This window comes from Dermacentor andersoni, chromosome 2 (assembly GCF_023375885.2).
Source record: "Dermacentor andersoni chromosome 2, qqDerAnde1_hic_scaffold, whole genome shotgun sequence".
Taxonomy (NCBI): domain Eukaryota; kingdom Metazoa; phylum Arthropoda; class Arachnida; order Ixodida; family Ixodidae; genus Dermacentor; species Dermacentor andersoni.
The window spans coordinates 53,631,235-53,775,413 of NC_092815.1; the positions used below are offsets into that span (position 1 = coordinate 53,631,235).

Below are 144,179 nucleotides of genomic sequence, written 5' to 3' on the forward strand. Positions count from 1 at the left end.
CCATCCCATAGTCGTAATGTATAGCAGCATATGCGAATCCTTTGCACAATATCACAACGACGCACAGCGCGTCGGATGCCGCAGCGTGAACTTGCACGATAGCAAAAAGTCTCCACTCGCATCTTTCGCCAATGAACGCCTTCCGCTAGGTCACGCAAAATTTGAAGTGAAGGGCACGCCAGACTTTCAACAAACACGCAAGGAAATGAAACAAAAACAGTCGGATGAAACCGATGGGTTCAAGTGAGTAACGCCATTCTACACGACCTAATAGCTGGTTTGCACAGTCTTCCCAAGTCTTGCGCCATAATTATATGCTCCCAAGCGTTCCGCGCACAAACGAGCATAGCATATAGCCGGGTGTGCGGCTGCTGCGTCCGCTTATCGCTATTATGAACAGCCGCGAGCGAAGCACATCGCTAGCGTAAATCGCACAGCCAACGCCTTCGTCACTGCCTTGTCGCCTTTTAAGCGGCAGCACGCTCTGCTAGATGCTACGTTCTATTGTACGCGGACAGTTTGGGAGCACTGCAATCAGGGTGAGCAAGTACGTCACAGTTTTTTTTTTACAGGCATGTAATCCTGTACCGTATATGTTGTAAACTAGACCCTTGCAAGAGCTAAGGAGTAGCCGGCGTCTTCAATTGTGCGTCAACAACTCCTTATATCATATCAATAACACCTAAACAAGCACCTTGCCCTGCACTTTTGAGAGTATGAGGGGAAGGGGGCATGGTAACTATACCTATGTACGTGAATGCGACAAGAAACACAAGCTGCCTCGAGCAAAGCGTGCAATGTACATACGAAGGAATTTTGGGTATTGACCCTTCGCAATGATAGCACTTCGCTGCTGCTTCAAAGGAGTGTTTTGGTGTAGACCAGAACGCTATAACGCAGCACTGAGTGCCGTCTAAATGTCATAAGTGCGTGTGTTAATAGAAGGAAGTACCCTCTCGACTTTGCTATTTGAAACTTGTTGCAGCTCGGCCAATCTTTTCAAAAACTTTTTTATGTTGCCCATTGAGTTACTCTGTTTACTGCGGTCATGTTTAACACATTGCCGAAGCGGCAATGTTCTAAATTTCTTGACATGCAAGTAATTCACAGTACTACATGTCGTAAGTGCTGTTTGGTATTGGACGGTAGCCTTTGCTGATAATACGTTAGAAATCAGCACTGGCTGGAATCTGTTGGTACGAACATTTCTCGTAGAACACGTACAGACTCGTATTTCTCGTATAACACGCATAAACTGTCATACGGTCCTACACAAACGTGGAGGCATATTGGTCTATCGTATCGTATTTGGGAAACCTGTCTCAAACTTCATCAAAAAACAATAAGTCTTGCATTCTCTCTTAGCATGCGGGGGGTCGGGAACACCAGGGAGAAATTCCATCGTCTAAACGCTTCCTTGAATTTGCCATCACAATATGGAGAATAAAAGAATACTTCGCCCATGACCACCGATGGTGAACCAACGAACGCTCTTGCCAAAAATGCGCAAATGGGAACAGGGTGTCTTAAACACCGCGCTAGTGTGGAACATTCCGCACTACTTTGTAATTTGTGTGGGATCTGGTGCGATCCCCGAAACTCTTAACAGCGGTGGAACCTGCGCACGCATTGCGGAGGCCACAGCGTGCAATATTACGGCGGAAGGCGGCGACGGTGTGCGCACCGCAAGGACGCAGTTGTTCTTAAAACGATGCTGTCACTTCGAACGAGTTCAGTGCCGGAGGAATCACCGAAGTCCGATTTATTTTTTGTATTTTCTTTCTTATTTCTATAAATGCTGATTCCGCCTGGATTTTCAGTCGCTAGAGGTGCCTTTTCGATGGAATATGGGCCTTCTGCTCTTGTTCTGATGCAGCGAATCTGAACCACCACCGTCGGCCAGGCTTCATCTTCACCACAAACTCCCCTACTCCCCCATTTCAGCCCTGATTTGTCACGCACCATGCAACGAAGCCAATGTGCTACCTTTAAGTCAAAGAGGCGTTTATTATTGGCGCAGAAAAAAAGAACTAGGTCGTCCGCGCTATCTCGCACCTACGTTATGACACAAAATTTTCGTTCAGGGAGAGCAAATTCGAGCCATCAATTCGAGATGGCTCATTTAACCTAGGGAAACAACTCCCTTTGCTTCGGTAATGAAACTCTCAGATCCGCGCACGCCTGTTGAGCCGCGCCGTCGGCGAGGCGTGTCTCGTGCAGGGAGAGAGAGAGAGAGAAACATTTATTTCATTCGGGCCCCCTGTCCGGGGCTACTCGTGCAGGGAGTGAGGCCGCTTCCTGGTCAATCAATCCCTGCACGGCGCCCGTCGTCACCGACAAGTCAGCCGGGCCCCGTGGCCACGGCACGTATGAGCGGTGACATGACGCCAGTGCAGTTTCCAGCGAAGTCGTCCAGGTCGATGTCGAACACGGCCACGGGCGCCATGCCCATTTGGTCCGCGTACGTGCGGTTCATGCGCTGCTGCAGCGCGTACACGTCGGCGAACGTCGCCACCTGGACGAATGTTACTATGCTGTACGCACAGCAGAGAGAGTGGTGCAGGCGAAGTAAAGAAGAGGCGGACGGCGGCACCACAGCCCTGGCGCACTCGTTTAACCTGTCGCAATGTCTAACCGGTCCAGCTACAATAGCACTAAACACTACATTCAGTTGTCCTCGGCAAAAAAAGAAAAAAAAGGGGGGGGGGGTGGAGAAAATAAAAGGCCAGAAATAATTTCGTAAACATTATGCGGCTGCAGATATTGTCACGGTGCATTGACGTTAGACTGTAAATGCCAAATGCGCTATATAAGATAAAACTCCTTAGCAATCTCGCAGCAATACACAAAGCACAACTAAGGGTCAAATGCGTCGGCCATTCATACGTGACTTATCGTACACTGCTGCGTAATCGCTGGTGTTGGCGTACCTTCCAGAGTGTACAGAAGTAAGTACGCAATCTGTTTAGGCAAGACTCTTTCGCTATTGAATCGGCTGTGCGGCGCTGTGTTAGACAGTGCTACCTTCAGGATCGGCCCACCTTCTCCAATCCTTTCCTCGTGGTAACTAAAGCTACGCAGAAGCTGTGCGACATTGCACCGCCTTCAGAAACGCCTCGGGTAGCACAGGTTTTTAACGTTTCATCATCCTCATCCTCCTCCTCCTCATCATCATCATCAGCCTGGCTACGCCCACTGCAGGGCAAAGGCCTCTCCCATACTTCTCCAACTACCCCGGTCATGTGCTATTATTTGCCATGTTGTTCCTGCAAACTTCTTAATCTCATTCGACCAACTAACTTTTTGCCGCCCCCTGCTACGCTTCCGTTCTCTTGGAATCCAGTACGTAGCCCTTAATGACCACTGGCTATCTTCCCTCCTCATTACAAGCCCTGCTCAGGCCCATTTCTTTTGCTTGATTTTAACTAAGATGTCATTAACTCGTGTTTGTTCCCTCAGCCTATCCGCTCTTTTCTTATCCCTTAACGTTACACCCATCATTGTTTTTACCATAGCTCGTTGCGTCGTCATCAATTTAACTAGAAAGCTTTTCGTAAGCCTCCAGGTTTCTGCCCCGTAGATAAGTACTGGTAAGACACAGCTGTTATACACTTTTCTCTTGAGGAATAATGGCAACCTCCTGTTTATGATCAGATAATGCCTGCCACACGCTCCCCAGCCGTTCTTATTCTTTTGATTATTTCAGTCTCATGAACCGGATCCGCGGTCACTACCTGCCCTAAGTAGATGTATTCCCTTACCACTTCCAGTGACTCGCTACCTATCGTAAACTGCTGTTCTCTTCCGAGACTGTTAAACATTACTTTAGTTTTCTGCAGATTAATTTTTAGACCCACCCTTCTGCTTTGCTTCTCCAGGTCACTGAGCGTGCCTTGCAATTGGTCCCCTGAGTTACTACGCAAGGCAATGTCATCAGCGAATCTCAAGTTACTAATGTATTCTCCGTTAACTCTTATCCCCAATTCTTCCCAATCCAGGTCTTTGAATACCTCCTGTAAACATGCTGTGAATAGCATTGGAGAGATCGTTTCTCCCTGCCTGGCGCCCTTCTTTATTGCGGTTTGGTTGCTTTCATTATGGAGGACTACGGTGGCTGTGGAGCCGCTATAGATTTATTTCAGTATTTTTACATACTGATCGTCTACACTCTGATTACGTAATACCTCCATTACTACTGATGTTTCGACTGAATCAAACGCTTTCTCGTAATCAATGAAAGCTATATATAAGGGTTGGTTATATACCGAACATTTCTCACCTGATTGATAGCGTGAATATGGTCTATTGTTGAGTAGCATTTACGAAATCCTACCTGGTCCTTTGATTGACAGAAGTCTAAAATGTTCCTGATTCTATTTGCGATTACCTTAGTAAATACTTTGTAGACAACTGACAGCAAGCTGATCGGTCTATGATTTTTCAAGTCCTTGGTGTCCTCTTTCTTTCTTAGGTTACGTCGGCGTTCTTCGAAGATTCCGGTAAGCTCGAGGTCATGAGGCATTGCGTATACAGGGTGGCCACTTCTTCTAGAACAATCTGCCCACCATCCTTCAACAAATGTGCTATTACCTGATCTTCCCCAGCTTCCTTCTCCTTTTGCATAGCTCCCAGGGCTTTCGTTACTTCTTCCGCCTTTACTTGCGGGATGTCAAATTCCTCTAGGCTGTTCCCTTTTCCATTATCTTCGTGGGTTCCACTGGTACTGTATAAATCTCTATAGAACTCCTCAGCCAATTGAACTGCTTTATCCATATTAGTAATGATATTACCGGCTATGTCTCTTAACGCATACATCTGATTCCTGCCTATTCTTGGTTTCTTCTTCACTGCTTTTAGGCTTCCTCCGTTCCTGAGAGCATGCTCACTTCTATCCATATTATACTTCCTTATGTCAGCTATCTTACGCTTGTTGATTGACGTGAAAATTTCTGCCAGTTCTATCCTAGCTGTAGGGTTAGAGGCTTTCATACATTGGCGTTTCTTAATCAGATCTTTAGTATCCTGCGATATCTTACCGGTATCCTCTACCGGTAAGTACCGGCACCTGTACGTTTCATCGGTGGAGTACCAATGACATGTTCCTTTCAAAATAGACCATACGACATAAGCACATATACGATTGTGTAACACGCAGTCGTTGATGACGCCGCAATCCGCGCTTCTCTCGCGTGCGCTCATCCGGTACCTACGTAGAGCACAAGCATCATTTTTTAACCACGTCATCGAACAGCCAGAGCAGAAATCATGCCGTCCCCATCACACGATCGTCGTCGCCGTCGTCAGATACGCGCTCCCGTCAGACACGCAGCTGTTCACCTTACACAAACACGTTGGTTCACCTATTAACACTTTGCGTAACACCAAGCGATGCTGGCCAGCTGGCTTCGTGCAAAATACTATGCATAACATCGATTGCCACAGTGCCCACATTGCCCACATGATTCCCACATCGATTCCCAACAACCAGCCCACGGCTTTGCAGCAAGGGACTTGTGGTTGGTAGCGCTGTCACCCTTGTAGACATCTGTGCCGTGTATTGACATACCTTCAGCCATCACTGGCAGTAGATTACCAGCAAAGTGAGATCGACGAAGTAGTTTTCACTCTAAGGACCGCATTCGATGTACAGTGTTGAGCGATTGAAACGCGATAATCGGCTCGCATGGCGACCCGCGCTAGTGCATTGGTATATCCGATGTAAGCCAGCACCTTTGAGAACAATTGTGAGTACATTTAGCTCCCGAGCAATCATTCAGCGCTCATCCGTGGCGCAAACAGCGCAGGCCACTATGCAGGCCGATTATCGACTTTGAATCGCTCAGCGCTGTATGTACACTCTACCGGTACATGTACGTATGTATGTATGTATGTATGTATGTATGTATGTATGTATGTATGTATGTATGTATGTATGTATGTATGTATGTATGTATGTATGTATGTATGTATGTATGTATGTAGTATGTCTGTATGTACATTGTATGTATGTGCGTACAGGTGTGTGTGCGTGCGTGTGTGTGTGTGTGTGTGTGTGCGTGCGTGTGCGTGTGCGTGCGAGCGCGCGCGCGCGCGAGCATCGCTATCGCTTACGCCCACAGTTTCATTGTCAATCCGGCGGGCAACCATGAGGCACTGCGGATGCGAGGCTGTCCTGAGAACAGGCATGTCTGGGCATACGGAGGCGTAGCTCGTCCGGCCGGGCTGACGCGTGGTGTTGTCCCATTGGATCATGCCCAGCACAGGAGCTCCCAGCTGGGCGGCCGGTGCCATGAAAGTCTCAGGACCCACCTGCGACGATCATCCAATTACACAGGTGGAGACATTTTTAGAGCGCAGATTTTAAGCACCCGTTCCTGCGTTGAGCGTAGGCGTGCGTCGGCGGCCTTATACTTTGTAACCGAGCGAAAGAGCACAGGCAAAAGATGAAAACGAACAAGGAACGCAGCGGTAGATGAAAGAAGAGCGCGCGAGAGAGAACGCGGAGGAGGAAGTTACGGGAAAGCATGAGGCAGAAAGTGGAGGGGTAGCGGAGGGGAATTAATGACCTGGGCAAGCACTGAGTGGCCGGTGGTCATGACATCCGCCGCCGCGTAGGCGATCTGATCTGCGCTTCCGATGGGGAGAGGGGGAGGGCAGGGTGGCATGAGGTGGAAAGGGCTATACGCTCGTGGGCGCAGCGTCAGCTGCTGAGGTCAGTCTGCGGTTCCAGCGTGTGTGACGTGTATCACTGCTCCTGCAAGAGGCGATGGCGAGGGCTACGAGTAAGGCTCGATGTGACGGTCCCTGGTGGCACGATTTCCTCACGACGAAGGGCCGCTCTCGTCGTCGGTGGAACGAAAGCGTGAGAAGGGTAGTGCGGTGCAAGACGGGCTTTGCGGTGACGATGTCTACGATATGGCGCCAGAGTAGCGCGCATCGTCTATCTTGAAACAGCATGCGCTACTCACATAGTTCTCCTCCTAATGTAAACCTACATAATCATAATACAAAATATTGACACGCGAAATAAAAACATGTATAGAACTGCGCTCAAATTTCGCAATAGGGAGCATCGTAATCGCGTATGTGCGTGCGTGCGTGCGTGCGTGCGTGTGTGTGTGTGTGTGCGTGTGCGTGTGCGTGTGTGTGTGTGTGTGTGTGTGTGTGTGTGTGTGTGTGTGTGTGTGTGTGGGTGGGTGGGTGGTTGGGTGTGTGTGTGTGTGTGTGTGCGTGTGTCACTTCTAATATGGAAATATGGCATACTGACTGAACAATTCCAATGCAACTTAAGAGTCCGGACGCATCAAAAGTTGCACGCGTATACCAAGTTTTCCTCGTTTGCCAGAAAGCTTCCATGCGTTCACTATCATTATGCCATTCGCCCGAGCCGTTCCTAAAGAAGTGGTCTACTGTACACGAATTGCTTTGTGTATGGAGACCCAGATTACCGTATTCCACAGTGTGACACCGAATCGCGTTTATTAGGTTCACTCAAGCCTCTCGAAATGTTTTGAGGGTGTGGCGCCGTTGCCCGCAGTTTAAGCCCAGGCTAAATGAGTAGATTTTACAGCGAAGCTGTATACCTCTAGCGTCCAAGGAAATTTTGTGTCTGTAAGCAAAAAACACCGCATACGTAGTCCGATCCAGGACACAGTGCAATGCCGGGCCGACCCGCGGCGTTGGTGCAGTTCGCCATAAAGGGGCCCACATACACAGCGTTGTTGGCTATCCTTCTTCACAGAGTGGAAGGGCACGGAGTTTTTTTTTTTTCTTTCATACATAACTCTCTTCGCGGAAGAGTGGGCGCGAATGAAGTAATCAGGATGAACTGCGCCAGAGCCATCGTTGCCTTCTCTTCTAAGGAGAAGAAGCGGTACTTTCTGAATACATTACATTTCTTTTTAGGTAATTCAAGTGACAATGACGAGCAACGTATAAGAATTCAACTGTTTAGCGGCTTGCCACGTACCACGCATGTAAACCGCAAATGCACACCCCCTTAGGGGAAAGCGAAGGTGGCTTAAGCATTCGCTCTCGTATGAACTTACAAATAACAGCATTGCAGCTATTGCAACTAGCCTGCGATGTTCACAACATTTTTACTCGGTAGAAAAACAGGAAGGAGAGACAGCTTTCCATGTGGTGCCAGTCAGGCACTTACCCAGGATTTTTTTTCGAGGCGGTGGGGGGGCAACCCTAAGTAACTTCTCTGTGCAAATAAGAGCAGGGGTACCTTTACTAGTGTAAATGTGAATAATGCCCACCGTTCACCATAAAAATGTGTAATTCCGCAAAATAGAAATATAAGAAGGCGTATATCTCACAGGTGAGAGGTATACGCCTGTGAGATAGACCTCTCCTTTGCTTGAGAAACAAGGAACCACATCAAATGGACTCGCGCAGGAAAGAAGCGAGGGAAGAACACTGCCAAGAACAAGTGAACAAGCAACAGTGTAAAGTAACGATTTCGAGTAGCGTTTTTTTTATTAGCTCTGGAAGAACTACAGAGAAATATATATTTACGGAACAATCAGTTTTCTTGGATCCCTCGTTTACTGCCTACCAAGTGTCAAAACCAACTCGTATTGCTATTTGGGTAGTTGCGTATGTGTGGCTGCCAGTCCCGTACAGCCGCGGAGAGCACAGGACGCCGCGGTTCTAGACGTACTCCGCCCACCACGGTATGTCATAATAACATCCACATAAGCATAGCAGAGAAGTGGCTAAGTCAGGCGGCTAGATTGATAACGGTAGAAGCGTCATTCAAAACTCACGGAATCCTTCTCCATTTACGGCGGCGTTTTCTATACTTCCTTTTTAAATAAAAAGGTGTTGAACCATAAATTGTTTAACAAACAACGGTTAAATTTGTTGATTTTCGTTTTTGCATCCTCTTTGGCTGTTGCCCGGGCTTTCTCCTTAGTAGATCCCTTAATTTCTCAACTACTTGCGACTCTTGTTTCCAGTTGCAAATTTTGCATGAAATTGCTGTACAATTAGGGAAAACCAGACGAGGTAACGTGTAACATTCATATTGCTTATGGGTTTAACGGTTATTGCAGGAGTGGTCATGGACACTGTTTCGCATGATTTTATTTTCCACCTTATCTAGCCTATATATCACGGGTATATGGTTCCGAAGATATGCCAGCGTCGCGGCGAGCCGTCACTCGAGGAAATAATCAAGCAAAAGGAAATATGAAACGCAAATGGCATTAGACAGTTTTAAAATAGCGTTTGTCGTCTTACGTACGTTAAACGCAATCACCATTGAGGAGCGCGCGTCCTTTCAAGACTTGTAGTTTGCCGTATGGGAACGCAAACGTAAGGAAGACGTTATAAAACAGGGCGCCGTCTGGTGCCTCGTGCCAAACTTATCCAAGCCAAGACAATCAATCACCAACCATCCTGTTGCTATCCCGACGCGCCTCGTTGCGTACGGGCGCCGGAATCGGTGGACGATCTAAGGAATCGGACGCGCTATGCGCTCCTAAGCGAAAACTTATTTCAATAGTTACTGGGGACAAATGCGAGTCAGAATTCTCGGCATGGCTGCCATCACGAGAATTCACGCTGAAGTGGGAGCCATGGGTGCCGTCATGTTCGACAACGCTATTTCTTAGCGTACGTAAACATTCGAACGTTAAGCTCGCCAAATAACCTACGTTACCATAGCGCACGTAAACTGCAGAAACCTAGTAACGTTCAGAGCACGCTCAGTGATGACAACGCTATTTCTTTACGTATGCAACGCGTTTACGTACAATGCTAAACTAAAGCTGTCTGCATCCGGCCGCAATTCGTTCCACAAACATACGGACCAGCTGACTACGAACTGAATCCTTTTCCTTGGGACTGGATCAGTCTAACAAAGAAGGTTGAACTAAAGAAGCAACAGCGATGCGCGTGACTGTTGAAATAGATGGTTACAACTGAACGCATCTCGAGTTGATCGCGCGGGCACCGAATCGATGAGAAAACTGGCCTTTACACCCCATAAGATGCCGATAACTACCGTCATCCAAGAGAAGTGAAAGATGCAGCAAAATGTTGAGCGCCGAATCATTGTGAAGTCTCAAGAATGATTTGGCGACGCTTTAGGAATGTGTGTGAGGTGTGGTGGCGCGAGTAAGGCGGGGGGGGGGGGGGGGGTTCGTACCCCCCCCCCTTTGGGTACGTGCCTGGTGTCAGCACAAATTCGTATATGCAGGGTATATATCATGCACGAAGATTTAAATATATCAAATGTCACGTAGCTGGACAGAACAAAGGTAATGTTGTTTGCCGCCGCTTGGAAGTGCCCTACTTTTTTCATTCCGCCTAATTAGATAATTAGTCTGAATTAATCAGTCCACTTCTCAAATATCAAAACTAGAAGTGTCCATGAAAATTTCTAGAGCAACATGAAAAACTCTCGATACACCTTTTTGTTGCATAATACGTTCTGCATAGTAGTGTTTTTCGAGCGTGAAAGGAGCCCGCAAATACAGGGAAATTCCCGCATGATTGGCTGTTAGATGCACTTTGCGTGTACTAATTATGTAATTAAGCAGAATGCCAGAAATAATGTGAATATCTCCAAGCGACGGCAAACAACATTACCTTGGTTGTGTCCAGCTACGTGGCATTTGCATATTTTTTAAATCTTGGAGTATGAAAGTTGGGATATCCTGTATAGTTTTTCGTTTCGTATACGTGTACTCCGTTCCCTAATTGTGTTTTGTTGCCCTATTGATGCTCAATATGTAGCAATTGATTAATGTTTTTTTTTTTCATCTAATCTTTTATCCCTTGGCTTGTGTTGTATAGTTGTCTTACATTTCTACCTTTTTTGTTTTTGTTTCACTGTGCAGGAAAACTACGTCTTCAGTTTTGTTCCTGGGCACATTTATTTGATTGATTGATTGATTGATTGATTGATTGATTGATTGATTGATTGATTGATTGATTGATTGATTGATTGATTGATTGATTGATTGATTGATTGATTGATTGATTGATTGATTGATTGATTGATTGATTGATTGATTGTATTTGCCTTCCTGTACGTCAAACAGACAGACTAAAATTGTCCAAGGGACACTTAACCGCAGCGTCTCGTAGAAAGCTTGCGTTCAAGAAAGTACTATAAAAATACGTTATGGCGTCCTTATTGCAGAGCTGTCTAATTTTTCGCCTCTCAGGCGCAAGTGCCAACAATAATGTATTTAGCACAAAAAACACCATCACAGAGAAGGGAGGACATAAAGACTGGACGAGCGGTCATTTTCAACAATTCATTTTTTTTGCAGACAGTAAGCACATGGGAGGTATTCTTTTTTGTGTAACTAATGCGGACCGCGCATGTTCTCGCAACTCGCATAAAGCTAACGACACAAACAAACACTTTCCAGAGAACGAATTTCTCAATCAAACTAACCTACTGATGTGTCAGGTGTGTCAAAATGCGCCAAATTCATTGTTGTACGACACGCTCTAATTAGACCAACAGCAAGAAACTGCGAACTTTCTTATTGGGTGACAATGTGTGCTGTCGAAGCCCCGAACGACTAGGTGGTGTGATGAGATTAGGAAGTTTGCAGCCGTAGGATGAAGTCGGCTGAGAGGAAGACCAGGTGTTACTGGAAATTGTCGGGAGGGGCATGCTTTGTTTCGTAGACCACCTACTCGCATCGATTGCAACAGTGGCGGCGTATGATCTGACAGGGACAGCCGTTTAGCCCTTTCAGAAGTATAGAACAACTTGGGCGCCACTCACCGAAATGCTGTATCCCAGATTCGCCTTGTCGGTCATGTTGAACGTACTGAGCGCTGCGTTGAAAACGTCTGCCGCTGCGCTCTGGTCGCCGCTGCACCTGACAACATTGCGCAGTGATGGGGGCGCCGTGTGCGTGTGCGTCTTGATGATGACGTAATCGACTGCGCTGACCATTTTGTCGAGGCTGTAGGCACTGAGCCGCGACTTCACTGGCGGGACGCTAACAATGAGGCGCAGACCAGTGTCGTTAAGCTTTGTTAGCAGCCGAAAGAAAAGGTCCTGGGTGTAGAAGGGACGGCTGCATGGGTCTCCGGGATAGTTCCAGTCCACATTTATTCCCTGTGGGAAGTAACAGGGGTAATGAATCAATCAATCAATACATCAATCAATCAATCGATCAATCGATCAACTGTTTATTTCACGAGCCTAGGAAGAATGTCCAGGTCTGAATAGCACCGTATGGGTACATTTACAAAAACTAGAACAAGTTAAAGAGAGCTACGAGAGGACATAAGTAAAAACGAGCGAAATGACGCAGGCACAAGAAGGCAGAGAACATTTTGGCAAAAGAAAAAGGAAAAAAACAAACAAGTTCAAATGAGAACACAAATATTAATTATGAACTATTCAACAAAATGCAAGGTAAATGTAGATTACAAAAAAGACATAAAAACCAGGGCAAATAGAAACTAATATATAAACAGCGACGAAAAAATATTGAGATAAACAAAATAAATATTCGGCAATCTTTGTACTTTATGAACAATCGTGTGTTCGCTGTGATAAGCAGGAATGTGAAATGGTCTATACTCCGAGGGATCTCACACGTAACTCGAAGCACGGTGCAACTCCAGAGTAGTTCGTAGTAACTGAGGACACCAAGAAGAAGAAAAATCGCCACTTACTGCTTACTACTTTACTACTACTACTACTACTACTACTACTACTACTACTACTAGCAGTGTAGCAGCAGCAGCAGCAGCAGTAGAAGTATTAGTAGTAGTAGTAGTAGTAGTTAGAAGCAGTAGAAGTAGTATTAGCAGTAGTAGTTGTAGGAGGTTGAGGAGTTAGTTAATAAAGAACGATAGTAACATTAGTAATCATACCGATACACTCAAGGAGTAGCATGATACAAGAGCAATTAAATAAACTGATGAATACACAATCACCGCGCACGCGTAATACATTTAAATGTACAAGTATAAAAGGCCTACTAAGAGCACATTGTTCACCAGGAAGAATACGAAAGTACTGATGGCACTAAATATGATTGCAACCGAAGACCACCTATATAGGAAAACAAACTTTATGCACGCACTGGTTATTACAGACGATTTGTCGCTAAGCAAAGAGCGTTAATGTTATTACGCGACAATAAAATAGGCGGAAACTACGAATGCCCCAAACACTGGTCAAGCTGGAAGCCAACCCACGTAAACTCGCAAGCGTGTCGTCGCCTTCATCCAGTGGCAGCCCTTCTTTTTGGAGTGTCACGTACAGCTTTCGTGCCGCTTCCTCCATCTTGCTGAATTTCGAGGAATTAGTTTTGCCATAAAGCGGTTATCGCACGACACAAGACGCGCCTGGTTGTACCGGAACCTTCTCGACTCCTGCCGCCGATTCTAGCTGCAGTCGTACATGCTGTCGCCGAAGCTTGTGTGATCAGGGCTCACGCGCGACACGAATAACGTTGTCACCACATTCTGGAACGCACCCGACAGCCAGCGATGGCGCCGAAATCTCCGCCGAGTCAGCCAAGCACAGCCGACGCGCGTGACCCGCAGATCAGATTTGTACGTCCGACGAGTGTGGCTCCCTCTTTCGTTGCGCTTGAGCGTTACTCACTTTTTTCAGAACGCAAGTTCCCCCAATGAAGAGCTAGTCTTCCGAGCCACGCCTATCGCAGTGTCTCGTTCTTCACTGTCACGAGAACGCGATGTCCGATCACGCAACATCCATCAATTATGTGTCGATAAGCGCGATAGTGGCAACAAAGAGCGGGGCCACAGCTCGCACCGTGCACGCTTCCCGCCGCTCGCGTCGGCTGCGCAGTCAGCGCGGAGACCCGGCACAAGAATTGCGGTGACCTCGTTCATAAGCGCAGCCGTCGTCGAAACAATAACCAGAGTACAGCTACCAGCCCACTATCTTACATATCAGTAATTCTTGTTTTGTTGTTCTTTACTTTTCATTTTTCCTATGATTCCGTTTAAACTCCCGGTATACGATGTCAATGAAAAGCTTACCTCCCATAATTCGCTGTCGCTAACATGATCAGTCGCAATTGTCGCGAAGTTATGCAGAAGTAAATCGTTTGCGGCGACCAACGAAAGGTTGGCGCTGTCCTCGCGATCTCCCCCGACGGTGAAGTACACGGTGATGTTATTCGTGCGATGCTTGAGTTGGCCATGGTCCTTCAAGGTCCGCAGGTCGTTCGCGTAGACCCCGACGCTCAGGTTCTTCCACGTGATCTCGCCGGAGGTCCCGTGCACCGCGTAGCTGTACACGACGATCGAAGAGCAGTAGTCTAGCGGCAGATGGGAGACCGGGTACAGCTCGTCGAAGCGTCGATATCTGCGAGTGCCCGAGCGGCCATCAGGCATTCTGCGCAGCTCCACGAGCAGCACTCGTGATATCGCGATCATTTATTTATTTATTTATTTATTTATTTATTTATTTATTTATTTATTTATTTATTTGTGCTATTAGGAATTACAGAAGCTAGAGCTAAATAACAAAAAGCAGAATCCAAAGTAAGACGGTATGCATCAGGTATGATATACAATAACATAATAGGACAATAAATGTTATAGCAGTACTACATATAAAAAGAAGTGATCTACTTGCGATAAGCTGCACAAAAAGCACAAGACAGTCATGCCTCCCAAATATATTAGTTTAAAAAAATTAGAAACGGATGTATCAACGGCGGGTGTGGCTGACTGTGGGAGGTGATTCCACGCTATCATCATCATCATCATCATCATCATCATCATCATCATCATCATCATCAGCCTTGTTAGGCCCACTGCAGGGCAAATGCCTCTTCCCTATTTCTCCAATTGCACCGGTCATGTACTAATTGTGGCCACGTTGTCCCTGAAAACTTAATCTCATCCGCCAACCTAACTTTCTACCGCCCCCTGCTACGCTCCCCTTCCCTTGGAATCCAGTCCGTAACCCTTAATGACCATCGGTTATCTTCCCTCCTCAGTACGTGTCCTGCACATACCCATTTCTTTTTCTTCATTTCAACTAAGATATCATTAAGGCGCGTTTGTTCCCTCGCCCAATCTGCTCTTTTCCTATCACTTAACGTTACACCTATCATTCTTCTTTTCATAGCTCGTTGCATCGTCCTCAATTTCAGTAGAACCCTTTTCGTAAGCCTGCAGGTTTCTCCCTCGTACGTGAGTACTGGTAAGACACAGCTGTTATACACTTTTCTCTTGAGGGATAATGGCAACCAGCTGTTCATGATCTGAGAATGCTTGCCAAACGCACCCCAGCCCATTCTTATTCGTCTGATTATTTCAGTTTCATGATCCGGATCCGCGGTCACTACCTGTCCTAAGTATATTCCCTTACTACTTCCAGTGCCTCGTTACCTATCGTGAACTGCTGTTCCCTTCTGAGACCGTTAAACATTACTTTGGTTTTCTGCAGGTTAATTTTTAGACCCACCCTCCTGCTTTGCCTCTCCAGGTCAGAGAGCATGCATTGCAGTTGGTCCCCTGAGTTACTACGCAAGGCAATATCATCAGCGAATCGCAAGTTGCTAAGGTATTCTCCATCAACTTTTATCCCCAATTCTTCCCACTCCAGGTCTCTGAATACCTCCTGTAAACACGCTGTGAATAGCATTGGAGAGATCGTATCTCCCTGCCTGACGCCTTTCTTTATTGGGATTTTGTTGCTTTCCTTATGGAGGACTACGGTAGCTGTGGAGCCGCTATAGATATCTTTCAGTATTTTTACATACGGTTCGTCTACACCCTGATTCCGTAATGCCTCCATGACTGCATAGGTTTCGACAGAATCAAACGCTTTCTCGTAATCAATGAAAACTATATATAAAGGTTGGTTATATTCCGCACATTTCTCTATCACCTGATATAGTGTGAATATGATCTATGGTTGAGAGGTCTTTACGGAATCCTGCCTGGTCCTTTGGTTGACAGAAGTCTAAGGTGTTCCTGATTCTATTTGCGATTACCTTAGTAAATGCTTTGTAGGCAAGGGACAGTAAGCTGATCGGTCTACAATTTTTTAAGTCTTTGGCGTCCCCTTTCTTATGGATTTGGATTATGTTAGCGTTCTTCCAAGATTCCGGCACGCTCGAGGTTATCAGGCATCGTGAATATAGGGTGGCCAGTCTTTCTAGAACAATGTTCCCACCATCCTTCAACAAATCTGCTGTTACCTCATCCTCACCAGCTGACTTGCCCCTTTGCATAGCTGCCAAGGCGTTGTTTACTTCTTCCGGCGTTACTTGTGGGATTTAGAATCCCTCTAGACTATTCTCTCTTCCATTATCGTCGTGGGTGCCACTGGTACTGAATAAATCTCTATAGAACTCCTCAGCCACTTGAACTATCTCATCCATATTAGTAACGATATTGCCGGCTTTGTCTCTTAACGCATACATCTGATTCTTGCCTATTCCTAGTTTCTTCACTGCTTTTAGGCTTCCTCCGTTCCTGAGAACATGTCCAATTCTATCCATATTATAGTTTCATATGTCAGCTATCTTACGCTTGTTGATTAACTTAGAAAGTTCTGCCAGTTCTATTCTAGCTGAAGGGTTAGAGGCTTTCATACATTGGCGTTTCTTGATCAGATCTTTCGTCTCCTGCGATAGCTTACTGGTATCCTGTCTAACGGAGTTACCACCGACTTCTATTGCGCACTCCTTAATGATGCCCATAAGATTGTCGTTCATATCTTCAACACTAAGGTACTCTTCCTGGGATAAGGCCGAATACATGTTCTGCAGCTTGATCTGGAATTCCTCTATTTTTCCTCTTACCACTAACTCATTGATCGGCTTCTTATCCACCAGTTTGTTGCGTTCCCTCATCAAGTCTAGTCTAATTCGAGTTCTAATTCGATTCCACGCTATAGTATAGATGTTTTCGGGTAGAAAGCACGTAAACACGTTGCCGTATTCGGCGTCAACGTGAGCTCCTCTCCGATCTTGTGAAACGCCAGCCGGATTCTTTCGCAACGGCATAGACCGCCGCAACGCACGTTGTGTAGCTGGAGGAATACGTGACCGCGGCTCGAACAGTGAAATTCGGCGATTATAGTGCACAGTTTAAAAGACATTGATGGGCTAGTGGGTGGGCCATGGCATCTCACACGTGCACGCACACAGAGAAAGGACATGCACACAAGGAACGCAACGTTGTGCACAAGAAATATATGAAAAAAAAAAACAAGAGCAATTCTTGAAGCAATAGAAATTGATAAATGAAAAGACAGGTGTATCAGTTGCCCCGCGGTATTACCGTCTGACAAAGCGTGCCGCTGTCTTGCACTTCGATTATTCCTAGAGGGGGAATCCAACAAAAAGATATGTTTGTTTGTGTCTGTTTTACTCTGGGTCTCGTTGAGGCCTCACTGCGGTCAGATCACGTGCGCTTCTCGAAGGACACTACAAAGAGGCGGGTCTTTGAACAACAATGCAGTAGTTGCAGTATTTGTGTATGTCCTTTCTGTGCGTGTGTGCGCGTGTCAGATGTAAGTGCGCTGCTTCGATATCAGTGCGCAGTTCGACGAATAGTGCGCGGGCAGGTGGACGGGAGACAATGACACCACAGTATAATACCGCGAAATGCCACAATTGCAATTCAGTCCATCTTTACTTTTTCGCCGATTGAAATGACAGGCATGTGAAGGCATGCCCGCCCGCGTGGTGAATGCACCAGTGCTGTACCATATAGCGCCACCAAATGAATGCTCACTTAGCGTTCAAGACGCAGATTACTGGCCGCAATTGTACATCATTCGGTCTCGGAGCGAGGGTGGTGATCGCTGGCATCTGGTTATTGACTACTGTAGAGTTTATCCATCTCCCAATCTTCCTGCTGCAGAACTGTTGCATGGTCTCGCCCGGCGGTAGGAGGAAGTTCTCTTCAGGGTCATAGGTTTCCTTCGGTAAGCCCGGCGTTGTCATCTTTGAGGGAAGATAAAACAGCGAAAACGTCGAAAGATCATTGCAAGAGTCCAGCTGTAAATAAGCTATCCCCGAGCTCTAACCTAAAATTTCATCGCCACATAACGCATATTAAAAAGAAGTTATCGCATGGAATACGCATTCTCATCAGGGTGCGTCCATTTTTGCACGACCTCTGTTGTCCTCACTCTATTTCGAGTTTGTACACTCTCACGTTAACTACTGCGTAACCTCCTGGGGTAAAACGTACACTACTCACCTAAAGCCGATACAAACCATCCAAAACCAGGCAATTAGAATAATCACGTCGGATCGACACACCACCAATGCTAAACAGTTACTACAAACAAATAACATTCCACATGTTGCAGCCCTTGTCAAGTACAAACTTGCCACTTTTCTTTTCAAATTAATAAACGACAAAATATCATTATCGCTAATTCCTATATCATCTCTAACAAACACTAAGTCAACTCGTTTTGCGCTGCATAATAATTTCATTCTGCCCAAAGTGCGCACTAATTATGGGAAACAGACAGTTCACTTTGCAGTCATATCATCATGGAGTCCATTACCATTTGTCATAAACCTCCTGAAACCCCATCGATATGTAAGTGACACTATGCACTGTATTATCCGATTTTGGTTTTAGACCTGCCGTTCTTATGTACTCCAACGTGTAATTAATTTTTTTCTGTAATTTTTTCTCTTTCTTCCTCTTTTATTCTAGATATATTTAGTTTCGAAATATTGCTTACTACCGTTATATTGTGTATCAATTACTTCGTCTAATTAGATTTGTATCTCACTGTTTATCATTGCTGCAATTGTACCAATTGAGCTGCTGTTGCTTGCCAAAATGAACTTTTATGTGAACCATGAACAGGAGGTCCCAATTCAGTTTTAACTATGGGACCTCCTTCTGTATACCACTCTCTGTATATTATTTTTATGTAATAATAAAAATTGATTGTTTGATTTATTTATTTATTTATTTATTTATTTATTTTAAAGCACAATTCTAATCCTGACCGATATAGTTTGCACCAGAAACCAAAATAATATAATCGAGTAATAAACAAACCCTTATTACATTTCTAAATAAAAGCTTTTAAAGTATGGAGTGAGTGAAGGAACTTTATACAATATGGAAATTTTGAAACTTGGAAGCGCCACCTTATCACGCTGCGCACACGGACAAAGCAGATAAGCTTACGCTGACGGCAGAGTCTGTTGTCGCTTAGCCAAGTCATGCTGGTCCGCGGAATTTAGTCCGTCGTGCGCATCCAACATAAACGAACTTGAATTTTGATGGCAAGGGAGGTGACAGCAGTATCTGAATATCCGCAGCTTATCACAGCTGCGTAGCTCCTAGGTTTTAGCACTGGGCAAGCTGTTAACCCCGATGTAATAAGGTTAGCAGCAGTCGCGCATTCTGTCTCACCAATTTTCCACAGAAAATGTTTAGTGACTCATTCTTCTGAGTCTCTCTGGAAAGGTTTTTTTATTGAACTGCTCAGTCTGCTCTATTGTGAGCGGTACGGCGTGCGGGCGGGCGGACGGACGGACGGACGGATGGATGGGTGAATGGATGGATGGATGGATGGATGGATGGATGGATGGATGGATGGATGGATGGATGGATGGATGGATGGATGGATGGATGGATGGAGGATGGATGTTATGAGCGTCCCCTTTGAAACGGGGTGGTGGGCTGCGCCACCAAGCTCTTGCTATTATACTGCCTAATGTCCTACCTAGGTTAAACAATAAAAAATAAAAAAAAACACTATAGACTACTACACCCAAATGTTCCTATCCCCTGCTTCGAACTGTGCTATTGTACGTCTCCGTTTTTTGTCGTTCCCCAAATTTTCTTCCACCAATCCTCCAATCGCCTCTTACTAATGCCTATTGCGGACATGTTTACTTTTCCACTGCTCTCGCTGAACCCAAGGGCTTCGAGGAGGCCAGTGGTGCCTAAATCGACCGCTTCGTAGACGTCTTCACATTCTAATAAAACATGCTCCATAGTCTTCCTAGCTGTACCGCAGCAAGCACATGCTGCTTCTTCCGTCTTATATGCCGCTTTATAGGTGTGTGTTCTAAGGCATCCCGATCTCGCTTCGAAAAGTAATGAGCTTCCCTTTGAGTTATCATAAATGGTTTCCTTCCTGATTTCGTTTTTTGCTCTTAAGTAGTTACTCATGGCAGGTTTCTTTTCCATTGCCGCCACCCATGAGATTATTTCAGCCTCTCTGACTTTCCGCTTGACTTTCTTTGTTGCTGTGTTGCCCACCCTACAGGCCGCATACTCGCAGGCCGCATACTGCGTACTTGCGACCTCTACAACAAAGTGCCCTCTATAATCAAGGATATTAAAGGTCCCGAGCACTTTGTTGTAAAGGCGTTTGACCGCACTATAACGCGAAAATTTTTTTCATATGAAACGTGAAAACAGTCTGCTCAATATTTGAAAACCATCCGAAAATTATTTTGCTCATTCTATTCGCCCATCTCACTCGACTCGTATTCGTATTCCATTCTGTTTCCAAAATTGACGCAACCCGACAAAGGGATGCAGGTCCAAAATGCTCGCGTTGCAAGTGTTGGCACACTGCGTGCGCGAATCCACGGTGATTTGGAACGCGCGCACCGTGTTCGTTCTTCTTTTTCTTTTTTTTTCCCACACACTGTCGAGTATCCAGAAGGCATGATAACAGGGGTTTAGAGAGATGCGCTGGAAAATGGGGCCCGTTGATATGCCAGTAAATGTGAGACAAGGGCAGCTGACTTCAGCAATCCTTTCGGCTCTGACCTCGTTACTGCTACGACAGCACTTTCCTCGCAGAACGCCATGTTAATTTTGCTTGCCTTTGGCCTGCTTTTTTTCCTCAAATAAATGTGCTCACCCACTACGGCGGACACGGTGTAAATTTATTTTGCACTTCACTTTACGCGAATGATTAATAACGTGTTAGCTTACAGGCAAGAACGCCCTGAAGAAGAAAAAAAGATGCCACAAAGCAGTGTTTACGTAAGCGCGAAAAAACCAGTAACACGCATAATTTGTTATGTTGTTAAGACTTCAAAAAATATTTTTGCCGTTAGGCGTGCAACCCCAAGTAGTAAGCAATTATAGAGGAAGTTGTTTATCTATTGGAATTCCAGGCATGGAATGGAACAGCTTAGCCATTCCAGGAAGCGGTAATGGTCCAATTCTCACCAATCACAGCAGTTGTAAGGAGAGGAATTACGGGGATTTCCATCCACCTTAATGGTATTAGAATCAAATGGCGGTATCCACTCTGCAACTCTCGTACTGACGCGATGTATTCGACTATTCATCTCGTTGCGGTAAATTAAGTTCATGGACGTCTAAACCCTAGAAAAAAAAATAGTGACAAGCCTCAAAGCGCCACGAATAATTTTATACAATAGCTTTTCTAGAGCCAGTTTTGGTTTCGTTACGAATGAGAATACTATTTTATGACGAGTGTACTTAGATTTAGGTGCACGTTAAAGAACCCCAGGTGGTCGAAATTTCCGGAGCCCTCCACTATGGCGTGCCTCATAATCAGAAAGTGGTTTTGGCACGTAAAACCCCATAATTTTTTTTTTTATGATGAGACCACAAAGTATGGGGTCACGTGGGAGCACGACACTGCGACGTTGTGACACTCACTCCGGTGAGCTATGTCGCCTCGTATGCTGCTGCTCATTGAGAGGGCCAGTCTAACTGCATAGGGGACGACCAAGCGCGCCGAAGAGCATGTAAACAAAGTCCGAATGTCCTGCTCTTACGTGACGACATACGACGCTATGATGTCTCAGCACGGTAGAAATGCTAATATAATTAAATATTTAGGGTTCTGTGAGGCCTCACAGTATCATGTTCTGGGGTTTAGAGGTGCTAGAGCTTGAGCTACAGCAGAAATAAAGAAGGCAAGAAAATATTGTCTCAGTGCGCCTTTAAACATTCCATGTGTGTGTTCGGCAATGCAGCCAACTTACTATTGATCAGTCCTCCTTAGAAACACAGTATTTTTTACTATGAGCTTAAATCTTCAATTTCCAAAAATTTGCGAACTTTCGAAGGATTGCTTTAAAGGCAAAACATTCAATGGAGAAGTTGTGGAGGCCTATTGATAAATATTCAAATAATTCCTTTCCTTGAAGGTATTCTCACTCATCTGGACTGCAAAGGAAGTGCGAGAGATGTGAAAAAGAACTGCGTGGGCTAGGTACTTGCACGGAGCGACGTTAGCGAGCTGAAACGTGATAGCAACTAATCCCCGATGCTGCACACAGACAGACGGCATGAATTGGCTTCAAGCAAAAGTGACAGTCGATGGCCACACCGGTCGTGCTCGATGCATCGCCATCCGTCGTCAAAACCTCCTCGTCCTTACGCCGTCTGTCACCAGCAAGAACGTTGACAGAGGTTCAAAAATTGCCGTGCATTATTTATCGCTTATTATCCGTCTCCATTTGCTTCATTCTTGCAACAGACATCTCTGCAACTGTGGAAGCCACGATCATTGTATTCAATCCATCTCCGTTTCTTAAAGCCTGTTCATGCCTTCGGTCGGCGTGCATTCGTTAGTAGCATGTTTGAGGGCACGAATACTGGTGCGCGTAAGCGTGGTGATTTTTTTCTTTTCAAGTCCTGCTCCTTTGCTTGCAGCCGGGAAAAATTAACACCACAGCAGCTATTACCACGGGAAAAAATTATTTGGGTATTTGTCAAGAGGCCTCTACAACTTCTCCATTAAATATTTGGCGCCTAAATAATACTTTAATGGTTGGTTACTAATTATTGTTGATTAATGACCTAAGCCCTTATTGAAAATAAATGCTATGAGTTGCTCAAAAGGATAGCGGACAATAATAATTTGTTTGCATTCTCGTAAAGCACAGGTAGCTTTTTATTTCTTAAGGCTTGGCGCTGGTTAACTAAATCACCCTGTATATTTGCTCATTTGCAGATAGCTCACTTTTACGCCACAGAACGCACGTGCCAACGAAAGTGATGCGCATGTGGCCAAGTTCCCCGGCGGATTGTTAGATTTATGACACGCGTGGAGTGAGGAGCCCAAAAACTCGCCCCGACGATGCCCGATGTTTTTTGCAATGTGTGGGACGTAGAAGGCACCCACCACGGTCTCTCAGCGCCCCAGCACCCATGACGTTGTGCTGCTGTACCCTAACTCGCAAGTTCGACTTTTTGGCAAGGCAGTCGCGTTCGCGATGGAAGACAATGAGCGATATAAAGCCTACTGAAGCTTTAGCGCTCGTTAAAGAGGATCTGTTACCCACTCGGAGCGTGAAGCTTTATTTTTGCGCTTTGAGAAAGCCTCTGCCAAAATTCTCAAAAGAACGTGTGTTTTCAAAATCGAGTTTGACTGTATGTCACAGACTGGCGCCAACCATGTTATATATATATATTTCTTTAGAGTGCGTTTTTCGGTCATTCCGTTCAGAAGCTACGGGAGGAGGCCGCGAGAGAGGGCGGAGAGGACTGCCCAGGGTCGAGCGGCATCTGGAGACGGTCGGCTTTGTGAGCAGCGCAAGCGGCTGTTCTGCGGAGGCGGCTTCGCTGTCCCCTTCGACGGAGTCGGGGCTTGGCCGCGGTTTAAGATTACCAGAGTGGAGCAGGCAGAGCGCACGGTGAAGAGAGTTGTGCGCCCTGTGTCCACTGTTCGGTCGCTTCCGCTGGTCGGGATCGCGGAGACGGCCGGGCCATAAATCGACAGTGCGCAAGCTGTCTTCGGTGTCGCCGAGAAAAAAAACGCCCGTAAATAACCGCTGGTCACAGCACTGTCTTTCACCAGCGTCTTCCGCCGGCTCGTTAGCAGTTCGGTGGGAAGGGACACAGTCGGTTGGAAACAGGCAGCGAAGAAGGCTGTGTGAGTCTTTGCGGCGTGCAGGGCCGAATTCCTGCCGGCGAGGCGCGCGCTTCATCGCACCGGGCCCGACGCCTTCGAGCCATCGCCACAACGACTGCCACCCGAGCCGTCCCCGTTCTTCGCCGCGCTCCGATATGGTCTGTCCACCGGCTTGTCCTCTTCTTCTTTCTTCGGTTAACTCTCAATGACTCGTGTTCCTCTAAACTCCTTTGTTTACGTTGCTGTAACCCTGCCTGATTATTGTGTGTTCTGGTCGCGTTTCGAGTTGTGTGTGCTTTTCGCCAATTCTCTTCGTTCCTACTTTGAGTTCTTTGTTCCCTTATTGTCCTTGATCAGTTTTGTGTATGATTAAATGCTTGTTATCCCCCTTCAACGAGTTGTTTCGTGATTGCCGACGCACCGACACCCGAGCGCCTTGCTCGGGCTGACCAACCCTGAATAAATAAATGTTGTACAAAACCTCTCGCTTGTAGGCCGGGGCGAAGCGTAAAGCGGACCCCTGTGCTCCGTCGGCTTGCGCCTGGCAGCCGGATCGGCGAGCGGGGTGAAAGTTTTCGTGACACTGTACCATTGCTTGAATTTCATCGACAGTTTAATTCCAAAACACAAAGAAAAACCGGTTGACTGTAGTAAACCGAAAAAAAAAGTATTGACTGTAGACTTAGTTACAAGGGGATATCTGACACATTCTGTGCTCACATTATCGCCTACGGACCAAGCAATGCAACGCATCTTCCTCCTGATCATCATGCCAACGCAACTGAAACTTGCAGAAACGGACAGATTTGTTTTCCCGGAGTGTCATTATGGCCGATGGCGCTACTGGATAAGAAAGGTCGTAATTAATGCTACTACGTGAACTCGCACCAGCACGCCCTCGCCACGCTTAAGCAATTTAACCACCTTCAATATATATATATATATATATATATATATATATATATGTATGTATATATTGAAGGTGGTTATATCTATATGCCACATTGACCGAAATCTGTCGTGTTGGGACTCATTGCATCGTGAGCGGTTACAACTCCGTCAGAGGAATATGCAATGTGAGTGCGTTTACATCTGCAACGCTCTGTGAATAAGTTTGCACCCTTTTGGGACTCGTCCACAAACAATGATCCTCATCGATATTGCATGCATTCCCTGTAACACACTGCGTTCTCTATACTTTCCTATGTCAAGACTGCTATGGCACACGAACAATGGCGATCGTGACCTGAAAGTACTGGGCGCGCAGCGTGAAACAAAGAAGGGCCCGCAAGATGAATGACGTACATTGTTTCGGACAAGATAAGCTCCGAAGGTTGTAACGAATTCTCAGAGTGAATTGACTACTGCCGTGTCAAAGAGCAACGACGAGCTGAAACACCGCGCACAAGCGCGACCTCTTCGCCACGCGTGAAAGGCAGTTAGCGCGCCGTCTAAAATACAGCATGCCGACCTTGACACTCTCACGCTCTGTGTATTTACGAGTGCAAGGCGTTCCAATAGCGAAAAATGCACCTCGCGTTCACGCACCGATTATTGGACAGGGGTACGTCCACTGACACGGAAGGACTACGAGATGCCCCAACTGCCTAAAGAGAGTCCTCGTAAGACCGACCAATTTAATATTACAGAAGCGTACCGCTCTGGCATAGCTGAATATGTTCTCTTCCCTGTAAAGAGTACGAAATAATTGACCTTTGCCCCCTTCACTGTCTCTCTATCTTTCTGAATGATTCATCCCATTGTAGTGCGTCACTGCATAAACTGGGACAAATGGTGCCGCGGCCATTTTTCTTTGTGCGTGAGTACAGAGAATGCCCCCGCCAATGTTATGGCGACAAAGAGAAGAAAAGGAAGCACTGCTTTGTGCTCCCCATCAGTGGCGGCGGCGGAGCATCGCGGATATCGCTCCCCTCGCGCGAAACACATATCGTCGCTACTCTGTTGTTCGTTGGTATACATAGAGTGAAGGGGAGGTTTTGCCACCAAACCCGCTACTCTTGAGCAGGTGCTCGCGTTCGCTCACGAATCCATAAGAGAATTAGACAACGATCTACATATTGAAGGACATCATTCGGTGTTCCTCTTAAACGTCAACTACTAGGTACGCACTTCCAACGCACTTTCGGAGCATTCTTGGTGTGTTTGTTTTGAGCCGGGCGACGTCGTAATCGTGGCAACAAAATCTAGGAGCAGACCACTGCCGCTTCGTAGCGCAAAAGGAGACATGCGAAATCCAACACGTGCGCTTGCACGCACATCTTGTATGACCCACACACAATGGCGGACGTCGCCCTGTAGAACTACCTAGTAAAAGCTGCCTAGTAAGCTGCAGTAGCGCACGAGCTGGTGCCGTTGATTGCTGCCACAACCTGTGTCCTTTATTCCGCGTCCTCGCTGCTTACGAGTCTACGCAATGGGACCGCGAACGACACGGTCGGCCATCTTGCGTGCGGCAACCGAATATTGCGGGAAAGCATACTTCCAGTGTTTCGCGCATCTTCTATTTAGCCCCGACACACAGCGCGGACGGACGTGTCGCGCGGATACAGGAACGAACGCGATGGCGCCGCGCACCAAGCGTGTCGGAGACGCGTTCCGTGGAGTCCGCGCCTTGCGGTTCCCATCAGAGCCCGCGGCGTAGACGTGCTTGCGGGGTGTGTTCGCGCGCCGAGCAGTGAGCTGCGCGCGCCCGTGCGCCTCACCTGCGTGGCGGGCCACGGGCTGGAAGTGAGGCTGGCCTTGCTGAACACTCTGGTGACGTCCAAGTTGGGCGGCCGGCGGCCCATGCGTGTGTACGGCAGTAGAAACACGACCAGCGGGATGAGCACCGTGATGAACGCTACCGAGAGCAGCATCCACAGGAGCTGCCACCAGGGACGGCCGCGTTGGTGTTGCCCGTGGCTCTGTTTCGTAAACGTGAACCCGATGCGAGCGGCTTGACTCAGAATCCGGGCGAGCAAATTACAAAATGCAAGCTGCCGCTTTACATACGTAAATTGAGCGTGCCTACACGCCTCCGCACGATACTTCATCACGTTATGTCGTTCGACCCCAGCGGATACCGACACCACGAACACGTGCCAATTATGGAAAGTCCTTTCTCTCTGATCAGATGCCCATACTAACTAATCGTGTATCTACGCGCGTTCTCTATGGCTTTCGATTACGTGAATGTAAGTCCTAAATACAGACATTCCTCTTACATGAGTGAACCACGTTTATACCGTTTATAGCAGAATTGCGTTAATGATTGCGTATTGTATATTTAATGTATAACGTTGACACGTGTTGAACTGATATGCAAAAGTTGTGTCACGACTGCCATCTTTCTAATGTTTTGTTATTCAGTTCCGTATAGTGTGGGCATCATTTGAAATTAACAACTGATATCAAGATTATTTTACTTTGTACATTTACTGAATGTACCACTATTGCTGCATTCTGTACCGTGCCTAGGTTTCCTCATATTGACTGTGACAGAGTTCTGCCAAGAAGATCCTTATGCTTTAGATATAAAATAGTTTGGTACGGTCCTGCGACACTCGACTGCGATAGGTAGCCGGTCGAGATCGCATCGGGTAGACGCTGGATCGAGGCGAGACGGCAACAACTACGAGCCGGGCGTCGTGTCGACAATGTTCTACGTTCAAAAATCACCATGTGACAACCTTCTGCCATGAGTGCCTCTGCTACGCATTCAATCATTGTTTACATTACACAATAAACGACCAAAATTCACTAACATCGCCGTCACGTTAGCGCAACCCGCGAAAGCGCTGAACAGTCGAGGCCTTTTTCAACACAGCAAAACTTACATTGTCATTTTAGCATTTCAGGTTGTGCATATTGTGACGACCGCGTAATAACTGCTGTGCAGGTAACATTTCCCTCGTTTTCCGATTCCCGCATATGCGCACTCAATGAACTGTCTTACCGTACGTTACATTTCCGGCAGTAACTATCTCTGTGTTATCTTTTGTTTTTTTTTTTAGTAAGGGCTACTCGCAATATTTCTCCGGCTTTTTGAGAGGCGCACTGCACTCTGTTTTTCATGTTCAGTAATGGTCCGCGGAGATCGTTATCTTGCAGAAAAGTTTGTACACATCGAGGTGGCTCCCAACATGCAGTTTCATACAATTATTACTGGGAACTGGGGTGCTAGTGTCTACGGCAGCTGCAAGCAGTGCGGCTCGGCCACCATAGGTTGATGGTTAGTACATTGATTTGCCTAAACTTGACCCTTCTGGCTTTCAATGGTTTCGTGACTTTGCAAACTCATTATTGTCAAGGAATTACTCCGTTATCGTTAAAAAAATAAACAATATTAAAATATCCCGACGGCAGGATTGGAACACAAGACGTGCAGCACAAAAGCCCGACGTCGATACCATTAGACCACGTGAGCATGGACAAGCGGAACCAGTGCAACTAGCAGCGATTATGCGCGTTCGCAGAGTCTTATTGCGTTCTGCATTTGAAAAATGAGCATAAATTGCTTTGAAATTCAGCCCGATGGAAGCAAATAAAGCGTAATAAACGTAGTCAAAAGAACATCTGAAGCGACACGCAGGAATGTCAGACAAATGTACGGACCATCATTTATATGTTGTCTGAACGATCGCAGCGCTAGAGTTGGCCCTAGTGATCGTTGTAGGAACCTCTATGGATCCGAGGTTATGGCGTTGTGGTGCTTAGCACGAGGCTGAAGTGATCGCATTCGAATGGGAGCGGAGTCAGATTATTTAAAACTAGCAGATGTGAGCCCTCCGAAGGTCACAGCTTCAGCGCTGCGCCATTTAAAATTATGGTCCTTGCTTACGGGTATTTTTGACAGATTTAGTTTTCGCTTTGCAGGACCCGCCCAGAACTTTCGGCCGGCTGATATGCTCCATTCGAGTTTAGAAGGAAGCCCTAATGAACGGCATTTTGCCTTCGAGAAGAGGAGAGGTGAAGCATCGTACTCAGCACTTGTAATATGCACCACCAATGACCATTCATTAGGTTCGCTTGCATCTATGGCGATGCGACGTAGCCGATCTCATCTAACGAATCTAGAGCCAGGCCATCATGTTTTAACAATTATCCTGGGTATCCCAGGAGCTCGTCTCATGCGACACCGGTGCTGGCCTCTGACGTGGCGGTCGGTACATCATCTCAGCATACAGGAGCACCGAGAAAGAAAGCTGGGTTCAAATGCGGAAAGGGAGATCGCCGTACGCCATTTCAGCGAACCGCGAAACATATTTCTAACTCCGTCCATACGCGCTTTTCTTTTCTTTTTTTTTTTTTCGTTTGACTCGAGCAATAAAATCATGCCTTCACACTTCGGCAACTCGTGTTCGAGATATTGGCTGCTTTATTATCTGATTAGCGAGAATCGCGTGGAATAGTGCGTCAGTAGTCACGCACAGCATAGGACAGCACACAGACGACGGTGCCTTACACACCGACAGTGACATAATGAAGTAACAAGCGCCTCACCATCTTTAATAACCATCACCTGCAACCTGATTTATTGGATCACCTGCAACCTGATTTATGTGCCGCGACGCCATTGGCATTATTCGAGGCGTAAACGATGTCACACGGTCCGTTTTCTTGAGCGACCAAGTTTTCATTTTTAAATAAACGCCCAAGGGAAACGCTCGACCCGTTTAGTCCTGTAAGGCATTCTTTTACAACACTATTTTGGTGAATATTGTGGTAAAGGGATGATTACTAATGTAGAAACGGAATGCCAAACTTTCTCTTTTTTTTTCTCAATTTCGTGTCGAAACCCTAACACTTACGCTTGTGCGACGTCATGAATTTCAAACCATCATTTCTTTTCATATTTTGGCCATTCTGACGCAATAAGTGATCTGGAAACTTGCAAAGTTTTTCCTTTGGCTCGCTTGGAATACAATGTCAATCATCTTTATCGATAAAAAAATTATCAAAGCCTAAGCAAACGCCATGAAAACTCATGCCGTTAGGGCGAGCAGGTCCGGGAACTTCGAAACAGGTCATATTTTTCTCGCTTACAAAGCGTCGTCTACTTGCAAGATAGGATTTTCGCTATTGTAGAAACGTAGCTTGCAAACAGAGCTCGATTTAATGTTTTTCTCTAGTGTCTGTAGTAAAGCAGACGGGAGCTATCCATATACCACCAACCTCGTCGCTGTCAAAGCTATATCCCACTCGTGAACCCTGTGGCGACACTATTTCCACTGGCGACTGTGTCTGCATGAGATGAGGCGACATCATGGGGCTTCCTCCTAGGCTTGGCACAGACAGATCAGACGGTTCCTCGGGCGACAGCAACGGGCTTTTGATCTGCATGCGTGGTGGGCCCACAATGAGCAAGATACACTTGAAACAAAGGACACGACGAGAACCACTGTTTCAAAGAAGATAATCCCCGTCTGGATTCTCCAGTGACTGCCACTGACTACAACTTCTCCGGCGGCCCGTGCTGTCTCCTAGTAACCGCGGCGCATGCGCAGATGGTCGTCCGCGGGATATTACGGGCACCGTGAGGCATATTGTCAAATTATGTCTCGTTGGCACTTTAAGCCAATCAGAGAGACCGTACAGCAGCTTTTAGACCAATCAGAAGTGGCAAGATGGCGATTAAGACAATATGAAAATTTTCGAAAATGTCCCGAGCCGAGTCTAGTATATAGAACACCATACACTCTAGTGCGCCTGCTGACGAAAGCGCACAGGGCCTTCTCGGCTGACTGCGTCGATTTCCGGCGTCAGGGTAGAACGCGTTCTCGTTGAATGCTGCCTGCGTCCAAACGTGTCCAGTGCCGCCGCTCGCGTTGGTTGCGTTCGCGTGCAGGTCTGTTGACACCGCGCTAGCATTACACCGAGTCAAATTGTAACTGAGCGACAAAGATATTCAACATAGAATACAACCAACGACATCACTTCTGTGTGTGACCTGATTCATGTTATATGGTATTTTACTGTTATTTAATTTCTACGGATTGCTGTGTCATCATGGCGCTTACGAAAACATTCAGCCATCCGCGAGTCTGTACCCACAAAGTATACTTGCCGTTCGCGTTCAAGTGCTAATGACATTTTAAGAAAATTTGCACCGACGCGTACCTTTATGTTGGTCTTCGCATGTGTGCGCGATGAAGCGCCTCGCTGCAAGCAAGAGAAAAGGAAAAATTATCAACGCAGCCCAACCGTCACAGACCACAGTATCGTACTTTTCATATCACAGTGATGCTACGTAAATTCTTCTGATAGTTGCAAGCTTAACATTTGGCAAAACACTTATTACAAATTCTGTAATGTTTTATCAGGTATTATAACTAATAGAATATCGCTGAATGAATTCCTGAAGACAAAATTGCCGGGAACGTGGGGCTCGCGGTATTCGTAAATAAAAGCGACAAACGTGATCACCATAACAACAGAAGTAATTATAGGCTGTTTAAAATCGTAATTAGTAATTGTCGACGTTAAAAACAGCCAAATTGCTAATAAACTAGTAATAAATGCAGGCCAGGAGACAGCGAGCAACCTTGTAACGTGTAATAGCTCTCGCCAAGATATACGTCATACAAAAAGGATGCGCTTGTTCATCGGTTACGTTTCCTCACAAGTGGGGCATTCGACAGCAACAGGGAACGTTGCGGAGGTCATATATTTATATTATATTTCATCACTCTGCTACGCTTGAGTAAATATGGCAACCGAAATATATCATAAAGGCCTCTTTTGTTTGTTGGAGCTCGCATGCTCTTTTGTATAAAGTTTACTCTCTGTCTCTCTCTGTTTTTATTTCTCTCTCTCGATAGTATACGCACACAACTCGATACGTATACGCACACGCTGCAGGAATATATGTATACCTGTGATGTGTGTACACTACATCTATAACATGACCTGCAGTTTATCGCTGTAGACCTCGCTACACACTAACTATATACCTATCGCTATATATACCGACGCTTACATCTGCTCGGATCACAGCTATCAGTTTAATAACACCACCGTTTATAGCTTCGCGAATATTCAGTTTCGAATACGAATCGAATGCGTATGTTCCAAACTGAAGTATCCAATTCGAGAATACCCTATTTCATTTCTGTAGATATGTGGTAATGTGCAAACAAACGACATCACTTCTGAGCCTGCCTGCAATAGAACAAAAAATTCGTGCATCTGGTCCACGCTCAGCTTCAAGTATTCGTTATGGCCACATGCACGTGCCTTGCCTATCTGCACTTGCACACATGCACGTGACTATTTTTATCAAGCGGCCGCGTTTCGCCGCTTAAAAGGCACGTTTATAGTCCGACGTTATCGGCGTTCGGGCGAGCGTCGTTCGCGGACAGTCACGCTACGTCGGTTGCGCTGCGCCAGCCGAGATGCCATCCGCTCTATGGGGAACCAGCGTTGGATAGGCGGCACGTCGAAAAGAGTGCGTTGCACGCCGCCCTGGCGACGAAACGCGGCATATTCAAGTCTCTCGACCAGACGACATGTCCGCGGCCGTTTCATAGTTCGCACATTTGGTTCGCATGTTTCGTTTTCGCGCCGCTTCAAGTGGACAGTTTTCGTAAAGAAGCTAGCGTCATCAACTGAAGAAATGACGAAAGAAGCTTTTTAAGCTTTATATATTTTTCACAGTGTGTCGAGGCGAGCACGTGCGTTTATTTAACGGTTGCGTCGTGTGCCGTTCCCATGCATGTGTGGCAGCCTGCATCGCAAATCTAATAGCTACGGCACCGGTCTTGGTGCGCTATGGTATCGGAAGTATTAGTTGGCCTGAAGACATTCCATACTTCTCTGGCTAGACATAAGAAATTCTGATTTTACTTGGCCACAGCAGTCAATGGAGAAGAAAGCTTTATCGCATCAGCTGACTCGGGCAAGCAAAGGTTTGAGTGCTCCGCTGCTTGATCCGTAAGAACCCTGACTACATTTAGCACTAATTACATAAATTTACCGGATGCATCTCAGCGCCGAGTCCTCATCCGCATGCGCATCTTTAAAAACACATAGGCGGCTTAGTCGCGCGCGCGCCGGCAGTATTCGCGCACAACTCGTATTACAAGGCAGCTTTCCTGTCACATGATTCTTGGAAATAAATGGAAACTATTTACCTTTCGTATCGTTCGCTTGGTGTGGTGGCATTGGAAGGAGCTTGGCGGTGGTATTGCGAAGGAAAAATGGTTGGTACACATGCCGGATGGTGCATGCTATTGCTCATTTTGTTTCCGACGAAATGCCGACTGCAGATTCTGCTGTTTGGCACTGGCTGCCACGGCTGACCGTCTTCACTATCGAATAAACCAAGCACAGACGCGAAATTCGATTCAGAAACCAGCCCGCCACCGCTTGACAGGCGACAAGACGGGAACTTACTCCGCTCGCCTGACTTTTTGGATGCAACGCCTACTCCGTTCTTGTTCGTAGGGTTTAGATGCAAAGAGGCAGAAGGATACATCCTCCCTCATTCCGACGTAGTTGTGACACTTGTATACGCTACAGTACCGCGGCGTCCTTTTGTTTTCTTTCGACTTTCAGCGCACGCAACGCCTCTACCAGCAGCAATTTTCGTCCGCTGGAGCGGCTGCATTGTGCACGTTCTGACCGCCAGGATGGCGCTGCAGGCGTCGTGAAAACTCCAACGCTGGTTCCCCATATTTCAACGCACGCGCCGTCGGCTGCTATCTTCGGAGCATGCGCAGAACGTTCGCCAAGTCGCGCGCCGTCTGCAAAAGCCGTCTGCGGAGTTGTGTCGGCGCCTTTTTCTTCGCGCGCAATGCATTGTGGGGCGAGAGTTCCTCCGCCTCCGACGACCGAATGGCTCAGGAGCCATATCGGCGCCGGGCCCGTCGGGGCGCGTCGGAAGCCGTCGGTTACGTTGGCTACGCGTGCGCGCCCGCGGGCGTTACATCGGACTATAAACGGCCCATAACAAATTTTAGCGCACAGCGCGGGACGCGCCTGTTTGTATCGGAAGTTTCTGGAATGTTGTCAATGCTTCTATCCGCTGTCTGTTGTCGCCGAACCTTGTGTTATCTGATTTCATCGCGTGACGGGAATGGTGTAGAACTTTGTGGAAGACACGCGGGTCCCAACGATGACTCTGGAACATTCGACGACTGCTGCCGACGCGCTTGACCGACGTCGACGAGCAAGCCGACCCGCTTGACCTGCTGATCAGATTTTGAAGATCGCCGACAGTGTTCGCCGCTGTCGTTGCGCTTTAAGTGTAACCTGTTTTTGTGGGCACAGGTTCGCCCAATAAAAGTTATTTTCATCTTTCACAGTATTGCTACTGCGTTCTTCACACGTCACTCCACGTGACAATATATATATATATATATATATATATATATATATATATATATATATATATATATATATATTATCAGCCTGGTTACGCCCACTGCAGAGCAAAGGCCTCTCCCATACTTCTCCAACAGCCCCGGTCATGTACCAATTCTCGCCATGTCGTCCCTGCAAACTTTTTAATCTCATCCGCCCACCTAACTTTCTGCCGTCCCCTGCTACGCTTCCCTTCCCTTGTAATCCAGTCCGTAACCCTTCATGACCATAGGTTAACTTCCCTCCTCATTACATGTCCTGCCCATGCCCATTTCTTTTTCTTGATTTCAACTAAGATGTCATTAACTCGCGTTTGTTCCCTCACCCAATCTGCTCTTTTCTTATCCCTTGACGTTACACCTGTAAGGATGTTTATTGAGCGAGTCCAACAAACGGGCGGTAGCTCGGAACAGTGAGCACGGAGAGCAAGATGGTGGTGTTCGAACGCCGGTCTCGAGCCCTCCGCTCTTGATGATGATCGGTATGCCATTCTCTTCCTTTCTTCATTACAATTGCCCCCGTCGAGAAAGGTGGAGCCATCCTGGCGATCTAACAGGTGGGTACAAGAGGGTCGAAGTACGGCTTGAGGCGGTTTACGTGAACAACATCACGTCCACGTCGACGACGGTCGCCTTGCAGCGTAAGAGGCTCAATGACATAGTTTACGGGGGAAGTACGCTCGACGATGCGGTAGGGACCATGATAATTTGGGAGCAGTTTGGACGACAAGCCAGGGGCGCAGGGTGGTACAAGCAGCCACACAAGTGCTCCAGGAGCGAATGTTGCGGCCGGAGAGTGATCATCATCGCGGGCGTTTTTCTGGCGTTGTTGGTCGGCTGTAGTAAAGCGCTTGGCTAGTTGTCGGCAATCTTCAGCGTAACGGGCCGCTGCTGACATGGGCGTGCACTCTGAGGTATCTGGTGCGTATGGCAGCAACGTGTCGATAGTGTGCGTCGGCTGGCGACCGTACAAAAGGAAGAAGGGGGAAAACCCGGTTGTGACTTGCGTAGCGGTGTTATACGCGTATGTCGCAAATGGGAGAACCAGGTCCCAGTTTGATTGATCAGATGCAACATGTGTCGCAAGCATGTCGCCCAGAGTCCGATTAAACCGCTCAGTGAGACCGTTCGTCTGAGGGTGGTAGGCAGTACACGTCCGATGTACAATGTTGCACTGGTGGAGAAGTGCTTGAATTGCATCGGAGAGAAATACGCGGCCACGGTCACTGAGGAGTTCGCGAGGAGGACCATGCCGAAGCACAAAACGCCTGAGGATGAAAGAGGCGACGTCCTGTGCTGTCGCCGTGGGGAGAGCAGCGGTTTCGGCGTATCGTGTAAGGTGGTCGACAGCAATGATAGCCCATCGGTTTCCGGCCGTGGTCAAAGGTAAAGGTCCATAAAGGTCAATTCCAACGCGGTCGAATGGGCGTTCTGGGCATGGAAGGGGCTGCAATGAACCTGCGGCAGGATGCGGTGGTTTTTTTCGTCGCTGACACTCGTGGCAGCCGCGAATGAACTTGCGGACAAAGCGAAACATTCCGCGCCAGTAGTACCTTTTCCGTAAGCGTTCATAGGTCTTGAAGACACCACCGTGAGCACACTGCGGGTCGGAGTGAAAGGAAGCGCAGATTGTAGAGCGAAGCGTTCGAGGGATAACTAGGAGCCACTTCCTACCATCTGGCGAGTAGTTGCGCCGGTACAAGAGGCCATCACGGATGCTGAAGTGCGAAGCTTGGCGTCGCAGAGTTCGAGTGGTCGAAAGAGTGGGTGCCCCGGATAAAACGTCAAGAAGCGAAGCGATCCAGGGATCGTGGCGCTGTGCAGAGGAGACGGTGGCGACGTCAAGAGCTGACAATGGAAGGGCTATAGTGGATATGGACGCAGTTTCGGTGGATAGTGGTGACCGCGACAGTGCATCAGCATCGGCATGCTTGCGTCCGGAACGATATATAACGCGGATGTCAAACTCTTGAAGTCGAAGAGCCCAGCGGGCAAGGCGACCTGACGGATCCTTCAACGAAGACAACCAACATAATGCATGATGGTCCGTAACTACATCAAACGTGCGGCCATATAAGTAAGGGCGGAACTTGACAAGTGCCCAGACTATTGCCAAGCATTCTTTCTCGGTGACGCTATAGTTTGATTCAGCCTTGGTGAGCGTTCTGCTGGCGTATGCGACGACATACTCTGCGAACCCAGGCTTTCGTTGCGCGAGGACAGCACCGAGGCCGACACCGCTGGCGTCTGTGTGCACCTCAGTTTCGGCCGTAGGATCGTAGTGGCGCAGTATAGGTGGTGACGTCAGGAGACGGCGAAGGGTGGAGAAGGCTTGGTCACACTCAGAAGACCATGACGAGATATTGGAGGCGCTGCTTAGTAGTTGGGTCAAAGGCGCAATTATAGAGGCGAAGTTGCGCACAAACCGACGAAAGTAGGAACATAACCCTATGAAGCTTCGTAACTGCTTTAGAGTCGTCGGTTTGGGGAAGTCAGTCACGGCACGTAATTTAGCTGGGTCCGGAAGCACACCATCCTTTGATACAACGTGACCAAGAATTGTAAGTTTTCGCGCAGCAAAACGGCACTTCTTGAGAGTTAGTTGCAGCTGAGCGGTTTTCAGACACGTCAGGACATGGTTGAGGCGTTCGAGATGGGTTGCGAAATCTGGCGCAAAGACAACAATGTCGTCGAGATAGCAGAGACACATGTGCCACTTCAAACCCCGCAGTACCGAGTCCATCATGCGTTCGAAGGTGGCAGGCGCATTGCAGAGGCCGAAGGGCATGACATTGAATTCATATAGACCGTCAGGCGTGACGAAGGCTGTCTTTGAACGGTCGGCCTCTGCTAAAGGTACCTGCCAATACCCGGAACGCAAATCTAACGACGAAAAAAACTCGGCACCTTGTAGGCAATCAAGGGCATCGTCAATTCTGGGTAAAGGGTACACGTCTTTTCGAGTGACCTTGTTTAGGCGCCGGTAATCCACGCAGAAGCGAATCGATCCATCCTTTTTTTTAACGAGAACCACAGGGGATGCCCACGGGCTTTGTGAAGGGCGAATAACGTCGCGTTTAAGCATGTCGTCAACCTGGTCGGTAATAACTTGACGTTCCGCGGTGGAGACGCGGTGAGGGCGTTGTCGCACTGGCGAGTTGGAGCCGGTGTCGATGTTGTGAACAATGGTAGAAGTGCGGCCAAGGGCACGTTGGGCAACATCGAAGGAGTCGCGGAACTGGTAGAGCAGCTGGAGAAGAGCAGAGCGTTCAAATGGGGACAGTCCGTCTGCGATGGACGAATCGAATAGGTCAGCAGCTGGAACATCAGAAGGGGTAAGAGCACTGATGACGTCGAGGTCGCGTCGAGCTGAATCTTGCTGCACGGAAAAAATTTGGCCGATATCAATGGGTTGCACGCATCCAAGGGATTCACCTTTAAGCAGTCTGATGGGATATGGAAGAGGATTTGTGAGGCAGAGAGCGCTTGTTCCATTCGAAATAGAGAGGGTCGAATAAGGCAAAAGAAGTGGCTTCCGATTTAGAAGAAGGCGTGATGGTTCAAAGAATGCAGCTTCACCACATATGCTGTTGCAGAATACGGGGAGCAAAACAGCTGCTGTCGGCGGAATTTCTGTGTCTTCTGTGACGACTATTTTGTGTGCGGCTTGATGAGCGGGGTAGTAGGACTCGTCACACAAGGGGAAGAGCTCAAGTTCAGATCTGGCACAATCAATAACGGCGTGATTATACGATAGAAAGTCCCAGCCAAGTATAATGTCGTGCGAGCAAGAGGAAAGGACGATAAGCTCGACAATGTAGTGCTCTTTAGCTATAATAAGTCGAGCAGTGCAGGCAGCTATAGGCCGAACAGGGTCTCCATTCGCTGTACGTAAGGGCATCATCTCAAGAGGCGTGGTCACCTTCCGAAGCTTGCGGCAAAGTGTGGCGTCTATAACAGAAACGGCAGCACCGGTATCGACAAGAGCATATGCACGGATGCCTTCTACGAAAACTTCGACAATATTCGACGGCAAAGTTCGAGGACTTGAGCATTTCGACAGCGCAGTTCTTGCCTCACGAACTGCGGAGGCTAGTTTCCCTCATTTTCAGGGGCTGGTCGACGACGCATGGGCGACAAGGAGCGGCGACGGGGTGAAGGTGAGCGACGAGACGTGGGTTGCGGATAGTCACGTGAAGACGTGCTTGTTTGGGGACCCGGATCTTCATAACGAGAGCGGGGACGATCTATGTAGTTCGGTGAACGGGCGTCTGAATATCCTGGCGCGCGACGGCGGCAGAATCGGGCGATATGACCAGGGCCACCGCACGCAAAACAGATCGGCCGGTTGTCGCGCGTTCGCCAGGGATTTGCAGGGATGGGAGCAGACCATGTCACGGACGGCTGAATCGGGGCTGCAGCATACGACACACCATGGGGTGGTGAGGGCTGTTGAAGCTGCTGCCGCTTTACTACCTCAGCGTAACTAAGAGGCGCGGCGACAGGTTGCTGCTGAATGGGCACCGGCATGGCCTCGGAAATCTGCTCTTGAATGACGTGTCGAAGCACGGGAGCCAACGGGATTGGTCGCTGCAGTTGCTGCTGTTGTGGGAGCTCTTGACGCTGAGCAAACGGCAGGAGAGACAATTGACGGGCCACCTCCTCACGCACAAATTCTTTCATTTGTGCGATAAGGTATGACTGGTCAGGCATGATGTCCAGTGCAGCGAGCGGTTGATTGTACGTCTGAGATGAACGTCGGGTGAGAGCCCGCTGCCTTCTCAACTCGTCATAGCTGTGGTAAAGAGTTACAACTTCTGACACAGTGCCAGGAGACTTCGCAAGAAGCATCTGAAAGACATCGTCGTCGACGCCCTTCATGATGTGCTGTATTTTGGCACTTTCGCTCATTGAGGCATCGGCGCGCCTGCAGAGATCGAGTACGTCCTCAATATAGGCGGTAAATGTTTCATTCGGTTCCTGTGCCCGTGTGCGCAGCCGTTGCTCGGCGCGTAACTTCCGCACGGCAGGGCGACCGAAAACAGCAGATATTGCCTCCTTGAAAGCAGACCAGTTTTCAAATTCCGATTCGTGGTTCGTATACCACAGCTTCGCCACGCCAGCCAAGTAAAAGTTCGCGGTACTCAACTTAGCAGCGTCATCCCACTTGTTGGGTCCACTAACTTTTTCGTAGGACGACAGCCAGTCCTCGACGTCCTGGTCTTCCGTACCCGAAAATACCGGGGGGTCTCGCTGGCGAACGGGGCCGGGACAAACGGCGGCCGGGAGAGGTGGCGGCTGTTGGGCTGCGTCAGCTTGCATGGTCGAGTGCAACGTGCGGGATCGGAGTTCCAGGGTGCCGACGATGTGCGTACCCAGCACGATCCACCAAATGTAAGGATGTTTATTGAGCGAGTCCAACAAACGGGCGGTAGCTCGGAACAGTGAGCACGGAGAGCAAGATGGTGGTGTTCGAACGCCGGTCTCGAGCCCTCCGCTCTTGATGATGATCGGTATGCCATTCTCTTCCTTTCTTCATTACACACCTATCATTCTTCTTTCCATAGCTCGTTGCGTCGTCCTCAATTTGAGTAGAACCCTTTTCGTAAGCCTCCAGGTTTCTGCCCCGTAGGTCAGTACTGGTAAGACACAGCTGTTATACACTTTTCTCTTTAGGAATAATGGCAACCTGCTGTTCATGATCTGAGAATGCCTGCCAAACGCACCCCAGCCCATTCTTATTCTTATGATTATTTTTGTCTCATGATCCGGATCTGCCGTCACTACCTGCCCTAAGTAGACGTATTCCCTTACGACTTCCAGTGCCTCGCTACCTATTGTAAATTGCTGTTCTCTTCCGAGACTGTTAAACATTACGTTAGCTTTCTGCAGATTAATTTTTAGACCCACTATTCTGCTTTGCCTCTCCAGGTCAGTGAGCATGCATTGCAATTGGTCCCCAGAGTTACTAAGCAAGGCAATGTCAAGGCAACTATATATATACATATATATATTCTGGGCTTCTGACTCGTCAAATCCATCACATGGCTATGAGGCACGCCGTGGTGCCGCATTCATTTTGATCCCGTGGGGATCTAATGCGCACCCAATGCAAGGTAGCACAGGGGCGGTTTTAGCATATCGCCCCTATCGAAATGCAGCCACCGTGACCATGATTTGAACTCGTGACCTCGGGCTTAGCAGCACAAGCCACAGCCACTACGCCACAATGGTGGGGGTAGTCATTTTAGCAATCAGCGCGCACGAGTACAGTTCCCTTACCTTATGACCAGGAAAAATACATACGAACGAGAAGAACCGAGGAACCCATTTTCATTATTCACACCAATGTGAATCCAAGAGAATACAGTTCAAGTAACGCATACTGGTAATTATTTGTCACTTTAATTGAAGTCTAGACGTAATAACGTAAAGGAAAACGTAAGTAGATCAAAAAGACAATTTGCCACCGGTGGGCACCGAACCCACATCCTCCACATTAGGCGTGTGATTCTCTACCACTGAGCATCGCCCGTGTAATCACAGAGAATCGCAAGCGCAATGCGGTGGCTGTTATTCAAATATTATTCATACGTTCTCCAGTTTTACGACTCTGCAGTTGCTTGCTTTCTCCGCAGTCCTGGCTGTCTGCTTCCGTCCTCAACGAACGAGCCCCCGGCGGCATATAAATTACACCTACACGCTTCGACGTCACACGAACTGCGCCGCTTTGCGTTCTATTCTTAGCCGCGAGCACCATGTTCGCCTGCCACATTTCATCTGCCTTGCCCGAGGCCTCGTGACCTCACAAATCGTCGCAACTTCAGCACCTAATTAATCACTTCTAATTGTGCAAGATCCTTTTGAAGACGGATGTGGAATGGGCAGGGTTTCAACTGGGAGTGTACAAAGTTTCATTCCGACTCATATGACTTGTCTCCAGCAATGATTTCCAACTTGCAACGCCACTTCAATGCTATACGAGCTCGGTGGCTAACCATCTATGCATCTATGACCACTTCAGTAATCATTCGTGCTCGTGCGGAGTACGTCAGACGTTTATGAAAGCATCTTCAATTTCCACACACTACATGGTGTGTCCCGGCTAAAGTTAGCCAATGCCTTCAATGAATAAAAAATGTTTTTATAACATGGTGCAAGATACGAATTTAAGACCTACGGTATTCCTCCGTCAGATCGTTGACGACCCAACGCCGTAGGTCTAATAATTGCATTTTGCACAATGTTTCTGTAACATGTTGTTTTAGTTAAACAGCTTGGCTAACATTGGCTGGGACACACGGTAGACTATACGATCTGCTCACCATCGCAATTACTCGATATGTGGCAATCTTTGGAACTTACAGGCGCTGCGGTGGGGATGACATATATGGTGCGAAACTCCCATGCACTGCTAACGTAGCAAAGTTGACGACAACCCTGACCGAAGCGCAAAGCACACGCATCATGCAGAGAAGGTGCTACATAGTGCTGAGTCAATAAAGAACGAGGTGAAGCACGTTTCCAGCGATAATATTCTCAGTTGATCCCTTTCAGGGGTACAGTAGCTTTCGCAAGATTTAAAAAGAAACAATAAATTCTGCTGTTGCACGAGCAACAATCACAATCTAATTATGAGGCACGCCGGGGTTTGACCACCTATGGTTAATTAACGTACATCCAATTCACGGTACACGAGCGTTCTTGCATTCCAGCCATTTAACGCGGCCGCCATAGTCGGGCTCGAACTTGCAACTTCACTAGGTTTCACAGCGGGACAGTGCCCGAATTAATGTCAGCAAAATCCTTGTCGAACCATTGAACGTTCAAATATTCTTATATACTTATTATGTGTCCTCGTCTGCTCCAACACTTTACATCGTTTCACATATAAAGTGCTCCGCAAAAAAAAAAGGTAAGAAAGAAAGAAACGAGCGAGAAAGCACCGGCTGAAACGAAGTCAAACGGACAAAGCAGGCGCTGCAAATCAATAAGCTCCGTCAAGTATGCATGCCTTGGTCTCCCGCTTAATTCCAAGAGCCAACGCTCACTGGGCAGCCCTTCAAGTTGAGAGCAATAAACGCCACTGGAAAAAATTCCTGGTGACTGCATTAACAGTGCCAGCGTCACCATGAAGCGCCGCCATGAAGCGCCGCCAAACGCTGCGTGAATGCTCACCCAGTCGTTAGAAACGTAGAACCCTCGCGGAGTCCTGCTAGGCGGTGAGTTCAGGCTTTCCGGGGACGTGGGCGACCCAGATACGACATCTTGAGTTGGATACAGCACTGGAACGGCCATGGCGTCGCAGTTTTTGTTGTCCTTGCAACTTATGGCTCATACCCACTGCATACGGCGCGTGTTTCTGCGGCGACTGCCTGAGATTGTTAGAAAGAGAGAGGGGGTTGTTTATTATTAAGAAACATATGTGATTTGACGCAAAGCAATTTTCGCTGAGGAAGCTTCACAGTTGTTGCAGACGTCCAATACTGCGCTATAATTTGCAACAGGATCTTTAGTCAACATTGTTGGTAATTCACTATTTATGGCCTAAGGGGTCACGATATTATGGAAGTGAAGTCATCCAGTACTAATTCATAACCTTCTTTATAGAAGCTGTCCCTATCCCCATTAAAAAAAAGAAGATGGACTAAATGTACGCCGTGAAAGCAATTGCTGTTCCAATTAACAGTTCTCACACGGCCTTTTTCAAGCATCGTATTAACTGAAACAGTCATGAACTTTCTTTGCACACTTCGCGCTCTCATTCGTCGAAACTTGTGCACTGCGCGGAGTCTTTGACGAAAGGTTATGCTTTGAGTACTGGCCGGCTTCAATTCTGCGACGACCACATTCCCCATGAAACGATATTAAGCTTAAACGCGGGGGTGCCGCTGAACCACGCAACGTGTCCAGGGGGAAGCGTGAGAGAGGAGCCCAGCTGCAGTACGCGCCTCATACATGACGCGACTCCGCGGTAGCTATACATTGCGCCGCTGAATTGCTTCACGGCTAATCGCATTAACGTCGACGCTCATCGTGACGTGGGTTCTGGCGCAAATTGCTTAACTGTCTCACAGCCTAGGAAATGCACAGCAAGGTTAGGTGCTTAACATGGGTGCAGCTGATTTGCTTACGCCAGCGGAAAGGAGTAAAAACGTCCCACTAGCTTGACTGGCAAGTTCTTCGACTTTACATTTTCAGCAATAAATTGCACAGTAAGCTGCCATAATTAGCGCTGCATACGCCGGCAATCACACAATAAACTGCTTTTAGTGGTTTGGATATAATTTCGCCAGGGCTTATTTTCTGGATGTCTGTAGGCTGCGTGAAATCTAGGAAAATGAACACGCCGTTCATTCCTACGTACTTAGACCTGTTTCCAGGAATCGAAGAGGCGCCTCTCTTCAAGTCAGAAACAATAGGGATACAAAGCAGCCTAACTGCTAAGCTAAGATTTCAGTTTAATGGAACGGAAAGTTGGGGTAGTTGGTTTACACTGAGCATGGCCTTAAGTGCACGAAGATGTAGCGCTTAGTGGATATCTTCCTTCTACGTTCTTGTGTTTCATCAAGTTAGCGCGGCTCAAAACCATGCTTAATATTTCAGATACACAGGCAAGGGATTTTATTCCTGGCCGCTATTGTGCTTTGCTCTGTTTTAAGTCATTCGACACATTGTTTTCGTTTGCTGCGAGCTGCAGTACTAAGTATTTTCTAAAAAGCAGTAAACACCGCCACAAACATGCAGGAGCATTTCACAGCAATTTGCAGTATATACTTCTACATATCTGTGTCATTTGTTTTTCTCTTTCGTTAAAAATTTCCGCGCAAGCCCTACCACCCAGTCACTGGTCATTGGTCTGCGAGCCTCATGTGGCGCGCATTTACTACTTGCTGCGCTTATTATATATATAAAACCTGTGCTGTCGCCCTCTCATTTCGGCCTACATCTGCTGATAATAGAAAAAGCATGAATATTTGTAACGTAGAAGATTCCTGTTTCTTTGCTGCCCGTGTTCTGCAGCAGAAGCCACAGTACCATTAGGTCCCCCAAATCAATGAAAGCAAAGTTGTCTTCGCTATTTATTGGTTTCGGTGCTCTAGTGGCTCGATCTCAAAGGTTGCATTCGTTTCTTTTCCTCTACTCCAACCATGTCGCCTATGGTCCACTGTTACGGCAGAGCAACAAATGACTTTCATGACTGTATAAAAACTAAAATTACAACAATAATAATTGCTACTACTAGCACTGTTGCGGCTAATAGCGTTACTGCTACTGGTACTACTAATATTATTGATAATATTATTAATGCAATAATAGGAAGAACCACAACAACAATGAAAAATCACGTCGCATCCGACGCATTGTGATGCGAATGTTTCGCTGAATAATTAGAAAGCTTCTATATGTTACATATGTCGGGGAACACCTCTCGATTTTATGCAGATTGACGGTAGAATACACATCCTGTGGCTTACTTAGCGCGATTGTTTTTCGTTGTATGGATGGATGAATGCTATGGGCGTCCCCTTTTGAAACGGGGTGGTGGTTGAGCCACCAAGCTCTCGTTGTTATACTGCCTAATTTCCTACTTATGTTAAAAAAGAAATAAGAAAAGGAAAAAACCCTCCATGAATTTCAATATCCAAACTTTCTGAACCCCTATTCTGAACTTTGTTTTTGTACGCTTCCGTCGTTTGTGGTTTGCCTACTTCCACCAATCTTCCTATCGCACATTACTAATCTCTACTGCGAACATGTTTCCTTTCCCCCTGCTCTCGCTGAACCCAGGGGCTTCATGGAGGCCAGGAGTCCCCAAATCGACCGCTGGACAGATATCTTCACATTTTAATAGAACATGCTGCAGCGTTGACGATTATAATGATGATGATGCTGATGATGACCTCGATGAGTTTGGCGCATACCCACTCAGAGGGATTGGCCAAGAGTTGGGCGGACTTTAATTATGTGTTCAGGTAATGAATTTTTCTTAGCTTTGCCGCAGCAAACACGTGCTTCTTCTTTTTGTTGTATCTCCCTTTCTAAGCCTGTGTCCTAAGGCATCCTGATCTCGCTTCAAAAAGTAAAGAGCGTCACTTTGAGTTATCATAAATTCTTTCTTTCCTGATTTCGTTTTTTCCTCTTATGTAGTTGCTCATAGCAGGTTTCGTTTCCGTCGCCGCCACCCATGAGATTATCTCGACCTCTCTGATTTTCCGCTTGACGTTCTTTGTTGCCATCTTGCTCACCATGCAGGTCGTATATTTGTTGGTGAGATCCCAGTTCTTTTCCTCCACTGCGAATGAATGTTACCTTTCTGTACAAATACCTGAACACGCTCCCAACCCATTCACTTTCTTCCATATTCCTCAGTCGTTCATCATAAATAATTTTACTCTGAGCTCCCCTCACCTCAAAACCTGTCCAGCCCATATCACCCTGCACAGCTTCATTTGTAGTCTTCCTGTGAGCGCCCAATGCGAGTCCTCCCACTGACCTTTAGTTGCCATCGAGTCCTGATCGTACCCCGGATTTCAAGCAAACAATTGCATTTCCAAATCTACGTCCTAGAACCATTACACCTTTCCACATACCCCGGAGCACCTCGTACCTACTGTATCCCCAAGCGCTCTGTGTTTCATTATGGCCGCATTTCTCTTCTCCTTTGCTGTTATTGTTTTTTCCTGTTTTTCCATATATCTATTGCGTTCGTTTATCCATGCACCACGTTATTTATATTCTTTTACTCGAGGTATTTTCTGGCCTTGTATTGTCACTAACTGTTCACTGTTTTAATTTAATACCATAACACCTAATTTTTGACGCTAAATTTCAAACTTAACTTATCGCTTCGTTGTCCACAGATATTCAGACGTTGCAGACGCCAGACGCTGCAGACGCCAGACGCTGCATATCACTTTGCTTGTTAGCTAGCAACACAATGTCGTCTGAATAAAACAAACCTGGAAGTTCCTGCTCTATTGCTATACCCACCTGTTTGTATGAGAGATAAAGTACTTATATCCTTACTTCCATCCTCACCATGTACACCATATACAGCAGTGGGGATAAAGGGCCCCCCTGCTTCAGTCCCTTGTTGATATTAACTTTCTCCTCGCATTTTTAATGCTTCTCGGCATACATTTGAAGAATTCACCGGGCCTTATCATCGAGAAGGAAGTGGAAGTTCCACGGAGAACCCTGATATCATTCTTAAGTAGGTGGACCGTTTATTTTCGGCAAATCGACCACTTTTATATAACGCCACGCCGACACGGCCGCTAAGCCTGTCTCAACGAAGCTGGTGCCTTGAGCCTCGCGAGGTCGCCTCTTTTCGGGTTAGAACTGCAAGATGGCAGCGGTGAGCGTGGAAGGAGAGGATATAACGAGAGAAGAGTATGAGGACGAAGCAGGTTGACGTCTTGTGAAGAGAGGAGGATGTGCCAATGAGCAGACAAAATCTCCCGGAACCAAGGATCAGGCATCGTGCTTCTCAAGCCAGAACGCATTCAATAACAGGGGGAGCGAGGGACAGAGAGCAAGACAAATCATGGCGGCAAGCAGGATGCCTTGTTTACCAAAGGCGGAGTACACGACAATAGTGCGCCCACGTTACGGCTTCAAGGTCACCAACTATGGGACCAATCGTCTAGATTACCGCGTCGCCAACGCCGCGGGAATCCCCAGGAAGGAATCGGAAGATGACACGGTGTGTGCCAACTACAAACAGGACATTCTAGTGATCAGCACGCCATTGGCAGAGCGCGCCGAACAATACAAGACTATCACTTGACTGAGGATGGGTGACAAGGAGTTCAGAGCCAACGCATACGAGTCGGCTCCGGAGGACACATCTAAGGGAGTGATAAGAGGAGCAACGCACGAGGTGTCTCCTAGAGAAATAGTCGAGATGCTAGTAACACCAAGAAATCCGACAGTCCTCATGGCCAAAAGGATGGGTAACACCACGAATGTCATCATCCTTTTCGACGGGCATCACGTCCCAAACTATACGTGAGATACGGAAGGGCACTGGTCAAGTGTTCATTATGCCGGAAGCAAATAGACGTGTGCTACCAGTGCGGACGCCTTGGTCACAGAGCCGATGTCGGCCCGAAACCGAACAGCAGGATAGGCAGAGGCTGCGGGATGGAGAACCCGCCGCAGGCTGACGAGTGCGAAGCAAATTGCCCGCTCTGCGGCAAAGACTACCCTACGGCGGATAGCCGATGTAATGCCAGATACAAGCTACCGTACTTCTTACCGTACTTGTTACCGTACGAGCCAGATGAGAGGAAGAAGCGATGTACTACGAAAGGGAAGCTGAGAGTCTGTACAGGCCAGGACGGGAATACTGGAGACAACGGTGGGAACATCGGACGAGGGACGCATCCGGAGTAGAAGACTTCCAGGCAAGGGAAAGGGGCCGCTCGACGTCCAACAACAGAACCAGATCGAGATCGCAGTCCAGATCAAGATCCAGACCCAAGACCAGTAATACCGTATCTCCCAGAGCACATGGGGGAGGAAAGTCCCGGAGCCCAAAAGGAAACAGCGCCGCGGGACCCTTACAGGTAAGTTGGGCGGACGCGGCTTCCGGGGCGCTTTGGGAGGCAGAGGCTGCTTTTCAACATAGAGTTAAGACGGTAGAGAGAGAATTGGCACAGATCAGGCAGAGCAATGTTGCACTTATGGATGAAATTAGAAAACTCAGGGAAGAGAACGAGTGTTTGAGGAGCAGGAAAGGGTCACACAACGACGAAACCTCGCGAGTTATAAGGGAGGAAAAAGACAGCAATGGAAGAAGACGTAGCACTGACACCATTAAACGTAAAATCGAGAACGCTCCGATTGAAACCGTAGTAATGAAACCCAAGCCAGCCACGATACTCCAAGAAAGACTGGAGGAACTTGAACAGAAAATCGAAGCCAGCATCAAACATAATGAAACCAAATTTGAAACTAAACTCGAACAGAAAGTGAGGCTTGAGGCAAAGATAAAGGCAAAGGCTGAGGTGCTACGAAAGGCGGTACTACAGCAAGTGCAACAAATTATGGCTGACTACGCAGCGAAACTAGCAATATGGGGACCGCCAACAAGTAGTGGGGGACCGGTTAAGACAGCCACCAAGCCGTACACTAGGCCCCCTACACCGCCGAGGGATTGGAAAACCTGTAACGCCGCCATGGCCAGACGAAATAGATACACGATTAGGCAATCGAATCGTAGAGGATACGATCGAAAACGATGCATTCTGCAACAATACCTTCAATACAAAGAAAACTCGGATATTATAATGATTCAGGAAACGCACGCGTTGGCAAAACTTTCGCGATACAAGTCCTTTGGTACTGCCAAAGTGTAGACGAAGGCGCTAACGACGTTGGTAAAGCGAAATCACTCGGTCGTGCAACACGACACGGAGGTTAAGTCACTCGATCACATTCTTCAAGAACTCATACCCACACCGAAAACGAAGGACAGCCTCTTTGTAACAAATATATATAGCAGTCCAAAATGCAGACAACATAAATTTGGAACGCTCATTAAAAAAACCCTAGCCTGGCGGACAACCGAGCGGAAGTGATCGGAGGCGATTTTAACGCCCAACACGCGGCATGGGGCTACAAAATCGAAACTCAAAAAGGCAGGAACGTCTGGCTAGACGCGCAGTAGGAAGGCCTGACCCTCGTGACCGACCCATCTGTTCTCACGAGAATAGGTAAGAGTGTTTGCGCGGGTACTACGCCAGATTTAACATTCACCAAGAACATGGTGGACACCCAGTGGACAAATACGCAACACGACTTTGGGAGCCATCACAACATACTACAAATAACATTAAGGGCAGGACCGCGCAAGACAAAGTCTGGACAACTTAAATTTGTCGACTGGGACAAATTCAGGAAAATAAGGGAGTAGGCCGACGACACGACACAAGGTATTGAGGAATGGACCGAAAAACTAAAGGGAGATGTGGCGGCAGCCAAGAAAACGGTTCCACCAGAGGCGCATTTAGAGAACGTAGACTGTAAGCTTCTACACATGTGGGAAGCTAAGGCAGGGTTGCAATAGAGATGGAAACAAAAACACAAATGGCGGCTTCGTAGAAAGAAAGCCAAATTGAACATGGACATATAACAGTACGCCCAGCAGCTACGTAGACAAATGTGGGAGAAAACATGCAACGACATGGACAGTCACATAGGAATGGCAAAAACGTGGAACATCCTTCGATATATGTTAGACCCGGACGGGACCAAGTCGGCACATAGGCAAAATATAAATCGGCTAATACAAGCGACCGAGGGACAGAGCAGGACTTCCTCAAGGAAATTGAGAAAAGATACATCTCGCAAGCAATGCCCGTCACACACCCTGAGTACACAGGGCAGGAAAATGAGGAATTACCCAACAAAATCTGCGAGTCAGAGGTCAGGGCAGCCCTACAGAAACACAATACCAAGTTCGGCACCCGGACTAGACGGGGTAACGAATAAAACGCTAAGAAACTTGGACGATGTGTCTATAACTAAGTTAACATAATACATTAACTAATGCTTGAAGGCAGGGCAGTTTCCGCAACAGTGGAAGACGGCACAAATCGGGTTAATACCTCAACCGGGCAAGCGACTCCAGATTGAGAACTTGAGACCCATATCTCTCACTTCTTGGGTGGGGAAACTCATGGAGCACGTGGTCCTAGCGAGGATAACCACCTACCTCGAGGACTGGGACGTGCTCCCACACACGCTGATAGGATTCAGGAGAAAGCTCTCAGCGCAGGACGCTCTGTTACGACTAAAACATCAGATCATAGAAGATTCGGGCAGATCGACAAAGGCAATTCTCGGGTTGGACCTAAAGAAGGCCTTCAATAACGTAACACATGCAACGATACTAGATAGAGTAGGAGAACTAGAACTGGGAAAACGGACGTACGATTACGTACGCAATTACCTAACGGGCAGAAAGGCAAAAGATCACGATAGCGGACCTAGTTTCGGAGGTGATCGAGATAGGCAGCGCAGGTACGCCACAGGGCTCGGTATTATCGCCGATGCTATTCACTCTGGCGCTACCCGGGCAGCCAGCCAAACTACAAGAAATCGAGCGACTCAATAATACCTTATACGCAGACGATATCACCCTATGGGAGAGAAACGGAAGTGACGGGCAACTCGAACAAACGCTTCAAACAGCGGTCGAAACAATCGAACGATACCTAGACGGGACAGGGTTAACCTGCTCGGCAGAGAAATCGGTGCTCTTGCTGTACAGACCGACTCGCAGAAGTCGCAAACCAGGCAACTACAGGGAAGATGTCACTTATGGACATGAGATACAGTTAAAGACGGCCGATGGGAAACCCATACCCAAGGTCGACAGGATCAGGATATTGAGGCTCCTCATCAAAGCCAAGGGCAACAATGGAGAAACCCTCAGAAGACTTGCGGGAACTGTGGCACAAATCATGAGGCGAATCAGAAGGATAGCAAACAAACATAGCGGGATGAGAGAGGAAAACACGAACAGGTTACTACAGGCCTTCGTAATAAGTAGAATAGTAGATGTAGCGCCGTACTTGATATGGCAGGTCGCAGAAAAGATCAAACTAGAATGCCTCACTCGGAAAATATACAAACTAGCCATAGGGCTAGTTCATTGAAGTGCAATGCACGAGCTCATTGAAGTGCAATGCACGGCACAATATGAACGCCTCTCTAAGACTAGAGCAAGCAGACACATCCTAAAGAGACTAGACATACGTTACCATACACAGCACGGTGTCAAGGTGGACATCGCGAGAGAGACGAAGGAAACAATGGTAATACCCCCCATACCAAAGAACATGCACCGAGAACACAATGAGGACAGACGAGAGAATAGAGCGACGCAGATACAGAAGAAATTCGGCAGCGACAAGGACGCAGTCTTAGTGGACGCGGCTCGATACATTCGCAGACGGAGGTTTACGGCAGCCGTAATCGATAGCGAGAAACAGTGTAAGACGTGCGCGATGACACGCACCAGAAGGAAGAAGTAGCCATAGCTCTCGCAGTAGCTGAGAATGACGCAACCGTGATAGTCAGTGACTCTCAGACGGCAGTAATAAACTTTGCCAACGGCCGAATCTCCCCGGAGGCCCTACGCATTCTTCTTGCAGGAGATAAAAGAGGAAGAAGTGCCTCGGAAGAAGAACGCCTATAGCTGTGGTCTCTTCATTTTCCTGTGTCTCGGACGTTTTTCTACATCAGAGGCTCTGCAAAGGGCACAACGTCATCCTCCAGGATGGGGAATAGGAATCCCAACCAAGCGTTTGACCCTGGTCGTCCACCACTAGCTGCATCGAAGACAAGGGACCGCACTGGCCCTTCCACTGTCGCCCTTGAATTTTCCGACAGCTCAACGGTTGAAGAAATGGAATCGGACAACGATTTCACACTTGCCGTGGGTCGCCGTTTGAAGAGAAAACTCAGGAGGACATCCACAGACAGTGAATTGTTGCCCAGGCAGGACAGTGGTAAACAATCATTCACTGTTGCTTACGTCCCTACCACAGCTACCGACGACCTGAATACCTTGAACAAGCAGAGCTTAACGGAGTACTTTGAGCGAATTGCGCCAGGCCAAGTCAGCGAGATCAGAATTAACGCACGGAGGAACATTCTTTCAGTGGACGTGAACAACAAGTCAATTCTCGATACGCTAAATGCTGCCACACTACTAGGAAACATCCCAGTGCGCTCCTTCTTTGCGTATGGAAAAGGAACCTCGACTGGCGTTATTTCTGACGTGGACAAAGAAATCGCAGACACTGACCTCAAGAGGCTTTTGAATTCCACCGCACCAATAGTGCAGATTCACCGCTTCGGTCAATCTCGGTGTATTAAAATAGTCTTTGACTCTGAAACATTACCTGACTACGTAAAAGTAGGATACGTAAGACACCGTGTGCGCCCTTACGTGCCAAAACTGCTACAGTGTCGGAAGTGTTTCAAAATAGGACACGTAAGCGCAGCTTGCAAGGGTGGCGTAACATGCCAACGGTGTGGAGGGGCCCATCAAAATGATAGCTGCGATGCTACTGCCCTAAAATGTCCTAATTGCGCCGGTTCACATGAAGCGACATCAAAAGACTGCCAGAAAATCAAGGACGAAATGTCAGTGCTTCGAAAGATGGTGCGGGACAACTCCACTCACAGACAGGCTGCTACATCGATACGCCGCCGCAGACGTCGATCGCGACACAGACGACAGCAAGACAAGAGTACTTTCCGTACAGATGGACCATCGGCCGCATGGCAAACTCCTCGCTTGCCAAGTTTGCTTCTGCGATCAAGATGCGGGCCCGACGTACCTTCTTCGGCAGCAGCACGTGGAACGCATGCGCTGCATAAAACGACGCTTCCGCCGACCGACTCTAACATGGACTGGCCGTCGCTCCCACCCAAACAAACAGGCTTAAATGCGTCGGGTGATGTGTCTGCAAAGGTGGTTGAGAATGATAAGACAGAAAATAAAAATGTACGAAGTATGCTGAAACACCTGATAACTACGATACGTTCACTTCTGAGCGGACTACAGACGCCGGTTGCTAACACCGCGCTACATGCTCTAGATGCTTTGGAACCGCTCCTCGCGGCTCTACAATAAGGCATCATGGCGCTCTCTTTTGAAAACGAGCTACGAAGATCTGCAATAATGCAGTGGAATGCCAGAGGCCTACGAGGCCGCCTCGCAGACTTTCGGCAAAGGATGTTGAAATACCAGTTTCCCGTGGCTGTAATATGTTAACCAAACATGACGTCTTTACTACGCGTATCTGGATATGTGCCACTGTGGTCAAGGAATGACCACAATTTAAGCAAAGTGCTCACTTTTGTTCATCGGAATTTAACGTGCCTTCGTAAAGACATTCCTGCACACGCTTCCAACGAGTACGTTTGCATAACGCTGAAGTACAAGCGGCGCACACTCTCAGTAATTGGCGGGTATATACCCCCAACATCGAGCATAGACTGTACATATTTACTGTCCATACTGAAAGCTTGTCCGGGTCCCCACATAGTCATTGGTGACTTTAATGCCCACCATCCCATGTGGGGCTCTGCTTCGACGAACGCCCGCGGTAGAGACTTGGCTGACTTCATGCTTAGTCAAGGCTTGATGGTGATCAATGATGGCTCGCCAACATACCTTCGAGGCTCTTACTACAGCACTTGTCTTGACATCGCGTTTGTTTCAAAAAGCCTCCTGTCTGCTACACGATGGTGTACTGATCTCGACACCCATGGAAGTGACCATCTACCAACATATGTTCAGTTGAAATGGTTACATCCCCCAGCTCCGCACACTGTGCGTTCTATCGATTGGCCAACATTTCGAGAATCTGTGACCACCACATGTCAAGCCATCCAAGAACCATCCAATATTGAAGATGTCATCGCGGCCACTTTACGTGACACAACAAAACACCTCAGCGCACTTTCACCTAGATCATCTATTCATGACCAGTACGAGCGACTTCGCGCGATACGGCGTCGAACAGAACGGAAATACAGAAGGACCAAATCACCATTAGACGTCACTGCATCACGCCGGGCTCAGCGTCATGTCCTGCGCCACCTTGACAAGCTTGACAAACAACGCTGGAGATCATTCTGTGGCTCTCTGGATCCGAGAAAACCTCTCTCTAGAATTTGGAAAATTGTACGAAGCCTTCGCTCGCCTCCACAACAGCTTCAGCCGTTCAGCGCTGTGGCCATACGGCAAGGCCGGCGTGAAGTTGAGGTCGCCGATGACTTCTGCAAATTACTCGTGAGCTCCTCGAACGCTATACCAACCCATTCACGACTGACTTTCCCGTCATCTAGTCATCTGGGACACAGAAATCAGTGTCTAATCACTGGAAGTGCAGTCGTCTAGTGGCTTTGCTAAAACCTGGGAAATGCCCACATGATCTCTCACATTATCGGCCAATAGCCTTGGCAAGCTATGTCGGTAAAGTGATGGAGCGGATGGTACTGAGCAGACTGGAATGGCTACTCGAGAAAAGTGGTGGACTTCCTGATTTCATCAATGGATTCAGAAGAGGCCGCTCACCCATTGACGGTGTGATCGACTTAGTATCTTCTGTTCAACAGGAAAAGAGACGCCGTCGTCTGGTATGCGCAATATTTCTGGATATCAAAAGTGCCTACGACAACTTCTTCCACCATTCGATTCTTCAGGCGCTTGAGGATATTGGTGTTGGTGGCCGGATGTATGCATGGCTGCAGAGTTACCTCAGTGGCCGCGCCATTTTCATGTCCACTTCGGATGGCGAGACTGATAGACATGACGTTCGCAGGGGTGTTCCGCAGGGTGGTGTCCTTAGCCCAATATTGTTCAATATCATACTGGTGGGCCTTGCAGACGAGCTACCTGAAACAGCGCGTATCAGTACGTACGCGGATGATATCTGTATTTGGTCATCTGGGGTCAGACGTCCACAAGTGCGTGCAAGGCTCCAACGTGCGGCTACCATAACGGCGAAATACTTGCGCCGTAGAGGCCTGCAACTCTCAGTAACTAAGTGTGCAGTCATGGCATTCATGCGCAAATCAATGTCACATTATCCAATCGTTGTCGACGGAATGGCGCTCCCTTTAGTCACTCACCATAGATACCTTGGCGTGATAATAGACCGCAGTCCTTCTTGGACCAAACATGTTACTGCGCTTAGGGCTAAACTTACCAACTTCATACACGTTCTTCGTGTAATATCAGGACTGAGATGGGGCCCCTTTGAGCGAAGTTTGCTCCAAGTGTACCAGGCACTTTTTGTGGGCTACATACGCTACAGCATGCCTGTGTTATCTAACATGGGGTCATCTTGTATACGCACGCTGGAGAGCCTTCAGGCACAAGCACTACGGATATGTCTTGGCTTGCCACGCTGCACGTCAACTAAGGGCACAATAGCGGAAGCACGGGCTTGTCCTATCGACATATTGTCACATCCTATATGGTCAGATGTCAGGCAGGATTCCGTAAAGGCTACTCAACAATAGATCACATTCACACTATCAATCAGGTGATAGAGAAATGTGCGGAATATAACCAACCATTATATATAGCTTTCATTGATTACGAGAAAGCGTTTGATTCAGTCGAAACCTCGGCAGTCATGGAGGCATTGCGGAATCAGGGTGTAGACGAGCCGTATGTAAAAATACTGAAAGATATCTATAGCGGCTCCACAGCCACTGTACTCCTCCATAAAGAAAGCAACAAAATCCCAATAAAGAAAGGCGTCAGGCAGGGAGATACTATCTCTCCAATGCTATTCACAGCGTGTTTACAGGAGGTATTCAGAGACCTGGATTGGGAAGAATTGGGGATAAGAGTAAATGGAGAATACCTTAGTAACTTGCGCTTCGCTGATGATATTGCCTTGCTTAGTAACTCAGGGGACCAACTACAATGCATGCTCACTGATCTGGAGAGGCAGAGCAGAAGGGTGGGACTAAAAATGAATCTGCAGAAAACTAAAGTAATGTTTAACAGTCTCGGAAGGGAACAGCAGTTTACGATAGGTAGCGAGGCACTGGAAATGGTAAGAGAATATATCTACTTAGGACAGGTAGTGACTGCTGATCCAGATCATGAGAGTGAAATAATCAGAAGAATAAGAATGGGCTGGGGTGCGTTTGGCAGGCATTCGCAGATCATGAACAGCAGGTTGCCATTATCCCTCAAGAGAAAAGTGTATAACAGCTGTGTCTTACCAGTACTTACGTACGGAGCAGAAACCTGGAGGCTTACGAAAAGGGTTCTACTTAAATTGAGGACGACGCAACGAGCTATGGAAAGAAGAATGATAGGTGTAACGTTAAGGGATAAGAAAAGAGCAGATTGGGTGAGGGAACAAACGCGCGTTAATGACATCTTAGTTGAAATCAAGAAAAAGAAATGGGCATGGGCAGGACATGTAATGAGGAGGGAAGATAACCGATGGTCATTAAGGGTTACAGACTGGATTCCGAGGGAAGGGAAGCGTAGCAGGGGGCGACAGAAAGTTAGGTGGGCAGATGAGATTAGGAAGTTTGAAGGGTCAACGTGGCCGCAATTAGTACGTGACCGGGGTACTTGGAGAAGTATGGGAGAGGCCTTTGCCCTGCAGTGGGCGTAACCAGGCTGATGATGATGATGATATATATATATATATATATATATATATATATATATATATATATCACACGAACAAATGCAACCCATGTGAATCCAGAGCCACTCTGGAGCATATATTATGGAAATGCCGAGGGATACATAACAATAACGAGAACGTGGCCTCCAGCAACAGCCTTCGCACGCGCCGGAAAGCCGCACTGCGAAGCCCCGCCTTCGAGGATCAACTATGGGCCGTCCAGCAGGCCGAGGATGCCACCAGGACCTACGAACTCCTCAGGAACTCAGGACCCACGAACTCAGGACCCAGGAACTCAGGACCCAGGAACTCAGGACCCAGGAACTCAGGACCCACGAACTTACAAGGTATATGTAAACTGGTAGGGAAGCTTCCATAGTAGCCCACATGTCAAGAAAATGGCGGCTCATTGCAACCGTCGCCATGTACGTGTCGGGGGGACAGCTAACAGCAAGCAAAAAATAAAAGTTAGAAAGTGACGTCACAACCGGGACTGGCAGTGACGTCAAAGTGTCATGTTCCTTGGCGCGAATGTTTGAATTTCTTTAGCGTCCGGCATTTCGCCCATTACGCCAACAGTTTTTTTTCTTTTGAGGCTCAACCGAAATAAGACTCACCTCATCTGAAGCGCCAGTGTCTCAATAAACTATAGGAGTCGCGTATGTATGTCTTAATGTGGACATAATTAGGCTATTATTGACGACACTTGCTCCAGCAGGTTCCTTACGAAAGTGAGTGAATAGGATGGAAATAAATGACAGTGTCACAAAGGTTCCAAAATCAACTTCATTTTTATTCCTCCAAAATGATGCGACCAATATAAGTGACCAAACAAAACATGTTTCATTGGATGAAAAGTATTATGGCCTGCCCATAGTCGTAATGTATAGCAACATATGCGAAACCTTTGCACAATATCATTCGCAATTCCGCGCGACACCATGTATTCATGTCCAAGAGGTATCAGAAAAGACAACATTGTCCAACATTATTACTTAGAAAACGTTCAACTTATTAATTTTGCTGCACGTCGGACATTCAGAGCCTGTGTTGTGTCGCGACGTTCCTTCGCGGAGCGTTGCGCATTTATCGTCACGACGAGGCACAGCGCGTCGGATGCCGCAGCGTAAACTTTCACGATAAGCAGTCTCCACTCACATCTTTCGCCAATGAACGCCATGCGCTAGGTCCCGCAAAAGTTGAAGTGAAGCGCACGCCAGACTTTGAACAAACACGCAAGGAAATAAAACAAAAACAGTCGGATGAAACCGATGGGTTCAAGTGAGTAACGCCATTCTACACGACCTAATAGCTGGTTTGCACAGTCTTGCCAAGTCATGCGCCAAGATCTTTTTGCTCCCAAGCGTTCCGCGCACAAACGAGCATAGCATTTAGCCGGGTGTGCCGCTGCTGCGTCCGCTTATCGCTATTATGAACCGCCGCGAGCGAAGCACATCGCTAGCGTAAATCGCACAGCCAACGCCTTCGTCACTGCCTTGTCGCCTTTTAAGCGGCAGCACGCTCTGCTAAGTGCTATGTTCTTTTGTACGGGGACAGTTTGGGAGCACTGCAATCAGGGCGCGCAAGCGGGTACGTCAAGTGGTATTTTCCTTTTTTCTTTTATTTTTTTACAGGCATGTAATCCTGTACCCTGTATGTTGTAAGCTAGACTCTTTCAAGAGCTAAGGAATAGCCGGGTCTTCAATTGTGCGTCAACAACTCCTTATATCATATCAATAACACCTAAGAACAAGCACCTTGCCCTGCACTTTTGAGAGTATGAGGGGAAGGGGGCATGGTAACTATACCTATGTACGTGAATGCGAGAAGAAACATCAGCTGCCTCGAGCAAAGCGTGCAGTGTACATACGAAGGAATTTTGGGTATTGACCCTTCACGATGACAGCACTTCGCTGCTGTTTCAAAGGAGTGTTTCGGTGTGTACCAGAATGCTATAACGCACCACTGAGTGCCGTCTAAATGTCATAAGTGCGTGTGTTATTAGAAGGAAGTACCCTCTCGACTTTGCTATTTGAAACTTGTTGCAGCCCCGCCAATCTTTTCAAAAACTTTTTTATGTTGCCCATTGAGTTACGCTGTTTACTGCGGTCATGTTTAACACATTGCCGAAGCGGCAATGTTCTAAATTCCTTGACATGCAAGTCATTCACAGTACTACATGTCGTAAGTGCTGTTTGCTATTGGACGGTAGCCTTTGCTGATAGTACGTTAGAAATCAGGACTGGCTGGAATCTGTGGGTATGAACATTTCTCGTATAACACGTACAGACTCGTATTTCTCGTATAACACGCATAAACTGTCATACGGTCCCACACAATCGTGAAGGCATTTTGGTCTAACTTATCGTACTTGGGGAACCTGTCTCAAACTTCCATCAAAAAACAATAGCAAGTCTTGCTTTCTCTCTTAGCATGCAGGGGTTCGGGAACACCAGGGAGAAATTCCTTCGTCTAAACGCTTCCTTGAATTTGGCATTACAATATGGAGAATAAAAGAATACTTTGCCCATGACCACCGATGGTGAACCAACGAACGCTCTTGCCAAAAATGTGCAAATGCGAGTAGGGTGTCTTAAACACCGCGCTAGTGTGCAACATTCCGCACTACTTTGTAATTTGTGTGGGATCTGGTGCGATCCCCGAAGCTCTTAACAGCGCTGGAACCTGCGCACGCATTGCGGAGGCCACAGCGTGCAATATTGCGGCGGAAGGCGGCGACGGTGTGCGCACCGCAAGGACGCAGTTGTTCTTAAAACGATGCTGTCACTTCCAAAGAGTTCAGTGCCGGAGGAATCACCGAAGTCCGATTTATTTTTTGTATTTTCTTTCTTATTTCTATAAATGGTGATTCCGCCTGGATTTTCAGTCGCCAGAGGCGCCTTTTTGATGGAATATGCGCCTTCTGCTCTGGTTCTGATCCAGCGAGTCTGAACCACCACCGTCGGCCAGGCTTCATCTTCAGACCAAACTCCCCTACTCCCCCATTTCAGCCCTGATTTGTCACGCACCGTGCAACGAAGCCAATGCGCTACTTTTAAGTCAAAGAAGCGTTTATTATTGGCGCAGAAAAAAAGAACTAGATCGTCCGCGCAATCTCGCACCTACGTTATGACACAAAATTTTTGTTCAGGACAGCAAATGAGAGCCATCAATTCGAGGTGGCTCATTTAACCTAGGGAAACAACTCCCTTTGCTTCCGTAATGAAACTCTGAGATCCGCGCACGCCTGTTGAGCCGCGCCGTCGGCGAGGCGTGTCTCGTGCAGGGAGTGAGGCCGCTTCCTGGTCAATCAATCCCTGCACGTCCGCCGTCGTCACCGACAAGTCAGCCGGGCCCCGTGGCCACGGCACGTATGAGCGGTGACATGACGCCAGTGCAGTTTCCAGCGAAGTCGTCCAGGTCGATGTCGAACACGGCCACGGGCGCCATGCCCATTTGGTCCGCGTACGTGCGGTTCATGCGCTGCTGCAGCGCGTACTCGTCGGCGAACGTCGCCACCTGGACGAATGTTACTATGCTGTACGCACAGCAGAGAGAGTGGCGCAGGCGAAGTAAAGAAGAGGCGGACGGCGGCAACAGAGCCCTGGCGCAGTCGTTTAACGTGTCGCAATGTCTAACCGGTCCAACTACAATAGCACAAAACACTATATTCAGCTGTCCTCGGCAAAAAAAAAGGGGGGGTAGGGGGGAAGAAACAAAAAGACCAGCAATACCTTCGTAAACATTATGCGGGTGCAGATGTTGTCACGTTGCATTGACGTTAGAATGTAAATGCCAAATGCGCTATATAAAATAAAGCTATTTAGCAAACTCGTGGCCAGAAAAACAGCAATACACAAAGCACAAGTAAGGGTCAAATCCGTCGGCCATTCATACGTGACTTATCGTACACTGCTGCGTAATCGCTGTTGTTGGCGTACCTTCCAGAGTGTACAGATGTAAATACGCAATCTGATTAGGCAAGACTCTTTCGCTATTTAATCGGCTGTGCGGCGCTGTGTTAGACAGCGCTACCTTCAGGATCGGCCCACCTTCTCCAATCCTTTCCTCGTGGTAGCCAAAGCTACGCAGAAGCTGTGCGACATTGCACCGCCTTCAGAAACGCCTCGGGTCGCACAGGTTTTAACGTTTGCTCCTCCTCCTCCTCCTCCTACTCATCATGATCATCATCATCATCATCATCATCATCATCATCATCGTCAGCCTGGCTACGCCCACTGCAGGGCAAAGACCTCTCTCATACTTCTCCAACTACCCCTGTCATGTGCTAATTGCGGCCACGTTGTTCTGCAAACTTCTTAATCTCATTCGTCCAACTAACTTTCTGCCGCCCCCTGCTACGCTTCCATTCTCTTGGAATCCAGTCCGTAGCCCTTAATGACCACTGGCTATCTTCCCTCCTGATTACATGCCCTGCCCATGCCCACTTCTTTTGCTTGATTTTAACTAAAATGTCATTAACTGGCGTTTCTACCCTCACCCAATCCGCTCTTTTCTTATCCCTTAACCTTACACCCATCATTCTTTCCATAGCTCGTTGCGTCGTCGTCAAATTAAGCAGAAACCGTTTCGTAAGCCTCCGGGTTTCTGCCCCGTAGATAAGTACTGGTAAGACACAGCTGTTATACACTTTTCTCATGATTATTTCAGTCTCATGATCCGGATCCACGGTCACTGTACGCTGTACCGATACATGTACGTACGTACATACGTATGTATGTATGTATGTATGTATGTATGTATGTATGTATGTATGTATGTATGTATGTATGTATGTATGTACTTTGTATGTATGTGCGTACGTGCCGCTGAGCACACGGGCGTGTGCGTGTGTGTGTCTGTATGTGTGTGTGTGTGTGTGTGTGTGTGTGTGTGCGTGCGTGCGTGCGTGCGTGCGTGCGTGTGCGTGTGCGTGTGTGTGTGTGCGCGTGCGCGCGTGTGCGTGTGCGTGTGTGTGTGTGTGTGTGTGCGTGCGTGTGCGTGTGCGTGCGTGTGCGTGTGCGTGCGTGTGCGTGTGCGTGCGTGTGCGTGCGTGCGTGCGTGCGTGTGTGTTTGTGTGTGCGTGTGCGCGTGCGTGCGTGCGTGCGTGCGTGCGTGCGTGCGTGCGTGCGTGCGTGCGTGTGCGTGTGCGTGTGCGTGTGCGTGTGCGTGCGTGTGCGTGTGCGTGTGCGTGCGTGTGCGTGTGCGTGTGCGTGTGCGTGTGCGTGTGCGTGTGCGTGTGCGTGTGCGTGTGCGTGTGCGTGTGCGTGTGCGTGTGCGTGTGTGTGTGTGTCGCTATCGCTATCCCGTGCAAGCATCGCTATCGCTTACGCGCACAGTTTGATTGTCAATCCGGCGGGCAACCATGAGGCACTGAGGATGCGAGGCTGTCCTGAGAACAGGCATACGGCATACGGAGGCGTAGCTCGTCCGGCCGGGCTGAAGCGTGGTGTTGTCCCATTGGATCATACCCAGCACAGGAGCTCCCAGCTGGGCGGCCGGTGCCATGAAAGTCTCAGGACCCGCCTGCGACGATCATCCAATTACACAGGTGCAGACATTTTTAGAGCGCAGATTTGAAGCACGCGTTCCTGCGTTGAGCGTAGGCGTGCGTCGGCGGCCTTATACCTTGTAACCGAGCGAAAGAGCACAGGCAAAAGATGAAAACGAACGGGGAACGCTGCAGTAGATGAAAAAATTACCGACGATTACGTTACTTCCTAATGCGAAATTTGAGCGCAGCAAATAAGCTGTTTCACCTTTTCGATAGATTGAGGCAAAGAAATCGAGCAACACATGTATGCGCTATCACAGAATTTTTTTTTTATTGTTCACACGTATTCCTTTAACAAAGACTCCACTAACAGTTCTTGACAGTCATGAAGGAAGCTTTGTGGTCGGAGAAATAGACTGATATATGTTCGACTTGGTACACCAATGCTTGATTCTCAAAGACGAGATCTATACAAGTGCCTCGCGAGGTTGTCACAGCCGTGGGACGCGTTACGAGCGAGAGGAACGGGATGTTCTCCCGCATAAGTGTTAGGAAATTGCTGTTTCTCTTTATGTCAACATTAAAGTCCCCCACTACTAACATCGGTGTGGATCGATGGACGGTTAATGCGAGTTGCAGGAAGGGCACGACGTCTTTCGTGAGTGCGGTAGGGGCGAAGTAGGCAGCTACTACCAGCAAGCCGTTGGGCAACTTTGCGGCGCACAGTTCGCCAACTTCATGTGACGTGCCAAACATTTCGACTGGTATTGCAGAGAGACCTGTGCGCAAGTAGATAGCGACTCCCGCCGTTCTGTTGTGGTCTCTGCGAGCACCACAGCAGTATAGGAAATCTATGATTTCGAGAGGCTCTTCGGGATCCATCCAGGTTTCAGCAAAGCAAAGTACAGAGGAATGGCGCAGAATGTGATCGTGGTGTACGTCCTTGGCATGTGCGGCAAGGGAGCGTACGTTAAGAGCGGAGATCAACAAGTAGTGCGGCTGTTCAGTCATGGCGAGGCACTTGGCGGTGATGGTGTCAAGTTTGTGGGACTGCAACCGACGAAATTCATCGGCTAGCTTTCTGTCCGGATTGGCTTTTCCGTGGTAGAATTTGAAGTCGAAGAAAGGAATTAAGTTCGAGCCGGCGCTTTGACAACCGGAGACTCGCAGGAAGAGGGGGGAGGGGGGCGGCGTGTGCACCCAGCGGCAAACGATGGGGGCAGAAGCGCGCGCAGCAAGCGGACAACACGATAAAGGGAGGAGGGAAGAGATAGCAGCGACTGACTGATGCCGCTGACGCCGATAGTGAGTCAACCCCAGCTGCGGAGTTGGTTTCAGGGACAACGCCGCCGATGCCGACACAAACAATATGATACCCTCGCTTCCGCAGCGCTAAGAACCAGGTCTAGCCGTGGGAAGGTGGTCACGTATTCGTCGACGTGCCGGGGCCTACGTGAAATAACCGGCGCGTCGGCAACTGAAGAGCACCCTATCCGCCACACAAGAACAGGGGGGGGGGGGGGGGACCCTTTCCTCCTCTTTCTGCATGGCGGCGACGGTGTTCTATGCAGTCACGTTATCTTGACTCTCTAGCGGCGTCAGCGGCATCCAGCGGTATCAGTCGGTCGCTGCTAGCGCTGGGGGGATGAAAGGGGGGCGGAGCTGGTTACGAGGCCGACGACAACGCCGACGACGACGCGAAACCCAGGAACGGACGCCAAAGAGCTGCGCTCTAAAAAGAGCGCGCGAGAAGGAACGTGGAGGAGGAGGTTACGGGGAAAGCATGAGGCAGAAAGTGGAGGGGCAGCGGAGGGGAATTAATGACCTGGGCAGGCACTGAGTGGCCGGTGGTCATGGCATCCGCCGCCGCGTAGGCGATCTGATCTGCGCTTCCGATGGGGAGAGGGGGAGGGCAGGGTTGCATGAGGTGGAAAGGGTTATACGCTCGTGGACGCAGCGTCAGCTGCTTAGGTCAGTCTGCGGTTCCAGCGTGTGTGACGTGTATCACTGCTCCTGCAAGGGGCGATGGTGAGGGCTACGAGTAAGGCGTTGTCGCCGCTGACAATGGTGGCACAATTTCCTCACGACGAAGGGCCGCTCTCGTCGTCGGTGGAACGAAAGCGTGAGAAGGGTAGTGCGGTGCAAGACGGGCTTTGCGGTGACGATGGCTACGATATGGCGCCAGAGTAGCGCGCATCGTCTGTCTGGAAACTGCGCGCGCTACTCACATAGTTCTCTTCCTTATGTAAACCTACATAATCATAATACAAAATATTGACACACGAAATAAAAACATGTATAGAACTGCGCTCAAATTTCGCATTAGGGAGTATCGTAATCGTGTGTGTGGTGTGTGTGTGTGTGTGTGTGTGTGTGTGTGCGTGTGTGTGTGCGTGTGCGTGTGCGTGTGCGTGTGCGTGTGCGTGTGCGTGTGTCCCTTCAAATGTGGAAATATGGCAGACTGACTGAACAATTCCAATGCAACTTCAGAGTCCGGACGCATCAAAAGTAGCACGCGTATACCAAGTTTTCCTCGTTTGCCAGAAAGCTTCCATGCGTTCACTATCATTATGCCATTCGCCCGAGCCGTTCCTATGGAAGTGCTCTACCGTACACGAATTGCTTTGTGTATGGAGACCCAGATTACCGTAGTCCACAGTGTGACACCGAATCGCGTTTATTAGGCTCACTCAAGCCTCTCGAGACGTTTTGATGGTGTGGCGCCGTTGCCCGCAGTTTAAGCGCAGGCCAAATGGGTAGATATTACAGCGAAGCTGTATACCTCTACCGTCCAAGGAAATTTTGTGTCTGTAAGCAAAAAACTCCGCATACGTAGGCCGATCCAGGACACAGTGCAATGCCGGGCCGACGCGCGGCGGAGGTGAAGCAGGCGTTAAGCACTTCGCTCACGGGGACCGATCCCGAAGATAGTGCAATGCCGGGCCGACCCGCGGCGTTGGTGCAGTTCGCCATAAAGGGGCCCACATACACAGCGTTGTTGGCCATCCTTCTTCACAGAGTGGAAGGGCACGGAGTTTTTTTTTCTTTCATACATAACTCTCTTCGCGGAAGAGTGGGTGCGACTGAAGTAATCAGGATGAACTGCGCCGGAGCCATCGTTGCCTTTTCTTCTAAGGAGAAGAAGCGGTACTTTCTGAATACATTACGTTTCTTGTTAGGTAATTCAAGTGACAATGACGAGCAACGTATAAGAATTTAACTGTTTAGCGGCTTGCCACGTACCACGCATGTAAACCGCAGTTGCACACCCCCTGAGGGGAAAGCAAAGGTGGCTTAAGCATTCGCTCTCGTATGAACTTACAAATAACAGCATTGCAGCTATTTTAACTAACCTGCGATGTTCACAACATTTTTGCTCGGAAGAAAAACAGGGAGGAGAGACAGCTTTCTATGTGGTGCCAGTCAGGTACTTACCCAGGATTTTTTTTCGAGGCGGTGGGGGCGCAACCCTAAGTAACTTTTCTGTGCAAATAAGAGCAGGGGTACCTTTACTAGTGTAAATGTGAATAATGCCCACCGTTCACCATAAAAATGTGTAATTCCGCAAAATAGAAATTAAAGAAGGCGTATATCTCACAGGTGAGAGATATACGCCTGTGAGATAGACCTATCCTTTGCTTGACAAACAAGGAACCACATCAAATGGACTCGCGCAGGAAAGAAGCGAGGGAAGAACACTGCCAAGAACAAGTGAACAAACAAAAGTGTAAAGTAACGACTTCTAGTACCGTTTTTTTTTATTAGCTCTGGAAGAACTGCAGAGAAATATACATTTGCGGAAAAATCACAGTTCTTTTGCATCCCTCCTTTACTTCTTACCACATTAAGTGGAAAAACCAACTCGTATTCTTATTTAGGAAGTTGCGTAAGGATGTGCGGCTGCCAGTCGCGTATAGCCGCGCAGAGCACAGGATTCTGCGGTTCTTCCCACCACGGAATTGATTTAGCCGCATTCCCACCACGGAATGTCATAACATCCACATAAGTATAGCAGAGAAGCGGCTAAGTCAGGTGGTTAGATTGATAACGGTAGAAGCGTCATTCAAAACAAACGGAATCCTTCTTCATTTCCGGCGGCATTTTCTCTACTTTCTTTTTAAATAAAAAGGTGTTGATCCATAAATAGTTTCACAAGAAACGGTTGAATTTGTTGATTTTCGTTTTTCCTTCCCGTTTGGCTGTTGCCTCGGCTCTCTCCTTTAGTAGATCGCTTAATTTCTCAACTCCTTGCGACTCTTGTTTCCAGTTGCAAATTTTGCATGAAAAGTACTGTACAATTAGGGAAAACATGACGAGGTAACGGGTGACATTCATATTGCTTATGGGTTTAACGGTTATTGCAGGAGTGGTCATGGACACTGTTTCGCATGATATTATTTTCCACCTTATCTAACCTATATATCACGGGTATATGGTTCCGAGGATATGCCAGCGTCGCGGCGAGCCGTCACTCGAGGAAATAATCAAGCAAAAGGAAAAGTTAAACGCAACTGGCATTAGACAGCTTTAAAATAGCGCTTGTCGTCTTACGTACGTTAAACGCAATCACCTTTGAGGGACGTTAGGGCGCGCGTCCTTTAAAATCCTGTAGTTTACCGTATGGGAACGCAAACGTAAGGTGAGTGAGTGAGTGAGAAAACTTTTATTGTCCGTAATGGGTGACACCGGATCTCCGGTACCGCTCGTAGGCATCCAGGGAGCCCGATGTCACCCTAAGGGGCAGGTGTTAGTAGACGAAGCGGTTTGCCGCTTCGGCTGCCAGACGGACAATGTTGGCCTGTGCCGCCGGGTCTTCGCTATGAAGCGCGGTCTCCCATGCTTCCTCGTCCTTGAATAAGTTATATCCCGGGGAGTAGCTGCACTTCCATAGGATGTGTCTTAGGGTTCCTATTTTATCGCAGAATCTGCAGAATTGATCCTCCGGATTTCCCATTTGCGTGAGATATCTCCATCAGGGAGACATGTGGTTCTTGGCTTGCAGGCGGCGCCAGGTGACTGCCTCTGCGGACGTGAGGGACCTATCCGGGAGTGGATATTTCCGGCGTCCTAATCTGTAGTGCTCTGTGACCTCGTGGTAGGTCGCCAGCGTCTCGACCCTAAAGTTAGCTTGAGGCTGCCGTCCCCCCGGATAATGAGCGGTCGGGCGAGGGCTTTGGCGGCTTCGTTTCCTGGTATGTTGGAGTGAGTGGGGGCCCAGGTTATGGTGATCCCTCTCTCTATGTTACCTTTCGATATTATGCTGTACGCGTAGTCTGATATTTTGCCTTTGGAAAAATTCCTTACTGCCAATTGGGTGTCGTTAACGATCACCCTCGCGTCCGTACTAAAGCACGCTAGGGCGATGGCTGCTTCCTCCGCTGCCGTGGCGTCTACTCCGCTTGTATATATAGCGCCCTGTTCTGCTCCGGACCCGTCTACTACCACTGAGACGGAGCTTCCGTCTCCGCCAAGGGCGGCATCTGTGAAAGCAACAGTCTCGGGTGGCATTCTGCTTAGCTTTGTTGCCAGGTGTTTGGCTCTGTGATGGCGTCTTTCCTGATCGTGTTGTGGGTACATGTTCATAGGTATCGGTGCGACCGTGAGGGCTTTCCTAATTTTCGATTAAATGTGGAACGTCTGGTATTTCGTTCCTCTGTTCGCTTGTTGCCCTACCCAGTTTAGAATCTGCTGTCCTGTCTCGGTTAGACTCAGGCGTTCCAGTTGTGCCGTTCTCGTCGCTTCCACTAACTCCTGCCACTAACTCCTCCACCGCGATTCCCTCTAGTGCTTCAGTTGAGGTCGAGATTGGTAGTCCCAATGCCCGTTTCGTGCATTTCCTTATTATGACGTCTAACTTGTTTCTTTCTACTTTTTTTGATGTTAAGAAAGGGGGCTGAGTACCAGATCGTAAGGAAGACGTTATAAAACAGGGCGCCGTCTGGTGCCTCGTGCCAAACTTATCCAAGCCAAGACAATCAATCACCAACCATCCTGTTGCTATTCCGACACGCCTCGTTGCGTACGGGCGCCGGAATCGCTGAACGATCTCAGGAATCGGAAGCGCTATGCGCTCCTAAGCGAAAGCTTACTTCAATAGTTACTGGGGACAAATGCGAGTCAGAATTCTCGGGATGGCTACCATCACGAGAATTCACGCTGAAGTGGGAGCCATAGGTGCCGTCATGTTCGACAACGCTATTTCTTAGCGTACGTAAACATTCGAACGTTAAGCTCGCCAAATAACCTACGTTACCATAGCGCACGTAAACTCCAGAAACCTAGTAACCTTCAGAGCATGCTCAGTGATGACAACGCTATTTCTTTACGTATGCAACGCGTTTACGTACAATGCTAAACTAAAGCTGTCTGCATCCGGCCGCAATTCGTTCCACAACAATACGGACCAGCTGACTACGAACTGAATCCCTTTCCTTGTGACTGGATCAGTCTAACAAAGAAGGTTGAACTAAAGAAGCAACAGCGATGCGCGTGGCTGTTGAAATAGATGGTTACAACTGAACGCATCTCGAGTTAATCGCGCGGGCACCGAATCGATGAGAAAACTGGCCTTTACACCCCATAAGATGCCGATAACTACCGTCATCCAAAAGAAGTGAAAGATGCAGCAAAATGTTGAGCGCCGAATCATTGTGAAGTCTCAAGAATGATTTGGCGGCGCTTTAGGAATGTGTGTGAGGTGTGGTGGCGCGGGTAGGGCGGGGGGGGGGGGGTTGTACCCCCCCCCCCTTTGGTTACGTGCCTGGTGCCAGCACAAATTCGTATATGCAGGGTATATATCATGCACGAAGATTTAAAAATATCAAATGTCACGTAGCTGGAGAGAACAAAGGTAATGTTTGCCGTCCCTTGGAAGTACCCTAGTCTTTTCATTCCGCCTAATTAGATAATTAGTCTGAATTATACAGTCCACTTCTCAAATATCATAATTAGATTAGAAGTGTCCATGAAAATTTCTAGAGCAACATGAAAAACTCTCGATACACCTTTCTGTTGCATAATACGTTCTGCATAGTAGTGTTTTTCGAGCGTGAAAGGAGCCCGCAAATACACGGAAATTGCCGCATGATTGGCTGTTAGATACACTTTGCGTGTACTAATTATGTAATTAAGCGGAATGCCAGAAATAATGCGAATATCTCCAAGCGACGGCAATCAACATTACCTTGGTTCTGTCCGGCTACGCGGCATTTGCATATTTTTAAAATCTTGGAGTATGAAAGTTGGGATATCCTGTATAGTTTCTCGTTTCGTATACGTGTACTCCGTTCCGTAATTGTGTTTTACTGCCGTATTGATGCTCAATATGTAGCAATTGATGAATGTTTCTTTCTTTTTCTTTTTCGTCTAATCTTTTATCCCATGGCTTGTGTTGTATAGTTATTTTACATTTCTACCTTTTTTGTTTTTGTTTCACTGTGCAGCAAAACTACGTCTACAGCGTTGTTCCTGGGCACATTTGATTGATTGATTGATTGATTGATTGATTGATTGATTGATTGATTGATTGATTGATTGATTGATTGATTGATTGATTGATTGATTGATTGATTGATTGATTGATTGATTGATTGTATTTGCCTTCCTGTACGTCAAACAGACAGACAGACTAAAATTATCCAAGAGACACTTACCGCAGCGTCTCGTAGAAAGCTTGCGTTCAACAAAGTACTCTAAAAATACGTTAAGGCGTCCTTATTGCAGACTGTCTAATTTTTCGCCTCTCAGGCGCAAATGCCAACAATAATGTATTTAGCCCAAAAAACACCATCACAGAGAGGGGAGGACATAAAGACTGGACGAGCGGTCATTTTCAACAATTCATTTTTTTGCAGAGAGTAAGCACATGAGAGGTATTCTTTTTTGTGTAACTAATGCGGACCTCGCATGTTCTCGCACCTCGCATAAAGCTAACGACACTAACAAACACTTTCCAGAGAATTAATTTCTCAATCAAACTAACCTACTTATGTGTCAGGTCTGTCAAAATGCGCCCAATTCATTATGGTACGACACGCTCCAATTAGACCAACAGCAAGAAATTGCGAACTTTCTTATTGGGTGACAAAGTGTCCTGTCGAAGCCCCGGACGACTAGGTGGTGTGATGAGATTAGGAAATTTGCACCCGTAGGATGAAGTCGGCTGAGAGGAAGACCAGGTGCTACTGGGGATTGTCGGGAGGGGCGTGCTCTGTTTCGCAGACCACCTATTCGCATCGATTGCGACAATGGCGGCGTATGATCTGACAGGGACAGCCGTTTAGCCCTTTCAGAAGTATAGAACATCTTGGGCGCCACTCACCGAAATGCTGTATCCCAGATTCGCCTTGTCGGTGATGTTGAACGCACTGAGCGCTGCGTTGAAAACGTCTGCCGCTGCGCTCTGGTCGCCGCTGCACCTGACGACATTGTGCAGTGATGGGGGCGCCGTGTGCGTGTGCGTCTTGATGATGACGTAATCGACTGCGCTGATAATTTTGTCGATGCTGTAGGCTCTGAGCCGCGACTTCACTGGCGGGACGGTGACAATGAGGCTCAGACTAGTCATGTTAAGGCACTCTATCAGCCGAAAGAAAAGGTCCCGGGTGGTGGTGTTACGGTCGCATGCGTCTCCCGGATAGTTCCAGTCCACATTTATTCCCTGCGGGAAATTATAGGGGTAATAAATCAACCAATCAATACATAAATCAATGAATCGATCAATCAACTGTCTAGTGCACGAGCCTAGGAAGAACGTCCAGGTCTGAATAGTGCCGAATGGGTACGTTAAAAAAACGAGAACAAGTTAAAGACAACTACAAGAGGACATAAGTAAAAACGAGAGAAATGACACAAGGACGAACAGGCAGAGAACATTTTGGCATAATAAAAAGGGAAAAACAAACAAGTTCAAATGAGAACGCAAATATTAATTATCAACTATTCAACAAAATGCAAGGTAAATGTGCATTCGAAAAAAAGACAGAAAAACCAGGGCAAATAGAAACTTATATATAAACAGCGACTAAATAATATTGAGATCAACCAAATAAATATTGAGCAATCTTTGTATTTCATGAACAGTCCTGTGTTCGCTGTGATAAGCAGGAATGTGAAATGGTCTATCTCACACGTAACTCGAAGCACGATGCAACTCCAGAGTAGTTCGTAGTAACTGAGGACACCAAGAAGAAGAAAAATCGCCACTTACGGCTTACTACTTTACTACTACTACTACTACTACTACTACTACTACTACTACTACTACTACTACTAGCCGTAGCAGCAGCAGCAGTAGTAGTAGTAGTAGTAGTAGTAGTAGTAGTAGTAGTAGTTAGAAGCAGTAGAAGTAGTATTAGCAGTAGTAGTTGTAGGAGGTTGAGGAGTTAGTTAATAAAGAACGATAGTAACATTAGTAATCATACCGATACACTCAAGGAGTAGCATGATACAAGAGCAATTAAATAAACTGATGAATACACAATCACCGCGCACGCGTAATACATTTAAATGTACAAGTATAAAAGGCCTACTAAGAGCACATTGTTCACCAGGAAGAATACGAAAGTACTGATGGCACTAAATATGATTGCAACCGAAGACCACCTATATAGGAAAACAAACTTTATGCACGCACTGGTTATTACAGACGATTTGTCGCCAAGCAATGCTCGTTAATATTATTACGTGACAATAAAGTAGGCGGAAACTACGGATGCCCCAAACACTGGTCAAGCTGGAAGCCAACCCACGTAAACTCGCAGGCGCGTCGTCGCCTTCATCCAGTGGCAGCCCTTCTTTTTCGAGTGTCACGTATAGCTTTCATGCCGCTTCCTCCATCTTGCTGAATTTCGCGGAATTAGTTTTGCCATAATAGTTATCGCTCGGCGCAAGACGCGCCTGGTTGTACCTGAACCTTCTGGACTCCTGTCGCCGATTCAAGCTGCAGTCGTACATGCTGTCGCCGAAGCTTGTGTGATCAGGGCTCACGCGCGACACGAATAACGTTGTCACCACATTCTGGAACGCACCCGACAGCCAGCGATGGCGCCGAAATCTCCGCCGAGTCAGCCAAGCACAGCCGACGCGCGTGACCCGCAGATCAGATTTCTACGTCCGACGAGTGTGGCTCCCTCTTTCGTTGCGCTTGAGCGTTACTCACTTTTTTCAGAACGCAAGTTCCCCCAATGAAGAGCTAGTCTTCCGAGTCACGCCTATCGCAGTGGCTCGTTCTTCACTGTCACGAGAACGCGATGTCCGATCACGTGCCATCCATCAATTATGTGTCGATAAGCGCGATAGTAGCAACAAAGAGCGGTGCCACAGCTCGCACCGTGCACGCTTCCCGCCGCTCGCGTCGGCTGCGCAGTCAGCGCGGAGACCCGGCACAGGAATTGCGGTGGCCTCGTTCATCAGCGCAGCAGTCATCAAAACAATAACCAGAGTACAGCTACCAGCGCACTATCTTACATGTCAGTAATTCTTGTTTTGTTGTTCTTTTTTATTTTTCGTACGATTTCGTTTAAACGCCCGAAATACGATATCAATGTATAGCTTACCTCCCATAATGTGTTGTTGACAGCATGAACAATCGCACTTGCCGCGAAGTAAGGCAGAAGCGTTTGGTTTGAGGCCACCAACGAAAGGTTGGCGCTGTCCTCGCGCTCTCCCCCGACGGTGAAGTACACGGTAATGTTATTCGTGCGGTGCTTGAGTTGGCCATTGTCCTTCAAAGTCCGCAGTGCGTTCGCGTAGCTCTCGACGCTCCGGTACTTCTGTGCGATCTCGCCGGAGGTCCCGTGCACTCCGTAGCTGTACACGACGATCGAAGAGCAGTAGTCTAGCGGCAGATGGGAGGGCAGGTACTCCTCCTGGGAGCGTCGATATCTGCGAGTGCCCGAGCGGCCATCAGGCATTCTGCGCAGCTTCACGAGCAGCACTTGTGATAGCGCGACCATTCATTTATTTATTTATTTATTTAAGTATAGCGCCAGTAGGAATTACAGATTACAGAAGCTAGAGGTAAATAACAAAAAAGCAGAATCCAAAGTAAGACGGTATACATTAGGCATGATATACAATAGCATAATAGGACAATAAATTTTATAGCAGAACTTCCTATAAAAAGTAATCATCTACTTGCGGTAAGCTGCACAAAAAGCACAAGAAAGCCACACCTCCAAAATGTATTAGTTTCTAAAAAGTTAGAAACGGATGTATCAACGGCGGGTGTGGCTGACCGTGGGAGGTGATTCCACGCTATAGTATAGATGTTTGCGGGTAGAAAGCACGTAAACACGTTGCCGTATTCGGCGTCAACGTGTGCTCCTCTCCGATCTTGTGAAACGCCAGCCGGATTCTTTCGCAACGGCATAGACCGCCGGAACGCACGTTGTGCAGCTGGAGGAATCCGTGACCGCGGCTCGAACAGTAAAATTCGGCGATTATAGTGCGCAGTTTAAAAGACATTGATCGGCTAGTGGGTGGGCCATGGCATCTCACACGTGCACGCACACAGAGAAAGGACATGCACACAAGGAACGCAACGTTGTGCACAAGAAATATATGAAAAAAAAAACAAGAGCAATTCTTGAAGCAATAGAAATTGATAAATGAAAAGACAGGTGTATCAGTTGCCCCGAGGTATTACCGTCTGACAAAGCGCGCCGCTGTCTTGCACTTCGATTATTCCTAGAGGGGGAATCCAAGAAAAACATGTCATATTTTTTTGTGTATGTTTTACTCTGGGTCTCGTTGAGGCCTCACTGCGGTCAGATCACGTGCGCTTCTCGAAGGACACTACAAAGAGGCGGGTCTTTGAACAACAATGCAGCAGTTGCAGTATTTGTGTATGTCCTTTCTGTGTGTGCGCGCACGTGTCAGATGTAAGTGCGCTGCTTCAATATCAGTGCACAGTTGGACGAATAGTGCGCGGGCATGTGTACGGGTGACAATGACGTCACAGTATAAAACCGCGAAATGCCACAATTGCAATTCAGTCCATCTTGTTTACTTTTTCGCCGATTGAAATGACAGGCATGTGAAGGCATGCCCGGCCGCGTGGTTTATGCGCCAGTGCTGCACCATACAGCGCCACCTATGAATGCTCACTTAGCGTTCAAGACGCAGATTACTGGCCGCAATTGTACATCGTTCGGTCTCGGAGCAGGCGGGATCGCTGGCAGCCCGTAATGGGGTGGTGGAGGGCCTAACTCTGGCGCAATCTCCCTGCTGCAGAACTGTTCCACGGTCTCGCCCGGCAGCAGCAGGAAGTTCTCTTCAGGGTCATAGGTTTGCCTCGGTAAGCCCGGCGTTGTCATCTTTGCGGAAACATAAAACAACGACAATGTCGAAAAAGCATTGCAAGAGTCCAAGTGCAAACAACCTTCCCAAGCGTTTTCTTTTATACTGACAAACGTTTTTCAAAGCACAATCCCAATCCTTGCAGATAATATTTGCACCACAAGCCAAAATACCATAACTGAATAATCAACAAAGCCTTCTTATGTTTATAACTAATTACTTTTAAAGTATATATAGAGTGAGTAAATAAACTTTATTACAATATGGAAATTTGGAAACATGGAGGTGGCTCCTTATCACACAGCGCACACGGACAAAGCAGATAAGCTTATGCTGACGGCAGAAATTGTTGTTGCTTAGCCAAATCATGCTGGTCGGTGGAATTTAGTGCGTCGTGCGCATCCAGCATAAACGAAGCCTAAATTTTGATGGCAAGGGAGGTTTAGCATCATTCGAAAATCCGCAGCTTAACACAGCTGCGTAGCTCCTACGTTTCAGCGCTGGGCATGTTGTTAACCTCGATTCAATAAGGTTAGCAGCGGTCGCGCATTCTGCCTGACCAATTTTGCCCAAAAAAATGTTTAGCGACTTATTTTTCTAAGTCTCTCTGGAAAGGTTTTCTTTTATTGAACGCACCTGCTCAATCTGTTCTATTGTAAGCGGGACGCCGTGCGGCCTCTACAACAAAGTGACCTCTATAATGAAGGATTTCGGAGGTCCCGAACACTTTGTTATAAAAGCGTTGGACCGTGCTATAACGTGAAAATTTTTTCATGTGAACCGTGAAAACATTCTGCTCAATATTGGAAAACCATTCGAAAATCATTTTGGACTCGATTCTATTCGCCCATAGTAGTCGACTCGTATTCGTATTCCATTCTGTTTCCGAAATTGACGCACCCCTACAAAGGGATGCAGGTCCAAAATGCCCGCGTTGCAAGTGTTGGCACACTGCGTGTGCGAGTCCACGGTGATCTGCAAGGCGCAACATGTTTTTTTCTTTCTTTTCTTTTTTTTTTCCCGGACACTCTCGAGTATCGAGAAGGCATGATAACAGGGGGTCAGAGAGATTCGCTGGAAAATGGGGCCCGTTGATAGGCCAGTAAATGTGAGACAAGGGCGCAGCTGACTTCAGCGATCCCTCCGGCTCTGAGCTCATTACTGCGACAACAGCATTTTCCTCGCAGAACGCCTCTGGCCTGCTTTTTTTCCTCAAATAAGTACGTTCACCCACTACGGCGGACACGGTGTAAATTTATTTTGCACTTCACTTTACGCGAATGATTAATAACTTGTTAGCTTACAGGCAATACGCCCTGAAGAAAAAGAAGAGGCCACAGAGCCGTGTTTACGTTAGCACGGAAAAAAAACAGTAGGTAACACACATAATTCATGTTGTTAGGACGTCATAAATATTTTTTCTCGTTAGGCGTGCAACCGCCAGTACTAAGCAATTATAGAGAAAGGTATTCAGCTACTGGAATTGCAGGCTTAGAATGGACCAGCTTAGCCACTCTAGGAGCGGTAATGGTCCAATTCTCATCATTCACAGCAGTTGTAAGGAGAGGAATTACTGGGATTTCCATTCACCTTAATGGTATTGGAATCAAATGGCGGTATCCACTCTGCAACTCTCATACTGACGCGATATATTCGACTATTCATCTCCATGCGGTAAATGAAGTTCATGGACATCCAAACCCTAGACAAATTAGTGAAAAGCCTCAAAGCGCCACGAATAATTTAATACAATAGCTTTTGCAGAGCCAGTTTTGGTTTCGTTACGAATGAGGATACTATTTTATGACGAGTGTACTTAGACTTAGGTGCACGTTAAAGAACAACAAGTGGTCGAAATTGCCGGAGCCCTCCACTATGGCGAGCCTCATTATCAGAAAGTGGTTTTGGCACGTAAAACCCCATAATTTTTTTTTTATGATGAGACCACAAAGTATGGGGTCACGTGGGAGCACGACACTGCGACGTTGTGACACTCACTCCAGTGAGCTATGTCGCCTCGTAGCCTGCTGCTCATTGAGAGGGCCAGTGTAACTGCATAGGGGACGACCAAGCGCGCCGAAGCGCATGTAAACAAAGTCCGAATGTCCTGCTCTTACGTGACGACATACTACGTTATGATGTCTCAGCACAGTAGAAATGCTAATATAATTAAATATTTAGGGTTCTGTGAGGCCTCACAGTATTATTTTCTGGGGTTTAGAGGTGCCAGACCTTGAGCTACAGCAGAAATAAAGAAAACAAGAAAATATTGTCTCAGTGCGCCTTTAAACATTCCATCTGTGTGTTCAGCAATGCAGCCAACTTACCATTGATCAGTCCTCCTTAGAAACACAGTATCCTTTACTATGAGCTTCAATCTTCAATTGCCAAAAATTAGCGAACTTTCGAAAGATTGCTTTAAAGGCAAAACGTTCAATGGAGAAGTTGTAGAGGCCTATTGATAAATATTCAAATAATTCCTTCCCTTGAAGGTATTCTCATTCTTCTAGGCTGCAAAGAAAGTGCGAGAGATGTTAAAAAGAACCGCGTGGGCTAGGTGCTTGCACGGAGCCACGTTAGCGAGCTGAAACGTGATAGCAACTAATCCCCTATGCTGCACACAGACAGACGGCATGAATTGGCTTCAAGCAAAAGTGACAGTGGATGGCCACACCCGCCGTGCTAGATGCATTGCCATCCGGCGTCAAAACCTCCTCGTCCTTACGCCGTCTGTCAGCAGCAAGAACATTGACAGAGGTTCAACAATTGCCGTGCATTATTTATCGCTTATTATCCGTCTCCATTTGCGTCATTCTTGCAACAGACATCTCTGCAACTGAGGAAGCCACGAGCATTGTATTCTATCCATCTCCGTTTCTTAAGGCTTGTTGATGCCTTCGGTCGGCGTGCATTCGTTAGTAGCATGTTTGAGGGCACGAATATTGGTGCGCGTAAGCGTGGTGCCTTTTTCTTTTAAGGTCCTGCTCCTTTGCTTGCAGCCGGGAAAAATTAACACCACACCAGCTATTACCACGGGAAAAAATTATTTGGGTATTTGTCAAGAGGCCTCTACAACTTCTCCATTAAATATTTGACGTTGAAATATAACTTTAATGGTTGATTACTAATTATTGTTGATTAATGACCTAAGCCCTTATTGAAAATAAATGCTATGAGTTGCTCAAAAGGACAGCGGACAATGTTAATTTGTTTGAATTCTCGTAGAGCACAGGTAGCTTTTTTTTTTCTTAGGGCTTGGCACTGGTTAACTAAATCACCCTGTATATTTGGTCATTTGCAGATAGCTCACTTTTACGCCATAGAACGCACGTGCCAACGAAAGTGATGCGCATGCGCGACCAAGTTCCCCGGCGGATTGTTAGATTTATGACACGCGTGGAGTGAGGAGCCCAAAAACTCGCCCCGACGATGCCCGATGTTTTTTGCAATGTGTGGGACGTAGAAGGCACCCACCACGGTCTTTCAGCGCCCCAGCATCCATGACGTTATGCTATTGTACCCTAACTCGCAAGTTCGACTTTTCGCCAAGGCAGTCGCGTTCGCGATGGAAGACAATGAGCGATATAAAGCCTACTGAAGCTTCAGCGCACGTTAAAGAGGATCTCTTACCCACTCGGAGCGTGAAGCTTTATTTTTGCGCTTTGAGAAAGCCTCTGCGTAACTTCTCAAAGCTCCGAAGGTTGTAAGGAATTTACACCACAACGACCACCCCGTCGTTGTGGTGTGAACCTCTCCTCTTGTTCTTTGTGTTTTTCACTGGTTTTTTCGTTCAAGTATGTACCAACTGGCCCAGATTTCAACCCTTCGACCTTGACACTGTCACACTCTGTATTTACGAGCGCAGCGCGTTCCAATAGTGAAAATTGCACCTCGCGGTCACGCACCGATTATTGGACAGGGGCACGCCCACTGAGACGGAAGGAGTACGAGATGCCCCAACTGCCTAAAGAGAGGCCTGGTAAGACCGACCAATTTAATATTACAGAAGCCTACCGCTCTGGCATAGCTGAATATCTTCTCTTCCCTGTAAAGAGTACGAAATAATCGACCTTTGCCCCCTTCACTGTCTCTCTATCTTTATGAATGATTCATCCCATTGTAGTGCGTCACTGCAAAAACGGGGACGAATGGTGCCGCGGCCATTTTTCTTTGTGCGCGAGTACACAGTATTCCCCCGCCAATGTTATGGCGACAAAGAGAAGAAAAGGAAGCACTGCTTTGTTTGACATGAAAACTGTTTACAGCGCAAACACATGCAACCACAAAGTATAAGGGACAGGACAGAAGCGCTGACTGTCAACTAACTTTTATTAACGGAAGACGGGTGCCTTATATAAGGGGAAAGGCAGAAGTGAAGGGGGAAGGGAGTGATACAATCGGGAATGACGATGCGCTTTGTGCTCCCGATCAGTGGCGGCGGCGGAGAATCGCGGATATCGCTCCTTGCGCGCGAAACATATATCGTCGCTAATCTGTTGTTTGTTGGTATTGTTACGTTTCGCCTACAACGCGCGGTAATGCCGGCGCGGATGCAACGGACGCCGGGGCTTTGTTCAAAGCGGCGGACATTTTGGCCCGTCCGACGCCGCCGCAACGCCTACCCGCCAAGCGTGCCCAGGCGTGTTTCAGTGCCACGTGTCTTCGTGTGTGCGTGTGTGTGTGTGTGCCCTCGCTTGTCAAAGCGCGGCAGCCGGGGAGAGGAGTTCCCCGAATGAGGAGCCTGGACGTCTCTCGGCTCAACTGTTCACGCCGTCGTGTGGGTGAAGGTTGGCGATGCGTCACTACACTCGGTTCAGCAGGTCTCTCGGCCCGACAGTTCGCGCCGTCGTGGGCTCCTGCTGCGCCGTCCCGTGACCTTCATCCCGTGACCTTCCCTCCTTCCCTTTTGGACCGCGACGCCGGGAGTATAAGAGCAGCTGCCCCCGGACGCCAAGAGAGAGGCTCCGATTTGTACTGTTGAGTTACGTGCTCTCCCGTCTCTCCACTTCGGTCGAACTGACCGGCCGCTCTTTTGCTATGTTAGAATAAACAAGTTGTTCTGTTACCAGTCTTCTCTTGCTTTGCCGGGACCTTCGGATGCTTCCAGTGCCCCAGGCCGCCAGGCCAACGCTACCCTTGGGGCTTGCGACCCATTGGCAATAACGGGCGTCAGCACCGAGACCCCAACAACTCGTGCCAGCGGTGCGATTACAATAGTATACATAGAGTGAAGGGGAGGTTTCGCCACCAAACCCGGTACTCTTGAGCAGGTGCTCGCGTTCGCTCACGACTCCATAGAGAATTAGACAACGAGCTACATTTTGAAGGACATCATTCGGTGTTCCTCTTAAACGTCAACTACTAGGTACGCACTTCCGACGCACTTTCGGAGCATTATTGGCGTGTTTATTTTGAGCCGGGCGACGTCGTAATCGTGGCAACAAAATCTAGGAGCAGACCACTGCCGCTTCGTAACGCAAAAGGAGATATGTGAAATCCAACACGTGCGCTTGCACGCACATCTTGTATGACCCACACACGATGGCGGACGTCGCCCTGTAGAAGTACCTAGTAAAAGCTGCCTAGTAAGCTGCACTGGCGCACGAGCTGGTGCCGTTGATTGCTGCCACAACCTGTCTCCTTTATTCTGCGTCCTCGCTGCTTACGAGTCTACGCAATGGCAACACGAACGACAGGGTCGGACATCTTGCGTGCGGCAACCGAATATTGCGGGAAAGCATACTTCCAGTGTTTCGCGCATCTTCTATTTAGCCCCGACACACAGCGCGGACGGACGTGTCGCGCGGCTATAGGAACGAACGCGATGACGCCGCGCACCAAGCGTGTCCGAGCAACGCCTCCTATAATATACGTTGGTCGGAGACGCGTTCCGTGGAGTCGGCGCCTTGCGGTTCCCATCAGAGCCCGCGGCGTAGACGTGCTTGCGGGGTGTGTTCGCGCGCCGAGCAGTGAGCTGCGCGCGCCCGTGCGCCTCACCTGCGTGGCGGGCCACGGGCTGGAAGTGAGGCTCGCCTTGCTGAACACTCTGGTGACGTCCAAGCTGGGCGGCCGGCGGCCCATGCGTGTGTACGGCAGTAGAAACACGACCAGCGGGATGAGCACCGTGATGAACGCTACCGAGAGCAGCATCCACAGGAGCTGCCACCAGGGACGGCCGCGTTGGTGTTGCCGGTGGGTCTGTTTCGTAAACGTGAACCCGATGCGAGCGGCTTGACTCAGAATCCGGGCGAGCAAATTACAAAATGCAAGCTGCCGCTTTACATACGTAAATAGAACGTGCCTCCACGCCTCCACACGATACTTCATCACGTTATGTCGTTCGTCCCCAGCGGATACCGACACCACGAACGTGTACAAATTATGGAAAGTCTTTTCTCGCTGATCTGATGCCCATACTAACTAATCGTGTATCTACGCGCGTTCGCTTTGGCTTTCCATTACGTGAATGTAAGTCCTATTTACAGACATTCCTTTTACATGAGTGAACAACGTTTATACCGTTTATAGCAGAATTGCGATAATGATTGCGTATTGTATATTTAATGTATAACGTTGACACGTGTTGAACTGATATGCAAAAGTTGTGTCACGACTGCCATCTTTCTAATGTTTTGTTATTCAGTTCCGTATAGTGTGGGCATCATTTGAAATTAACTACTGATGTCAAGATTATTTTACTTTGTACATTTACTGAATGTACCACTATTGCTGCATTCTGTACCGTGCCTAGGTTTCCTCATATTGACTGTGACGGAGTTCTGCCAAGAAGATCCTTATGCTTTAGATATAAAATAGTTTGCTACGGTCCTGCGACACTCGACTGCGATAGGTAGCCGGTCGAGATCGCATCGGGTAGACGCTGGATCGAGGCGAGACGGCAACGACTGCGAGCCGGGCGTCGTGTCGACAATGTTCTACGTTCAAAAATCACCATGTGACAACCTTCTGCCATGTGTTCCTCTGCTACGCATTCAATCATTGTTTACATTACACAATAAACGACCAAAATCCACTAACATCGCCGTCACGTTAGCGCACCCCGCGAAAGCGCTGGAGAGTAGAGGGCTTTTTCAACACAGCAAAACTTACATTGTCATTTTAGCATTTCAGGTTGTGCTTATTGCGACGACCGCGTAATAACTGCTGTGCAAGTAACATTTCCCTCGTTTTCTGATTCCCGCATATGCGCACTCAATGAACTGTCTTACCGTACGTTACATTTCCGGCAGTAACTATCTCTGTGTTATCGTTTGTTTTTTTTAGTAAAGGCTACTCGCAATATTTCTCCGGCTTTTTTAGAGGCGCACTACGCTCTGTTTTCTATGTTCAGTAATGGTCCGTGGCGATCCTTATCTTGCAGAAAAGTTTGTACACATCGAGGTGGCTCCCAACATGCAGTTTCATACAATTATTACTGGGAACTGGGGAGCTAGTGTCTACGGCAGCTGCAAGCAGGGCGGCTCGGCCACTATAGGTTCATGGTTATTGCATTGATTTGCCTAAACTTCACTCTTCCGGCTTTCAATGGTTTCGTGACTTTGCAAACTGACTGTTGTCAAGGAATTACTCCGTTATCGTTTAAAAAATAAACAATATTAAAATTTCCCGACTGCAGGATTGGAACACAAGACGTGCAGCACAAAAGCCCGACGTCGAAACCATTAGACCACGTGAGCATGGACAAGCGGAACCAGTGCAACTAGCAGCGATTATGCGCGTTCGCAGAGCCTTATTGCGTTCTGCATTTGAAAAATGAGCATAAATTGCTTTGAAATTCAGCCCGATGGAAGCAAATAAAGCGTAATAAACGTAGTCAAAAGGACATCTGAAGCCACACGCAAGAATGTCAGACAAATGTACGGACCATCATTTATATGTTGTCTGAACGATCGCAGCGCTAGAGTTGGCCCTAGTGATCGTTGTAGGAACCTCTATGGATCCGAGGTTATGGCGTTGTGGTGCTTAGCACGAGGCTGAAGTGATCGCATTCGAATGGGAGCAGAGTCAGTTTATTTAGACTAGCAGATGTGAGCCCTCCGAAGGTCACATCTTCAGCGCTGCGCCATTTAAAATTATGGTCCTTGCTTACGGGTATTTTTGACAGATTTAGCTTTCGCTTTGCAGGACCCACCCAGAACTTTCGGGCGGCTGATATGCTCCATTCGAGTTTAGAAGGAAGCCCTAATGAACGGCATTTTGCCTTCGAGAAGAGGAGAGGTGAAGCATCGTACTTAGAATTGTAATACGCCCCACCAATGACCATTCATTAGGTTCGCTTGCATCTATGGCGATGCGACGTAGCCGATCTCATCTAACGAATCTAGAGCCAGGCCATCATTTAACAATTATCCTGGGTATCCCAGGAGCTCGTGTCATGCGACACCGGTGCTGGTCCCTGACGTTCTTGTCGGTACATTATCTCAGCATACAGCAGCACCGAGAAAGAAAGCTGGGTTCAAATGCTGAAAGGGAGATCGCCGTACGCCATTTCAGCGAACGGCGAAACATATTTCTAACTCCGTGAATCCGCGCTTCTCTTTTTTTTTTTTTTCGTTTGACTCGAGCAATAAAATCATGCCTTCACACTTCAGCAGCTCGTGCTCAAGATATTGCCTGCTTTATTATCTGATCAGCGAGAATCGCGTGGAATAGTGCTTCAGTAGTCACGCACAGCATAGGACAGCACACAGAGGACGGTGCCTTACAAACCGACAGTGACTTAATGAAGTAAGAAGTGCCTCGCCATCTTTACAAATCATCACCTGCAACCTGATTTATTGGATCACCTGCAACCTGATTTATGTCCCGCGACGCCATTGGCAATATTCGAGGCGTAAACAATGTCACACGGTCCGTTTTCCTGAGCGACCAAGTTTTCATTTTTAAATAAACGCCCAAGGGAAACGCTCGACCCGTTTAGTCTGGTAAGGCATTCTCTTGCAAATCTATTTTTGTGAATACTGTGGTAAAGGGATAATTACTAATATAGAAACGGAATGCCAAACTTTCTCTTTTTTTTTCTCTCAATTTCGTGTCGAAACCCTAACACTTAGGCTAGTTCGACGTAATGAATTTCAAACCATCTTTTTTTTCATATTTTGGCCATTCTCACGCAATAAGTGAACTAGAAACTTGCAAAGTTTTCCCTTTGACTCGCTTCTAATACAATGTCAGTCATCTTTACCGATAAAGAAATTATCAAAGCCTAAGCAAACGCCATGAAAACTTATACCGTTACGGCGAGCAGGTCCGGGAACTTCGAAGCAGGTCATATTTTTCTCGCTTACAAAGCGTCGTCTACTTGCAAGATAGGATTTTTCGCTATTGTAGAAACGTAGCTTGCCAACAGAGCTCAACTTAATGATTTTCTCTAGTGTCCGTAGTAAAGCAGACGGGAGCTATCCATATACCACCTACCTGGTCGCTGTGAAAGCTATATCCCACTCGCGAACCCTGTGGCGACACTATTTCCACTGGCGATTGTGTCTGCACGAGATGAGGCGACATCATGGGGCTTCCTCCTAGGCTTGGCACAGACAGATCAGACGGTTCCTCGGGCGACAGCAACGGGCTTTTGATCTGCATGCGTGGTGGTCCCACAATGAGCAAGATACACTTGAAACAAAGGAAACGACGAGAACCACTGTTTCAAAGAAGATAATCCCCGTCTGGATTTTCCAGTGACTGCCACTGACTACAACTTCTCCGGCGGCCCGTGCTGTTGCCTAGTAACCGCGGCGCATGCGCAGATGGTCGTCCGCGGGATATTACGGGCACTGTGAGGCATATTGTCAAATTTTGTCTCGTTCGCCCTTTGAGCCAATCAGAGAGACCGTACAGCAGCTTCTAGACCAATCAGAAGTGGCAACATGGCGATTAAGACAATATGGAAATTTTTGAAAATGTCCCGAGCCGAGTCTAGTATATAGAACACCATACACTCTAGTGCGCCTGCTGACGAAAGCGCACAGGGCCTTCTCGGCTGACTGCGTCGATTTCCGGCGTCCAGGTAGAACGCGTTCTCGTTGAATGCTGCCTGCGTCCAAACGTGTCCAGTGCCGCCGCTCGCGTTGGTTGCGTTCGCGTGCAGGTCTGTCGACACCGCGCGAGCATTAATTACATCGAATCAAATTGTAACTGAGCGACAAAGATACTCAACATAGAATATAACAAACCAGATCACTTCTGCGTGTGACCAGATTCATATTATATATTATTTTACTGTTATTTAATTTCTACGGATTGCTGTGTCATCATGGTGGTTACGAAAACATTCAGCCAGCCGCGAGTCTGTACCCACAAAGTATACTTGCCGTTCGCTTTCAAGTGCTAATGACATTTTAATAAAATTTGCACCGACGCGTACCTTTATGTTGGTCTTCGCATGAGTGCGCGATGAAGCAGCTCGCTGGAAGCAAGAACAAAATGAAAAATTATCAACGCAGACCAACCCTCACAGACCACAGTATCGTACTTTTCATATCACAGTGATGCTATGTAAATTCTTCTGATAGTTGCAAGCTTAACATTTGGCAAAACACTTATTACAAATTCTGTAATGTTTTATCAGGTATTATAACTAATAGAATATCGCTGAATGAATTCCTGAAGACAAAATTGCCAGGAACGCGGGGCTCGCGGTATTCGTAAATAAAAGCGACAAACGTGATCACCATAATAACAGAAGTAATTATAGGCTGTTTAAAATCGTAATTAGTAATTGTCGACGTTAAAAACAGCCAAATTGCGAATAAACTAGTAATAAATGCAGGCCAGGAGACAGCGAGCAACCTTGTAACGTGTAATAGCTCTCGCCAAGATATACTTCATACAAAAAGGATGCGCTTGTTCATCGGTTACGTTTCCTCACAGGTGGCGCATTCGACAGCAACAGGGCACGTTGCGGAGGTCATATATTTTTATTGTATTTCATCACTCTGCTACGGTTGAGTAAATATGGCAACCGAAATATATCATAAAGGCCTCTTTTGTTTGTTGGAGCTCGCATGCTCTTTTGTATAAAGTTTACTCTCTGTCTCTCTCTCTCTTTTTATTTCTCTCTCTCGATAGTATACGCACACAACTCGATACGTATACGCACACGCTGCAGGAATATATGTATACCTGTGATGTGTGTACACTACATCTATAACATAACCTGCAGTTTATCGCTGTAGACCTCGCTACACACTAACTATATACCTATCGCTATATATACCGACGCTTACATCTGCTCGGATCACAGCTATCAGTTTAATAACACCACCGTTTATAGCTTCGCTAATATTCACTTTCGAATACGAATCGAATGCGTATGTTCCAAACTGAAGTATCCAATTCGAGAATACCGTATTTCATTTCTGTATATATGTGGTAATGTGCAAACAAACGACATCACTTCTGAGCCTGCCTGCAATAGAACAAAAAATTCCTGCATCTGGTCCACGCTCATCTTCAAGTATTCGTTATGGCCACATGCACGTGCCTTGCCTATCTGCACGTGCACACATGCACTTGCCTATCTTTATCAAGCGGCCAAGTTTCGCCGCCTAAAAGGCACGTTTATAGTCCGACGTTATCGGCGTGCGGGCGAGCGTCGTTCGCGGACAGTCACGCTACGTCGGTTGCGCTGCGCCAGCCGAGATGCCATCCCCTCTATGGGGAACCAGCGCTGGATAGGCGGCGCATCGAAAAGAGTGCGTTGCACGCCGCCCTGGCGACGAAATGCGGCATATTCAAGCCTCTCGACCAGACGACATGTCCGCGGCCGTTTCATAGTTCGCACATTTGGTTCGCATGTTTCGTTTTCGCGTGCTTCAAGTGGACAGTTTTCGTAAAGAAGCTAGCGCCATCAAGTGAAGAAATGACGAAAGAAGCTTTTTAAGCTTTATATATTTTTCACAGTGTGTCGAGGCGAGCAGGTGCGTATATTTAACGGTTGCGTCGTGTGCCGTTCCTATGCTTGTGTGGCAGCCTGCCTCGCAAATCTAGTAGCTACTGCGCCGGTCTTGGTGCGCTATGGTATCGGAAGTATTAGTTGGCCTGAAGACATTCCATACTTCTCTGGCTAGACATAAGAAATTCTGATTTTACTTGGCCACAGCAGTCAATGGAGAATAAAGCTTTATCGCATCAGCTGACTCCGGCAAGCAAAGGTTTGAGTGCTCCGCTGCTTGATCCGTAAGAACCCTGACTACATTTAGCACTAATTACACAAATTACCCGAATGCATCTCAGCGCAGAGTCCTCATCCGCATGCGCATTTTTAAAAACACATAGGCGGCTTAGTCGCGCGCGCGCCGGCAGTATGCGCACACGACTCGTATTACAAGGCAGCTTCCCTGCCGCATAATTCTTGGTAATGAATGGAAACTATTACCTTTCGTATCGTTCGCTTGGTGTGGTGGCATTGGAAGGAGCTTGGCGGTGGTATTGCGAAGGAAAAATGGTTGGTACACATGCCGGATGGTGCATGCTATTGCTCATTTTGTTTCCGACGAAATGCCGACTGCAGATTCTGCTGTTCGGCACTGGCTGCCACGGCTGACCGTCTTCACTATCGAATAAACCAAGCACACACGCGAAATTCGATTCAGAAACCAGCCCGCCACCGCTTCACAGGCGACAAGACGGGAACTTACTCCGCTCGCCTGACTTCTTGGATGCAACGCCTACTCCGTTCTTGTTCGTAGGGTTTACATGCAAAGTGGCAGAAGGATACATCCTCCCTCATTCCGACGTAGTTGTGACACTTGTATACGCTACAGTACCGCGGCGTCCTTTTGTTTTCTTTCGACTTTCAGCGCACGCAACGCCTCTGCCAGCAGCAATTTTCGTCCGCTGGAGCGACTGCATTGTGCACGTTCTGACCGCCAGGATGGCGCTGCAGGCGTCGTGAAAACTCCAACGCTGGTTCCCCATATTTCAACGCACGCGCCGTCGGCTGCTATCTTCGGAGCATGCGCAGAACGTTCGCCAAGTCGCGCGCCGTCTGCAAAAGCCGTCTGCGGAGTTGTGTCGGCGCCTTTTTCTTCGCGCGCAATGCATTGTGGGGCGAGAGTTCCGCCGCCTCCGACGCGCGAATGGCTCGGGAGCCATATCGGCGCCGGGCCCGTCGGGGCGCGTCGGAAGCCGTCGGTTACGTTGGCTACGCGTGCGCGCCCGCGGGCGTTACATCGGACTATAGACGGCCCATAACAAATTTTATCGCACAGCGCGGGACGCGCCTGCATGTATCGGAAGTTTCTGGAATGTTGTCAATGCTTCTATCCGCTGTCTGTTGTCGCCGAACCTTGTGTTATCTCATTTCATCGCGTGACGGGAATGGTGTAGAACTTTGTGGAAGACACGCGGGTCCCAACGATGACTCTGGAACATTCGACGACTGCTGCCGACGCGCTTGACCGACGCCGACGAGCAAGCCGACGCGCTTGACCTGCTGATCAGATTTTGAAGATCGCCGACAGTGTTCGCCGCTGTCGTTGCGCTTTAAGTGTAACCTGTTTTTGTGGGCACAGGTTCGCCCAAAAAAAGTTATTTTCATCTTTCACAGTATTGCTACTGCGTTCGTCACACGTCACTCCACGTGACAATATATATATATATATATATATATATATATATATATATATATATATTATCAGCCTGGTTACGCCCACTGCAGAGCAAAGGCCTCTCCCATACTTCTCCAACAGCCCCGGTCATGTACCAATTGTCGCCATGTCGTCCCCGCAAACTTTTTAATCTCATCCGCCCACCTAACTTTCTGCCGTCCCCTGCTACGCTTCCCTTCCCTTGGAATCCAGTCCGTAACCCTTCATGACCATAGGTTAAATTCCCTCCTCATTACATGTCCTGCCCATGCCCATTTCTTTTTCTTGATTTCAACTAAGATGTCATTAACTCGCGTTTGTTCCCTCACCCAATCTGCTCTTTTCTTATCCCTTGACGTTACACCTATCATTCTTCTTTCCATAGCTCGTTGCGTCGTCCTCAATTTGAGTAGAACCCTTTTCGTAAGCCTCCAGGTTTCTGCCCCGTAGGTCAGTACTGGTAAGACACAGCTGTTATACACTTTTCTCTTTAGGGATAATGGCAACCTGCTGTTCATGATCTGAGAATGCCTGCCAAACGCACCCCAGCCCATTCTTATTCTTATGATTATTTTTGTCTCATGATCCGGATCTGCCGTCACTACCTGCCCTAAGTAGACGTATTCCCTTACGACTTCCAGTGCCTGGCTACCTATTGAAAATTGCTGTTCTCTTCCGAGACTGTTAAACATTACGTTAGCTTTCTGCAGATTAATTTTTAGACCCACTATTCTGCTTTGCCTCTCCAGGTCAGTGAGCATGCATTGCAATTGGTCCCCAGAGTTACTAAGCAAGGCAATGTCAAGGCAATTATATATATACATATATATATTCTGGGGTTCTGACTCGTCAAATCCATCACATGGCTATGAGGCACGCCGTGGTGCCGCATTCATTTTGATCCCGTGGGGATCTTTAACGCGCACCCAATGCAAGGTAGCACAGGGGCGGTTTTAGCATATCGCCCCTATCGAAATGCAGCCACCGTGACCATGATTTGAACTCGTGACCTCGGGCTTAGCAGCACAAGCCACAGCCACTACGCCACAATGGTGGGGGTAGTCATTTTAGCAATCAGCGCGCACGAGTACAGTTCCCTTACCTTATGACCAGGAAAAATACATACGAACGAGAAGAACCGAGGAACCCATTTTCATTATTCACACCAATGTGAATCCAAGAGAATACTACATCAAGTAACGCATACTGGTAAATATTTGTCACTTTAATTGAAGTCTAGACGTAATAACGTAAAGGAAAACGTAAGTAGATCAAGAAGACAACTTGCCACCGGTGGGCACCGAACCCACATCCTCCACATTAGGCGTGTGATTCTCTACCACTGAGCATCGCCCGTGTAATCACAGAGAATCGCAAGCGCAATGCGGTGGCTGTTATTCAAATATTATTCATACGTTCTCCAGTTTTACGACTCTGCAGTTGCTTGCTTTCTCCGCAGTCCTGGCTGTCTGCTTCCGTCCTCAACGAACGAGCCCCCGACGGCATATAAATTACACCTACATGCTTCGACGTCACACGAACTGCGCCGCTTTGCGTTCTATTCTTAGCCGCGAGCACCATGTTCGCCTGCCACATTTCATCTGCCTTGCCCGAGGCCTCGTCACCTCACAAATCGTCGCAACTTCAGCACCTAATTAATCACTTCTAATTGTGCAAGATCCTTGTGAAGACGGATGTGGAATGGGCAGGGTTTCAACTGGGAGTGTACAAAGTTTCATTGCGACTCATATGACTTGTCTCAGGAATGATTTACAACTTGCAACGCCACTTCAATGCTATACGAGCTCGGTGGCTAACCATCTATGCATCTATGACCACTTCAGTAATCATTCGTGCTCGTGCGGAGTACGTCAGACGTTTATGAAAGCATCTTCAATTTCCACACACTATATGGTGTGTCCCGGCTAAAGTTAGCCAATGCCTTCAATGAATAAAAAATGTTTTTATAACATGGTGCAAGATACGAATTTAAGACCTACGGTATTCGTCCGTCAGATCGTTGACGACCCAACGCCGTAGGTCTAATAATTGCATTTTGCACAATGTTTCTGTAATATGTTGTTTTAGTTAAACAGCTTGGCTAACATTGACTGGGACACACGGTAGACTATACGATCTGCTCACCATCGCAATTACTCGATATGTGGCAATCTTTGGAACTTACAGGCGCTGCGGTGGGGATGACATATATGGTGCGAAACTCCCATGCACTGCTAACGTAGCAAAGTTGACGACAACCCTGACCGAAGCGCAAAGCACACGCATCATGCAGAGAAGGTGCTACATAGTGCTGAGTCAATAAAGAACGAGGTGAAGCACGTTTCCAGCGATAATATTCTCAGTTGATCCCTTTCAGGGGTACAGTAGCTTTCGCAAGATTTAAAAGGAAACAATAAATTCTGCTGTTGCACGAGCAACAATCACAATCTAATTATGAGGCACGCAGGTGTTTGACCACCTATGGTAAATAACGTACTTCCAATTCACGGTACACGAGCGTTGTTGCATTCCAGCCATTTAACGCGGCCGCCATAGTCGGGCTCGAACTTGCAACTTCACTAGGTTGCACAGGGGGACAGTGCCCGAATTAATGTCAGCAAAATCCTTGTCGAACCATTGAACGTTCAAATATTCTTATATACTACAATGCGGGAGCGAAAGCGGAGCAATGGATAAATGATTCTTGCAATGTGCTCCTTTTTAAATTGACCAGAACATCTAGTAAGAGCATGTCCGCTAAGTGACACACACAGCACGACTGTACGAGAGTGCAAACCCAATTTTGCGGACGTATTTCGCGCGTTTTCTTCCTTCTTGACAAGTTTGATTGACTGCTTCGCACTATTCAGCAGTTGCGAGGACAGGAGGAGGATTCTGGCAGCGCATGGGCTCGGCAAAGGCCTGTTCAATTTCATAAATCGTGATGCCTGCCTGGTGTTCTCAAACATCATTGTTACAAGAGGTAAAGCTGGTTTCCTATCTTCCTGTCTTCAACCAGTGCTGCCGTTCGGCCTTGTTGGTGTGTTATAATAAGCATGTAACGCGCTGAACCAGACGAGGACAGTAGACACGTGTCGTGTCCTCCTCTAGTGTCCTCGACTGCTCCAGCACTTTACATCGTTTCACATATAAAGTGCTCCGCAAAAAAAAAAACAAAAAAAAAAACAACGAGCGAGAATGCACCGGCAGAAACGAAATCAAACAGACAAAGGAGGCGCTGCAAATCAATATGATCCGTCAAGTATGCATGCCATGGTCTCCCGCTTAATTCCAAGAGCCAACGCTCACTGGGCAGCCCTTCAAGTTGAGAGCAATAAACGCCACTGGAAAAAATTCCTGGTGACTGCATTAACAGTGCCAGCGTCACCATGAAGCGCCGCCATGAAGCGCCGCCATGAAGCGCCGCCAAGCGCTTCGAGAATGCTCACCCAGTCGTTAGAAACGTAGAACCCTCGCGGAGTCCTGCTAGGCGGTGAGTTCAGGCTTTCCGGGGACGTGGGTGACCCAGATACGACATCTTGAGTTGGATACAGCACTGGAACGGCCATGGCGTCGCAGTTTTTGTTGTCCTTGCAACCTATGGCTCATACCCACTGCATACGGCGCGTGCTTCTGCGGCGACTGCCTGAGATTGTTAGAAAGAGAAAAAGGGTTGTTTATTATTAAGAAACATATGTGATTTAAGATAAAGCAATTTTCGCTGCGGAAGCTTCACAGTTGTTGCAGGCGTCCAATATTGCGCTATAACTTGCAATAGGATCTTTAGTCGACATTGTTGGTAATTGACTATTTATGGCCTAAAGGGTCACGATGTTGAGGAAGTGAAGTCATCCAGTACTAAATCATAACCTTGTTTATAGAAGCTGTCCCTATCCCCATATTAAAAAAAAAGGAGACGGACTAAAATTGTGCCGGGAAAGCAATTGCTGTTCCAGTTAACAGTTCTCACACGGCGAGTTTCAAGCATCGTATTAACTGGAACAGCCATGAACTTTCTTTGCACACTTTGCGCTCTGATTCGTCGAAACTTGTGCACTGCGCGGAGTCTTTGACGAAAGGTTATGCTTTGAGTACTGGCCGACTTCAATTCTGCGACGACCACATTCCCCATTAACCGATTTTAAGCTTAAACGCGGTGGTGCCGCTGAACCACGCAACGTGTCCAGGGGGAAGCGTGAGAGAGGAGCCCAGCTGCAGTATGCGCCCCATACATGACGCGACTCCGCGGTGGCAATACATTGTGTCACTGAATTGCTTCACGGCTAATCGCATTAACGTCGACGCTCATCGTGACGTGGGTTCTGGCGCAATTTGCTTAACTGTCTCACAGCCTAGGAAATCCACAGCAAGGTTAGGTGCTTAACATGGGTGTAGCTGATGCTGCTTACGCCAGCGCAAAGGAGTAAAAACGTTCCACTAGCTTGACTGGCAAGTTGTCCGACTTTACATTTTCAGCAATAAATTGCACAGTAAGCTGCCATAATTACCGCTGCATACGTCGGCAATCACACAATAAACTGCTTTTAGTGGTTTTGATCTAATTTCACCAGGGCTCAATTTCTGCAAACCCTGCGACCCAGTCGAGAACTCTTCGCGTTTTCTGTGGTGCATAAGAATAAGTTCACTGGTCTGCGAGCCTTATGTGGCGGTGAATTTACTACTTTCTGCGTTTGTGAAACAGGTTTACTCCTTTAATGTAAGCAGTAAGTGGTTCAGCAGTATATCTATTTTGCATCCGCCCTCTCATTTCGTGTTCCATCTGCTGATAATGGAGAAAGCATGAATATTTGTAACGCAGAAGAGTTGTATTGCTTTGCTGCCAGTGTTCTGTAGCTGAAGCTGCGGCTCCATTTGGTCCTCGAAATCAATAAAAGCGAAGTTATCTTCGCTATTTATTGGTTTCGGTGCTCCGGTGGCTCGATCTCAAAAGTTGCGCTCATTTCTTTTCCTCTATTTCATCCATGTAGCGTATGATCCTCTTCCAAACCGCTTACGTGACTCTATAAAAACGAAAATAGCAACGATAATAATTGCTACTGCTACCACCACCGTTGTTACTGCGAATACCGTTACTACTACTGCTACTACTAATATTATTGTTAATATTATTAATGCAGTAACAGGAAGAACCACAACAATGAAAACCTTACGTTGCATCCAACGCATTGTGATGCGAATGTTTCTTTGCATTAATAAAAAGCTTCTATATGTTACTTATGTCGGGGGCACACCTCACGACTTGATGCAGTTTGATGGTAGAGTAGATATTCTGTGGATTACTAGCGCGATGTTTTTCTTCGTTGTATGGATGGATGAATGCTATGAGCGTGACTTTTTCAAACTGGGTGGCGGTTGTGGCACCAAGCTGTTGTTGTTATATTGTCTAATGTCCTGCCTATGCTAAAGAAAAAAATAAGAAAAGGGAAAAAGCAGCCATGAATTGCCATATTCATACTTTCTCAACCCCTATACTGAGCTTTGTTTTTGTACGCTTCCGTTGTTTGTCGTTTCCCTACTTCCACCAATCTTCCGATCGCATCTTACTAATCCCTATTGTGAACATGTTTCCTTTCCCCCTGCTCTCGCTAACCCAAGGGCTTCAAGGAGGCCAGAGGTCCCTAAATCGACCGCTGGACAGATATCTTCACATTCTAAAAGAACATGCTCCAGCGTTGTTGTTGTTGTTGCTGCTGTTGCTGTGGTTGTTGTTGTTGTTGTTGATGATGATGATGATGATGACGACGACGATGATGATGATAATGATGACCTTGATGAGTAACGGGGATTGGCCAAGAGTCGGGCGGACTTATGTGCTCAGGTAATGAATTTTCCTTAGCTTTGCCGCAGCAAGCACATGCTTCTTCTTTCTTGTATCTCGCTTTATAAGCTTGTGTTCTAAGGCATCCTGCTGATCTCGCTTCGAAAAGTAAGGAGCTTCCCTTTGAGTTATCATACATTCTTTCTTTCCTGATTTCGTTTTTCCTCTCATGTAGTTACTCATAACAGGTTTGTTTTCAGTTGCCGACACTCATGAGATTATCTCAGCCTCTCTGACTTTCCGCTTGACGTTCTTTGTTGCCATGTTGTTCACTATACAGGTCGTATACTTGCTGGTAAGCTTCCTAGTTCGTTTCCTCCACTGTGAATCAATGTTATCTTTCTGTACAAATACCTGAACGCTCTCCCAGCCCATTTAGTTTTACACTGGAAGCATAGAGCGCAAAGGACGATCCACAAAGACTAGACAGGACAAGCGCTTGTCCTGTCTGCATGCTGAGGGGTAGTGTCTCTGCATATGGCTATCGCAGAGAGCAGAATTTCGTCTTTGTTTTCCTAGCGCCAACCGCACCGCCGATGGCCAAACGTTTTCACGTCGTTTAAAAGTGATATCAATCGTTCTAATCAATACAGACAAAGCAACTTGGTGGAAACAACGCCGACATACCGCTTGCTTCGGCTCATGTGCCACCATTATCGGGAAAGGAATGTTCCCACCATGACACCAGTAGCACGTGCTTACTGAGCACTTTTGACCGCTTCGGCCAGAGTGGCCGCTGCAGCAGCAATCTCACTTCAACGTGCGCATTACAGTGGTACGCCCACCCCACCGCTGCGCAGTAACTTACAAGGTATATGCAAACTGGTAGAAAAGCTTCCATAGAAGTCCACATGTCAAGAAAATGGCGGCTCATTGCAACTGTCGCCATCTACGTATCGGGGAAACAACTAACATCAAGCGAAAGATAAAAATAAAAAGTGACGTCATAACCGGAAATGGCAGTGACGTCAAGATGTTATGCTGCTTAGCGCGAATGTTTGAGTTTCTTTACCGTCCGGCATTTCGCCCATTACGCCAACAGTTATTTTTCTTTTGAGGCTGAAGCGAAATAACACTCACCTCATCTGAAACGCCAGTGTCTGAATAAACTATAGGAGTGGCGTATGTCTTAATGTGGGCATGATTAGGCTATTATTGACGACAATTGCTCCAGTAGGTTCCTTACGAAAGTGAGTGAATAGGATGGAAATAAATGACAGTGTCACAAAGGTTCCAAAATCAACTTCATTTTTATTCGTCCAAAATGATGCGACCAATATAAGTGACCAAACAAAACGTGTTTCATTGGATGAAAAGTACTATGGGCAGCCCATAGTCGTAATGTATAGCAACATATGCGAAACCTTTTCACAATATCACTCGCAATCCCGCGCGACACCATGTATTCATGTCCAAGAGGTATCAGAAAAGACAACATTGTCCAACATTATTACTTAGAAAACGTTCAACTTACTAATTTCGCTGCACGTCGGACACTCAGAGCCTGTGTTGTGTCGCGACGTTTCTTCGCGGAGCGTTGCGCATTTATCGTCACGACGAGGCACAGCGCCTCGGATGCCGCAGCGTAAACTTGCACGATAAGCAGTGTCCACTCACATCTTTCGCCAATGAACGCCATGCGCTAGGTCACGCAAAAGTTGAAGTGAAGCGCACGCCAGACTTTGAACAAACACGCAAGGAAATGAAACAAAAGCAGTCGGATGAAACTGACGGGTTCAAGTGAGTGACGCCATTCCACACGACCTAATAGCTGGTTTGCACAGTCTTGCCAAGTCTTGCACCAGAATTGCGGATTGGTGTAGGGGTCACCAAAAACGAACCAATAACTTGTGGAATAGAAATAACATTAACATTTGTTGTTTCAGTACAGCAAAAATATTTGAAGCAGAATGTTTACTCGTATGACAGTACTCTAATTAAAATTTTCAGCAGATATTTTTCACATAGGTTTCCTAGTTTCAGTGTTTGTACTCCCCTCACCTAGTCGTGAAGCTTCAATCGTGCACCACTAAATGATACCTCTGACGATAAGTTGTGGCCCGCTTTTCGTTCCAAGCTTAGCGACCTGTTTAGATGAACCTCGTAACTTATCTGCATCGTCTCTGAGCACGTGACGCGGTGCAGCGCACCGCACGTGCATGAATCGCACTGAAAACGGGAGAGCTTTTTTTCACTCGTGGATCGTTGTCGTCTACAAAAGTTGTTGCATATTAAACGCGGCAGGGCTATCGCTTCAAAATCGAGCGCGCTTCTACCCACTATATTAATCGCTGGAGTTAACCTTCCTTATAACAAATAGCGTTCGCAACCCAACTTCGACCCCCACCGAGTTTGGCTGCGTTGTAGCGCACAGCTGCCGCTGTAAAATCAACCGTCCGGTAAATCTCTGGCGAAACCTTCGCCGCATCCAACAACACTCGCAACTCAACGGCAACCACAACTAATTCTACTGCAGCCATACACTTAGAGGATGCTGATGTTTACAGCTATCGATTTGAAATTATATTAACTTTTCGGTACATATTTCCATTCATCAGCAATTTTATTCGTAAACCATAATCGCAAATCACGCCGCGTAACATCGGCTCGTTAGCTTCCGCCATGTCTTCACCAAATCAGATAAAGCTATAAGCGTGAGGTACACCACCAACCCCTACGAAACAGCGGGTATGATGCCAATAGAGCTTTGAGCTTAATACGCAATGCACGTGGGATAAAGGAAAACGTGGGCGATAGAAAAGAGACGGCGTGCGTCCCCCACTATGTCCGAGTTGCACCCCCACCGTTCATGTTTCAGCCAGCCGCATAATGCAACCTGCACTGTCATTGCTTGAAGCGCCTGCTGTTTGACTGCGCGAGCTGAGTTCTTCCCTCCAGAAACCTTTGTGATTTCTGCGCGAGCTAGAAGGGCGTTTTGGTCCTCTTTCCTTAACCGCTATTATTAGTAGTAGTCGGAGGTATTTCACCGCAATGCTTGAAGCGAAATGGCGGACCCTCGACCAACTCTACGGGGCATGTACGCATAGAATACTGTCCTGATACAGTCCCAATGAAAGTGATCAGAATTATGTTTTATTTGTGCATATGAAACACATATTCTTATATTTTTACTTAATAAATTCAATCTCCTTTATTTTTACGAACGACGTTTAAAAGCACTGTTCTCTTTAATCAACTCATCTGCACTCCAACGACCTCAGGATGCCAAGTTAAGCAAGTGGTTTTCGTAAACAAGCGCACGCAGCCGGACTTAATGATTGGATGTCACTCCATAAAATGATTGGATGTCACTCCATAAAATGATTGGATGTCACTCCATAAAGCCCTTCTGCCCGCTGCTTCCTGTAGAATCTGACACGGTCTTCCTTCCTTATACGTCAGGGCGCGAATGTGTATGACAGCTGCGCACTGTAACATAGTTCGCGAGTCCTTTCCCGTCAGTTCAACGACGGGCGAATCTTGTGCCTCTGTACCGCTGCTTCGCCGCATAGTGTGCGTGCGTGCGTGCGTGCGTCCGTGTGCCCTTCGCTCCCGACGTAATCGCGCTGACCTTCTGTTTCTCTTCAAACTCCTTCACGGTATCCTCACCTGTGCCGAACTCCTCAGTTGTACCATGCTACATATTCCGTATTCCGAGAACATAGACCATGTGCCTGCTTGTCACCAACAACACGCAACGGTCCACAGAATACAGTGTCCTTGTAACGCTTATCTTCATGATTGTGATACTGACACAGACAACGAATACATCTTCTTTTGGCTGTGGAGTGATTTATTTTTATTCTCTTATGAAGTAATGACGTATGCAAGTACCGCCGCATGGCAGACTGGAGTTCCACAGTATTAACGACGTCACTGCGAACTACGTATAATTATGAAAGGTAGATGAAACTTAGCTTAATGTTAGAGTCGTCTTAGCGGCTAGTTGTCGTATAAGTTGTTTTGGGACAACATTCATAAAACAAGAGGTACAGCCGTTTTATGTAATCATACTCCCTCCGTACACGGCCACGTACTGACAGCGGACGTGAATTCCATAACGTTTACAACTTCACTGTAATATAACTAATTATCACAAGTAAATTAAACTCGGTGTAATGATAGAGTCGTCTTAGCGACCAATTTAAGCATAATTTTTTCCAAGATATCTACATTGAGAGTTACAGAGCATTCGGTAGAAACTGGGGTCGAAGCTTTTTTCGTGTCGACGCGACGGGGAGACAGATGGACATCGCCCGCCGCCAGAGGTAAGCTATGTGTAGCTTTGCTGTAAAACACGAGTCGGGTGCCGAAGCCACTGTCGAGTTGCCGCTCCAGCAGGCCATGACGTCACGGGTTTGACGGCCTCTGCTCAGGCCTTGCTCGCTCTTTAGCGATGAAGATGGACAAGACTGTTGTCTAAAAAGGGCCAATACTTTACATAGCAAATTTCAGGAACTTTAACTCCGCCACGACAGCCCAAATACGAAAACGCACAATGAAATCCGGGGTTCTTGCGCGAAACTGAAGTTTGGCATCATTTCTTTCGTGTAGTAATTAACCTGCTACCGTGAAATTTACGAAAATTCGTTTTAGAAAGAATACTTTACTAGTCTAAAATGATTTAGAGCGTTGTTTTATTTCTTTAGTGCCATTTCAAACGCAACACTGCTGGACTAAAAGAAGAGCCGCGTTCATTGCCGAACCGGTCTCAGTGTATAAAGACCGGACAGCGTGAGATATGCCTCTTGCCACTCTGTTCCACTAAGATCTAGCAGGAACTCCCTAAACGCCGCACGTGTTCAAGAAATGTACGAAGTTTTACAAAACTACTGTAAACGTATTCTTGGTGAAAAAGAGAGGCACTATTCACTGCGCTTGTCTATCCGCGAAGGAGTTTCCTTTGAGAAGTCCTAGATCAATATTCCGCCTTCACCGCGGAAAGGAGGAACCAGACAGGCTGATATGCAAAAGCTCCTGCTGTTTGGTGGCGAACTCTGGTGAGCGTCTTACAAAGTTTAGGTATTGTTTTGAGACTAGCAACGCCGCGTCGCGCCGACCTTCTCGGAGGCAATTCTTTAGTTGTGGGGAAAAGGGGTTTAGCTTTCGGCCTATATTACCGACAGCTGTTGGTCGACTCTGGCTCATTTAGGTCGCGGAGCAGGCCATGAGGCATTTGCATACGCACCGCTATACGAGCGCTGCTTGCACGTGCCAACAGTGCGTTGCTGTGTATGAGCAGTGCTCTCTCTACCTTGCGATCACGTGGGCTGCATGCGATCGCGTGCGACTACGCTCCGTGTTCATCGTGACCTTGAAAAACCCCACTGTAAGAAAATGTCTTGTATGAAGCTATTTGTATTAGGAGAAACATTTTACATAGCTTGTATGTAGCACACCATTTTCTTATTGTTTAGTCGTGCACACCGTTCTGCGCTACTAAACGCAGCAACCTACAAATACATGCCGTAGCGGCGCATGATGCAGTAGTGTCAAATTTTAGTTACTCAACGCTGCAAAGAACTCTCGGAAATGACAAAAGACTTCTGAAGATCGCTCAATCACGTGCGTGTCGTCTTAGACTGAAAACGTTGAAATTAAATGTTTTGTCATCTTTACCAGCATGTAGCTCCATGGATTCTATTCATTATTGCTGCCTTATTTCATGGCCAAACTGAAATGGAACGCCGTTAGTTACGGAAATACAAAAATCCTGAAACACTGCTTTAAAACGATTTCGCGTGACATACAGCGCTATTCTTTTCTTTTTTTAAGTTCGCTCGCATGTCAAACACGGTGAAAGCGAGGAGTTCCTGCAAACTCAAACTTGTGCTCCGTACGGGAATTTGGCTGGAGCCAGCTAGCAACAGCTAGAGAATGCGACCACAGACTAGTCGATGCATTTTATCACTAAATGACCACAGCAATAACGTGACTCCCCCTTTTCTGCGTTATGGAGATGGCAAGCCACGACTGTGTGAAAACCGAAGCATTTTCCTCTTGATTATAGTTTCAAAAAGGAAACAAAATAAACATGGACGTTGCCGACAGAAACAGTAAGGAGGTAACATAAGAAGAAACGTTTCTTTTTTTCTTCCTCGAATTTTGTCATCCTTTGAGAACATCCATCATTTTCAAAATTAGAAGGCCATACTTACCACGGAGAACGTGACTTTATCGTTCTCGTTTCGGGATAGAAAAATTCATGTTATAAAATAAACGAGAACGAGGTGCCTGTCGTATTTGTCCGCATGGTTGGGAAATACGGTCGGATTGTAATACGCGACTGTCAGCCTGCTGCACCGAGTTCTTTGGTTGCACCAGCAACTGTAAAAACTTATAAACTGCTGTGTGAACTTGGGGAGGAAATTCAAGAGAAGCACTTGTCAAGCGAAGTAGCTATTCGGGTCTGCTTTTGAGTGGTAGACGGTCTCCGTGCCTGGGATAACAAGCACACTGGACCGAGGCTCTGCTGTTCCATTGTGACTGACTTCTATACAAGGTTGTCGCACGTACATGCTTCTTGGGCTCCCACGTAAGGCGGTATGTCGAATTCCAACCTGACTAATATCTATTTCGTTCTCTCTCGCACTCTTGTATGCATCTTTCATTGATGCACCATCGTGAGTGAGTGATGAGAGGTCTTTATTAAAAACTAAATGAATAAAAAGATAATATCAAAATAATTGTACACGCGCCTCTCAGCGCCTAGGCACTGAATAAATTCATTGCTCCTCACACACACACACACACACACACACACACACACACACACACACACACACACACACACACACACACACACACACACACACACACACACACACACACACACACACGCACACGCACACACGCACACACCACACACACACACACACACACACACGCGCGCGCGCGCGCACACAGATAGATAGATAGATAGATAGATAGATAGATAGATAGATAGATAGATAGATAGATAGATAGATAGATAGATAGATAGATAGATAGATAGACAGACAGACAGACAGACAGACAGACAGACAGACAGACAGACAGACAGACAGACAGACAGACAGACAGACAGACAGACAGACAGACAGACAGACAGACACAGACAGACAGACAGACAGACAGACAGACAGACAGACAGACAGACAGACAGACAGACAGATAGATAGATAGATAGATAGATAGATAGATAGATAGATAGATAGATAGATAGATAGATAGATAGATAGATAGATAGATAGATAGATAGATAGATAGATAGATAGATAGATAGATAGATAGATAGATAGATAGATTTGACAAATCAATTTTGCGGAAGTCCGGGAGGTGTAAGTTTCATGAAGGCAAAATTGACATCTATCTGTATTGTAGCACGAATTTACAGAGTAAGCCTATAGAGGGTTTTCCGAGAAAGAAAGCTTTTAAGGTAAATAAACATGCATCCTACTCCTGGGGAAACTGAACGCGAGACCAACTCCTTACGGGGGCCGTCGCTTTACCATCTTAGCTAACCTGAAGGCGAGCGGATTGTAGGACAAGGCCAAATTGATCGGCAGCTCGAAGCGTATGGACACCTACGTCATATTTATTGTGAAAGATGATGAGAGCTTCAGAGTAAAAGCTTGGATGCGCACATGCGGTAAAAAAAAGTACAAGAGTAGCTTTGTTTAGCATGCGAGGGCCCTTCAGTTCTCTACAAAATAATCCAGGAAAGTCCTCACAACCGATCTTGCTACCGCGCGGTCACGCCTTCTACCTAATATAGCCCCTTCGGATAATGTTCGACTACCGATATGTGCCAGCACACTGGGCTGCATGTGCTGCTGTCGTGCGTGAGCAGGAGGTAGTCGCAAAGCACATTCTGCAGCTCTTCAGACACCTAAAAGAGCTTCCCACGAAATCGGGCTACCTGTTTAAGCAAAACGCCAGCCACGCATTTGAAAAAAAAAAGAAATCTCCTGTTTAGCTCAGGCACTAGTCTGTCTCTGATCCAGAGGCTGATTTGCATAATCCTGATGATTTTAATATCTGATACTGAGCGATTACGGCCATGGTACGACTCCTACAATGCGACAGAAACTTGGCTTTAGATTTTAATCAAATGCTCTTTAAATTTCGCTGTGTTCCTTTTGAACTGCTGTACAAACGGCCCCGTCACACACCGCAAGGGGGAAAACAAGGGTAAGGAGCGTGTAATCTAAGAAAAACACAAGAAATTAGGATGATGTTCGTTTGGAATGAAGCGTTTATGAAAGTGCCTCATTCTGCATTCTGTATACGATCATATGCGCTGATCAAGCTATCTTGTATCCGGCATCTCAATTATATTTTTATTTCTACGCCTCTTTCATTTATTTCCTGCTAGGCTAAGCCACGATGAATTTTGCGATTACATCGCACCATTATGTTGAACTTCGAACAGCCTTACAACAGAGTGGACGATTTTGGGGTAGCTGCCTTATCAAAGTTTCTAAAGTTTTAACGTCTTCAAAAGTCACGTTTACTTAAAATATCATTTCCTGCTTATCACGCCACTGAGTTTTCTTGTTCTTCTTTTTTTTTTTTTTTTGCACGTGTCTGTACAGTATGCGTGAGTGCGTCTCACATGTAGGTGTGTCGCGTATTAAAGAGCGCGCGACAATGATAATTTAATCCAGTAAACCAAATTTATTAAACTTTTAACCTATTCAAATTCCTGTACCGTATACATACATAACCTTCCGTCTGAAAGCTAGCAGAGCTATCTATTATTCCCACCGAGAGAAGATATTCTTTAAATTCATGCCGGTGAAAAGAACTAAAACCATTTCAATGCTGCGTACGAGCGGCGTGGTGGCAGTTGAGAACTTCGTGTTCTATAGGAAGAAACTGGTTTGCATTTATCCGCTAACGTGTACTCTTCATTCTTTAGAGCCTGCTCTGTCTGCATCGTTTGTCATCATGGTGAAAGGCAAGCAGGGCACACTGTGGTTGTCACACAGTCAAGCTTCGCGATTCGCATTCAGAAGGCCAGCGACTGCGAATTATCGTGTAACGTGCATTGCCCCATATTTTCCTCTACAAATAGGACGGTATTCAAAACGCACGAAAGGTTTCAAAATATAATAAATCGGCAGCGAGTGAAAGGCCGCTGACTTTCAGCTAACTTTATTTGCACGAAGATGTGTATATATGCACTGTCCATCAATAAGAAGAAAAGGAAAAAAAAAAAGAAGAGCAGAATAGTTTTGAAATAAACTGTTTATTTACTGTTTACAGCCATCTGGTCGCTGTGGATACCATAGTAACAGAGCGTTACCAAGTGCCAAGCTATCACACTTGTTTCCTTCTCTATAGTCAAGTATTGCGGACTTGGGACTATGAGGTCGTTGCCTGGCGAATCTGATCCTTACAGAGCCTTACACAGCTGTCAATGATCGTAGCGAATTCGTAGTTTCGGTACTTTCTGGTATAAACTGAGTACTTAACGGTTAACTATACCAGCAGTAAATTGTTTTCCGTGTCTATATATATCTTTAATTGTACGTAGGTGCAGTAAGCGTTAATTGCACGGCATCATTTTTGAGGTTTATATTTTTTTTTCTATCCTTAGCAACCTAGCATTGTTTTCCGTTGGCTAATCTATTAACACGAAGTTATCCCGACATAAACGTTCACGTGCTTTCTCGATCAGTAGAATATATTATGAACGCTGCTTTGCTTGCTTTGCTTGCTTTGCTTGCTTTGCTTGTACTAATTAAGAGTCGCTATGTTTATAAGGAAAGCACAGTACATATATTTTACAACGTCGTCATGAGGTATATGCTATGTGCCAACCACGAAAGTAAGGTTTCATCTTTAACTATGGGATCACAAGCAATGCGGAGTACAAACGGCTAACTACAGTAACTAATGTAACTACAAGGCGTTACCTGTACCACTGACTACAGTGCATTACAAGGCATGAAAGGTAACTAATCGCCACTGAGTCAAACGTATGATCTTCTGGAAGGCAGACATAACACTAATTATATGCCTCCAATCACCATTAATATTTTATCTATTTATTTTTTCAGCTAAATCGCAGTACTTTTACCAGGCTAGAAGCCACGGCACACCCCAGAAGAGCTGACGTGCTGCAACGCGGGGAACGGAGCAGATGTGTGCCCGCGCCAAAGAAGTACCGCCACCAGCCCTCAACTAAGATATTCTCTCTTTCTAAATATCAAGAGTAGCGGTAAATGTTTTTCAAGCGCTTTCGCCATTTCTCCACGAGCATCGCCGAGGCACACCCGTATGCTGGCGTGGCAGATACGCCGGGAACATCGTTTTCCACAGCTGACGCTGCGATGCAGCTACATCTGGGGCCCACCATTCATTGTTCTTTTGAGAATTAGGCAACGGTGACACGGCCCGAGGTAATGAGACGGACGTAGAAGCAGACTCCCGCGCGTGTGTTCATGTATCGCACTCTTTCTCTCAAGATTTTTTGTCGCTCGTTTTGCTGATTGCATGTATGGAGCCACCTCTTAATCGGTAACTGCCCGGAAAACCTGTGGCAGTACTGCCTTCCTCGAAGCGTGCCCAAGGCGGGAGCACCATGCTCGCTTAGTTAGCGTCTCGAGTTGCGAGAAATTACTTTGCTGTACGTTCCAAGCACTACACGAGCATTATCGTCTGCGTAATAGCGTCGTTCGTTGAAGACGTGCATTGGTTTAGCTTCTGGAGAGTGTGTCGCTGACAGCGTTCTTGCAGTATGAAAACTTTACGTTTATTCTCCTTCCTCTCTTACTTCAAAAATATCACGATGGTAGAAAGTCAACGAAAAGCATTTTTCTGTCACACGCAGCGGGTGGGGATTTATAGACTTCTTCTAAGGCGCCGAGCTTCCGTGACGCAAGTGACGCAAGGGCGAAAACGATTTGACCGAGCTTTGAGCTTGGGACCGCATTCACTTCCGTTTATTTTTTTTTATCATGATATTGTTTTGCCGAGACTTAGCAGCCGTATACTCCGCGTCAGATACAGACAAGCTCCGCAGGCAAAGAAGTCGAAAATGGCCTTGAGCAGGTGCGCCAAGCACGTATACGGTGTTTCAATTAAGTTGCGCGCAGTCTTAAAAATTCCGCGTGTGCGCAAGGAGAATGCAGTCAACTCAGTATTCTTGACTGTCCTCTTCAGCAACTCAAAGAGAGGAAGGGTGAATAGGAAAGAAAAGAAAAAGATCAGGACAGAGAAGGGCGTAGCTCAGGCGTTTTAAAGACGCAGACGAACTAGAATAACCCGCCGTGGTTGCTTGTAAAAAAATAGTAGCTAAGGAGTTCGGCTGCTAAGCACGAGGTCGCGGTATCGAATCCCGGCCACGGCGGCCGCATTTCGATGGGGCGAAATGCGAAAACACCCGTGTACTTAGATTTCGATGCACGTTAAAGAACCCCAGGAGGTCCAAATTTCCGGAGTCCCCCACTACGGCGTGCCTCATAATCAGTTCGTGATTTTGGTACGTAAAACCCCATAATTTAATTTTTAAAATTAAGTAACTGGAATGATCATTGCTCCTCGCTGGCAGTCACTCAGTTCAGTTGACTTCGGAAACCGTTTTCCGCTGCTGCGATACGTGAGGTAATGGTCTCAAAGTCTTGCTCTCAGTGGAAGGTCTTCCATGTGGCTAGCTACGGACAGCTACGGATGATGGCTAGCTACAGGACAAAAGAAGGTGAGTTTGTAAGGTTGCTGCCCGCCGGATCTGATCAATTTGCGTTCTCAGTGTTCACACTAGGCTTTCCATTGTTTTCTTTTTAAACTATAGGCGTTGCAATCGAGGCTGTCGGCCATTTCAATCAAGTATGAGGAACCATTCGCGGAAGTAACGTTCAGGTGCAAGCGACAGAGTAGCTTCACATTGGGCAAGACCAGGGGTGCAGCTGCATGCACTGGAGAGTCCAGCTGAGCACGGGTGGTGGTACGAGAAATCAGGCGAACTGGATGCACGTTAAAGATCCCCTGGTGGTCAAAATTAGTCCGGAGTCCCCCACTATACGGCACGTCTCATAGTCAAATCGCGGTTTTGGCACGTAAAACCCCAGAATTGAAATCAGACGAACGCCATTGCCATAAGGTCATGTGACAGCTAAAATTGTTTGTTTGTTTGTTTGTTTGTTTGTTTGTTTGTTTGTTTGTTTGTTTGTTTGTTTGTTTGTTTGTTTGTTTGTTTGTTTCCTCCAAGACGCCGAGGGGTGCGCACGACGGCTACATCGCCGGGGTTCAATCAAACTACGACTCACGAGAGCACTGCTGAAAGCCCGGCTCCCTGCTACTCTCGAAGGATGCGCTACACACTGAGCATTTGGAATGCCCTGTCGCTCTGCAGAAGCAACAGGAGTGCCACTGATAATAGAGATTGCCGAAAGCGTAGATGCGCAGCACGACCAGCAGACGAGCAGTGCCGGGATGTCAGTCACACTGGCAGTCGCCAGCAATCACCTCTTGCGCACAAAAAGCAAGAGCGCCGGCGCTCAGTGCAGACAAAACAGGGGAAGGGTGAGGGGTATCTTAAAGGAAACGGAGCCGACCATACCTGCGAGAGAAGAAACTTGCAGGTTTAACGTGAACGATAATACCGCGAACGACTGCCTCGTATTCCTATGCTCGATAATTTCATTCTTTATATGCACTCGTGACGTACAGCAACGGCTTTTTTTTTTCTTTTCTTTTTGTTTGTTTCTCTATATCGGCAAAATAAGCAGAACTCACTCAGGCTCACTCACAAAATAGCAAGCACTTAAAATTTACTATCATTTCTTCTGCATGATCAAACTCTTATAAAATACGTGATACAGTAATCGAACAAGTCACGTCATTCGAGTAGCTGGACGTCATACTTATTCTGATTTAAGCTGGACTGCTCATATCGAGCATATTACTAATAAGGCCTTCAAGAAGTTCGGCCTCCTTAAACCACGCTTGCATTTCGCTAATAAAGATACAAGACTGCACGCTTTCAATTCGTTGATTCGGTCCTCTCTAGAATGTGCTTCTATCATATAAAATCCTCACCTGACAGGTCTTACTAACATGCTCAAAATTGCATAGAACAAGGCCGCGCGGTTTCTCACGTCATTCTATTCACGTTTCCTCGGCGTTCCATCACTAAAAGCAGAACTTAATTTAGCTATACTTGTCATGAGCAGGCGACATACTCGGCTATTGTTCTTTTTACTCACTTCACCATAGCAACACAACGTTCGCCCAATCGCACATTTTTCCAACCCCTCATACTTCAACCCCTCTGTATCATGCGCACAAAGTACCGCCCATTTTCGCCTTGGACGGAAAAGTGCCAGAATTCGCCTTTAGCATTGTGTATAAGCGAATGGAACTCCCTGCCGTCAACGTCTCCGAGATATCAGATCCTTCAGTATTTCACTCAGCGCTCCCGGGCTATCTACAAAATGAAAAACATTGCTAACCCGTATCTGTCTGTCTTCGTTTTATATAGTCTTTGTATGCTATATGTATCTAGTGCTCTTTCCAATGTGTTTAGGATCAGTGTTTTAATGGATATTTAACAAAATGTTCTAAACCCGTCTTCAATGTATTTGGTTTACTTTTTTTTTTTACTACACTAACCTGAACACCTCGGTTCAAATCAACTCGCTGTTTCTTTTTTCTTGTTGTGTTGTTAGTATTCTTGTCTTCAATTTGTATTGTTTATAAACGATATTTATGTACTCACCTGAAATCCTCCCCCCCCCCCCCCCACTATGTAATGCCCACTAGGATCTTTAGGGTATTGAAATAAATAAAAAAAATATTTTTGTTTAGAGCTCACTCGGACTAAGGCTCACAAAAATTCTACTCAGCCGGTCGTCACTCGTACTCAAGGTTGCCAAAGTTTTACTCGGCCGGTCCCCTTACTCGAACTCATTCGCCAAATTTCTACCCAACCGTCTCACTCAGACAAATACTCAGGGGTCAATCTGAGTCAGAGTGAAAGGACTAACGAGTGAGTTTCGCGATCTGTCAGCTTATCCACGTTTAAAATTAAGATCAGTTCACCAGTGACTCCGTGAACACGTCATTGGCACCGGGCATTCAACGACAGCTGCGTAAAAGGCATGCGAGACTTTTTTTTTCTAGTTTCACAGAAGCAATAAGTCAGTTATACTCCCCACACATTTCCCCATAGTAAACCATCTTTCTCCTGCTCCACCGGCTCATTTAGGCATCTAGTTCAAAGACGAGAAATGACTCGAAAGTGATCATAGAACAACCGACAAGTCCGCCCTTGCAGTATTAATGTCATCTCCAGTCGACCGGACTTCTCTCATAATTGGCCCCGTACATCGATTCTCGTTTTCGCAGACGCACGCGAAGAAAAAGCAGAGAGCGAATTCTTCGTGTATCCGGCGCAACTTCCACCCAATTTACCATGCTTCCTCGGCGTCTCCGTATCTGCTCACGCGTTTTGCGAGCGCATGCGCGCGAAGTGGCACAGCAGACTTTCTTCTTGCGCATCGGAACGATGCCTGCAACATTTTACAGCGATCTTACTAATTATGCCCAGCGTTTTCTTTAACCCATACAAAGCAATGAGACTGCAGTCACTCCGGTTGATGTATTAACATCAGAACGGCAAGTTGGGCCAGTTGGTTGGGATTCATGGTAAGGGTTGTAACAGCGCACCCAAGACAAGGACAACAGAAGAAATAAAACGACGACACGGCGCTGACTCACAACTGATTTTTTATTGAAGATATGTCTAAAATATATATAGGTGCCATTTGGTAACCATGACATGCACAAGATACAGATATGCGTTGAGGCAACTGTGACAAACTGACGCATAATCAAAATTGACATAGTTTTCTTGTCAGGTTCACTGATACACGCTTTGTCCCTAATATTTATATTGTGAGCTTCGGCGATTTCCCTTGTCAATTGGCTTACGTGTTTAAAAATGACAGTAGTTTTTTTTTTAATTCACGTCGACAACCGCACGACTTGCAATGCTCCGGGAGATGAAGTGGCGCAACCCCTTGAAGAGATAGCTCATGTTCCCGAAGTCGAACATTCACACATCGCTTCGTTTGTCCCACATACTCTCGACCACAAGATAACAGAATGGCATACACAACCTGCTTAGCACAACTGATGTACCTGTTCACATGTTTGACAGTGCATTTTCCCTTCACTTGCTTTTCCTTCAGCAAATTATCAAGTAACGGGCATATGCGACCTATCTTATGTTTCGCAGAAAAACGAACATCAGTGTTGTACCTTGAAGCAATGTTCTTAAGCACGTGCGCTAGCTTGTGTACATACGGCAGAACTGCGTTTTTTTTTGTTTTTTTTTTTCAATTTAGTTTGAATACCTTGGTCATTTTCTTTACGGTGAAATCGCACAAGGATCACATGCCGTTCCGGGCCATAGTCTCCGAAAAGGACAGCTGGCAGTCAAGCGTGTCGCGATTTCTACAAAGGAATCTTGGGAGCTTGAAAATAGTTGATCCTCTCCGGATAGCCAATTCGGATCATGTGTGCAAGTACCTGGAAGACAGTTGGATGAGCATTCGGTGTGCCTTCAGCGTAGATGTAGAAAACCTATATTACTCCCTTCCGCATGCCCAGGTTATGAAATGTGTTAAAGACTGCATAGTGCGTGACAATGACTAACAAGCCTTCATCAATGGTTGCGGTATCTCAGCAGAAGCCTTTCTTGAACTCCTTTCATTTTACTCCAGATCTACCTTTGTTTCATGGAAAGCGGGTCTGTATATACAAAAATCGGGGGTATGCATTGGCTCGTGCGTAGCTCCTATCATTAGTGGCATCTTTCTAGGTTATATTGATAGGCAATTAGAGGGCCACCTTGCTAAACTTTCCAATAGGGTTTTTCGCTACGTTGCTGATTTCGTTATATTTTTTACCAGTGACATTCACGCCGAAGGTGTTGATGAAATTTTGACGTTATTCAGGCAGCACGGCATGGGCCTTGATTTTACTTTCGAAGTCCCTAAGGACTTCGAAAGTTGCAGTTTCTTGACCTAAGAATAATTTTTGGTCAAAATCATGTGTGCTGGAAATATGGGGCCAGGTCGGTTAAGCCCATTTTGAACTATAAATCCGGTCATTCTAAAGTAGTGAAGCGGGCTATAGCGAAGACTATCCTGAATGCTGCATTAAAAAAATCGTGTTTTCATATGACGAAGGCTGCTTTTTCTGATCAGGTCAACCGTTTACTGGACGCTGGTTGCCCCGAAGCGATCATTTCATCTGTGAGCGAAAGTATGGTTCGCGGCGTCAAGAGCATAAATGACCAAGGTATTCAAACTAAATTAGAAGAAAAAAGAAAAAAAAACGCAGTTGTGCCGTATGTACACAAGCTAGCGCACGGGCTTAACAACGTTGGTTCAAGGTACAACAGTGATGTTCGTTTTTCTGCGAAACATAAGATAGGTCCATATGCCCGTTACTTGATAGTTTGCTGAAGGAAAAGCAATTAAAGGGAAAATGCACTGTCAAACATGTGAACAGGTACATCAATTGTGCTAAGCAGGTTGTGTATGCCATTCCGTTATCTTGTGGTCGAGAGTACGTGGGAGAGAGAGAGAGAGATAGAGAGGAAGTATTTATTTGTCATGAGATTGGGCGACTTCCTCGCAGGGTGGAGCCCTTAGTTCAGGGCCCCATTGGCTCGCGCCACTCCGCGTGACAAACGAAGCGATGTGTGAATGTTCGACTTCGGGAGCATGAGCTATCTCTTCAAGGGGTTGTGCCACTTCATCTCCCGGAGCATTTCAAGTCGAGATGTTGTCGACCTGAATTTAAAAAAAACTACTGTCATATTTAAACACGTAAGCCAATTGACAAGGGAAATCATCGAAGCTCACAATATAAATATTAGGGACAAAGCGTGTATCAGTGAACCGGCTGTCACTCTTCATGGCAAGGAACTGCGTTACCTATGTCAATTTTGATTATGCGTCAGTTTGTCGCGGTTGCCTCGACGCATATCTGTATCTTGTGCATGTCATGGTTACCAAACGGCACCTATATATATTTTAGACATATCTTCAATAAAAAATCAGTTAAGAGTCAGCGCCGTGTCGTCGTTTTATTCCTTCTGTTGTCCTTGTCTTCGGTGCGCTGTTACAACCCTTACCAGGATGTATTAACAACTGCGCCTGCACTGTTCGTGCCACCGTCGAACATAGAAGCGCTGCGGACGAAGCTCTGTCGCAATGTGCAAGGACGGTCTGTCTGGCTCTCGCATCAGTGAGCCTATATATACACAGCCAACAGGCCTTGTACAAGTAGGCATATTTCCGAAGTAGTGTCTGCGCTGGTTACTGAGCGCAGTCAGTTTGCGGAAGCCCCGGAACAGAGGCGCGCAATAACGCGCGTTTGTCGGGCTTCGTTTTGCCGAGATTAGAACTAACGCAGATGCAAACTCTGCATGGCTTTCACCATGCCACAGGCTATGCTGTGGTATGCCACTGATTCTCACGACTGAGACATATTTCCTTTACTAATTAATTGATTTAATTAATTTAGTAATTCATTCATATAACGATTGAATCATGGATTGAATTCTACTTCCTTAATTCATTTTATTATATATAATATATATATATATATATATATATATATATATATATATATACATTTCTAATCAACATCAACGACTTGCCTTCTTCTGTTTCCTCTCATATCCATTTATTTGCGGATGACTGCGTAATCTTCAGAGAAATAACAAGCAGTGACGATGTAACCGCTCTTCAGACTGACCTGAACGCTATTTCATTGTGGTGTAAAACATGGCTAATGGAACTTAACATCACAAAATGTAAATCTCTTCGTGTATCAAGAACTTGCAACAGTATCCCCACTTATTCATTAGATCATGTCCTCTTAGAATCGGTAGGATCATACAAGTAGCTTGGTGTACACATCACTTCCACTTTCACTTGGTCTGCACATATCACATACATAGTTAACAATGCTTATCGTATGCTTGGTTACATCCGCCGCAACTTTTCTAAAGCGCCCTCATCCCTCAAACTGCTGTTGTACAAAACATTAATACGTCCGAAACTAGAGTACGCCGCATCCATCTGGGACCCTCATCATGAAAACCTAATACATTCACTAGAAATGGTCCAAAATAACTCGGTTCGCTTCATTCTTTCCAACTATAACAGGACCACTAGCATATCTTCAATGAAATCAAGCCTTAATCTACCATCCCTAGCCTCACGTCGCAAAGCGTTTCGTATCTGTCTGTTCCATAAGATGTTTAATCATCCACACCTGCGTAGCGAATTAATCCCTCCCCCACGTCACCTATCACCTCGATTAGATCATGCCTACAAGGTCGGTGTCCCACTTTGTAGAACTAACGCTTTCTTCCAGTCATTCATACCTCGTACAGCAGCAGAGTGGAATCACCTTCCCGCACTAACAGCCACCATCAAAGATTACCAGCTTTTCAAGAACGCCTTAGCTAATATTGTATGAGTAGACACACTTGTTAACTTTTATTGCAATACTCCTATTCCTTGTATCACATTTCCTATTTTTTCTTGTTTTGTATGCCTGTAACCACTCCCCTCTCCAATGCCAATGGCCCTGAGGGTACATAAAGTAAGTAAATAAATAAATAAATATATGTATATATATATATATATATATATATATATATATATATATATATATATATATATATATATATATATATATATACATATATTTATTTATACATATATATATATATATATATATATATATATATAGATATATATATATATTTTATATATATATATATATATATATATATATATATATATATATATATATATATATATATATATATTACTGCATTATCTTCGTCGTGTCGAAATCCTCCACTGACGCTCCCAACGAACCAAAATTTACTTGATGTCCATGTCGACGGTCTCCCTTTGACGGCGTTAATAGATACTGGAACCCAGATATCCTTAATGAGTTGTAACCTCCGTCGTCTACTGAAGAAGGTTCTCATGCCTGCTACTACTCGAGCCGTACGTGTGGCCGATGCTAGAACTGTTGAAGCCACTGGAATTTGTACTTCCCGTATCAGTATCGCCGACCGCCACGTTCTTGTTCTTTTTAGAGTGCTGACCAATTGTCCCCATGACCTAATCCTCGGACTCAACTTTCTTACGACGCATTCAGCTTTGATCGACTGTTCTGCCGGTACCCTTTGCCTCGAACTTCCTCTACTCGCGCATATTCGGGCCGAACTTCCGAACAACTTTAGTACGACCGTCTCCGTCCGCCTGCCGCCTAAAGCCTTGACTTTCGTCGATTTGCTATCATCTTTTCCTGTGCCTGAAAATGATAACGTCGTCACACCTGTTCCTGATGTCAATCACTGATGCAATATCACTGTGCCACACTCCGTCGTCACCGTCGTCGATAACCGTACGTGCCTCTCCGTCGTCAATTTTGACCTGACAAAGGAAGTTCTACCTCAAGCCATATCGATTGCAACGCTGTGTGCTATAGGATATGACTACGTCATGACGTTTTCAGTAGACGTCTGCTCAGATTTTTCACCATGTCCGCAAGATTCTATTTGCCCTCACGCAACATTTCTTCCCATGATTGCTGCGGACCTCTTGCTTGAACAAGAAGCAGCTCTGTGTCGCCTTTTGATTTCCTACAACGACATCTTCAACCTCAACAATAGCCAATTTGGCCAGACTTCGATTGTTAAGCATCACATAAATACTGGTGATGCCAGTCCTATTCATCACCGGCCATATCGAGTTTCTGCTTCAGAACGCAAGGTTATTCAAGATGAAGTGAACAAGATGCTTGCCAAAGGTATTGTTGAACCTTCGCCTAGCCCTTGGGCGTCGCCCGTGGTACTTGTTAAAAAGGAAGATGGCACATGGCGTTTCTGCGTAGATTATCGTGATCTAAACCGCATTACCAAGAAAGACGTCTACCCCTTACCTCGCATTGACGACGTTCTCGACTGTCTCCACGGTGCCAAATACTTCTCACCAATAGACCTTCGGTCTGGTTATTGGCAAATTTCTGTGGATGAAAAGGACCAAGAAAGGACCGCGTTCGTCACCCCTGATGCATGGTCTATATCAATTCGAGGTTATGCCATTCGGTCTATGCAACGCCCCAGCAACATTCAAACGTATGATGGACTCTTTGCTTCAAGGGTTCAAATGGTCAACGTGCCTCTGCTACCTAGACGACGTTCTCGTATTTTCGCCTACATTTGAGACATACCTTGAGCGCTTATCAGCTGTTCTTCAAGTCCTCCGCGAGGCTGGGCTGCAAATAAATTCATCGAAGTGTCACTTCGGTCATCGGCAGATTACAGTACTGGGCCACCTCGTCGACGCTTCCGGTATTCAACCGGACCCAGAGAAAATTCGTGCTGTCATGTCTTTTCCGGCACCTCAGTCTGTCAAAGACGTCCAAAGTTTTGTAGGACTCTACTCCTACTTCCGACGCTTCGTTAAAGACTTCGCAGCAATTGCTCGACCACTTACTGATCTTCTGAAGAACGACGTGCCATTTACGTGGGGCCCCGCTCAAGCTGCCGCGTTTGCCCAGCTCACCAACCTTCTCATCACGCCACCTATACTGGCCATTTTTGACCCATCCTCTCCTACAGAGGTCCGTACCGATGCCAGTGGTCATGGTATCGGATGCGTCTTAGCCCAGTTCCAACAGGGTCAAGATCGTGTTATCGCCTACGCTAGCCGCCTCCTCACAGCAGCGGAGCGCAACTATTCTATTACAGATCGTGAATGCCTGGCTCTCGTCTGGGCGGTTTTCAAATCCCGGCCGTACTTGTATGGCACGCACTTCTCTGTCATCACGGACCACCACGCGTTCTGCTGGCTTTCCTCACTTAAGGATCCTACCGGCCGGCTTGGTCGCTGGGCTCTGCGGCGGCAAGAATATTTCTATGCAGTAGTGTACAAGTCGGGACGATTACATCAAGACACAGACTGTTTATCACGCTATCCAGTGGCCGAACCACCCGGCGACCCTGGCCCCGATGCCGACGCTTGCGTTTTCTCCGTTTCTCAGCTGCTACACGTTGCCGACGAGCAACGCCGTGATGCCACCTTGCGCGCCATCATTGATGGCTTGGAATCTTCGTTTTCTGATTCGTCCCTTCACATGCTTGTTCTCAGGGATGGTGTATTATACCAGTACAATGTACGCCCCGATGGTCCTGCCCTACTCCTCGTCATTCCTAAGCACCTCCGGCCAGCTGTTCTCTAAGAACTTCACGATTTACCAACGGCAGGTCACCTTGACGTTTCCCGCACCTACGACCGGATTCGCCGGCGCTTCTTTTGGCCAGGCCTTGCCCGCTCCGTCGGGAAATACGTTGCGGCGTGTGAGAAATGCCAGAGCCGAAAAACACCATCGACGCTGCCTGCCTGGTGCCTTCAACCGCTCGACATTCCTTCGAAGCCGTTCTTTCGCGTTGGCTTGGACTTACTTGGCCCTTTCCCTTTGACCACGTCTGGCAACAAGTAGGTCGCTGTGGTGACAGATTACGCCACGCGCTACGCCATCATCAGAGCCCTTCCAACGAGCTGCACAACAGATGTCGCCGATTTTCTTTTACGCGACGTGGTTCTGTAGCATGGCGCTCCACACCAACTGCTCACTGACCGTGGGCGGACATTTCTTTCTGAAGTCATCGCCCACATCCTGAAGTCTTGCTCAACCAAGCACAAGCTGACTACTTCTTACCATCCACAGACTACTGGTCTCACGGAGCGTCTGAATCGTGCCCTAACAGACATGCTTACAAAGTATTCTCGTCCGACAATACTGATTGGAACCTTGCCCTACCCTTTGTTACTTTTGCATATAATTCTTCGCGTCACGACACTGCCGGTTATTCCCCGTTCTTTCTGTTGTTCGGCCGAGAACACACGTTGTCACTGGACGCTTTCCCACCCTCCGCCGTAGCAGAGACCAGTGAATATGCACTTGACGTCATTACCAGGGCAGCCCAAGCACACGAAATTGCCCGCGCTCGCCTCCTGACTTGGCAAGAGAAGCAACGACGTCTGTACGATCACCAACACACAGACGTCCACTTTTCGCCTGGATCTCTGGTACTGCCTTGGTCCCCGACTCGTCACGTTGGCCTGTCAGAAAAACTCGTCTCAGTACACAGGCCGATATCGTGTGCTGCGTGCCGTGACTCCAGTTACCTACGAAATCGCCCCAGTCAGTACCAGTGCCTCATCTGCCCTGAATTCCACTGACGTTGGGCATATCGCACGCCTCAAACCATATTACTCTCCTGTTATCAACGATGTTTCGACGCACCGGGCCGATGCTTCTGCCGCTGGGGGTAATGTTACATGCATATTGTATGTTGGACGATGCACGCGGGCGCCCCGACGAATACGACGAACGCTCCCTGGCCGTCGAGATGTCCGCTGAACTGGCCAGCGCTGCATCATCCTTTGTAAATGTACTTTGTAAACAGTCTCCAGTTGTTAATCCTTCGTTAGCATAACAATATGTCATGGCGTACACGTTTGTGGACGCGACTTATTTGTGACTTACTGTGCAGTGGTTGCAAGAAATAGACAACGAACAATAAGATTTGAGCAAATTGAACATTATTGCTTGAGATGACTGCTTTGTTATACGCACTACCGTGTTTGACGGGACGCTTGCAGTAGGGCGTTTCGGTAGTAATTGTGAACGCTTTGTTTTTCTTGTTGTAATGTATGCACCCAATAATTTACCTGTGCATGCAATTTGAGTGGGTGATTCAATATTTTTAGTGAAGAAACGTAGCATGACTGATTGTACAATAAATTATTATTTAATTACTACGTAATTATGACGGATCTATATAAAATTCACAGAGTCATTCTCATCCCACCTTGACTTGCTTTCTATGGAGGTGGTGGGGTTGCAGCAGGCGGGCTTAGCCTGGCAACATAGCCGCAATTGAGTCTCCAGCAGCTTGGCATACAAATATGTTAATTTCACACATTTATCGACAGTTGATCATAATTCGTGACTGAAGGGTATATTGTCAGTGCCATTTGTATTCCAATGTCATACCTGAAATTTACGGTTTATTTGCAATGTCGACATGTTATTTTCTTTCGATAACTCATTATAAGAGAAGCTGGCGCGTTTCAGTATATAGCACCGGCTGCTCGTCGTAGCATGACAAATGAAATGAAATTGCAAAAAGCGCCGAGAAATACTTTCCTTATCTCAATCTAACTTCTTCTATTACTTTGTCGGGCAATGAATCTCACGGAACGTAAAAGCACTCATCGCAATTATTGGATTCCTACTTTTCCTTACAGGTACGTCATCCAGAGCCTGCAGCACTGACTGCTAGATTGACACATGCATTAGTAGTGAAAGCCGGCCCTAAAGAAGCATACCTTCCCACTTTTTACAAAAAAATTCAAAACAAAGGGGGCTATCGCTTATCTCCTTTAAAGAGCACCGCGCCCGTTCGCTTGAAGAGAAGGAAAGAAGAGACAGGGGAGGAGATGTGAAAGGCAAGGCACAAGACGCCATGTTTAAGGCCACAACAACAATATTATCTCAGAATATGAGCACTACAGAAGAGAGTCTATTCTTGTAGTTGAGAATAACTACATGTAACAGCTATGTGGTGCCTCGTGTAGTCTTGAACCTCGACCTTTTAGAAATAAGAACAATTACGAGCCTAGTCTGCACAATTTCAAGCTGCTCGAACTTTCTCACCACCACGCATTGACTACTGTTTCGCTGTAGTATCATCCTCAAGGCAGGCACGAAGTGCTCGGCGCGTGTCCTTGACAATGCGGGCGCAGTCGACGTGTAAATTGAAGTAGAAGAAAGGTTACACGGCGGCTCAAATAAAGGCCAAAGACTGGTGTATGGTGCGATTCCCAAGCGATACCTTCATCTGGGTTCGTCGTCGAATTTACATAAGGTATCGCCCGTGAAGCTGAGATAGTATGCTGAAGCCGCCAAGAGAATCAATGGCTTCGTTACGTTGTGGCAGATTCGAATGGTTCCTATCGCTGTCCGACTCAATTTGGAGCAAAGCGGAGCTCTCTCGAGATCGGAGCCAGATAAAGCCTGCCCCAGCCAGGCGCTCAGCCGCTTCCAGAGCATTCAAAGGAGCCACGTGATCGGGACTCCTTCGGGTCTCGGTCGCACTACCTGTTAGAAGTGGAGAGCTGCTTCGAGCAAGGGGCTCTGAATGAACCAGGCCAAACTGTTCTGAGCGCTCGATTTCAACCAGCCAAATGTAAAAGGCCGCGTGAGCGCGCTTCAGAGAGCTCGAAAACAACCATTCCAATGTTTCTTTTTTTGTTTTAGATTTGATTTATTTCACCACATTAGCACATTTGTACCACACCAGAATGTACCATATATGGTGAGGATAGCAGGGTAAAAGTGGCATATCTGCAGCTTGACTAGCTCCCCCACCCCCTTGGAAAAAAAGGCAGCAACATGCGACACATAAGAGTGAGTCGTACGCAAAATTTGAAGTCACAATTCAAAAACCATAACATATAAACACTCAAGACGTCATAATTACATCAGAAAGAAAACGCATTCAAACCCACCATATATAAAATAGAATTTTTGGACATTGCACATAAACTGCCATCTATTAGTTTGAATTTACATTGGGTAGGCAATACTGTAGCAGCTGTGATCCATAGTTTCTGCGCGGCCGTGGCTGTGTGCCAGTGAACAGTGTGTCTTGTTGAACGCAGAGAGGGATTTAGAGTTAAGTTTTCTAATGTACGTATGTGGTTGTTGTTATGGATAAGTTCTGATCTAAATGTCATTAAGAGATAGTATTCGTAGACAGTTCCAATATTAAAAATCTTAAATCTCGCAAATGATTCGGACGTACGTACATTGTATGGTATACCTGCAATGCAACGTATGGCGTTTCTTTTTTTTTTTGCAACATGATCAAGTTATGTAACGATTTCTTGGTACCGGTACCCCAAGTTACATGACAGTAGCGCAAAGCATTATAAATAATAAGATTTTGCTGTTCTGGCGTGCCCTTGTACTGGGGGCAGGGAGTTACGGAGTCGCCATCTGTCGGAAGCGCCTCCCTTACGTAGTATGAGGGATCACGGGGCGCGCTCCTCATAGGTTTCGCTTACAGCGCTCAATAAAAACACCACGCGGCAGCCCTCCTGGACATTTATGTAGGTACTCTCAAAACGAGGGAAGTTTTTGACTGTCGATATGATAATCTGCCCTCTGCTTATTTTTCGTAATCCAATGCATTAATTCATAACACAAGCATGACCATATGCCATGCCTTTTTTTATGTGTGTCTTACCGCTCCCTCTCCGTTCCAGTGAACTTGCCAGCATCTAGCATCAACAAGCTAGTAGACGAAACCGTCATGACATTAGCCGGTCAGCGGGCGCGGGCGAGCGCCTCAGTGCACGTTTTCTTCTACTCACCAAACATCGCGCGGTCCCGGCGCCGTAGCAGAGATCTACCTCACGTCTGTGCTTGCTGCATACCCAAGTTGTAGCCGATGGCTGTCTGCCGGTTCTAAGTTTCGCCAGCCAAGCGTCACGCTCCTCCTTGCCCTGCGGCTAAGTGTGAATAAGGCTGACACCGGGCTCCGCTGTGTACGTCCGGCACTGCGGCACCAAGCAGTAGCCTACCATGCTGCACGCCTCCAAAGGTAGCCACTACCTATTGTAGTACTTTCAAATGTTGTCAAGCAGACACCCAAGGCGGTAAAGCCTCACCACTTAATCAGAACCGCGGCGCAGGTAGCACTTTAAACTTTCGTTTTCAGCTGGCTTCGGCGCTTCCGAAGCAGCGGACGCGGCCGCTGTGTCCACGTGATCCCTCATGCCACGTCACGCCGACGGTGGCGCCAGCTTTTCCAGTGGTGGAGCTCGCCCCCAATACAAAAAAAAAACTGGTGTGTAGAGGCATCCACTGCAACAGCAACGTTGTTTGTTGACAAGCAATTTCACGGGCTTGAAGCTTGGATCGATGCTTTACGTCACAGAGGTGAGTTAGCGTTAGTATTGGAGAAACGACTAAGAGCCTCGCGGGCATCGCTGAGGACGGCCGCCTTTGGCAGTTCCGGTTATTGAGAAATGTATTTCAGCGTTGCAGCAATGCCTAACAGTTCGGTAGACGTCGACGACGCCGTATATTTTATTCGAAGAAAATGCTGTGCCGCAGGCTTCGAGCAATAAAATACAGTAGTTATACTGCCTTCATAAATACAAGGGTGTGCCTGAACGTTTTTTGAAATCCTAGCACGACTCTTCTCAAGGAAACTTTGTAACTTGGTGCATCCCTGCGGGCTTACTGCTATATTGTTTTCGACGCGGTGGCAAAGGGAGAATTTTCGCAGACGTCGTCGGAAAGCTGCAGACGCACACGATGGCACTTGTGGCGTATGAAATTACCAGATCACCATGGGGGCCTCATTATAAGCAGTGTACCTATGCACTCATGCTTCCCGTTCTATATTTAGGACAGCGTTCCCCTCGTTAATTAAAGTTGATCTAGGAGCCACGTGCGGCGCCTGCGCGGGAATATAAACACAAATTTCAGAACGTATGCCTCAAGAAAAAGTCTGCGTTATCAATAAGTTAAGGATCCTGTTTCTCTTGCCTACATATGGATGTAGGATGGAGTGTGAAGGCGTTGGAGGGAGTTATTGCGAACTTTAATTTATATTTTATTTTTCATTTCTAACTACTATTTATGTACATATGTTGTCAGCTTTTGTAGTAGTTATGTTATGCAGTCTTTCCGGTCCAAGAACATCTTGCTTTCCTTTGCCAAAGCTTGAAATTCAAGTAAAATATTTCTTATTACCATTGTTATGGGAAAAGAAGCAGCTGTTCTCTATCTGGGGTGTCTAAATCTCTTTATTTTTCGTTTCAATAAAAAAAAAGCAGAACCATGTTTCCTACATACAGCCTCTCTAGTTAACTGAATGTGCGCGAAAACTTCGGCTTAATTTCCGAAGGCCATCAAACGTTTATTGATTAAGTAGCATGGCCGAGGAAGCAGTCAGTTCGTTTGTTTTTCAAATGCGTATTTTTATCCTTGTAATTGTAAGTTTTCTCCCCAATGAAATACAAAGCTTCCCCATGTTTGAAAACTAGTTTTGTATAACGTTTTTTTTACATTCCTTGATGTCTTCCTGAAGGGTCATTACTCTATTCACTGCAACCATTCTGGTCAAAGCATTGAAAATGTAACCACTGTTTTCAATGTAGCACTAATATAGGTTTATGAGTCATCTCTGTCACTTATTGGGGTGAGATGTATTGTAGTATAACATATGCTAATCAAAACAACATGTACCAAGAGGAATCGATGAAGTCTGCAGCTTTGAATCATTGCAATGTTGCGTACACTTGAAGTGCAACTGAAAAATAAAAGACGTTGTAGAAGCTTTACAATATAGGCAAAACACTCTCAAGCATACTACCTCTTAGTTAGAGCACGATACAGTAGCCAGGACGGGGGCTTATGGGGCTTCAGCCCCCCCCCCTCCCCCCGATATGTTTTCGTGCTGTCATGCGCCGCCGGCCAAAACAACCCCCGGCGCGGGAAATCATGCTGCATTTTGTCTAGAATGTCCTTTTCATACTCGAAAAAACATTACCGCGTGAACAATGCGAAAGGGCTGTATTTCATGCAACATCCATGCACCGGGAGTCACATATCGTAATGCGAGGAGCCCCATCCGAGCACAGTTTCAAGGGCGCTTTGATGGCGAGCGGGCTCATCGCGGCATGTCGCGGAGGCCGCGGCATCTACGGATCGCATGGCTTTCAATCCTGAAACTATGGGTATAAAGTTCTCATAAACTTTTGATGCGAAAAGTGCATTGACATTTCCGAAGCCATGCTTTAGATTTTCAATTCCAGAACTTTGTGGGTTAAGTGTTCTTATAAACATTTGACGCTCGAAGGTGCATTAACTTTTCTAAAGTCGTACATCGGACCATACCACGAGACAGGCCAAATCAACACACTATCAGACATGTTGACAAGGCACGCAGCAAGGGCCGATGAGACGAAGCGTTGTGGTGGTTCATTTGTGCCGTCATGTCACAGAAAAGAATATCAACCTTTTTTTGTCCCGCGCCAAAGCATCCATGTCAAGACACTAAAGCCAGCAAAGGTAACTACGCTCTTATTTATTTTTCTACTTGGACTTCTATTCGCGAGGACACATTGAGCGTCTTTTTGTTGTTGTTGTAGTTGTTGTTGTTGTTGTTGTTGTTGTTGTAGTTGTTGTTGTAGTTGTAGTTGTTGTTGTAGTTGTAGTTGTAGTTGTAGTTGTTGTTGTTGTTGTTGTTGTTGTTGTTGTTGTTGTTGTTGTTGTTGTTGTTGTTGTTGTTGTTGTTGTTGCTGTTGTTGTTGTTGTTGTTGTTGTTGTTGTTGTTGTTGTTGTTGTTGTTGTTGCTACTTGCGGGCTGCCGAGCAGCCAGAGCGCATGCGTATTTCTCGGGTTGCATCGACCACCGCGCGGCGCACTTCGATGCGCGTTCGTTTTTCTCTGACCCGCCGTGGTTGCTCAGTGGCTATGGTGTTAGGCTGCTGAGCACGAGGTCGCGGGATCGAATCCCGGCCACGGCGGCCGCATTTCGATGGGGGCGAAATGCGAAAACACCCGTGTACTTAGATTTAGGTGCACGTTAAAGAACCCCTGGTGGTCGAAATTTCCGGAGTCCCCCACTACGGCGTGCCTCATAATCAGAAAGTGGTTTTGGCACGTAAAACCCCACAATTTAATTTTTTCGTTTTTCTCTGACAGAATGTGTTATGGCCTGGCAGGGTTTTGGACGCTTTCTGGGTAGCAGACAAGAAAAAGAAACAATGCATTGTCGCTCGCCGCCATCATTGCGGAGACTCGACGGATTGCACCGCGTTCACTTGAATGCAACCTCTCCGGAAAATTTTGTCTCGCCGGTGTAGGATACCGAGCAGTATGCCTATGGTTATCTGTGGACCAAGCGTCTCACGTTCTCTTCAATATCCCTTCGGTAGCCACATCAGGTGCCCAAATTAGGCATTCCATTGTGGCCAACATGCTTACATTGAGTTTTTTTTTCTTTCATTTCCGTGCCTCCGCCCCACAGAAGAAAAAAGACATAGTTGCGGCGCAGCAAATTATCGCATGGTGAAAGTTACATTTTGTTACTTCTTTTGCGCAGAGTAATAGGCCGCGGGACGATTCAGTTGCCGGATGCTCTTATTATTGCTATAGCAATTATAAGGCACATTCCAGGCACAATTATAAGGCAACACTCCAGGCACATTCCTGCCGTCACCGTCGCCCTCATGTTCCGTATGATGTCCAAGGGCGATAACATCGTGACCGCGGGCCGCATGCTGTATGGGCGTGTGAAAGCATAATGGGGGTGGAGTCAGCATGGATGAGCTGACGACGGTGGCTCAGTCTTGTATGCTCAAGGGAGAAAAGCGGGGAGGAAGCGCACCACCTCCTGTCGCGCGTGATACATCAGGGGGTGTGGAGGGAGAGGGGGGCAGTGATCTGTAAATGTGTGTGTGCGCGACATGTTTATTTGACTTGTTTGACGCATTATATAGAGTGACTTTTTCTTAGATAAGTAGATTTATTGGAGACTTATACGTATATTTAAATATCTTGTTGCGAAGGTTTGTGTATCCAGTGACACTTTTTTGCCGCTTATCAAGCTCTGTCTTCGCATTTGTATATTCCATTGTATCTTCGCACTTCTAATGCACGAGAGCGAGTCAAATGAAGGTGAGCCAACCCACCCCGCGCAATAATGGTTCGGTTCATTATCTGCGAGGCATGCGCGTAGCACAGATGCATCTTTCATTTACAAAAGTGGCACGCAGGTGTGAGTATAAAGGTGCTTTAATGCTCTCATACACTAGATTGATCATGGTAGCGTCACGTAAGGGACACTCCCATAGTTGAACAGCGTGGTGTCGTGAGGTTTTTGACAGCTAGAGATGTTTCTCAAGAAGAAATTAGTCACCGTATGGCTGCCGTGTACGTTGAACATTGTATTTCATTGGCCACTACGAAGCGTTGGAGGAAACGGTTCAAAGAAAGACGTGAAAGGTGCGAAGACAATCCAAGACCGGGCCAAAGCCACCGTGCAATCACCCGTAACACAATTGCAAAGGCTGATTACACAAGAACGGAGGATAAGCCTCGATGAACGGACCGGGTGTGTGAACATCAGTCACTGTTCGGGTAACACAATAATTCATGACCATCTCCGTTATCGGGTCTTTTGTGCGCAATGGATGCCCAAGATTTTAAGCCACCGCCAGAAGTGGGAGAGGTTCGACGCTGCCTTGACAATCACAATGAGGTATCACAATGAGGGTGACGACTTCTTGTTTGCAGTTGTGACCTGGGTTGAATCGTGGCGCCGCTACTACGCGCCTGAAAAACGGCGGCAATACTTACAATGGATTGGATTGGGTTGGAGCCAACTTTATTTGTGCCTGCAGTTGGGCGCTCGCGCGCCCCGAGGAGGGCCTAAGTCATCTACGAGGTCACCGTTACTCGGCGCGGGCCTCCGCTCGCCGTTGCCGGCTCTCTGGGTCCCTGCCTTTCGAGTGCCCCGAGGACCAGCTGGACGGCCCAGAGGTGTTGGTTGTGGTCGTAGCTCTTCGCGGCTGCCTCGAGCCGCGGTGGGATCGTTCTTGATCTTGCTTCTTCTGGATATTTAACGCAGTCCCACAAGATGTGTGTGTAATCTGGCGTCTCCCTCCAGCAGACCCGGCACTTATCGATCGGGCATGTCTCGGGGTACATGCGATGCATCAGTCCCGGGCTCGCTAGCGAAACATTTGAATTCACCACCCCAAGGAAAGCAAAGGCACTCATTTCTGCTGGAAAGGTGTTGTTAACTTTTTTTTTTCGACCGTCAGGAGTCATTATTGATCGAATTTGCATAATCTGGAGAGACTATCAATCGTTTCTGATATTTTGAAACGTCGGATCAGCTGCGTGTCGCAATCATGAACAAACGACGTGGAAAACTAAGGAATGGGGTCATCTTGCTCCACTACAATGCCAGTCCCCCGCGTCTCTGATGTGGGTAATACAATATTGCAAAGTTCAAGTGGGTAACACTGCAACCACCGCCATACAGCCCAGACCTGTCGCCTTGCGACTTCTACATTTTGGAGCATTTAAAGAAAACTGCTCAAGGAAACCAGATTGAAGTCGGACGATGACGTTAAAGAGTCAATTACAGACATTTTGAACCAGCAGCCCAAGGAGTTTTGTCATACGGGAATCACGCGACTTGGTTAGTCAGTGGGACAAATGTCTAAATGCCCTTTAAATAAAGTACGCCGTTTGTCACATGTTCGAATTGGCTCACTTTCGTTTGACTCGCCCTCGTATATCTTGCAGAACTCCTGCGTTCTGACGAAATAGTTCTGCGGAAACACGCAAGGTGTAGAGAGGTAATTATTAAGGGAAAATTAGACATCCACCAGTTCGTAGCAATTGCTACAAAGGTAACCCATACGGCTTCCTCGAAAGAAAAGCCTCGCAGTTGAAGAAAAATTCGTAGGTCCTGGACTCGAACCCGCGACCACCGTCTTTCCGGAGCAGCCGCTCTACCATCTGAGCTAACCAGGCGGCTAGCAGATGGCAGGGCGAAGTCGAATCTGTCAACAACTCGAAGCAAAGGCAAGAGTTTGACGAAATAGTTCCGCGGAAACCCGCAAGGTGGAGAGAAGTAATGAATAAAGGGAAAATTAGACATCCACCCGTTCGTAGCAATTGCTACAAAGGAGATCCAAACGGGGTTCTGCGTTTTATACGTTCTCTCGCTTGCGACTGTAATTTCGGTGCAATTACAATACACGGCTGGTGACAGCTGCTCATGCGCAGCACATTGTAAAAAAAGACAGCGTCATTGATATTTTTCCCTGGTCCTTGCATATGTACAAAAATGAAACAAGCTTCTTGAATTATATATATATATATATATATATGTGTGTGTGTGTGTGTGTGTGTGTGTGTGTGTGTGTGTGTGTGTGTGTGTGTGTGTGTGTGTGTGTGTGTGTGTGTGTGTGTGTGTGTGTGTGTGCGTGTGCGTGTGTGTGTGTGTGTGTGTGCGTGTGCGTGTGCGTGTGTGTGTGTGTGTGTGTGTGTGTGTGTGTGTTTGTAGTGAGAGAGAGAGAGAGAGAGAGGGGTAGGCTAAAAAGTTTTCATTACAAAATTTGTCCTCAACTTGTACATTTCACGGCCTTTACATTTTGCATATCAGCGGCATGCACTGTTTTGCTTGTTTCAAACTGATGTAGTTCTACAGTGCGTGTGACATTTGCTTCACTTAGTAAATATACAGAAAACATGGAAGCATTGATATCAGTTATTTCAGGCACAAATTTTGAGACATACTAGCATATTCTTTTATGAAAAAAATACATATTTTACTTGTCTTGACAGTGCGTAGCGTTCAAGAATTCGTTTGCAGCATCTTTGACAATGGCATTGCAGTTAGTGTTAACGTATCTTATCTCTCAACAAATTCCGTGAGGAGGAGGCCAAGCTGCAATTAGAGCGCCCCCCCCCCCCCCCCCTCCTAAGGAAATGTCTGGCTACGCCACTGCAGTAGTGGTAACGAAAGAAATTTATCAGAGTAAGGTGAGAGGTCCACCTGAACCAAAGTCATCCAGCCACATATTCGGTGCTGCGCGCTTAGTAAAAAGGGAACAGTATTTTACACAGTAATCGGTGGAACGTAATGTACGTACAATAACCGCAAGTCTATTTTCGTGTGCGTATGTGATTTTTCTAGAATATTTGTGCTCCTGCTATAGGATGGAGAACAATGCAAAATTATCTTCTGGCATTTTCTGCTTGAATATGGGTCCCTTTCTTATAGCTACAACTCAATATTGCGAAGAATTTTACCATTATGTCCTGCGTACGCACAGTCATCACAACCTCTTTCCAATGAGAGGCAACACCACAGCTCTGGTTGCAGTTCTTTGTGATCTACCAGTACTTTTCAGAGCACAAAAATAAATTATTTACCTCTCTCTCTCCCTCTCTCTCTCTCTCTCTCTCTCTCTCTCAGGGCAGAGAACTGCGCTGTAAAGGTAAATGTAGGCTGTGTGCACCATCCTTGTCCTTGAAATAACTCCGCGGGTATTGCACGAATGATACTGGAGCGTTGGCACGATACTTATCAACTGATGTGAACTTAAAGGGCCCCTAAGCCCCTCCGATCTCGAACGCGAGGGAGTGGTTTCTCTCTTACCTTCGTTATTCTCCACCCGACCACTCTCTCTTGCTCGCCGCGTACTTCTCTAAAGGGCACGTGGTTAATACGCCAGTACCGAACGGTACTGGCGCTCTTTTTTTGATTATAAATAACATTTCCTTCTGCTTCAAAAAGGGCGCCGGGATTTTCGGCTGCCCTCTGTAGCCGCCGCTCGCGTAGCGCTAGACCCACTACACAAGGCGAAATCAGTTGATTCAGCACGACGGAAAAGTGAGACGACGAGGAAGAGCGGGCATCCGACTGCACGGAAAAGGCGTGCAGGTGGATCGGAACTGATGCTTCACGTATATGGACCAATCCACAGCTTTTAGGCTGGGGACGTCACGCGCATGGCCCTGTCAGCGTCACTATCCATGAGGACGGGACCGGATAAAAAACAATTATGTTATTAACAATTGAGTACACATTATTAAAATTGCCCGACGCCAGGATTCGAACATAGGACCTCTAGAACGAAACCACGTTATTGAAACCCTTATGCTAATGACGCATGGACAAGCGGAAGCGCTGCAATTAGCAGCAATTATACGCGTTCGTGGAGTCTTATCATCTTCCGCATATTTAAAAGGTAGTGACTGCTCTGAAATTTAGGCCAATGAAAGCAGATAAAGCGTAATAAACGAAGCCACAAGAACGCCCGAAGCTACAAGCACGAAGGTCAGACAATTCCACGTACTGGACACCATTCCCATAGAGGCTGAACGATCGCAGCGGCAAAGGTGTTTCCCTCTAGGAACTGAAGTAGGAAACCGTGTAAATTACAAAGCAGAGATTGTCTTCTTTTTCAGCATTTCGCGAAGAAGCAGAAGTCAAAAAGAAAAGGGAGGTACGTTTACGATTTAGAGCAAATAGGTGCAGACGTTCCTTCTTGTTTCCTGCTCTTGTGCGGAAAACTGGCGATTTACTGGCGCATGTGAAATGCAGTGAACGCAGCGCGAGCAGCTCATATCCGGAGCTGGCGCTAAGGGGCCCAGTTTTGTTTACACCGCTTTGCGCCGTGCGCCAAACCAGTTCCGAGACGTCAAACATCGCTTAGGCGAGCTACGGAATAACAAAAGAAGCAAAAGTGCTCCAATGTAAATTTGCAGTGCTGCTCCGAGGGTTAATGATCACGCAGTATGACGGATGACCAGACGCGAGGCGGTAATATATCGGTGAATCGCGAGCAAAGGAAATCGCTGCGCGAGAATTTAAAAACGCAGTTCCTCGGGACATGAGTGACGAACGAAAACGGCGTGGCCATTAAGTCAGCGCCCCTTGGAGCGATGTTATGCTAATTCAACGTCTCGACGTTTGGGCACCTTAGCATTGTGCTTCTGCTGAAATGATGCGCGCGCAAAGTTGCTAAACACATGCAAAACCCGAGATTGCACGTAATTATAGGATGCGCATAGAACAGCCTGTGATAACGGATTTCGTGCGTCGACGTGTTTACAAGCCAATCCACAGTCTGCGGGAGATTTGGGCATGGAAGTTTCATGATGTCGACTCACAAGATGGGATAATTGCCGACGCCAACTCATTTGACGCAATCTTTTTTTTTTTAATTCTCTGATTTGTTTTGAATAGCAGAGTGGCCGGCAGCTTGCCCCCAGTTAGAACAAAGTGCATGCGAAGCTATGGGATTTTGGCATCTTAGCACATGAAAAGATAGAAATATAAGACTGACAGAAAAAAATTATGAAACGTAGCAAAGGCCCATTTATTGTAAAAAAATCGTTATTTCATTTTAATGAAATTAAAAGCAATTAGTTGTGCTTTACAGAGTAGCCAAAGTTGATCCTTCATGCGACGGTCTACTAATGCTTTTAAATGCAGTTTGGTATGGGGACGTATAGGGTGTCATTTATCATGCTATGGAAATCCTGCTACCACTGCCGTCACGTGGTGTCCTTTCACTTGCTGCAGATTTTCACCGAAGGGCTGTAAATATAATGAGCGTTACTACAAGAGATCACTGAGCAATGTCAAAAAAAAGAAAAACTATGTTTCAGGATCTGCCCTGATTACTTGTTCACATTGAACCCGTCACTACAAGATTCGTTTATGTGCTTGAGAACTAGCCCCAGGGTTCGAGAATGCACGCTGTTCAGGTTGTCTAGCATCCAGTCGAACGTGTTGTCAGAGGTTTAGATAACCAGCGATCCCAGATGTAGTCCTCCTGACGTGTTCGTTTCCATGATTAACTCAATCACGTACAAATGAATCTTGCAGCGACTGGTGCAATGTGAAGAAGGGATCAGCTGCACAGACTCCGAAACGTCGTTTTCTTCTTTTGACACTGGTCAGTGGCATGTTGCATAAATTATGCCTTTACCAGGTAAGACGGTGTTCCGTCGAACTATTGAATGCAAGAGAATAATGAATGAATACATTCTGTCCTCCGGAATAACCACAAAATATGTCAGATGAGTAAGAGTTATACAAGTTCTGCCTAGCAAGATGAAAACTTCAATCATTGCGCGCTGAATCTGGGTCGCCTGACGAAGGAGTTGGACATATTACAAGAAGCCATTCCTGAGTGGTTGAATACAGAGCCTTGTAATTTAGAATAGGACAAAAAGAAAAAGAAGAAAAATGATGTGACTCCCAACTCAGTCTTAATGAAGCTAGTGCCAACAAACGATTGACAGCTACAAAAAGCGTTTCGAGAAACGTTTTCCTTGGCGCCACATATTTCGAGTTATGCATAGTGCGTTCAATTTCCTACAGGAGGATTAGTTCACCTTTCAACCATGTGACAAAAGAAATAATGATGGTGATGTGCCTGTCAGTTTAATTGCCCGCGAAAATGCTTGTTCCCAAGGGAACAATAGAAAAATTATTAACTCAGCTTACTCTGACAAAATTGTTCTTTAAGAAACTACTTCTGGTACTTCAGTGGCGGAAGTTTAAATAATAAAGAGAAAATGAAGGTCAAGGCTATATTTCTTCAACACACGTCAGAGCGTAATGCACGTACTTCACTGTTTGTTTCTTTCTGTACTTGGTCTGTCGTGGCGCAGTAAATGTTATCGAGACTAGATCAGCTCAGTAATTGGATCCTTTAGGTTACAATGCAGTTCATCTTTGTGCCAGTAAAAATAAATCATGTTAATTTAGCCCGAGTACACGCCGGCAAGATCCATCACGTCACGGTGAGCTGGCGCGGGAACACAGTGTCGCCAGCCGCCTTTCATTTTGCTTCTTTTCTGGCTTAACAAGCCTAGGCGCACGTTAGGGTTTTTTTTTTTTCTTTTCTAAAAAAGCTAACTTACTATTATAGCTGAACTTATCTTTCTCTTTAGTGTCCCTTTAATGACTTGCAACATTCTGGTGCCCTTTTTTTCTTTATCACGTTATTGATTTTCTATGTCGCTACACGTAGTTTCACGCAGGTACGAAAAAAAAGACTGAGTAGTTAAAGCTCTTTATCTAAAAAAAATCACAGTAGTTTGCTTAATATGCATAAACGTTCCGTCAGAACACTGTCAATATCTCTTTGAGTTCATGTCTAATTCTTTGGCAATATGTATATTGACCCGAGTTGCGCGAACAAATATCCCTAACTAAACTTTAGCTATGAAAGCTAGTTTGGTAGAAGCTTAATTCTCGTAGCAAACCTTCTCGCTTTACAATTTTCTGCTTACTGCAGTGCTAGAGCAATTTTTTTTGTGTGTGTATATTTTATGTGTTACAATAAGGCGAGTCCTGTACTTCTACATGAGGCCGTCACTTTGAGACGTAACGACAATTTCACTGCCGCTATCGCTCTTCCTTTCCCGTTCCCCCATATTCCTTACTTCGTTGAACATGCAGAGTCATTTTGGATCTTTTCACCCGTTTCCGCTTCGTAGAAATTATTCTTGTCCACCGCGGTCTCCGAGTAGCTAGTACGTTCGATTTCCCGCCCCCCTAGCGACGTTACGACGGAGGCGAAATGCAAAAACGCGCGTCAAAGGACTCCAGCTGGTCGACATTATTTCGCAACATCTAAATTCTCAAACCTCTCGTAGGCTGCGCATTTATTTGGGACGTTAAAGCCCATAAATTATTTTACCTTAACTTTAAGGAGTTTCTCAATGTAAGCCAAAAGAAAAACAAGATATCCTGCAAATGAACGCAATCAGTTTTATGCCACTGCAACATGCAAATTTTTTTATGTTCCCAGTGCCCCTTTCGTAACAGGACTCGGGAACCCAGTGGTTTATTGCACCAGAATGTAGCAGAAACAAATTTCCGTTAGCCTTATGGCTAGAAAGTAAAAGTTAATCGAATAGGAAAGTGATAAATTCGACAGACGTTGTGATGCTAGCTCATCTACACCTTCCACATTATCGCGCAAAGAGTTTCAAAGCTGCCAGGTCACCAGAAAAATTATGCAGGAAGGTGCTAGTCAAAGGAGGCGATGCATTTTTTCGTCGCCAGAACATATACCATGACTGAGAGACAACAAGAAGTTGTAAAATTGTAGACAAAGATGTTGGTACGTTCATCCTGCAGCCAAACATTGCAGCAAGACGGAACCCCCCCCCCCCCCCCTCCAAAAAAAAAATATGGGTTTTGAGAGAACTTTGAAGAACTGAAGATGCAGGCGCTTTGATTTATTACACGATGTCCATTCGACATCGCGTAATTTTTTTTTTCGTTCGCGGGTGTCCAAATTACCATAGATTACCATGTAAAAGAACTTGTTGCCATTCGATTCGTTCGTTTTGCATCTTAAACTACAGCTTCCGCAGACACGCCAACGACAATCTTTCGAGCTCGATACGCAAGCACATGTCGTGTGGCTATTCTTTTCATACATATGCTATCAGTACAGGTTACTACCGCTACGTTCTTTTCTTTTGTGTAATTATTTCATGAGCGGAAGCTCATGTGTTGTACACTACCTCCAAATTTTATATATATATATATATATATATATATATATATATATATATATATATATATATATATATATATATATATATAGATATATGGCCATGTACGCTCGGGACTACAATTCTTCAGCTTTTCGCCGGCACCAACAAATGAAGACATGCTGCAGGAAGCGACGTCGGGTGGACAAGCCCTCATTCTGCCTAATAGGGCGAGAAACGCTGGTGATGGGTTCGTCAGCGGCAAAGTAAGCTCTTAACAACACTAAAACACACAATCCGGAAAAAATAGGCTTCGGAGGAAACGTTACGAAACACTTATTTATTTATTTATTTATTTATTTATTTATTTATTTCACGTACTTTCAAGGCCCGGAGGCGTTACAGAAAGGAGTGGAGTCAAAACAAGAAGTAATGCAGTAAAAAATACAAACAAAAAAGTATTAACAAAAATACTAACAAAAGGCATTTTGAACGGCGGTCTTGAAGTTAGTAGGGTCGGTGATGAGTGCGATTAAGGCGGGAAGGCGATTCCAGTCCGTGCTCGTCCTGGGGATGAATGAGTCACTGTACCGGTTAGTACGGCACAATGGCACCCCGATTTTAAGGCTGTGGTCAGTGCGGGCAGAAATATAAGACGGAGGGGCAAGAAGGGTCTCTTTTAACAGGGGGTTCAAGTGAAAAACTTTGTGAAAAAGGGAGAGACGGGAAGATTTGCGGCGTGACGAAAGATCAGGTAAGTTAAGAGTTCGTTTCATTGAAGAAATACTTGCATAGCGAGAATAATTAGATAATACAAAGCGTGCACTTCGATTTTGAATACTTTCAAGAGTAGAAACTAATGAAGACTGAGTCGGATCCCAAATGGCTGAAGCATACTCCAATTTGGAGCGAACTAAAGTTTTATAAAGAGTTAGCTTCAGGGAAGAAGGGGCAGAGCTAAAATTACGGCGTAAGTAACCAAGCATGCTATTAGCGTTTTTAGTAACATAGTCAATATGCGAGTGCCAAGAAAGGTTATTTGATATGTGAAGGCCGAGATACTTGTAAGAGCTAACTGACGTCACAGGTGCACCATTGATAAAGTAGGTGTGTGTGGCAGCGTTACGAGATATACGCATGGCCTTGCATTTATTTGAATTTAGTTGCATGCACCAATTAGAACACCACTCAATTACGCGGTTAAGGTCGTCCTGCAGCTCTTGCGAATCTGAAGGATTAGTAATTTTACGGTAAAGAACACAGTCATCCGCGAAAAGCTTTATGGAAGAGTAAAGAACGCAGTTCGGAAGATCGTTAATATAGATTAGAAAGAGAAGTGGACCCAGGACTGACCCTTGAGGAACACCTGCTGGTACGTTAGAAAACCGAGAATTACAGTTATTAGTGTTTACAAACTGCGTCCTGTTAGAAAGAAAGTTTTTTATCCATTCGAGTACATTAGCGTCCAAGTTAAGTTGAGACAGCTTAAGCAGAAGTAAATCATGGGTCACAGAGTCAAAGGCTTTGGCAAAATCAAGAAATACGCAGTCAATGTCGGTACCTAGATCAGAAATTGCAAAGAGATCGTTAGTAAATGTTAAGAGCTGTGTTTCACAGGAAAAGAACTTACGGAAACCATGTTGACAGGGGTTGAAAAAGGAGTTTGATTCTAAAAACTCAGCCAAATGAGAATATATTATATGCTCAAGAATTTTACATGAAATGCTTGTTAGTGAGATAGGCCTGTAATTGCTTGGTAAGTGTGTGTTACCTGATTTATGAACTGGAATCACCTTTCCCACGCACCAGTCGTGTGGAAGAACAGACTGCTGTAATGACTGAGTGAAAATGTGCGACAAAATAACAGCAGAAAATACATTAGTACACTTCAAAATTTTTGAGTTCAGGCAGTCTGGGCCGGCAGAGGAGGACGTTTTGTGATTGTTAATTAGGCAGCTAACACCAACCCAGTCAATAGAGATTGGATCCATGGGCGAAAAACCAGAATTGGATACAAGCGGTAATCCACGTGGCATTGTGGTAACATGTGAAGAGAAAACATCATTAAATACATTACAGCATTCTTCAGGAGCAACAGGTTGATCATTTGGGTATGTTAATTGGATTATTTTGCTTGGTGTACCGTTAACTATGGTCCAGAATTTGCGAGGATTAGTTTGTAAGATGGACGGAAGGGTAACAGAATAAAAATGCTGTTTCGCACTAGCGGAGGCTGTGTTGTAGTCATTTTCAGTGAGGTAGTAAGCGGACCAAGCAACGTCACTGCATGACGCTTTTGCGCGACGAAACAACCGCTTTTTTTTGTTACGTAGTCGCTTCAAAAAGGGGTTGAACCAAGGGGACCGTGGCTTGCAAGCGACTGTTCTTTGCGGTACGAAACGTTCGATTAATGACAACAATTTATTTTTGAAAATGCACCAGTTTTCTTCAACACAGCGCTGATCGCAATTAGCGATGTAAGAAGCTGCGAAATTTTCCATTTCAGCGGTGATGGAAGCCAAGTCGGCTTTGCTGTAATCGCGGATCACCTTCGTAGTTTTCTTAACAGGAGCCCGTGCGTTGATATGAAAAGTGAGTGCAAGGTGATCACTTAAGCCTTTTATGTAAATAATTGGGGAAACTGTGTCAGGGTTCGTAGTGAGAATCAGATCTAGTATGTTAGATGAAGAGGCAGACACGCGCGTTGGTTTCAGTACAAGCTGGGTGAAGTGGAAATCCAAACAAGTGTTTATGAACTGGGTACTCTGAGAAGACTGGGACGTTGCCATGTCGTTACGCCAAATGATATCGGGAAAGTTAAAGTCACCAAGAAGAAAAAGGGGAGCGTTAGGGTATCTGACAACTAATTTGTTCAATGCGTCGTGAAGGTCATCGCAAAAAGATGTCGAAGCAGTAGGAGGGCGATAGGATGTGCAAAATATAACATCGCTGTTGTCGAGTACAACGCGCACGCAAACAAGTTCAAGTGGTGTTTCTATGGAAACTGAGCTTGAAGTGAGCGTTTCAGATACTGCAATCAAGACACCTCCACCTGATCGCACACCACGATCGCAGCGATAACATGAATACAATTTTTCACAATCAAAAATTTCGCTATTTTTTATCCGAGCAGAGAGCCATGTTTCAGTGAGACATACTATGTCAGCAGCGCATGAATCAATCAGTGAGGACACCGCAGCACGTTTATTTAGTAGACTTCGCACGTTAGTGAAAAAGACAGATATGGTGTTATTAGATTGCGCATGTGCTAGCTATGTCGAACCATTTCCTTCGATAGCTTGACGCGACCGAACAGAAGAGCGTGCTGCACGTGGCATGTTGACTTCGCATACATTGTCAGTGGTAGAACAGTAAACGTAGCACTTCTTGTTCAAAAACAACTTATTTAGCCGTATTGAATATGTCTGTCCTGATGCCTTAGCAAAATCAAGCAGCTTTTTCCTAGACTGGCGCGTTGCTCGGCAGAAATCTTCGCCCACAGATACCCCGGTGGATTTCAGATTAGATTTTAGTGCCAGAATTTTATCCTTTAGTTTTGAGCAAGAAAATTTCATTATAATCGGGCGAGTCTTATTAGCAGTATACGAGCCAAGTCGGTGGGCTCTACATAACATATTCTCGGGGACCTCAAACTTAAGATGATGAGATAAAAATTCGCACACCAATTTTTCGGACTGCGCCCATGTTTCTGACGGAGTGTCAGAAATACCATAAAATATTAAGTTATCCCGGCGGGAGCGATCTTCTAGATCATCGAGACGTGTCAGGAGGGAGGCATTTTCAGTTTTAACGGCGTGAGCTACAACTGCAGGTATGTCAGCTGACGATGGGTTAAGCTCAAGTGATTCAACAAGTGATTCAACTGTCGTTAATCTAGTGGTTAAATCGGACACTTGATTAGTTAATTGAGCCTGTTTTTCCTTTAATTCGGCGAGACCACTCATTACCTCTGTGTGTCGTGAATCTATTTTTGCTGAAAGGGCAGAAATGGCTGCAAGAAGTTCTTTGTACTGCGCGTCAGTTGCGGGTCCCGGATTAAGTTCAACGTCACCAGATAGGATGAGTAGCCTTGCAACAAACGCACATTCACACAGTGAGGCAAAAAATACACTTGGGCACGGGAAAAGCAGCAGACAGACGTTACTCGTACGTTTAGAGTAAAGAGACGGAGCTTCACAGACCTGCATGAAGAAGCAAAAAGGGTTTAGCGGCGACTGCATGGTTGCCGCTATCCCGTGCCCACTGAAAGTGGCCGGACGAAGGCAGCTGCTTAAGTAGAGCCAGAAAGGAGATGTCGCTCCTGGCGGCTGTGAATCCGTGTGCAAAGGTATGAAGATGGCGCCCTGGATTACTTGCTGGCACCAAAGATCTTGACTTGCGTCAGATAGCCGGACTGGCAACGGTGTCGGTGAGTCATTATAGATGAGCACTGGTGAAACCGCACATGCGCAGGTCGAGGGATACAGCCATACTCCAAGGAGCACGATGAACTGCATGAAGAAGCAAAAAGGGTTTAGCGGCGACTGCATGGTTGCCGCTATCCCGTGCCCACTGAAAGTGGCCGGACGAAGGCAGCTGCTTAAGTAGAGCCAGAAAGGAGATGTCGCTCCTGGCGGCTGTGAATCCGTGTGCAAAGGTATGAAGATGGCGCCCTATTATTCTGATTACTGGGTGTTTGCGGTGGCGCAACCCGCGCAACGTGAATGTAAACAACTGTAACGTCCAGGCTGGGCTTTATATAGTCATGTGCAGGCAACGCTTCAATGCTCATGAAACTCTGTTGTAACATAGCGTTTCGTCAAATTTTCAGCGTCGTAAGGTTAGTAAGAAAAGTTCGGATGACACTCTAAAGAGCATCATTAACAGACTACAAAACTCAGCACGAACTTTACTGTATACTTCGTGCACGTTTGCCTTGTCGCCAAAGTGAACACTCGAGGGAAGACATGACACTTCCTTGTAAGTTGTCCTCCACATCAGTCGCACCGGAGACTTTGGAGAATAGCCCACAAACGTCCTGACGACCGGCCTTTAAACATACAAAACTCCTTAGACCATGACGTAGCACAAGATCCAAGCAAAGTGCCCTGAAGGCTTTAGTTGCATTTCTAAGAGATAGTGACATAGCGTCAAGTTATTTATTTAGAGCAAGTTTTATTCTTGCTGCTATTATTCTTTTAATTATATTTATTGTTTTTGTTATTTTATTAATTTTTTATTCTTTTGTTATACTAAAGTATCTTCGTTTTGTAGGTTATTCATGTGGGATTTCGTCTGCGTGTATATATTTTCCACGATGTGTGAGCGTTTCCATTCCTCTTTCCAGGACAGACGCTGCAAGGCAGCTTCGTCACCTGTCACACAAGCTGTCTTTGACAGAGCGGAACACCCCAAATATAAGACGCCCACCCGGTTGCACGACCTGAACCCTTCACTCCAACTCCGACCTCCACCCTGGCTTTACCTATGTGAGGTATCACTTCTATACCGGCTTTGGTTGGGAGTGGCTTTTACGAAGCCATACACTACTTTTATTGGAATGACCGACCGTGCTGCAAGCGACGTCTGTGGCGACCAAGAGAACATCGAACATTTATTGTACCACTGTCACCGATTTCAGTTGGAAAGACAAACATTACCTATCGAATTGCGACAACTGGACTGTCGGCCGTTGTCTGTGCCAGGTGCTACTTGAAGACCGTTCCCATCGCTCGTCGGCCCACAAAGCTGTGAAGGCACTTTTGTCTTTCTTGAGGGCGACTGGCCTATGTGAACGCCTTTGACTCGTTCAGGCGCTCCGCGTGCGTGCGTGCGCGAGCTCACCGCGATTTTCCGCCCCCTCCCCTCCACCTCTCTCTCATCGTCTATTCCCTCTTTCACGTCCCGCAGAGTAGGATAGCCAACCAGACGCTTTCCTGGTTAACATCTCTGCCTCTTTATTTCGTCCTCCTACTCATGATGTCTCATATTCATAGTGTGGTATTGAGAAACTGATAAACCGCAATTCCGTTTTTTTTCTTCGACTCTCGTTGAAATTGGCCAGCCGTAAATTATTTGTGAAACGTCTGCCAAGACTAGACTGTTTACTGCAGAGTATACGTCAGACATCGAGAGATGTGAATACCTTAATTTTCTTTATTCTTTTGTGCGTGTATTTCTTTAACTGCCAGTGACTTCCTTGGGATTTATTTGTTAATTTATTTGTTAAATTCAAGTACATTAGCGTTTCAGAATATCGTGGTGGTCTTAGAAATACAACCAAAGCAGCTGAGACTTGGTGCTGGCAAACTCGTACTCGGCAGTGAAACTCACTAGCCAAGTTGAGCCACCGCCGAAAACGGTCATTTCCTTGGAACAGAAATCGGTTGAATTGCACGTCCGTCCGTCGCCCCCCCCTCCCCCTCCCCCCCACTTTTCCATCCCTCGTCAACGGGCTTCACCCATCACCGCCGCTTCATAAAATGTAAACTCGAAGTACTTACGACATCGACTGCTCTGACGTCACCGCGTCGGTGTTACATCGCGCCATTACTGCCGAAATGCACATTGTGAGATATATATATATATGGTAATCAGTGACTACACTAAACCACAAATTCGCCAGAAGTTGTCTCGCCTTCTGCTCGCGGCCCTATTATCGAACTAGCGGGATTGTCAGCCTGACGGCGTTCAGCGTATGCTTTCCGTTAGAGACTGTCGCTGTTTGTCTGGCTTCCCTGTTGCGGGAAAATCAATGCCTGCTCCTTGCTTTAACACTTCGCGTTTGACGTTCCTCGCTCGCTCGTCGTCGTCGTCGTCGTCGTCGTCGTCGTCTGCAAACCAACCTGCATAGGGATCACGCTTCGATCGTGGCTTATGCACTGCGAACGCGGAATTCCCGTAAAGGCGTATGCAGTTTTACAGACGAGGCGGCAAGAGCGCCACATTTGCTCCGCTGAATAACAAATAAAAAAAAATCTAAACGAAACGAATACATCCTTCCATAACATAAATCACTGCTAATGAGACATATCCAACTCGACGCGGGCTAGTCGCAACGAGCCCAATTATCGGGAACACGAGCGTATGGAACAAAGCCGGCGCGCAAATGTTAGTACGTTTGAATAGCGATGCTCATTATCTGTTGCTCGCAATGCCTAAATATCAGAATAACATAGACGGTGCTAACGAGAAATCGACCAAAAGCCCGCGGCGCGTGCAAAACCGGCATCACGTCTAGTCGGCTGGCAGTTTCGCAGGCGCGTGGCATGCTGATTTATTCAGCAAGTTGCAGCCTCCACAGGCAATAGGTGCTACCTACACTGAGGTCGTGAAAATAAATCTTGTTGGTCAAGTAGCAAAGAAACCCATTTCAGTTCTTGCACACTGGGCTAGGCTTGTTGCACTTGTTCCTTGTCCCTTGGCGCTGGTATTGCACCAGTTCCTCACCGTGCTTTACATGAACTCCAAGCCCGATCGCAACGACTTCGACGACACACGCGTGCAGCAAAACTTGCGTTGTGTCTCCCTTAATGAAGAATAGCGGCGGCTTCAGAGTAACCTTCTTGTTTAGTTTTACGACGCAGTTTTACGGTGCTCGGCCGTCTCTATTGTTATTTAGTTCACTCAGTACAGAGTAGCCTTCCATATACATAAAAAATAAAGAAAAAATAAGGAAGGTAGTTGGTACATTCATTTAGCATACCTTTCATATTATGCCAGCTTGCTTTCGCCTAGTCGCTTTGCTGATTTCCTTGCTGCGAAGTTCCTGCACAGAAAAACGATATGTTTTACCATTCTGGCAGTCTCCTCACTGCCGTAAGTCAAACAGCATCAATGGCAGTGACAGACACATAAATCACGCCACATATTTCGGCCGTCCCCGCCGTTCTGGCAACACTCACGTACTCACGCGTAACTAAATATGAAACTACGCTTGGAGAAACAAAAGAAAATTGTCCTATTTATCTTGAGCTCTCTTTCTCATTCCCTCTGAGCTCATTTTCAGCAGCACAGAAGAAGCGAATAAGCATATAACTTCATGCATATGAAGCGATTCCGGACTTTCCGATCGTTAAGGGTCTAATAGCCTTGCACAAATCACAGGAGTTGGACGAAAGAAAACCCGACAACTGCTAGGAGTTCACGAACAACGGAAGGAAGTCGGCTGCAAAAAAAAAAAATAAATCAACTTGATGTAACGAAAAACGAGCATGAATGAGCATTCCAAAGTCGGAGCATTAAACACACCAGATGATGTTTTATGGTCAGACATCTATCAAGGTTTAGAATTATTGGCTGAGTATGTGTTGGCACAAGAACAGATCAGAATTCGCAGGAAAACAGACAAAAGAGACATGTCAAGGAGCTCTTGCAGAGAAAAATCGAAATATTTTATTGCGCCAGCGTAGGAACGGGCCATTCCTCATTAGAATGTGCAAACCGAATCATCAAATTACAGAAGCGCTGTTGTCTGTTATAGTGGAGCTCAAAAAACTTATTTCACGAAATGCTCTGTCGCTAACTGGGCATAAAACCTGCCCTATAACTCTCACTGCTTTAGACTTTTGACTGCTGTGCCACAGGTGTCAGAATAGAAGGTTGCAGCTCCTGCTGCAGCCCTGTACGATGAACACGATGATTCTATGAACACGATGCCGTGTTCCAAAGACGCGCGACCAACTTTTTTGTTCTAGTGTATTTTTTTTAATGTTTTAATGTTTAAGAAGTGTTGCAAGCTTAGCAAATGACCACCTTAGAATATAAAATATAGCAAAAAGGAAGGTTGAGGGGGCTGGCCATATGTTTCGCGATCATTCTTCGGTGAGGACATACAAGCAAACATATGATACCCCATAAATAATTGCCACCTTAAATATTTACGGCTCATCCTCTCGTTGCTACAGACTTCGTGCGTCTCCCTCAACAAAAAAAAAAGGGGGGGGGGGGGGTCCTCAATTTATTTTATTGGGAAGATGCTACTTATTTAATATGATGGGTAACAGACTGCTTTTTCCAGCAACAAAAAAAAAACAGCAACAGTAGAATTCAATGTTCATTCTACCCTTACCTCCCGCCTACTTTTACACAAGTTCATTGGCGACACTATAGGGTGTGTTTTCTTTTCCTTCTTTTTTTATCTGCACCATGCACTTACATATTGCCTGTGGCAAATAGCACGAACCTAACCCTCGTTCTAAATGACTCTATGAGGCGGCCATTATTTCCAGGAGAAATCAAACTGCTTAATTGAATTAACATACACTAATTAACAATTCAAGTAATTACCTTACGGCTTATATTTCAATCTACGAATTATAGCTGGCGAGTTCGCAAGGCGTATTCACTTGGAACGAATTCTCAGGACAGCGACATTTTCGAGCTATTTCTCTTCAAATTGTCCGACGAGATGCGTTGGTGTTCTAGTTACATTTTAAAGAAAACCCTACTTTATTCATTGAAGCCCAGAAGTAACTGGAACGCCAGTGCATCCCGTTGAACACCTTGAAAATGAATATGTAAACGCTGGTGCAGTCCAGAGAATCCGTTCCAAGTGAGTGAACCTTGCGAACTCGCCAGCTACAATTCTTAGATTAGAATGCGTGCTGTAAAATAATTCATTAAAAATTTCTTTGCATGATTATGCTGATAATGTAATCAAGCAATTTGATTTCTTCTGTAAGTAATGGCCGCCTCGTCGAGCACGTTAGATGAAGAGTTAGAATTGTGCTACCTGTCACACAAAATTTTAAATATCTAGTGCAGATAAAAACAAATGGCCTGCATACTAACTTAAATGCAAAACAACATGTAAGAAGCTCACAAGAAAGACTAACTGTGAATTATGTTATAAGGCGCAGCCGTCGAAAAAAAAAGAAAAAGAGAGCGTTACTCTAAAATAATCAATCATTCATTTATTTTACTACATCTTTCTTTAATCACAGAGGCTTTCCTTTCTACGAGTTGTCATATTTCACCGGTGCCTCCTTGAATGCATGCATAAATGCCAATAAATACAACGCCTAAAGTTTGCTCCTCCGCAATAAGATTACGTATGCAGTAAAACACTCTTTCCAAGCAAGCAAATAGCTGCTGTTTGTTCTCTGTAGTGTTCACTGAGTAGGTTGACTGTAGACGTTAGTGCTAACTGGAAACTTGAAAACACATTAAAATTATCATCTTTTAATTCGTGTACAGTGGAAACGGTTCCAACTTCAAATCTTTTGCTCAATGCGCCGAATTGTTCTCAGTCTATTTCAATAGTCTGGCAACGTGTGCTGACGTGTGTTGTCGAAACAATACACACTCAAACGGACGCTATGTTAGTCTACTCGCATTCTTTTTTTCTTTTTAATGTCCCTTTATCTCTTTCATTAGCGCTAGAAATGTGCTCATTTACGGTGCTCTTATGTTTTAACATTTTATTTCAAGACGTAGTAGTCCCAATGCATACTGCGATGCACAGCATTATGGCCTGATCGCTGGTGTATTGAATGTGCGTATAGCCCAAGTAATTGCTCGTACTTATTTTGATTATTCTGATGTGAAAGTTGAAAGGAGCAACTCAAGGAACACGAATAAAAGTAATAATTTTCTATTCTTAGAACGAGTACTGAGCAAAACAAACCTGAAATATACCAAATATGCAAATGATTCCTAGTTCTGAACCGGCAGACCATGCAAAAAATTATGATGAAGATTTGTTGGCGTCGGTACTAGCCATTGTGATGACCAGGCTATGCGGGAAATCAGTAGCTTCGCAAATGAGAAAACGCGTAAGTTGCCTCTTGTACAGGGAACATATGTTTTCACTCATGGCGGAAGGCACCGGGATTGTTTTTTACTGCGTTCTTTAGGCTTACGAAGCAATGATTATCAGCTCACAGAGCATGCAGAAGGCTCCTGATACTTGATTATTGCGTTCGATCAGCTTTTATGCGCAAGCGATGGGATCTAGTGTGCGTTTAACTGGCGCTGGTGCCTCGACATGCTTTGCTCTGTTGGTGTACAGTGCTCAACTATAATGTAGAGTGTTGTACGTTATCTTACAGTAATGAATAAAGGCAGTCGCAGAGGCGGTGTTCCAAATGTAAGAGTTGAGACAGCTAGTCAAGTTTCTGTCGACGTTCGGTGTGAAATCGACGGCTTGCTCTTGGGTGAATCAGAACCCCACACGACGAGGAGTGCTCGCAATAATTTGTCCTTACGCTAAAAGAAGCACGGCAGGGGAAATAAAGTAGAACTTGATATTAGCCGAACACAATTATCAAAATAACTCGCACTCGTGAGCAACTACCGTTGTTTGAGACATCGTTAAAGCAGTCGGGTTAGAAAATTGGCGACCCGAGAGAAGCTTCTGTGTCTTCAGTGCTGCTCTCATTAAAAATTATGTTACCGAATGGACCAAATCGCATTGTGTTTCGACTTTTTATTGCGGAAGTTCTAGGGGAAATGCAGGCTAGTGTCGAGTATACCTCCAGCCGAATATTATTTTCCCTGACTCCCCAATCTGCCAAAAATTGTCAAACCTGACCAATAGTTAAAGTTCAGTCGTCATATCAGGCGGTGCATGATGCGGCCTGTAGAATAATTTTAACGGAAACGTGTAACAACGCGTACAAAAACTGTGGATCAAATTGATTTAGTTATTTACGCGCGGTAACGAAAGCGTTGAAGATATTACAGGAAAAAACAACTGAACCTGTGGTAGAAAATAATGATATGCCGCGGGAATTATCGAGTTAGAACAAAGATAACAGAACGACGGCAAGTTCTGCGTTCCACTGATACAGCTTCTCACACTGCTCTCTAATTGTGACAGCCGCCAAACTGTTTTGACTCAAGTTGTCTAGGTCATTTCTAATGGTGGGCTATTAACCAAATTCAGTGCAGCTGCCATAAAATAATACGGCAAGTAGTAAGTCACTATACTTTCTCGTCGTTTTGCAAGGGCAACTCCGAGCGATATTTCTCAAAAGCGGCATCCAGTGACGAGATAATCATACATGCAGACAGACTACCTTAATTACTTGTGCTGAAGCTGGTCGCGCAGTTTGGAATGCGTTATTTCACAAAAAGACTATTACATCCTGCCTTCCCGTAGAAAAGATGATTCTGTATCGGATTACGACAATTTACGGCAGCACTATGCTGGCATATACTGGCGGCTCTATCACGTCATCTTCTGCAACAGCTGGTTTCGTCAAAGCGGCGATTGCCACTAAACGTCGGTTCAAATTGGGCCGCACATCCACGTTGGCTGCTACTCATTTAGTTTCTATGTCCGGGAGCCGGTTAGTTCCATCTGCTGACGGCTGCTGCGCATGTGGCTTTTACTATTCCATTTCATTTCTATTCCATTTTCCTTTTCCACCTATTGGATTTTA

At 46.5% G+C, this 144,179-nt stretch overlaps 2 protein-coding genes across 2 annotated transcripts; both read right to left on the bottom strand.

Annotated features, from left to right (window-relative positions):
* Positions 1-2,341: 2,341 nt before the first annotated feature.
* Positions 2,342-14,361, bottom strand: LOC140215824 (chitotriosidase-1-like). The gene is made up of 4 exons (XM_072286126.1): positions 14,083-14,361; positions 11,759-12,097; positions 6,112-6,309; positions 2,342-2,515 (listed from the first exon to the last, which is right to left on the bottom strand). The coding sequence occupies exons 1-4, from the start codon at positions 14,359-14,361 to the stop codon at positions 2,342-2,344; spliced, it is 990 nt and encodes a 329-aa protein (XP_072142227.1).
* Positions 14,362-17,619: 3,258 nt separating this feature from the next.
* Positions 17,620-42,483, bottom strand: LOC129387812 (uncharacterized). Its single transcript, XM_055077385.2, has 5 exons — positions 42,364-42,483; positions 30,944-30,985; positions 29,999-30,160; positions 26,548-26,748; positions 17,620-17,936 (listed from the first exon to the last, which is right to left on the bottom strand). Exons 1-5 carry the CDS (start codon positions 42,481-42,483, stop codon positions 17,721-17,723), a joined length of 741 nt encoding a protein of 246 aa, XP_054933360.1. The 3' UTR covers positions 17,620-17,720.
* Between the last annotated feature and the right edge of the window lie 101,696 nt (positions 42,484-144,179).

What these genes read in the sequence shown, in the direction of transcription:
- LOC129387812 (XM_055077385.2), bottom strand. Translation starts at nt 42,483, where the DNA reads ATGGCCGTTCCAGTGCTGTATCCAACTCAAGATGTCGTATCTGGGTCG. An exon ending in TCTACGTTTCTAACGACTGG is followed by an intron (nt 30,986 to 42,363) that starts GTGAGCATTCAC and finishes TCTTGCTTGCAG; the next exon opens with CGAGGCGCTTCATCGCGCAC. An exon ending in ATAGCTTTGACAGCGACGAG is followed by an intron (nt 26,749 to 29,998) that starts GTTGGTGGTATA and finishes TTTACGAAACAG; the next exon opens with AGCCACGGGCAACACCAACG.
- LOC140215824 (XM_072286126.1), bottom strand. Translation starts at nt 14,361, where the DNA reads ATGCCTGATGGCCGCTCGGGCACTCGCAGATATCGACGCTTCGACGAG. An exon ending in ACAGCGCCAACCTTTCGTTG is followed by an intron (nt 12,098 to 14,082) that starts GTCGCCGCAAAC and finishes TACTTCCCACAG; the next exon opens with GGAATAAATGTGGACTGGAA. An exon ending in TTGACAATGAAACTGTGGGC is followed by an intron (nt 2,516 to 6,111) that starts GTAAGCGATAGC and finishes ACATTCGTCCAG; the next exon opens with GTGGCGACGTTCGCCGACGT.